Here is a 132,636-nt window from a genome sequence, read left to right on the forward strand (position 1 = left end):
GTTCCCCCCTCTGTGGGTTTAGTCCGTTCCTCCCTCTGTGGGTTTAGTCCGTTCCTCCCTCTGTGGGTTTAGTCCGTTCCTCCCTCTGTGATTTAGTCCGTTCCTCCCTCTGTGATTTAGTCCGTTCCTCCCTCTGTGATTTAGTCCGTTCCCCCCTCTGTGGGTTTAGTCCGTTCCCCCCTCTGTGGGTTTAGTCCGTTCCTCCCTCTGTTGGTTTAGTCCGTTCCTCCCTCTGTGATTTAGTCCGTTCCTCCCTCTGTGACTTAGTCCGTTCCTCCCTCTGTGGGTTTAGTCCGTCCTCCCTCTGTGATTTAGTCCGTTCCTCCCTCTGTGACTTAGTCCGTTCCTCCCTCTGTTGGTTTAGTCCCTTCCTCCCTCTGTTGGTTTAGTCCCTTCCTCCCTCTGTTGGTTTAGTCCCTTCCTCCCTCTGTTGGTTTAGTCCGTTCCCCCCTCTGTTGGTTTAGTCCCTTCCTCCCTCTGTTGGTTTAGTCCCTTCCTCCCTCTGTTGGTTTAGTCCGTTCCCCCCTCTGTTGGTTTAGTCCGTTCCCCCCTCTGTTGGTTTAGTCCGTTCCCCCCTCTGTTGGTTTAGTCCGTTCCCCCCTCTGTGTTTTAGTCCGTTCCTCCCTCTGTGGGTTTAGTCCGTTCCTCCCTCTGTGGGTTTAGTCTGTTCCCCCCTCTGTGGGTTTAGTCCGTTCCTCCCTCTGTGGGTTTAGTCCGTTCCTCCCTCTGTGGGTTTAGTCCGTTCCTCCCTCTGTGATTTAGTCCGTTCCTCCCTCTGTGATTTAGTCCGTTCCTCCCTCTGTGATTTAGTCCGTTCCCCCCTCTGTGGGTTTAGTCCGTTCCCCCCTCTGTGGGTTTAGTCCGTTCCTCCCTCTGTTGGTTTAGTCCGTTCCTCCCTCTGTGGATTTAGTCCGTTCCTCCCTCTGTGATTTAGTCCGTTCCTCCCTCTGTGACTTAGTCCGTTCCTCCCTCTGTGATTTAGTCCGTTCCTCCCTCTGTGGGTTTAGTCCGTTCCTCCCTCTGTGGGTTTAGTCCGTTCCTCCCTCTGTGGGTTTAGTCCGTTCCCCCCTCTGTGGGTTTAGTCCGTTCCTCCCTCTGTTGGTTTAGTCCGTTCCTCCCTCTGTGATTTAGTCCGTTCCTCCCTCTGTGACTTAGTCCGTTCCTCCCTCTGTGATTTAGTCCGTTCCTCCCTCTGTGACTTAGTCCGTTCCTCCCTCTGTGATTTAGTCCGTTCCTCCCTCTGTGGGTTTAGTCCGTTCCCCCCTCTGTGGGTTTAGTCCGTTCCCCCCTCTGTGGGTTTAGTCCGTTCCCCCCTCTGTGGGTTTAGTCCGTTCCTCCCTCTGTTGGTTTAGTCCGTTCCTCCCTCTGTGGGTTTAGTCCGTTCCTCCCTCTGTGACTTAGTCCGTTCCTCCCTCTGTGATTTAGTCCGTTCCTCCCTCTGTGGGTTTAGTCCGTTCCTCCCTCTGTGGGTTTAGTCCGTTCCTCCCTCTGTGGGTTTAGTCCGTTCCTCCCTCTGTGGGTTTAGTCCGTTCCTCCCTCTGTTGGTTTGGTTCGTTCCTCCCTCTGTGATTTAGTCCCTTCCTCCCTCTGTGATTTAGTCCGTTCCTCCCTCTGTGGGTTTAGTCCGTTCCTCCCTCTGTGGGTTTAGTCCGTTCCTCCCTCTGTGGGTTTAGTCCGTTCCCCCCTCTGTGGGTTTAGTCCGTTCCTCCCTCTGTTGGTTTAGTCCGTTCCTCCCTCTGTGATTTAGTCCGTTCCTCCCTCTGTGACTTAGTCCGTTCCTCCCTCTGTGATTTAGTCCGTTCCTCCCTCTGTGACTTAGTCCCTTCCTCCCTCTGTGATTTAGTCCGTTCCTCCCTCTGTGGGTTTAGTCCGTTCCCCCCTCTGTGGGTTTAGTCCGTTCCCCCCCTCTGTGGGTTTAGTCCGTTCCCCCCTCTGTGGGTTTAGTCCGTTCCTCCCTCTGTTGGTTTAGTCCGTTCCTCCCTCTGTGGGTTTAGTCCGTTCCTCCCTCTGTGATTTAGTCCGTTCCTCCCTCTGTGATTTAGTCCGTTCCTCCCTCTGTGACTTAGTCCGTTCCTCCCTCTGTGATTTAGTCCGTTCCTCCCTCTGTGGGTTTAGTTCGTTCCTCCCTCTGTGGGTTTAGTCCGTTCCTCCCTCTGTGGGTTTAGTCCGTTCCTCCCTCTGTTGGTTTGGTTCGTTCCTCCCTCTGTGATTTAGTCCCTTCCTCCCTCTGTGATTTAGTCCGTTCCTCCCTCTGTGGGTTTAGTCCGTTCCTCCCTCTGTTGATTTAGTCCGTTCCTCCCTCTGTGGGTTTAGTCCGTTCCTCCCTCTGTTGGTTTAGTCCGTTCCTCCCTCTGTTGGTTTAGTCCGTTCCTCCCTCTGCTGGTTTAGTCCGTTCCGCCCTCTGTTGGTTTAGTCTGTTCCTCCGTCTGTTGGTTTAGTCTGTTCTTCTCTCTGTTGGTTTAGTCTGTTCCTCCCTCTGTTGGTTTATTCTGTTCCTCTGTCTGTTGGTTTAGTCTGTTCCTCTGTCTGTTGGTTTAGTCTATTCCTCTGGGTTTCTTTCTGTTAGCGGCTCCCATCACCCTGAATAGAAGAGAGGTCCTCCACCTGCTAAGCACACACCCACAAGACATAGACACACACATAGAGACGGTGCTGACTGGATTCTGATTGTAATCCCCCGGTTTGAGACGGCAGACACTCTGCTAAGTCTTTGTGACTAAGATGCTGTGTGACACTGTGTGTGTGACGCTGTGTGTGGAGCTGTGTGTGTGACGCTGTGTGTTTGACGCTGTGTGTGACGCTGTGTGTGTAAAGCTCTCTCTCACCACTCCCCATCTTTTTCTTCTCCCCATTTTTTCTGTAATCTCTGTGTGTGTGTGTTTGTTACTGGGGTGAAGGGGGTTGAAATGAGGGGACTCTAATCCTCCTAGAGATTTTGGAGGTCTGGGTTCCTTCCCCTCTAACCTCACCCTTACCTCTCTCCTTCCTTCCCCATCCCTTACCCTTCCTCCTACCTCTCTCCTTCCTTTACCATCCCTTACCCTTCCTCCCTCTTTACTTCTCTTCTTCCCCATCTTTTACCCTCCCTCCCTCCTTACTTCTCTCCTTCCTTCCCCATCCATTACCCCCTCCAAATCTCTCTCCTTCCTTCCCCATCCCTTAGCCTTCCTCCCTCCCTCCTTCCTTCCCAATCCCTTTCCCTTCCCCCCTCCCTTACCCTTCCTCCCTCACCAATGTGTCGGAGGAAACACAGTACACCTGGCGACCGTGTCAGCGTGCACAGTGCCCGGCCCGCCAAAGGAGTCACTAGTGCGCAATGGCACAAGAACATCTCTGCAGGCCAAAGCCAGACGATGCTGGGCCAACTGTGCGCTGCCCCATGGATCTCCCATTCGCGACCGGCTGTGACAGAGCCTGGACTTGACCCAGGATCTCTAGTGGCACAGCTAGCACTGCGATGCAGTGCCTTAGACCACTGCGATGCAGTGCCTTAGACCACTGCGATGCAGTGCCTTAGACCACTGCGATGCAGTGCCTTAGACCACTGCGCCACTCGGGAGGCCCTGATATTATTATTTTCATATACCAAAAACATAAAACACTTGGGTTGTAAAGCCCAACATGTTGAGAAGCTAAGCTGCAGACTTCGATACAAGAGCCACATCAACAGGAAAACATATGGTTTCATTTAAAACATCTATAGGCACTACAAACTGAAGTCATAGTAAGTAGATATGATTTGTTTAGGTCTGCAAATGAATTAATGTTGAATCTGATAGCAATATGTTGATGTTTGTATCGGTAAGAAATTAAGAATACAAAACAAGATTCATCCCGTGGACCAGAATGGTGATCCCTGAGATATACCATGTCTTAGTCTTTCCTTCAAACAGAAACAGGGTGTTCCTTTACATCTAGCCAGTGGCCATTTTAGCATGTAAATCTGGTGCGAAACAAAAAGAATGCCAATACACAACATAACATTCATTTTACTATAACGGTGACAAACGGTGCCCACAAACTGTTAGGGCCTACATAAAGCTGTCCCATCAGCAGTCCCAAAATGTTACCACACACCTGGCTATCAGGGGAGCGTTGCCTGGCAGCGAAACAGTTCATTCAGCCTCATTTACTACCTTTAAAAAAAGCACTGCTGATACGGCTGACCTAGTTAAACAAATGTGGTTTCTACTGACAATTGAGATGTACAAACTGTGGCATAAGGGAACGACAAACGGATAAGAGGCCATCTGTAATTTCGATTAAGACATTAATGAGCGAGCTAGGATGTAAGTAGTCAATATAACTATTGGTTTAGCACTTTTGAAATGTACGGTGACAGAATTCAGAACATCAAATCAAATCAAATTTTATTAGTCACATGTGCTGAATAAAACAGGTAGACCTTACAGTGAAATGCTTACTTACGAGCCCCTAACCAACAATGCAGTTTTTTTTTAAATTAAGTAATTAAAGAGCAGCAGTAACATAACAATAGCGAGACTATATACAAGGGGGTACCAATACAGAGTCAATGTGCAGGGGCACCGGTTAGTGCCCTCTTCACGACTGTCTTAGTGTGCTTGGACCATGTTAGTTTGTTGGTGATGGACACCAAGGAACTTGAAGCTCTCAACCTGCTCCACTGCAGCCCGGTCGATGAGAATGGGGGCGTGCTCGGTCATCTTTTTCCAGTAGTCGACAATCATCTCCTTTGTCTTGATCCAGTTGAGGGAGAGGTTATTGTCCTGGCACCACACGGCCAGGTCTCTGACCTCCTCCCTATAGGCTGTCTCGTTGTTGTCAGTGATCAGGCCTACCACTGTTGTGTCGTCTGCAAACTTAATGATGGTGTTGTAGTCATGCCTGGCCATGCAGTCATGAGTGAACAGGGAGTACAGGAGGGGACTGAGCACTCACCCCTGAGGGGCCCCCGTGTTGAGGATCAGAGTGGCGGATGTTCTGTTACCTACCCTTACCACCTGGGGGCGGCCCATCAGGAAGTCCAGGATCCAGTTGCAAAGGGAGGTGTTTAGTCCCAGGTTCCTTAGCTTATTGATGAGCTTTGAGGGCACTACGGTGTTGAACGCTGAGCTGTAGTCAATGAATAGCATTCTCACATAAGTGTTCCTTTTGTCCAGGTGGGAAAGGGCAGTGTGGAGTGGAATAGAGATTGCATCATCTGTGGATCTGTTGGGGCGGTAAGCAAATTGGTGGGTCTAGGGTTTCTGGGATGATGGTGTTGATGTGAACCATGACCAGACTTTCAAAGCACTTCATGGATACATACAGTGGGGAGAACAAGTATTTGATACACTGCCGATTTTGCAGGTTTTCCTACTTACAAAGCATGTAGAGGTCTGTAATTTTTATCATAGGTACACAATCCAGAAAATGTTCCTCCCTCTGTTGGTTTAGTCTGTTCCTCCGTCTGTTGGTTTAGTCTGTTTTTGCAAATGCAAATTAATTACTTAAAAATCATACAATGTGATTTTCTGGATTTTTGTTTTAGATTCCGTCTCTCACAGTTGAAGTGTACCTATGATAAAAATTACAGACCTCTACATGCTTTGTAAGTAGGAAAACCTGCAAAATCGGCAGTGTATCAAATACTTGCTCCCCAGAGTGCTACGGGTCGATAGTCATTTAGGCAGGTTACATTTGTGTTCTTGGGCACAGGCACTATGGCGGTCTGCTTAAAACATGTTGGTATTACAGACTCGGACAGGGAGAGGTTGAAAATATCAGTGAAGACACTTGCCAGTTGGTCAGTGCATGCTTGCAGCACACGTCCTGGTAATCCGTCTGGCCCTGTGGCCTTGTGAATGTTGACCTGTTTAAAGGTCTTACTCACATCGGCTGCGGAGAGCGTGATCACACAGTCTTCCGGAACAGCTGGTGCTCTCATGCATGTTTTAGTGTTATTTGCCTCGAAGTGAGCATAGAAGTAGTTTAGCTCGACTGGTAGGCTCGTGTCACTGGGCAGCTCTCGGCTGTGCTTCCGTTTGGAGTCTGTAATGGTTTGCAAGCCCTGCCACATCCGACGAGCGTCAGAGCCGCTGTAGTACGATTTGATCTTAGTCTTGTATTGACACTTTTTTGAAATGTATTTCTTTTTATTTCACCTTTATTTAACCAGGTAGGCCAGTTGAGAACAAGTACTCATTTACAACTGCGACCTGACCAAGATAAAGCAAAGCAGTGCGACAAAAACAACAACACAGAGTTACACATGGGATAAACAAACGTACAGTCAATAACACAATAGAAAAATCTGTATACAGTGTGTGCAAATTAAGTAAGGAGGTAAGGCAATAAATAGGCCATAGTGGCGAAGTAATTACAATTTAGCAATTAAACACTGGAGTGATAGATGTGCAGATGAGGATGTGCAAGTAGAAATACTGGTGTGCAAAAGAGCAGAAAACAAAAACAAATATGTAGATGAGGTAGGTAGTTGGTTGGATGGGCTATTTACAGATGGGCTGTGTACAGCTGCAGCGATCGGTAAGCTGCTCTGACAGGTAATGCTTAAAGTTAGTGAGGGAGATATAAGACTCCAGCTTCAGTGATTTTTGCAATTCGTTCCAGTCATTGGCAGCAGTGAACTGGAAGGAAAGGCGGCCAAAGGGGGTGTTGGCTTTGGGGATGACCAGTGAAATATACCTGCTGGAGCGCGTGCTACGGGTGGGTGTTGCTATGGTGACCAGTGAGCTGAGATAAGGCGGAGCTTTACCTAGCAAAGACTTATAGATAACCTGGAGCCAGTGGGTTTGGCAACAAATACATAGCGAGGACCAGCCAACTAGAGCATACAGATCACAATGGTGGATAGTATATGGTGCTTTGGTGACAAAACGGATGTCACTGTGATAGACTGCATCCAATTTGCTGAGTAGAGTGTTGGAGGCTAATTTGTAAATGACATCGTCGAAGTCAAGGATCGGCAGGATAGTCAGTTTTTCGAGGGTATGTTTGGCAGCATGAGTGAAGGAGGCTTTTTTGCGAAATAGGAAGCCGATTCTAGATTTAATTTTGAATTGGAGATGCTTAATATGAGTCTGGAAGGAGAGTTTACAGTCTAGCCAGACACCTAGGTATTTGTAGTTATCCATATATTCTAAGTCAGAACCGTTCAGAGTAGTGATGCTAGGCAGGCGGGCGGGTGCGGGCAGCGATCGGTTGAAGAGCATGTATTTAGTTTTACTAGCGTTTAAGAGCAGTTGGAGGCCATGGAAGGAGTGTTGTATGGCATTGAAGCTTGTTTGGAGGTTTATTAACACAGTGTCCAAAGAAGGACCAGATGAATACAGAATGGTGTCATCTGCGTAGAGGTGGATCAAAGAATCACCCGCAGCAAGAGCGACATCATTGATATATACAGAGTGAGACTCGGCTCGAGAATGGAACCCTGTGGCTCCCCCATAGAGACTGCAAGAGGTCCAGACAACAGGCCCTCCGATTTGACACACTTTGCCTGTTTGATGGTTCGTCAGAGCTCATAGCGGGATTTCTTATAAGCTTCCGGGTTAGAGTCCCACTCCTTGAAAGCGGCAGCTCTAGCCTTTAGCTCAGTAAGGATGCTGCCTGTAATCCATGGCTTCTGTACATATGGTCACTGTGGGGACGACATCATCGATGCACTTATTGATGAAGCCAATGACTGATGTTGTGTACTCCTCAATGCCATCGGAGGAATCTGTGCTATCAAAACAGTCCTGTAGTTGAACATCTGCTTCATCTGACCATTGATCTATTCAATGGTGCTTCCTGCTTTAATTTTTGCTTGTAAGCAGGAATCAGGAGGATAGAATTATGGTCAGATTTGCCAAATGGAGGGCGAGGGAGAGCTTTGTATGCGTCTCTGTGTGTGGTGTTGTGTGTGTGTGTGTGTGTCTCTGTGTGTGGTGGTCCAGAGTTCTTTTTCCTCTAGTTGCACATTTAACATGCTGATAGAAATTTGGTAAAATGGATAAAAATGTCCCTGCATTAATGTCCCCGGCTACTAGACGCACCGCCTCTGGGTGGACGTTTTCTTGTTTGCTTATGGCGGAATACAGCTCATTCAATGCTGTTTTAGTGCCAGCCTCTGACTGTGGTGGTATGTAAACAGCTACGAAGAATACAGATGAAAACTCTCTCTGTAGGTAGTGTGGTCTACAGCTTATCATGAGATACTCTACCCCAGGCGAGCAATAGCTCGAGACTTCCTTAGATATAGTGCACTAGCTGTTATTTACAAAAATACATAGTCCGCCACCCCTTGTCTTACCATACACTGCTGTTCTATTCTGCCAGGTACATTGTATAACCAGCCAGCTGTATGTTGATATTGTCATCGTCCAGCTACGACTCCATGAAGCATAAGATGTTACAGTTTTAACTGTCCCGTTGGTAGTTTAATCTTCCGCGTAACTCGTCGATTTTATTCTCCAAGGATTGCACGTTTGCTAGCAGAATGGAGGGAAGTGGGGGTTTATTCGATCGCATACGAATTTTCAGAAGGCAGCCTGCCCTTCGGCCCCTCTTTCTCTGCCTCCTCTTCACAAAGATCACGGAGATCGGGGTCTGTTCCCAAGGAAGCAGTATATCCTTCGGGTTGGGCTCGTCAGAGTCATGAAAGGAAAAAAAGGATTCTGCTAGTCCGTGGTGAGTAATCGCAGTCCTGATGTCTAGAAGTTATTTTTGGTCATAAGAGACGGTAGCGGCAACATTATGTACAAGATAAGTAAAAAAATAAGTTACAAACAATGCAAATAAACAAACAAAAAACACAATCGGCTAGGGGCACGTAAAATGTCTGCCTTCTTCTCCGGCGCCATCTTACTGTGAACATGGGCCGTTCTTACAGTGTTTTCCCTGTACACCAAGTCAGAACCTTAGGATAAATAAAGGGGGCATATAAGCAGACAATGAAAGCTCTTACAATATTCAATGATTACATTTCTCCAAAAAAGATTATAGGCTACATGTGGACCACCAAGTCAGAACAGTAGACCAAATTATTAGGGTGAGGCACATGGGCTACTAACATCTTACTACACAACATACACTTAGTATTACTTTCTTAGCTACGGTATACATATCTCCCTGGCATATTACATCATTTATGCAGCAGCAAACAAAACATTTTTGGACTCATCTTGTTGTGCTGTGCTCACTTGAACAGGCAGGTGGCACAGCGGTCTTTCATGGACAAATTTTGTCATCAAGTCTGTCATTCTCTGGATTTATGGTGCTTTCAAAACAACTAGGAACTCGGAAAAAAACAAGGTCGAATCATGATGATGTCATTGATCTTCAGGACGTTGCTCTTGTCTTGTCTTGAACTCACTGAAGTCAAGCTTTCGCAGTTCCGAGCTAACAGTTGTTTTGAGCGTGGCACAAATCATTCTTCATTTACAGCATGGCCAATGTTGAAAATTTTCATTTTAAAATTGGAAAAGAGCCTCTTAATCTCAGATTTGGGACCACACAGCCACTTCACTGAATAGCAGGCTAGTGATTGCTTTGCAATCCTTGCAGTTAGCCACTGTCACCGATTCCTTCCAAACCACTCATTGTTGAATTTGCGATTTCCAACTTGTTTTGTAATGTGTAATACGTTATCTATAATTTCTCTTCATTATTTCTCTTCATATGACAAGGATTAAAAAGGATTTGCCAGTAGATTGTCGACTTGATTCATGATGATGACTGCTAGCTAAGATTTTGAAAGTATGATGTTGACATGATCAGTCCAATTAAAGATACTGTACATATAACGTCATTTGAAGTCATTTTATCTGTGGCCAATGACCTTGAGCCTTCTTGGATGGGCACATCTAATGTAACTCTATGGCAGCACCCAGGGGGCTAGAATGTTCTAACTCTACCCTTAGACTTGGCGGTGACGTAGTGTCCCCATGAGTGACAGAACACTGAGCCAATCACGGCACAACGCTCCGTATTTTCTGCTGGCTTGCCCCACCACAGAATGCACTGAGCTAGGCTGAAACACCTGCATTTTGGAGCTGCCTTGCTCAAGAAAACAAAAAAGAGACCATGTTTGTATGCGGCTTTATTACATCAAGGATATATTTTTTTTTTTACATTGTTTGCAACCCTATATGTAACACGTATTAATGCCAAAATAACATGCAAAACAGGAAAGCCCCCCCCCAAAAAAACCTGCCCTGAATGACAGGTCGCCACTGCAACTAGCCTACAGAAAACTCCTTCCATCAAACATGAAAGGAAAGAATGAACTATTATTGCTTTCCTTTAAAACTAGTCAGAAAATGATTGCCATCAAAGAGGGAATGAAGAACGCAATTTATATTAGTATTCAACTGGTATTCCAAACTTTCTTTTCCTTGTTTCTCCATCAAGGAGTAGCAGTGTAGGCTGGGTCTAAAAAAAGGGAGGGATGGAGGGAGGTTAGGAAGGGGAGGAGAGGAGACTGAAGTTCGAGAGAAATTAAAGTAAAACTATGACCCTTTCTCCATTGTATACTCCTCGAGTCATCTCTCCTGTCTCCTCGTCTCCTTCTCCAAACCCATATGAGGAGAAGGTCAGAAGGGAGAGACCTATAACTTACTCATCCAATGGGTTTTGAGAAGGAGACGGTGAGTGGGGAGAGAGGACGCGAGGAGTATGCAATTGGGCATCTCCTTATCACTAGGGTGCGGCAGGAGACGGGATGGGATAGACCGTATACAGCTTTTGTCAAATTGAAGTCGAAAGATGTGATTTAGCATTTTAGCTAACCATAGCCCTTCTCCTAACCTTAATCGACTCCTCATAACCTGCTAAGTTAATTATTCTAACCTGCTGCATAAAGTCTCCAAACCTGCTACGAAACCTGCCATTTTTCTCCCCAGTCATCTCTAGCCTACTCATCAGGGGAGTTTAACCAACAGTCCAACGAACCAGTTGCATTTGATCTACAATCTTTAAGAGTCAACTATGGTTTTCACAGCGTGAGTATACCTTCTTTCTGCTACTTGCTTGCTTCTTCTACTCTGAGTTGCAGTTTTCTACTAAAAGGTAACAGAAATGTGTAGCTTTATTCACAGTTAGGTCTTGCCTAGTAGTGAACAGTCAGACAGTATATGTAAAGTGGGTTTACAGTTTATTTCAATAATTTTTCAGATGTAGCCACAGTGGTATTTTTTTCAAAACTCTTAGTACAAAAGTCTTAACTGATAACACTTGTGATGCCCCCTTTCTGAAGTTCAGAACCTTTGATTGAGTCATTCATGCAAAATCAAAGTTTCTCATGAAAAATGTTTGTTTAGTCACCAATACATCAGATAATATTAAGGTGGTTGCTTACATTTATCCTATTTCACACATGTACAAGTGTGTTTTATACACATGTGAATTTGACTTTTTTTTGTTGCTTATCCTCCTCAGAGAGTGGTGTAACAGCCAGAGATAAACCATTATTGATGCTGGAGCAATTAGGTTCAAGTGCCTTGCTCAAGGGCACATTGACAGATGTTTCACCTAGTTGGCTTGGAGATTTGAACCAGCAACCTTTAAGTTACTTGCCCGATACTCTTAACCACTAGGCTACCTGCCAGATAATGATAGGTTCACAGTAAAAATGTATAGTGTAGCTTGGTTATGTGCATTGTGCATTGTACACAATCATTTCAAATGGTAGCACTTTCCAATTTGCCTTGGCCTTTTGAAGCACACTGGCTGATGGAGAATGATGCTGCAGTATTTACAGCCATATCCATATATGATTTGGTTTGACCTTTCAACCCAAATTGTTCTCAATTGATACATTTATGGTGTAAAAATATATACTTTTACAGTGGCTAGTGAAGGTCTACAAACTCCTTGCACAGCCTTCACATTTTGCTGCCTGGAATTTGTAACCCACGGTTAGGTTTTCAGAAGACTATGGCAAGTTTCCTCTAACTTTTTACCTTTTTAGCCGCCTACAAATGTCTGTACTGAATGAAATATTACCACTACCTTTTTAAAACCATGTCTATCTTTATTATTTCCCAATCACAATTCAACACAAATCACTTTTTTGTCTTTTAATAATTTTAAGCATCTTTTAACACAGGCTTAACACCTAACAAACACGTTGTACTTTATTAAACACTTTAAACATATCCCAGTGCTAATGTCTTGCATTACACCTGGGAAGAAAACAATTCAATTTGCTCAACTTGCCATTGAGTCAACCATTGGCTCAACTTACCTCAAAGGCAAACATTTTGAGTATATTAGCCCACACAGCTACAAGGATGCACTTTCATGCTAGGTTTAGGACCTCATATTTATGCTTATGGAGACCCCAAATGATGTACAGAACAATCTTAAAATTATATACTTTAGTTTAGATACAAGCATCATGAAACCTCTAACGCAATAAATTAATTTGTCTTTGTGAAATCCGTTTTTTGGACCTAACTTGCTTACCACTGTTTCCAGAGGTTTCTTCCTTCACAGACTCCATGAAATGATGACCTCTTCTTAAATATTTGGTAAAATTATTCCATTTGTATATGGTTTCCTAGAAACAAGTGTGGCTCAACTTACCTCTTTTGCTCAACTTACCTCACTCTCCCCTACCATATGCTTGTGAAAATTGCACCAAAGTGATTGAAAGAAATCTTTTCAACACTGTTTCATTTACAGTTAAAGCGACTGTTCTCTTTCTCCCCAGGCACTGGTTAACGTTAGGTGTTGGTCAATATGCCCTTACAGTGGGAGTAGCAACAGTCTCCACGCCTGCTCTGTTGGGACTGGAGGTAATAGCTGCTGTCACAGTTGGCTGCTATTATGTCTACAAAACTGGTCATGAGAGTAAGTCATCCGTCTTCTATTTTGTGTGTGTGCATGTTTACGTGTGATTATGGCAAAAATAAGGGTTGGACTCTCGCTCTCTCTATGGCTCTGCCCAGTCTGAAATGGTACTGCTTCTGTTGTTATAGAAGAAAAGGGTAACTAGATGAATGCATGATGTGACCCCGCCCCCTGCTGGAGGATTCAGACATCACAACCAACCTCCACTATGCTAGATAGTCATAGTTTGTGTGTTTCGAGGTGTTGTTGTGTTGAGAACATGGAACTGTGTTAAAAAAATGTATAAACTGCATTTTCACATGTGATTATTATGATTCCTTTTACTAAATACATCTAAAACTACAGCTACATTTCCCAAATAACTATTTAGGGCTGTAAACACAATGTCTACTTAGATACAAATAACGGAATTGAACATAAAAGAAGTATGGATTAATACATATCATTTAGTTTGATACATAAATAGGCAAGTCTTTTACTTATTTCTACAAATGATAAATGAAAAACATTAATTCAACAGCCTGAGCGTATGGAAGCACAAAACAAGGGCAATACATTATATCTGGTTCATTGACGTGAACTCAGCCTCTCTTCTAGTTACATCACAATGTATTACCTGGTGAAACTATAACTAGTGTCGTGTCTTTGGCATCATTAAACTGAATACTTATTTTTATCAAATAAATTCTCTGTAATTATTTTTACGTGATTAAACTAACTTAATCATGTAACTGTAATTAACTAGGAAGTCGGGGCACCAAGGAAAATATTCAGATTACAAAGTTATAATTTTCCTAATATAACTTTAAGATATTTTAATATCTGATCAATTAGTCTTCTAATTAATGAATTATTCTTTACCTCGCGTTAATCTCATTCCAAACGTCGTAAATTGTTGGTTATCTGCACGAACGCAGTCTTTACTATGAGTCATCCATACATCAATTGTCTTAAATCATTTATTTACTAACTAAATAATCACAGAAATGCATAAACAAACAGTGGATATAGTTACAAGGAAATGATAGAGGAGCTTCCCTAGTGGGATAAACCGGTATCGCAGATTGGTGGACAAAAGGGAAGTGGGGGTCGACTGAGTTGATAATTATAACAATTGAAATTCTAATCCTTTGCACATGAACGCTCACTCATTCGGGAATAATTGCAATCAATCAATATATTTGCGCTCAGTGTGTCGTCGTGATCTCTGTTGGAAAGTTTGTTTCTTTTAGAGAGTTTGTCTGCCCTCTCTCTCTCTGCCGTGGTTAGAATGGATAGTTCAGAGTAACATTCAGCAATGTTGTTATAGAATAGATGTTTCGGCGGTTGTCGGTCTTCTCGTTCAATGGTACCAAATTCCTAGCAGCAGACTAGTAATTAGTATCAAAGATTTGTTCTTATTCTGTCCACAGCCACCTCCACCCATTTTACCCCATGATGACATCCCCCAACACCAATTTGGCTTCCACTCCTCAGATTATGCCTCAGACTCATGCCCCCAAACTAGCTCTGGACCTAGTTTCTCTCCACTCCTCAGACTCATGCCCCCAAACTAGCTCTGGACCTAGTTTCTCTCCACTCCTCAGATTATGCCTCAGACTCATGCCCCCAAACTAGCTCTGGACCTAGTTTCTCTCCACTCCTCAGATTATGCCTCAGACTCATGCCCCCAAACTAGCTCTGGACCTAGTTTCTCTCCACTCCTCAGATTATGCCTCAGACTCATGCCCCCAAACTAGCTCTGGACCTAGTTTCTCTCCACTCCTCAGATTATGCCTCAGACTCATGCCCCCAAACTAGCTCTGGACCTAGTTTCTCTCCACTCCTCAGATTATGCCTCAGACTCATGCCCCCAAACTAGCTCTGGACCTAGTTTCTCTCCCAGCCTCAGATTATGATTTGGCATCTGACAAAGCCTAAGTCCCTGCACTTACAGCTCCCCGAAAGGCCAGCATTCTCTACCAAACAAGCTTGAACAAAGAGACGAGAGTATGAGGAAGAAAACCCAAACATTCCCAGAACACATCTAATAAAGAGTGCAAAGGATCCTCATACTTTCTTGACAGCTCCACCTAAGCAAATGACAAAAAAAGAAACGTCCTCTCACTGTCAACTGCGTTTATTTTCAGCAAACTTAACATGTGTACATATTTGTATGAACATAACAAGATTCAACAACTGGGACAAACTGAGCAAGTTCCACAGACATGTGACTAACAGAAATTGAATAATGTGTCCCTGAACAAAAGGGTGGTCAAAAATCAAAAGTAACAGTCAGTATCTGGTGTGGGCACCAGCTGCATTAAGTACTGCAGTGCATCTCCTCATGGACTGCACCCGATTTGCTCGTTCTTGCTGTGAGATGATACCCCACTCTTCCACCAAGGCACCTGCAAGTTCTCTGACAGTTCTGGGGGGTAATGGCCCTAGCCCTCCAATCCAACAGGTCCCAGATGTGCTCAATGGGATTGAGATCCGTGCTCTTCGATGGTCATGACAGAACACTGACATTCCTGTCTTGCAGGAAATCACGCACAGAACAAGCAGTATGGCTGGTGGCATTGTCATGCTGGAGGGTCATGTCAGGATGAGCCTGCAGGAAGGGTACCCCATGAGGGAGGAGGATGTCTTCCCTGTAACGCACAGCGTTGAGATTGCCTGCAATGACAACAAGCTCAGTCCGATAATGCTGTGACACACCGCCCCAGACCATGATGGACCCTCCACCTCCAAATCGATCCCGCTCCAGAGTACAGGCCTCGGTGTAACGCTCATTCCTTCAACGATAAACGTGAATCAGCCATCACCCCTGGTGAGACAAAACCGCGACTCATCAGTGAAGAGCACTTTTTGCCAGTCCTGTCTGGTCTAGCAACGGCGGGTTTGTGCCCATAGGCGACGTTGTTGCCGGTGATGTCTGGTGAGGACCTGCCTTGCAACAGGCCTACAAGCCCTCAGTCCAGCCTCTCTCAGCCTATTGCGGACAGTCTGAGCACTGATGGAGGGATTGTGCATTCCTGGTGTAACTCGGGCAGTTGTTGTTGCCATCCTGTACCTGTCCCGCAGGTGTGATGTTTGGATGTACCGATCCTGTGCAGGTGTTGTTACACGTGGTCTGCCACTGCGAAGACGATCAGCTGTCTCCCTGTAGCGCTGTCTTAGGCGTCTCACAGTACAGACATGGCAATTTATTGCCCTGGCCACATCTGCAGTCCTCATGCCTCCTTGCAGCATGCCTAAGGCACGTTCATGCAGATGAGCAGGGACCCTGGGCATCTTTCTTTTGGTGTTTTTCAGTGTCAGTAGAAAGGCCTCTTTAGTGTCCTAAGTTTTCATAACTGTGACCTTAATTGCCTACCGTCTGTAAGCTGTTAGTGTCTTAACGACCGTTCCACATGTGCATGTTCATTAATTTTTTATGGTTCATTGAACAAGCATGGGAAACAATGTTTAAACTCTTTACAATGAAGATCTGTGAAGTTATTTGGATTTTTACTAATTATCTTTGAAAGACAGGGTCCTGAAAAAGAGTTATCTTATCTTGTTGCAGCAGATCAGGCATAACATGAGTCATGACCTGTGTGCTCACCATGTATAACTGCAAAGCTTGCGGCTGTTTAGAAGGAAACCATTTGGGTGATATCATTATCACCCCCCGCTCTCTAATAAACTCAGCAAAAAAAGAAACATCCCTTTTTCAGGACCTTGTCTTTCAAAGATAATTCATAAAAATCCAAATAACTTCACAGATCTTCATTGTAAAGGGTTTAAACACAGATAGCTCACCCTCTATCTGTCAGTGCCGACCTCTTTCCCTCGGGTCTCTCTGACCTCTCGACTACCTGCTGTCTTCACAGCCTCCGACTCCTCTCCACCCTCAGGTCCCACAGGCCCTGTGACTGCTGCACTGGCAGTGGGTCACCCTCTTTCCCTGCCAGTGTTGACCTCTTTCGCTCAGGTCTTGCTCTGGCCTCCCGGCTTCCTTGCCTGCTCTTCAAAGCCTCCATCTCCCCTCCCCCAGCCCCAGGTTCCAATGGCCCCATCTCAGTCCAGTGGCTCACCCTCTATCTGCCAGTTTCGACCATGCTCTTTCCTTAAGGTCCCGCTGCCTCCACTGCAGCGTCTCCTCCCCTCCCTGCCTACTCATCCGCTGTCCCTGCAACAGTAGCGGCTCACCCCCTCTCTCTGCCAATGACTACCCTCCCTCTCCACCAGCGACAAACTCAATTTTCGCCACTGGTCCTGTTACCGCCACCCCTGCAGTGTCTCACCTTCTCTGCCAGCAACGACTGCCCAGCCAGCTATATGTGCCTGCTGCTACTGTTCCTCACAGCTGTGACTTCTGTTCAGTGAGCCGATTGCCTAAATGTTCCAGTTTAATGCTCCGCCTCACCATTCCCTCCCAACGGCCGCCTGGCTTCCTCCACCCAACCCCCTCCACTTCAATTTGCATCCAGTCTCTTCCTCTCTTTGCGCACTCCCTCTTTCTGCCAGTGAGAACCTCTCCCCATCTAGCCGTGATCGCTGCTCCAGCAGCAGCTCACCCTCTCTCTGCTGACCTTTCTCCACATCAGGTCCCCCCGTCCTTGGCCTTCTTGTACTAGAGACATCTGCTCGGCTCACCCTTGTCGCCGTTAGGAGTTGGTTAACTACCACTCCATCGTTATTGGTCTGGACATTCATTTTGGTGGCGCAATCTACAACTGCCATTGCCTGTTTTCAGCTGTCACTGCCTCTGGACAATGCATGTACTTGGCTTCCTCTGTGGTGAAGGAAAGCAGCCCCCCCCATGCTCCAACGACCTGGTTACTACATTTGCCTTTGACACTCCAGTGGTGGCTCATCCCCTCTGACACTGATGACTTCTCTCTTCACCTCTGGTCCCATGACTGCTATCCCTGCAGTGCCTCACTTTCCATCCCTACCAGTTGTCATGACTTGACTTTCATTTAATCTGATGACTATTTATTTAATCCACTAACTATGTTTAATTGTTTCCCGACTAAATGAACCATGTAACAATTAACTCATTAGGAATTGGGGCACCACGGAAGAAGTTGTTTAACGAGTTACCATCTCCCGAATTAAACTCTAGAAGATTTGTTATCTATAAGTCACTTATTAATCATTACCTCATATCAATTCTCATTCTGAACAGTTGTGACTTTCTTGGATCTGCAAGAATCCACAACCTTGCTCATTATTCAGTACTCCACAAATTGGTTTATTTACTAAATAATTCCAGAATACACACTTACATGAGACAACGGTCCCTAGTTGACTGACAAGATATGATGGCTTGTTACATCTTAGATGGAGAAGGGGAAAATAGAGAGAGGAAAAAGGGATATTTATCGTTGATACATTCTATAACTAGTCTCACAATCATATCTTACACATGACCCACCACTCGTTTTGGGGTAAGAAAATAATGGATGTATTTACATGTTGAATGCCTTCGTTCGTCTATCTTGGTTAGAACCAAGCCCCCTCGGGAAGGTTGTTTCGGTGGCCTCTCCTGTGGGCGTAAGGCTCTGATTGTCCACTAGAGGTCACAATGTCCTTAGTTGTGGACATGAGTTCCAGCTCTTCGTCTCTCTGGTCTAAAGGTGAGTTTATTTCTTCACATCGTTTCGAGGTTCAGAGTTTCAACCATTTCCAACATGTAGCTAACACTCCACGCTTTTTCTGGTCTAATATGTTAATTCTTAGCTAGTCCTTTTAAGCACTCTGGTCGGAAAGGGCAGTCCATCACACTGACACTTCTGACCTCATTCGGGGCGTGATTAGAAGTTCTCTTATGACTCCTAAAATTACATTCCTAACTTAACAAAAATAGTTTCATCCATTTTCATATCACATAGACAACTTGAAAGATAAAGGGGGTATCATTCTTAAGTTAAAGTATTTGGTTCATACAGTTTTTAATAATATCACAAAATGAAAACCAATATGACAGTTTTTTTTTTTTTTTTTACATCTGCCCATTTCCCACATTCGAATGTTAGAAGTATTGTTCCATAGTTTACTTTTTGGACATTAGCGTTTTGTCCCTATGTGCAGTTGCTTTTTTTTAATGGCGGTTTTGGAGCAGTGGCTTCTTCCTTGCTGAGCGGCCTTTCAGGTTATGTGGATATAGATACTTTTGTAGCCTTTTCCTCCAGCATCTACACAAGGTCCTTTGCTATTGTTCTGGGATTGATTTGCACTTTTTGCACCAAAGTACGTTAATCTCTAGCAGACAGAACGCGTCTCCTTCCTGAGCGGTATGACGGCTGCGTGGTCCCATGGGGTTTATACTTGCGTACTACTGCTTGTACAGATGAACGTGGTACTTCAGGCATTTGGAAATTGCTCCCAAGGATGAACCAGACCTGTGGAGGTCCACACATTTTTTTCTGAGGTCTTGGCTGATTTCTTCTGATTTCCATGATGTCAAGCAAAGAGGCACTGAGTTTGAAGGTAGGCCTTGAAATACATCCACAGGTACACCTCCAATTGACTCAAATGATGTCAGTTAGCCTATCAGAAGCTTTTAAAGCTATGACTTAATTTTCTGGAATTTTCCAAGCTGTTTAAAGGCACAGTCAACTTAGTGTATGTAAACTTCTGACCCACTGGAATTGTGATACAGTGAAATCATCTGTCTAAACAATTGTTGGAAAAATTACTTGTGTCATGCACAAAGTAGATGTCCTAACCGACTTGCCAAAACTAGTTTGTTAACAAGAAATTTGTGGAATGGTTGAAAAATGAGTTTTAATGACTCCAACCTAAGTGTATGTAAACTTCCGACAAAGTAAAATTATAAATAATTTCAAATGACTTGGTTTTGACCACCATCAGGTACTGTAGCTCAGAAACATGCTTTGTTTGTAAATTATGTCTGAGTGTTGGAGAGGCCCCTGGCTATCCGTAAATAAAAGACAAATGTGCCATTTCGTAAGTCATTTTAAATTATTTATAATTTTACTTTTGATACTTAAGTATATTTAAAACCAAATACTTTTACTCAAGTAGTATTTTACCAGGTGACTTTTACTTGTTTAAGGTATTTTAGTTTTTATGAAAGGCCATCATGAGGGTGATAATGAAAGAAGCCAACCTAGAATACTTTTCCTCTAAAAACACTCACCATCAGACTCAAGATGATGACTGATATTCTCCCAAATTAGCCACTAGTACCATTAAGTTCCAATGTTTCAGCTAGTTAGAGTATGGTGATGTATTTATTTTATACTTGTTGGTCAGTATCCAGTACTGTATCTGTGTGATGTCAATGTCCTGTAAAATAGTGTATCACATCCAACATCATTGAACACACACACACTAAAAATGGACACGTACACAGATCGATAGTTTCATATAAAACACAATTTGAGTATACTCTTCAGCACTGGTCAATAAAGCATAGAAAAGCAAGTGTGTGTAACAATGGTTAAATGACATCAAAATGACAGTCACATATGAGGACCTGTCCAATGTGAAGATTAGATTCCATGACTGCTTGTCCAGGCATCTGTATGACCATGACTGTTTCTTACTGTGGATCCAAAATATGTACTGTGTGTGGTCTCATGTTTCTGCTCCCCGGCTGTGTATGGCTGTGCTTGGAGGACCAGGCTGCGTCGGAGCTATCCCATCAGGCTGTGCTGGTGGGTCTGACAGAAGAGAAGAAACTACATGAGCGGGCGCGTTCCAGCGGATCAGTTTCATGCAGTTAGTGACCAGCGTTGGTCACCGCCTTTAAAAAGTGGGTGGCATTATGGGGATAAAAATTGTCCGACTTGCACCTACATGTCAACTGCATAAACTTTATAAAATCCATGTGATCAAAGGCCATTGCTTGCATTGTGGAAGGCACTATAGTCAATTAAGGTGTTTTTGCTTGACCACGCGAATGTAACCAAAGCCGTGACTGAAACAGGAACCAACTTTGCTGAGATTTAAAAGACACAGTGGATACAAGTGAATGTGATATTTGAGACCTTTCTAACCAATGAATTGTACAAATGTTTTCAGTTCGTGAGTGTGTGATACAGGTGGTAGGGACAAGTTTATTTTGACCTTAATAAGAAAAACCTTAATAAAATAATGGCAGCTATGTTGATTTGGGGCTTGCTGTTGGAAAACCACAACAATGACCAACTTTTGGCTGTGGCAGATACACCTCCCCAAACTTCAATCGTCAACTTCCGTCTGCAGTTGTCTGCATTACTAAGTCAACATACAGTGCATTCGGAAAGTATTCAGACCCCTTCCCCACATTGTGTTGCGTTACAGCCTTTATTCTAAAATCGATTAAAACAAATTTTCTTCATCAAACAATACCCCATAATGACAAAGCAAAAACCGTTTTTTAGAAATTGTAGCAATTTTTTTACAAATAAAACACAGAAAAACCTTATTTACATAAGTATTCCGAACCTTTGCTCTGAGACTCGAAATTGAGCTCAGGTGCATTCTGTTTCCATTGACCACCCCTGAGATGTTTTTACAAATTGATTGAAGTTCACCTGTGGTAAATTGAATTGTTTGGACATGATTTGGAAAGGCATACAGCTGTCTATATAACATCCTGACAGTTAACAGTGCATTTCAAAGCCATGAGGTTGAAGGAATTGTCCATAGAGCTCCGAGACAGGATTGTGTCGAGGCACATATTTGGGGAAGGGTACCAAAACATTTGTGCAGCATTGAATGTCACCAAGAACACACAGTGACCTCCATCATTCTTAACTGGAAGAAGTTTGAAACCACCAAGACTCTTCCAAGAGCTGGCCACCCGGCCAAACTGAGCAATCGGGGGAGAAGGGCCTTGGTCAGGGAGGTGACCAAGAACCCGATGGTCACTGACAGAGCTCCAGAGTTCCTCTGTGGAGATGAGAGAACCTTCCAGAAGGACAACAATCTCTGCAGCACTCCACCAATCAGGCCTTGATGGTAGTGGCCTTACGGAAGCAACTCCTCAGTAAAAGTCACATGACAGCCCGCTTGGAGTTTGCCCAAAGGCACCTAAAGGACTCTCAGACCATGAGAAACAAGATTCTCTGGTCTGATGAAACCAATATTGAACTCTGTCTGGAGGAAACCTGGCACCATCCCTACAGTGAAGCATGGTGGTGGCAGCATCATACGGTGGAGATGTTTTTCAGCGGCATGGACTGGGAGGTTGAACAGAGCAAAGTACAGAGAGATCCTTGATGAAAAACTGCTCCAGAGCACTCAGGACCTCAGACTGGGGCGAAGGTTCACCTTCCAACAGGACAACGACCCTAAGCACACAGCCAAGACAACGCAGGAGTGGCTTCAAGACAAGTCTCTGAATAGCCATGAGTGGCCCAGCCAGAGCCCGGACTTGAACCCGATCGAACATCTCTGGAGAAACCTGAAAATAGCTGTGTAGCGACGCTCCCCATCCAACCTGACAGAGCTTGAAAGGATCTGCAGAGAAGAATGGGAGAAACTTCCCAAATACAGGTGTGCCAAGCTTGTAGCGTCATACCCAAGAAGACTCAAGGCTGTAATCACTGCCAAAGGTGCTTCAACAAAGTACTGAGTAAAGGGTCTGAATACTTATGTAAATGCTATTATTTTTTTTACATTTGCAAAAATTTATAAAAACCTGTTTTTAACTTTGTCATAATGGGGTATTGTGTGTAGATTGAGGGAGGGAAAAAACAATTTAATCAATTTTAGAATATGGCTGTAACGTACCAAATTTAGAAAAAGTCAAGGGGTCTGAATACTTTCCGAATGCACTGTAAACACCCTCAATATGTTAAAATGATGGGTACATTTTTTGTGAACATTTTCTAGAGGTAAGGGGCAGTGTGGGGTGAGGGTACTCACACATGCCGTTGGGAGCTCCAGGGTGTCGAGGGGCCATGGTGAGAGAGTTTCCCCCAGTAGGCATCATCTGGCTGGGCATGGACTGGCCTAAAGAAGAGGTGAGAGATGGATGTTACATATTTCCCATGACATTCACACACACAACGTGTGTCTGTGTGTGTGTGCGTGTGAGTACAGACCTGTGTGTTGTTGTGGAGTGTATGGTGCTTGCTGCTCTCTCTGCTGTAGAATCTTCATCTCTGCATGTTTCAGCTGCTCAGAGTGGAAACTCTGTCGCTCTGACAACAGCTGCTGACGCTGTTGCTCCAACTACACACACAGTGAGAGAGGGGCAGGGAAAGAGGGACACAGATAAACGTTACATTTATAAGGAACCATTATGAAATAGCCAAATTAATGTTTAGTAGCTCCCCCAAACTAGATCCCAATTGGCTAGATGTAGATCTGTATACTCACAGCCTCTTTCTCTCGGTCCATGATGGTTTCCAGCTCCTCAAAGTGTCTCAGTTTGATCTCCAGCTTCTTCATCTGAGTCTCCACCAGCAGAGCCACCAGAGACTTGATCTTCCTCTCCTCTACCGCTGCTAGGTGCTAGAGAGAGGGCAAGAGAGAGAATTACTGTATCTATTTGCTGTACACAAAATACAAAACATGTATTTCCATCACAGACTGACCAGGTAAATCCAGGTGAAAGCAATGATCCCTTATTGATATCACTTGTTAAATACACGTCAAAAGTCAGTGTAGATGTTTTTATTTAACTAGGCAAGTCAGTTAAGAACAAATTCGTATTTACATGGACGACGCTGGGCCAATTGTGCACCGCCCCAATCACGGCCGGTTGTGATACAGCCTGGATTCGAACCAGGGTGTCTATAGTGACGCCTATAGCACTGAGATTCAGTGCCTTAGACCGCTACACCATTCAGGAGACAGGGTAAAGAAGAATTTTTAAGCCTTGAGCCAAGGATTGTGTATGTATGCCATTCAGTGGGTGAATGGGCAAGACAAAATATTAAAGTGCCTTTGAACGGGGCATTGTAGTAGGTGCCAGGTGCACCGTTCTGTGTCAAGAACTGCAACACTGCTGGGTTTTTCACACTCAACAGTTTCCAATGTGTATTAAGAACGGTCCACCACACAAAGGACATCCAACCAACTTGACAACTGTGGGAAGCATTGAAGTCAACATGTGCCAGCATCCCTGTGGATGCTTTGGACACCTTGTACAGTCCATGCCCCAACGAATTGATGCTGTTCTGAGGGCAAAAGAGGGGGGGTGTAACTCAATATTAGGAAGGTGTTCCTGTTGTTTGGGATACTCAGTGTGTGAGTTACCAAATAAGTTTCAACTTTCAAAAAAAATATGATCACATAAAAGGGGAGAGAGAGTGTGGTGTGGTTGATTGGCTAGGTCCTAAGTTATGGCTGTTGTGACAGGCCAGTAGAAAGAAAGAAAATGGGGAATAGGCCAGTTTAATGGACAGTAGACAGGGATTGGCTGATGGGTGGGGTAAGTGAGCAGCGATAGGGTGGTTTGAGGTTTGTGGGCGGGGCTTACCTTGGCCTTAGTAGCAGCGGCGCCTAGAGCAGCAGCTGCTGCCGTGGTAACTGTCCCATCTACCAACTCCAGCTCTGCTAGTCTCCTCCCTTCATCCCGCTCTACTTCCCTCCATCGTCCCGCAATCTCATCCTTCTCCCCTCGGTCTAAAAGAGAGAAGGAGATAATCTATAACTTACATCATCACACACCATCTTGTCTGTTAAAATATAAATTAGACACAGACACACACCTGTCTCGAGGTTCCCTCCGCTATCGCCGTCTCTCTCCTCTGTGACTGTCATTTCAGCATTCTCTCTCTTAACTCGTTCTACCTCCACTGATCGCTCTCCTCCACTGGGCTCTAGAACCGTCTGTCTATCCACCTGGAACACACACACAATCATCACCCACTGACAATCAGATTCTCAGAAACACCAGAGTGTAAATTCCTGTCTCACTTCCTCTGACTCCACAGGTCACTTCCAGTCTCACCTGCAGAGGCTGCTGGGAGCCAGAGTCAGTCTCCATCTTCTCACCATCCATCACATCTACAGGGAAGGAGAGGGAGGGATAGAGTTTATTTAACAAGTCAGTTAAGAACAAATTCTCCTTTACAATGACGGCCTAGAGAGAGAAAGTGTGATGGAAGGATTCTCTACTGCAATGTTTGAGGGTTGAGGAGTGTGTGTAATATATACAGTACCAGTCAAAAGTTTGGACACACCTAATCATTCCAGGGTTTGTTCTTTATTTTTACTATTTTCTACATTGCACAATACTAGTGAAGATATCAACACTACGAAATAACACATATGGAATCATGTAGTAACCAAAAATGTTTAAACAAATCAAAATACATTTGATATTCTTCAAAGTAGCCACCCTTTGCAAACTCTTGGCATTCTCTCAACCAGCTTCATGAGGTAGTCACCCCAGAATGCATTTCAATTAACAGGTGTGCCTTGTTAAAAGTTAATTTGTGGAATTTCTTTCCTTCTTAATGCGTTTGAGCCAATCAGTTGTGTTGTGACAAGATAGGGTTGGTATACAGAAGATAGCCCTATTTGGTAAAAGACCAAGTCCATATTATGGTAAGAACACCTCAAATAAACAAAGAGAAACAACAGTCCATCATTACATTAAAACATGAAGGTCAGTCAATCCGGAAAATGTGTGCAGTCGCAAAAACCATCAAAAGCTATGATTAAACTGGCTCTCATTAGGACCGCCACAGGAAAGGAAGACCCAGAGTTACCTCTGCTGCAGAGGATACGTTCATTAGAGTTAACTGCCTCAGAAATTGCAGCCCAAATAAATGCTTCAGAATTCAAGTAACAGATACATCAACTGTTCAGAGGAGACTGTGTGAATCAGGCCTTCATGGTCAAATTGCTGCAATGAAAACCACTACTAAAGGACACCAATAAGAAGAGCCTTGCTTGGGCCAAAAAACACAAGCAATGGACATTAGACTGGTGGAAATCTGTCCTTTGGTCTGATGAGTCCAAATTTGAGATTTTTGGTTTTAACTGCCGGACTTTGTGAGACGCAGAGTAGGTGAACGGATGATCTCCGCATGTGTGGTTCCCACCGTAAAACATGGAGGAGGTATGATGGTGTGGGGGTGCTTTGCTGGTGACACTGTCATTGATTTATTTAGAATTCAAGGCACACTTAACCAGCATGGCTACCACAGCATTCTGCGGTGACATGCCATCCCATCTGGTTTGCGCTTAGTGGGACTATCATTTGTTTTTCAACAGGAAAATGACCCAACACACCTCCAGGCTGTGTAAGGGCTATTTGACCAAGGAGAGTGATGGAGTGCTGAATCAGATGACCTGGCCTCCACAATCACCCAACCTCAACCCAATTGAGATGGTTTGGGATGAGTTAGACTGCAGAGTGAAGGAAAAACAGCCAATAAGTGCTCACCATGTGGGAACTCCTTCAAGACGGTTGGAAAAGTGTACCAGGTGAAGCTGGTAGAGAGGATGCCAAGAGTGTGCAAAGCTGTCATCAAGGCAAAGGGTGGCTACTTTGAAGAATCTCAAATATAAAATATATTTGATTTGTTTAACACTTTTTTGATTACTACATGATTCCATGTGGGTTATTTCATAGTTTTGATGTCGTCACTATTATTCTACAATGTAGAAAATAGTAAAAATAAAGAAAAACTCTTCAATGAGTTGGTGTGTCCAAACGTTTGACTGGTACTGTATATCTGCCGTGTTTCAGACTCCTACCTGCCTTCTCAGCCTCATTGAGTGCAGGGAACTCCAGAACCTTGTCAGCTTCCTCACGCACACGACAAAACTCCTCTACAGAGAGACAGAGACAGGGTTAACACAAACACTCGCTCTCTCACACATGCACCCACACACACACACACACACATACCCAGAGCAGCCTTGGCAGCGGCGGAGGCAACTCGGGGATCAACCACGGACGCCAAGAACGCCACGGTGCTCATCACCGGATTCTCTGATTGGTTGAAAGGAACAGGCTGGTAGGCCAATGGGCCAAGAGAGGAGGCGGAGTCCTCCAGATAAGGGTCTTCTATTGGCAGGCGCAGGAAGTGGAGGATGCACTCGTCCTGGGTACGAGACCCCACGTGTTCTGACACCTTGTTCCAGTCGTCTCTATAGACCTCTAACGCCTGGGATAGAGGGGGGGAGAGAGAAGAGAGATAGGGGGCAGGGGAAGAAGAGAAAGAGGAGGATAATAAGAGAGATAGTCAATCTTCTTTCCCAGAAAAGGTCTTACTGCTGTTGCGTATTGATCACCATAGATTTTTCCTATTTTCGAGCCATCTAGATTCAGATAAATGTTTTATCGAAGTTATCATTAGTTGCGATTGTGTGACCCAGTACTACCACGTAAAGTTTGGTAACCCTAGGCCACCTAATTCCTTGGCAGTTGGAGTGTTTTGTACCTCACCCTCTGTTTTTTACATTGCCAAATAAACATTAAAATTAGACGGTCTAATTGTTGAAAAATTGATTCTGGGACCAGAATAGGTAGTGTCTGAAATGGGAAAATATCTTTCTGATATGACAGTGTTGTAGTACTCGAGTCCAGGAGTCAGACTTGACCCGGAATCAAGGCACAATTTTCGAGACTCGACCAGTGATGACTCCGATTAGTGACTTGACTACATCACTGAGTAGAGGGAAGATAAACTGAGAGATGATTGGCTCACCTCCAACAGTAGGAGGGTCTCCTGTTCTGTCCAATCCCTCCCTGAACTGGTTCCTTTACTCTTGGGGTGTTTCCTGGCATACAGGTCTGTTCTGAGGCCAAAGTTCTGAGAGTCTGAGGGCTTCTCTACACTTCTCTCAGGAAAGAATAACATCTGCTGGGAGGACGACACCTGGAGGGCGAGAGATGGATGGAGGAGGAGAGAGCGAGAGAGATGGATGGATGGAGGGGGAGAGCGAGAGAGATGGATGGATGGAGGGGGAGAGCGAGAGAGATGGATGGATGGAGGGGGAGAGCGAGAGAGATGGATGGATGGAGGGGGAGAGCGAGAGAGATGGATGGATGGAGGGGGAGAGCGAGAGAGATGGATGGATGGAGGGGGAGAGCGAGAGAGATGGATGGATGGAGGGGGAGAGCGAGAGAGATGGATGGATGGAGGGGGAGAGCGAGAGAGATGGATGGATGGAGGGGGAGAGCGAGAGAGATGGATGGATGGAGGGGGAGAGCGAGAGAGATGGATGGAGGGGGAGAGAGAGAGAGATGGATGGAGGGGGAAAGATTTGAGAGAATCAAAACAAGCATACAGGCTGTCAATTTGTACCTCAATAATTTCACTGTTAGTGTTCGATTATATATATAAAAAAAAAATGTTTTTCTTTTTACCTTTATTTAACTAGGCGAGTCAGTTAAGAACAAATTCTTATTTACAATGACGGCCTACTCCGGCCAATTGTGCGCTGCCCTATGGGACTCCCAATCACGGATGTGATACAGCCTGGATTCGAACCATGGACTGTAGTGACACCTCTTGCACAGAGATGCAGTGCCTTAGACCGCTGTGCCACTTGGGAGCCAAAAAACATAAGTGTGTGTGTTACCTGTAGTGGTCTGTGCTGCAGCGGGGCCAGTCCTGAGGGTGTATCAGCCAGTGTGTTGAAGTGAGGGGTGGGAGGGGGTCCCATAGGGAGAGGTCTGCTTTCTGCATCCACCTGGTAGTTCACTAACCCCCACTGCTCCAACAACGCATGGACCCTACACACACAGTTACAATACACACAGTTACAATAAACACTGTTACACAACACACACACAGTAAGTGGTGGTTTAAACTTCATAGCACACCTCATGACGGCGCATACGTCTCCTGTCAGGTTCCGTCTGCAGGAGGTGGAGCTGAGGTACTCCTGGGGGTTCAGCCGGTACGAGTCAATCATGAAGTTACGATACGCCAGGTATCTACACACACACATTGTGTTCATTTATTAATTATGTCTCTGAAGGGGTACAATTATGTCTGAAGAAAACATCAGGGGTCCAAGCACTGAACCCTGAGCAACACCTGAAATTGTTACTCACATCTCTGGAGATTTGGACTTGTTCTGTCCGTTAAAGAACTCTGGAAGAGCTCGTTTCTCGATCTGGTGAATACTGGAACGTATACACACAGTTTGGTTTAAAACAGACAACACTCATTTTGCATATATATGTGTGTGTCTGAGAGGGTGACGTGTGTGTACTCACCAGTTATAGTTGAACCAGGCGGTGTAGGACGGGACGATGATGTGGTGAGTTTGTTCTGTGATGTTGTCTTCTCCATCTGACAGACGCAGCCCCTCTCTGCCCTCCTCATCCTCCTGCACACACACACAATTGGTATATCTGTGTGTAGGGTACAGACACACTAAATTCCTCATCAAAATGAGATAATTCAATAAAATTCTAGCAGTTCTAAATTGTATTGTTACCCTTCCACCAGGAAGCAGAGAGTCATCCTCAATTTCATCTGAAGAAAAGAGTGGGACGAGTGGAGAATGAGTTATACAACTACACACACACACACACACACACACACACATACACACACACACACACGCCCTCTCTCACTCACCCAGGTCAGTCATCATCCCTCCTTTGACAGGAGTGTTCTCACTGTCCTTCTTTGGGTTCACTGCAGACAGAGAGACACAACAAGTAAACATCTGTCTGTGTGTGTGTCTGTGTGTGCCTCTGTGTGTGTGTGTGTGTACACGTGTACCATTCTTAGGCAGTATAATTTCTTCCATATTAGGGACAGGTGTTGGATCCTCCATATCTTTAGTCAGATCCTCCTCTACCTCTTCCTCTTCCTCCTTTGGCCCACGCCTCTTAAACCCACCACTAGGGAGAAAAGTCAGGGTTATAGAGAGAGGGCCAATAGGTAGAGAATAGGGGTTAAAAGGAACAAATATGAAAATTCCATCAAGATCGAGCTAGGGGTGGAAGAAGAGACAGAAACCTCACCTCTTCTTTCCTCCTTTCTTTTTGCCATCGGAAGAGGGAGGAGAGGGGGAGCGTCTTCTCTTCTTCACTGGAGTAAACTTACGGTCCTGATGGAGGGAGGGGGGAGAGACAAGTGACGATATACATAGCAACTAAGAAAGTGCTCACACAGGCCTGTTAAAAAAAGACAGAGGAGGGAGAGCAACACAAACACCAGAGCCACAGGATCTCACACATACACACACACCTGTTGGTCTGTGACATGGACTCTCCGGCGGAGGATGAGAGGAACGTTTCTGTCATCTACCAGGTAGTCTTCTTCGTTCATCCACTCATTATACACCTCTGTATCCAACACCCAGCCTGCGTGCACCTGTACACACACACACACGTATTCATCACTTGTGAGAAATAGTCATAGAACTGTGTGTGTGTGTGTGTGTGTGTGTGTGTGTGTGTGTGTGTGTGTGTGTGTGTTACCCTCCAAGGTCTGTGTGTGTGTGGAGGTTCCTGCACCTCTCCCTCTACGTCACTGGAGGACAGCCAGCTATCGTAGCTACAGGAAACAAACAGTCATACACATGATTATGGAGGGTGGTGCGTGTGTTAGGGTTGAAAATGTTTCCGGTATTTTACAAATGTTCCATCCTGAGAATAAATCACTTCTCACATGTAATCCAGTATTTTCCACCAAAACCGGAAGTATCATTCAAAAGCATTATAAGGCATATAAATAGGTATATGTCTGGATTTGATTTGTATTTTTTAGGGATCCCCATTAGCTGTTGCCATGCACACAGCAGCTACTCTTCCTGGGGGCCAAACACATTAAGGCACTTACATTACATTACATCATATAACATTATTACACCACTACATATCCACAATACAAAATGTTCAATACCACCATACAACAATATCACAATGTGTGCATATGCATGCGTCTGTACCTTTGCGTGTGTCTCTTCACAGTCCCTATTGTTCCATAAGGTGTATTTTTACCAGTTTTTAAAATCTGATTCTACTGTTTGCATCAGTTACCTGATGTGGAATAGAGTTCCATGTAGTCATGGCTCTATGTAATACTGTGCGCCTCCCATAGTCTGTTCTGGACTTGGGGACTGTGAAGAGATGTGTGGCATGTCTTGTGGGGTATGCATGGCTGCCCTGTTCTGAGCCAACTGCAATTTTCCTGCCAAGATCCTCTTTGTGGCACCTGACCAAGACTACTGAACAGTAGTCCAGGTGCGACAAAACTAGGGCTTGTAGAACCTGCCTTGTTGATAGTGTTGTTAAGAATGCAGAGTAGCGCTTTATTATGGACAGACTTCTCCCCATCTTAGCTAATGTTGTATCTATGTTTTGACCATGACAGTTCACAATCCAGAGTTAGAGCTTTGATAGGAAATTCAAGCCTGATGCTACCTGAGCCATACATGAAATACATTTTATGAGCCATATATTAAAAGGCATTTAATGACCCTAAGCCCACATGATTGTGCCATTATCCAATACATCGATGATATAAGCTACTGCACATTACGCACAACAGAAAAACATAAAAGCCTATAGATGTACCTAGCTATATGCTCTCTTGGGTAAATAAGTGAAACTAGCTCCAGTAGGCTAATCTTTTTGACTGTGGACTGTATTATATGGACTGGAATTACGCACATCGTTCAAACCATGATAAAGCAGGGAGAGAACATGCGATTCTGGTGCAGCACATGCGGCCTACGAAGTTACAAGTATAGGCTAGCGAATTTGATTTTAATATTTGTATAATTAGTAGGCTGACGCATATATACCTTTGATAACATTTTCCCGTGTTATTAGCCTTCCTCCTCTTTCTCTCTCTATTGTTGCTTCATTCCTTCCTCCATTTCAACAGTTAAATGAAATAAGTTTGGTTGTCCTCATCATCATTCTAATGACATACTTGAATAATATAGGACTAGAATTAGATGCAGAAGGCTTTCACTTCTCTTCTGGAAGATGGAATGGTTGTGTCTGAATAAATAACTGCTACAGCCTACCAGCATAGCGATTTGCTCTTCTTTCAAACTACCAGTGAGTTCTATTGGCTGCTGTATAAAACATTCAGCAAACAAGAGCTTGCATCCCTCTTCAAATAGTCTATTGGTATAAGAAATTATGTCCAGCAAGGTATTGTAGGTAGCTTTTCCTGCATGGGATTCCAAGAACTGAGTTTTTTTCAGGAGCGAGGCCAGCGGAGCACAGGTGCGTGCGTATTGCGCAAGAGATAGAGGCTATAAGTTAGAAGCTTATTATGCATAACCAATCATTAATTAGCTAAATATAAGGCTAATACTGCATTGAATATATAACCTGAAAGAGGTAGTCTAGGACATCTATATATATATATATAGAGCTATATATCAATCTAGAACAGGATGATCTATTTTGGATGCAATTTGATTGAAGTTGAGAGAGAAAGAGTGCTCGCGCGTGCATTGATTTAGAGCAACGATATTCGAGTGATAGGCTGTTTTAAAACTCTGCAGCTGCAATTAAATTATAATCTTTACAATTAAAATATAAGGTTGCCCCCGAAAGCCATGCTTTTCATATAAATAAATTATAATTTACCGGTTTCTCACAGTTATTTAACCCCGGAAAAGGGAGTGGTATTGGAGGTAAATCTCAGTAACCGGGTTCCCACCATTCAACCCTAGTGTGTGTGTGTGTGTTACCTGTCAGGGTGCCTGCCCCAGTGCACCAACACATAGTTGTCCTTCCGCATGACAGGGCGCACCCACTCCCAATCTGGAAATAAGGACACACAAACGGTCAAAACCTAAGAACAGAACTCACAAAAATACTTAAAAATGTGAATTTGGGTCAAAGCTGCCAACAGGCTATGACCCACAAAGATCATATTAAATGAGTAACAATATGCCATTCTATGCGATGACCCCACACACACACTGACCTTGGTCTGTGACAGCTGGACGGGGGTAGATGTGGTGAGAGGCTTGGGTTCTGTCCTCAGTCAACGAACCCTGAGACAGACAAAGAACTACATTACCCATCAGCTGAGACAAAGAACTACATTGCCCATCAGCTGAGACAGAACTACGTTTCCCAACAGAGATAACAGCCCAAGAGAGAAAACAACAGCACCCATGGCAAAATTACAAAAATCTTCCTTCCTCCCCCTGCATCTTCCCTTCTTGCTGCCCTCCCTCCCTCCCTCCCTCCCTCCCCCCCTCCCTCCCTCACCTGGTGTTTGGCGACGATGTCAGCCAGTCTGCTGTTCAGGTTCTGATCCACCTCCTGGTCCACATACACGACGGGCCTCGACAGACAGCTATTCTGGACCAGGGTCTTCTCTAGAGTAGTAAACATCTCTACGTTACGGTCCGTCCTGGAGGAGTTCTGTAGGTCAAACCTTCTCCTGGGGGAGAAAGAGTACCCATGCATGTTACCAAGCAGGCCCCGAAACAGGACGTTGCCAAAGGTGTCACTCACCAGCTCTGTCAGAGGGAGGAGATAGGAGACAGGGGATGGGGGCTAGGAGGTAAGTGATAGGGGATAAGATCTGTCACTCACCAGCCCTGATCAGTCTTGAACTTGTAGGCTGAGCCAAGGATGTGGCAAAGCCCGCCTCCTGGGCGCAGGTCCAGGAAGCACCGAGACTAGAGAGGAACACACACACAAAAATACCAATAATGGCGCCGGAGGAGATGGCTGCTGTTTTACGGGCTCCTAACCATGTGTTCTATTTTGTGTGTTTTTTTAACGTTATTTGTAACTTATTTTGTACATAATGTTTCTGCCAGTCTCTCATGACCGAAAAGAGCTTCTGTATATCAGAACAGTGATTACTCACCTCGTACTGGACAAAGATTTTTTCTTTAACGAGTCGGACGCGAAGGATTTACTCCAGATACCCGACATGGCCCAAATCCCCGCCATTCGTGTGAAGAGAAGACGCAGATACAGGGGACGCAGGTCCGGGTGCCTTGTGAGAATTTGTCGGCGAGTGAGTAACCCTCCTCTACCATCTGTCCTATTGGCCAACGTGTAATAATTGGAGAATAAACTGAAGGAGCTCGGGTTCAAGACTATCCTACCAACGGGACAATAAAAACTGTAATTTCTTATGTTTCACCGAGTAGTGGCTGTATGACGACATGGATAACATACAGCTGGCTGAGTTTTCCGTGTATCGGCAAGACAGAACAGCTGCCTCCGGTAAGACAAGGGGTGGCGGTCTGCATCCATTTGTAAATAACAGCTGGTGCACAAAATCTAATATCAAGGAAGCTTCTAGGTTTTGTCCGCCTGAGGTAGAGTATCTCATGATAAGCTGTAGACCACACTGTTTATCTGTATTTTTCGTAGCTGTCTATTTACCACCACAAACCAATGCTGGCACTAAGACCACACTCAACGAGCTGTATAAAGCCATAAGCAAACAATATAATGCTCATCCAGAGGCAGTACTCCTAGTGGCCGGGGACTTTAATGCAGGGAAACATAAATCTGTTTTACCTAATTTCTACCAGCATGTTACATGTGCAACAAGATTTTTATTTATTTTTTACTCTAGACCACCTATACTCCACATACAAAGACGCGTACAAAGCTCTCCCCCGCCCTCCAATTGGCAAATCTGACCATAATTCTATCTTCCTGATTCAAAGCAAAAATTAAAGCAGGAAGCACCAGTGACGCGCTCAATACGGAAGTGGTCAGATGACGCAGATGCTAAGCTACAGGACTGTTTTGCTAGCACAGACTGGAATATGTTAATCCGATGGCATTGAGTAGTATACCACATCAGTCACCAGCTTAATCAATAAGTGCATCGATAATGTTGTCCCCACAAGGACCGTACGTACATACTAGAGGTCGACCGATTATGATTTTTCAACGCCAGTACCGATTATTGGAGGACCAAAAAAAGCCAATACTGATTAAAATCGGCAGATTTTTATCATTCTATAAAAATCTGCCGATTAATCGGTATCGGCTTTATTTATTTATATATAAAAAATAATGACAATTACAACAATACTGAATGAACAATGAACACTTATTTTAACTTAATATAATACATAAATAAAATCAATTTAGTCTCAAATACATAATGAAACATGTTCAATTTGGATTAAATAATGCAAAAACACTGTTGGAGAAGAAAGTAAAAGTGCAATATGTGCCATGTAAAAAAGCTAACGTTTAAGTTCTTGCTCAGAACATGAGAACATATGAAAGCTGGTGGTTCCTTTTAACATGAGACTTCAATATTCCCAGTTAAGAAGTTTTAGGTTGTAGTTATTATAGGAATTATGACGCGACGACTATTTCTCTCTATACCATTTGTATTTCATATACCTTTGACTATTGGATGTTCAAATAGGCACTTTAGTATTGCCAGCCTAATCTCGGGAGTTCATAAGCTTGAACAATAAACAGCACAGTGAATCAAGCACTGCTAAAAGCTGCTGGCAAACGCAGTAAAGTGCTGTTTGAATGAATCCTTACGAGCCTGCTGCTGCCTACCACCGCTCAGTCAGACAGCTCTATCAAATCATAGACTTAATTATAATAAACACACAGAAATTCAAGCCTTTGGTCATTAATATGGTCAAATCCGGAAACTATAATTTCGAAAAAACAAAACGTTTATTCTTTCCGATAAAAAACGGAACGGTTCCGTATTTCACTGACGGGTGGCAACCCAGACTAAATACTGCTGTTACATTGCACAACCTTCAATGTTATGTCATAATTATGTAAGATTCTGGCAAACTAATTACGGTCTTTGTTAGGAAGAAATGGTCTTCACACAGTTGGCAACGAGCCAAGCGGCCAAAACTGCTGCATTTACCCTGACTCTGCTTGCACTGAATGCAAGAGAGAAGTGACACAATTTCCCTAGTTAAAAGAAATGCATGTTAGCAGGCAATATTAACTAAATATGCAGGTTTAAAATATATATACTTCTGTGTATTGATTAAGGCATTGATGTTTATGGTTAGGTACATTTGTGCAACGATTGTGCTTTTGTTAAATCACCCGTTTGGCGAAGTTGAAGTAGACTGTGATTCGATGATAAATTGACAAGCACCGCTTTGATTATATGCAACACATGACAAGCTAGTTAACTTCTTATGGCTGGGGGCAGTATTGAGTATCTTGGATGAATAAGGTGCCCAGTTGCTAATATGTGCATAGTATTAGTAGATTTGGATGAAAAACACTCAGTTTCTAAAACTGTTTGAATGATGTCTGTGAGTATAACAGAACTCATATGGCAGGCAAAAACCTGAGAAAAAAAATCCAACCAGGAAGTGGGAAATCTGAGGTTTGTAGTTTTTCAACTCATCGCCTATCGAATATATAGTGGGATAGTGGTCATATTGCCCTTCTTAAGGCTTCCACTAGATGTCAACAGTCTTTAGAACCTTGTTTGATGCTTCTACTGTGAAGGAGGGGGGAATGAGGACTCTTTGAGTCAGGTTTCTGACAGAGTGCCATGAGCTGACCATGCGTGAGAGTTAGACCTGCGTTCCATCACATTTCTACAGACAAAGGAATTCTCCGGTTGGAACATTATTGAAGATTTGTTAAAAACATCCTAAAGATTGATTCTATACTTCGTTTGACATGTTTCTACGAACTGTAATATGACTTTTCGTCTGAACTTTCGCATGGACTTGCCCGCGCGTCGTGAGTTTGGATTGTGTACTGAACGCGCGAACAAAAAGGAGGTATTTGGACATAAATGATGGACTTTATGGAACAAATCAAACATTTATTGTGGAACTGGGATTCCTGGGAGTGCATTCTGATGACGATCATCAAAGGTAAGTGAATATTTATAATGCTATTTTGACATCTGTTGACTCCACAACATGGCGGATATCTTTATGGCTTGTTTGGGCTCTGAGCGCTGTACTCAGATTATAGCATGGTGTGCTTTTTCCGTAAAGTTATTTTTAAATCTGACACAGCGGTTGCATTAAGGAGAGGGTTATCTAAAGTTCCATGTGTAATAATTGTATCTTTTATCAATGTTTATTATGAGAATTTCTGTAAATTGATGTGGCTCTCTGCAAAATCACCAGATGTTTTGGAGGCAAAACATTACTGAACATAACGCGCCAATGTAAACTAAGATTTTTGGATATAAATATGAACTTTATCGAACAAAACATACATGTATTGTGTAACATGAAGTCCTATGAGTGTCATCTGATGAAGATCATCAAAGGTTAGTGATTAATTTGATCTCTATTTCTGCTTTTTGTGACTCCTCTCTTCGGCTAGAAAAATGGCTGTGTTTTTCTGTGAATAGGTGCTGACCTAACATAATGATATGTTGTGCTTTCGTCGTAAAGCGTTTTTGAAATCGGACACTGTGGTGGGATTAACAACAAGTTTATCTTTAAAATGGTGTAAAATACTTGTATGTCTGAGGAATTTTAATTATGATAATTCTGTTGTTTTGAATTTGGCGCCCTGCACTTTCACTGGCTGTTGTCATATCGATCCCAGCCATAAGAAGTTAACCTAGTAATATCATCAACCATGTGTAGTTCGTGCTTGTGAAGATTGATTGTTTTTATAAGATAAGTTTAATGCTAGCTAGGAACTTAACTTGGCTCCTTGCAGCCACAAAGTCCTTTTGATGCTGCACTCACGTAACAGGTGGTCTGCCTGCCACGCAGCCTCCTCGTGGATTGCAATGTAATCAGCCATAATCGGCGTCCAAAAAGGCCGATTACCGACCGTTATGACAACTTGAAATCGGCCATGCCGATTAATCGGTCGACCTCGAGTACATACCCCAACCAGAAGCCATGGATTACAGGCAACATCCGCACCGAGATAACGGGTAGAGCTGCCACTTCAAGGAGAAGTACTCTAACCCGGACGCTTATAAGAAATCTCGCTATGCCCTTAGACGAACCATCAAACAAGCAAAGCGTAAATACAGGACTAAGATTGAATCCTACTACACCGGCTCCGACGCTTGTCGGATGTGGCAGGGCTTGCAAACTATTACAGACTACAAACGGAAGCTCAGCCCCGAGCTGCCCAGTGACAAGCCTACCAGACGAGCTAAATGACTTCTATAGGCGCTTCGAGTCAAGCAACACTGAAGCATGCATGAGAGTACCAGCTGTTCCAGACAACTGTGTGATCACGCTCGCCATCGCCGATGTGAGCAAGACCTTTAAACAGATCAACATTCACAAGGCCGCAGGGCCAGACGGATTACCAGGGCGTGCACTCCGAGCATGCGCTGACCAAGTGCTCGGCCTCCTACCGCAAGGCACAACAGAGGATAGTGCGTATGGCCCAGTACATCACTGGGGCCAAGATTCCTGCCATCCAGGACCTCTATACCAGGCGGTGTCAAAGGTAGGCCCTAAAAACTGCCAAAGGCTCCAGCCACCCTAGTCATAGACTGTTTTCTCTGCTACTGCACGGCAAGCGGTACCAGAGTGCCAAGTCTAGGTCCAGAAGGCTTCTGAACAGCTTCTACCCTTTAGCCATAAGACTGCTGAACAGATAATCAAATGGCTACCCGGACTATTTGCATTGAACCCCCCCCCCTTTATGCTGCTGCTACTACTCACTGTTTAATATCTATGCATAGTCAATTTACCCCTACCAACATGTACATATTACCTCAATTACCCCAACTAACCTGTACCCCAGCACATTGACTCGGTACCGGTACCCCCTGTATATAGTCTCGTTATTGTTGTTTTATTGTTGCTCTTTTATTTTTTTACTTTAGTTTAGGGCTTGTAAGTAAGCATTTCACGGTAAGGTGTGAGCAACAGCAACTGTTATATTCGGTGAATGTGACAAATAAAATACGATTTGAAACCAACACATTGTTGGTTTCCGCTAGCTGGTAATTGCAGGCTTTTGGCTGCTTAAATAAATTAAAAGACAAATTAAATCGTAGCCGGCCAAATTGTCCAGGGCTACCTATCATACATCCCGATTTCACGCTTCAGCACCATTCTCTCACTCATTACACTCTGCCTTACATGCATGCGCCTGCTGCTGAAGAGAAAAAGAGCGCTAGAGAGGAGCCTTGGGCTACTGTTTATTGCGAGGATGTAGGCCTTTTGCACTGAAGTAAAACGAAAGTTAGAGTGCATGCCTATAGTGAAAAGTCTACAAGGGGAATGTCCTCTGTATGGACAAGTTTTAATATTGTATTGGACAAAGATGAGAAGAACGTTGGCGTGGCCAAATGCAGGCGACTGTGCAACTAGCTATTCAGGTAGGATGCAACATTATTTTGTGTATTTTTTTTCATATTTATAATTATTTGTTTTATCATTCTTGTATATCATTGTATGCCTATTTATTAATCTAAACCAGTTCTTTAAATAAGCAAAACGTGTTTTGATTGATTCTGTTGAGAAATTGTCACTGGCTAAATTAAGTCCGATCTGTCTTTTTAATTGTGTTCTCCGTATTTAGTTTAAGGTTCTAAGTAGGCCTGTTGTAAAATAAATATAATTAGCCTACTGCTGTCATTTGTTGGGTACGGTAGGCACTAGCCTTTCTTGGTAATTGCTGCAATATAGAGTAGCCTGTTCAAAAATGTGTGAAGTTTTAAACCAGTTCGCAAGTGTTTTGTTTCATTCTGTTCCAACTGTAATGTTGTGTTTGCCACAATATAATATCCTACTCGTATTTTCCCTATAAGCAATGGCTTGACTTACTTTTGATATGACGCGATCTTCCTGTCTGGGTTGGCACCACTTGGGTTGTGCCGTGGCGGAGATCTTTGTGGGCTATACTCGGCCTTGTCTCAAGATGGCAAGTTGGTGGTTGAAGATATCCCTCTAGTGGTGTGGGGGCTATGCTTTGGCAAAGTGGGTGGGGTTATATCCTGCCTGTTTGGCCCTGTCCGGGGGTATCGTCGGACGGGGCCACAGTGTCTCCTGACCCCTCCGGTCTCAGCCTCCAGTATTTATGCTGCAGTAGTTTATGTGTCGGGGGGCTAGGGTCAGTCTGTTATAGCTGGAGTATTTCTCCAATCTTATCCGGTGTCCTGTGTGAATTTAAGAATGCTTTCTCTAATTCTCTTGGAGGATCTGAGCCCTAGGACCATGCCTCAGGACTACCTGGCCTGATGACTCCTTGCTGTCCCCAGTCCACCTGGCCGTGCTGCTGCTCCAGTTTCAACAGTTCTGCCTGCGGCTATGGAACCCTGACCTGTTCACCGGCGGTGCTACCTGTCCCAGACCTGCTGTTTTCAACTCTCTAGAGACAGCAGGAGCGGTAGAGATACACTGAATGATCGGCTATGAAAAGCCAACTGACATATACTCCTGATGGGCTGACCTGTTGCACCCTCGACAACCACTGTGATTATTATTATTTGACCCTGCTGGTCATCTATGAACATCTTGGCCATGTTCTGTTATAATCTCCACCCGGCACAGCCAGAAGAGGACTGGCCACCCCTCATAGCCTGGTTCCTCACTAGGTTTCTTCCTAGATTCTGGCCTTTCTAGGGAGTTTTTCCTAGCCACCATGCTTCTACACCTGCATTGCTTGCTGTTTGGGGGTTTAGGCTGGGTTTCTGTACAGCACTTTGAGATATCAGCTGATGTAAGAAGGGCTTTATGAATACATTTGATATACAGTTGAAGTCGGAAGTTTACATACACTTAGGTTGGAGTCATTAAAACTCGTTTTTCAACCACTCCACAAATTGATTGTTAACAAACTATAGTTTTGGCTAGTCGGTTAGGACATCTACTCTGTGCATGACACAAGTAGTTTTTCCAACAATTGTTTACAGACAGATTATTTCACTGTATCAAAAATCCATTGGGTCAGAAGTTTACATGCTAAGTTGACTGTGCCTTTAAACAGCTTGGGAAATTCCAGAAAATGATGTCATGGCTTTAGAAGCTTCTGATAAGCTAATTGACATCATTTGAGTCAATTGGAGGTGTACCTGTGGATGTATTTCAAGGCCTACCTTCAAACTCAGTTCCTCTTTGCTTGACATCATGGGAAAATCAGAAGAAATCAGCCAAGACCACAGGAAAAAAATTGTAGACCTCAAGTCTGGTTCATCCTTGGGAGCAATTTCCAAATTCCTGAAGGTACCACGTTCATCTGTACAAACAATAGTACGCAAGTATAAACACTATGGGACCAAGCAGCCCTCATACCGCTCAGGAAGGAGACATGTTCTGTCTCCTAGAGATGAACGTACTTTGGTGCAAAAAGTGCAAATCAATCCCAGAACAACATCAAAGGACCTTGTGAAGATGCTGGAGGAAGCGGGTACAAAAGTATCTATATCCACAGTAAAACGAGTCCTATATCGACATAACCTGAAAGGCCGCTCAGCAAGGAAGAAGCCACTGCTCCAAAGCCGCCATAAAAAAAGCCAGACTACGGTTTGCAACTGCACCTTTGGGGACAAAGAGCGTACTTTTTGGAGAAATGTCCTCTGGTCCGATGAAACAAAAATAGAACTGTCGCAAATGGGTCTTCCAAATGGACAATGACCCCAAGCATACTTCCAAAGTGGTGGCAAAATGGCTTAAGGACAACAAAGTCAAGGTATTGGAGTGGCCATCACAAAGCCCTGACATCAATCCTATAGAAAATCTGTGGGCAGAACTGAAAAAGCGTGTGGGAGCAAGGAGGCCTACAAACCTGACTCAGTTACACCAGCTTTCTCAGGAGGAATGGGCCAAAATTCACCCAACTTATTGTGGGAAGCTTGTGGAAGGCTACCCGAAAAGTTTGACCCAAGTTAAACAATTTAAAGGCAATTCTACCAAATACTAATTGAGTGCATGTAAACTTCTGACCCACTGGGAATGTGATGAAAGAAATAAAAGCTGAAACTATTATTCTGACATTTCACATTCTTAAAATAAAGTGGTGATCTTAACTGACCAAAGACAGGGAATTTTTACTAGGATTAAAAATGTCAGGAATTGTGAAAAAACTGAGTTTAAATGTACTTGGCTAAGGTGTATGTAAACTTCCAACTTCAACTGTACCCTAATAACGTTTGGAATCTTTTGTGAAGGTTTGTGGTGTGTCTATTAGTCCATTATACTGCAGGCCTATGATATGAAGGTTGTACCCACTGGTGCTCCAACTGACTCTGACAGTTGAACTTGATGTGAGGAAGAATGTTTTAGGCCTACCAGAGTCAGTCCTATAATCTAACAATATAATGATTCATAAAAATAAAAAAAATGATTAAAAAAAATGAATTAGCCTCCTTCTGTACACCTATATCTGTATAGCAGATGCAGTAGCCTATCTGACAAGGATAAAGAAATGCATTTTGGTGTCATAGCATGCCACCGGCATATCTCTCTCTCTCTCTCTCTCTCTCTCTCTGGGGCTAGGCCGAAGCTTCTCTTAGTTTATATTTATTTTTAAATAAATAATAAAGATAAAATGAAGACAGTGGACACCTAAGCCTATAGACCTATGCATGCAATGCCCTGATGCATTTAGGTCTCAAATCGCTGTGAGGTGGACAATTGTTGTTTTAGCAAAGTAAAAACCAATAGGCTAAAGTTTTGCACACATCGAGACACAAGGAATATTTTTTTGATTTGTTATATTATAGGCTGTTTTTAAGGACACGTCAATATGGCCCATTTGGCCAATATCCCTTGTTTATTGATGGAAAATGTTATTGTTTGAAGAGGCAGCCTTGAAAATGTTAATCTTGTCTTTCGTGTCATAAATAATCCTTGGTTCCTGCCTGTGCTTGGTAAATATATGCGGGGGTAACATGCAGCCATCCTTAGGACCATCTGGCCGAACGCCCAGAATATGTTCTATAAGTTAAGATAGGATACGATGCCAGACACATGCAGGAACCAACCCTATGAACCATGCCTATGTAACTTGTCTGTTTAAGCAGTATATAACAGATCTAATGGGTCTGCCCCGAGGGAGCTCACTTCAGACCGGTACTTTATGCATCTAAGTTTTACTGTGACCTCTCCAGGTTGCTGTAAATAAAGAATGATTATTTTAAGATTGACTTCAGGTGTCCCTGGTGGTAATTTCCACGACACACACGATGCATATGTCCGGTAAATTAAAATCTTCCCGGTCACTTGTCCTTACAGAAGTGTGTTTGTATACTCACAGGTAGTTTGGTGTGTGTGCGGATTTCGGCCCGTCTGCCGAACACTTCCTCCTGGAACTGAAGCAGCTGAAGGGCGAGGGAGGCTAGAGCCTGGCAGGATGGAGAGTCTGCCTGCACATACTTCGCACACAAACACACCATCAGTAATGCAGAAGGACATGCCTAACAGTAGAACATCTGGTATAGCTTGAGCATCTTGCTACATCGTACAGTCCACAGCAGTCACTACTCTAGGAAATACGGAGCACAAAACAAGCTATATAGTGTTTTAACTGAGTAGAAGGTAGCAGCCGAAAACATACATACGTAGTTACCTAGCAAGCTAGTTTACAATGTTACTGTTTGCAGATTGTAAACAGTTGCTATTGTACAGGGGTGGGGTCAATTCAGGAAGTACACTGGAATTCGAATTTGGTTTACTTTCTGAATTGAAATTGATCGCAACCCTGCTATTGTAACGCAGTTAGCTAGCTAACGTTAGCTGCTAACTTACTTGCTTGCAATCTTGCTAGTTAGTTAGTAGTAGCTTCCAACCTCGGGCAGTTAGCTAGCTAGCTAAGGCATGCAGCAAATGTATTTAATAACTTACTTTAGTTAGCTAGTTAAGTAGCGATAAATTGCTAAGCTAGCTAGCTAGCAGTATTCTTCATGTCAACAATAGTTAGCCGCTATGCTAACTAGCCCATCGTTACCAATGTAAATAGTTAGCCGCTACGCTAGTGTTAGCTCACGCACCTTTTTGTAATGCTTCCCGATCCACTGTCGCACCGTCTCGAGCTGAACCAGGGAGTCGTGGCTCTCCCAGTACCTCGCGGACGGACTCCCGTCTTTTTTCCGCTGTGCCATAGTGGTGTGTGGACTCTGGCTGGTCCCGGGAGTCCCGATGTTGGGTCCCCCAGACGTTGTCGCCATAATAACGGGTGGAAAACTAGCCCGCTCAAGAGCTGTTACAGCTGTAAATCAGCAGGGTTGCCAGGGGTAGCAAAAATGTCTTACACAATAACCACTTAAATCCCGCCCACAAGGCCTGAAAACTTGCCTAAAAAATATTTTCGCAACAAGAGACGAGTTGCCACATTTATCCAATAGGTGTCTCCATTATAACAATCTAAATACAACTGGTACAATTGCTTTACCATGTTCTCTGCATTTTCTCCTTTTTTATTGGTTCATCACACCAAATTATTTAATCTGAGCTATTGATAGTGAATGGTTAAAACGCGTAGTTTTTTTCTTCAGTTTGCTTTTTGGCTTATTTGATTCAATAAAACATGTAAATTCATGTGTGGCTAGATGCCCCAGTCATCCATCCCTTTGGAGCAAGATGGAAAGGAAAGAGAGAGGAGATCCATCATCCATTAGGTCCAGTAGGCTACATTAAGATAGTTTTACTCTACTATAAATCAATCACTCACTAGAAAACTATTATAATTTGATATTCAGCTTTTGTTCAAGTCAGTCCGTTAGACTATGTTCACAGAAATTCCCAAATTATATTATGCTATAGAGACTTCTGATTATTGACTGTTAAGGGTTCATACACATTTTTGACAGATGGAATTCCATGACTTTAACCACATTTCCATGTCTATGTGGCCTATATGAAAAAGTGAGCGTGAATGTGGAATTGACACTAGAAGGCTGCTGGTCTCTGATCCCATGTAATCCTACTATCTCCTGCCAAGACACTTAACCCCCCACAAAGTAAAATAACTGCACTGTTAGGCTACTGCATAAAATACATATGATCAACCCTCCATCTGGAGAGCTACTGGGTGCAGGCTTTTGATTCAGCCCTGAAACAGACCCACGTCTGCCTATCAAGGTCATGTTGAGCAGCTGATGTTTGGGCTACAATGTGGTGTGTTAGAGCAGGGCTGAACAAAAGCCTGCACATCCAGTAGCTCTCCTGGAGGATGGTTGGTCACCCTTAATATAAAATATCAACATTACAACCAAATACTTTCATGTCTTTATATAATTATTCCCTCATTCAATGAATCAGGGATAAAATGGATAAGGTAGGCTACTTCAGTTAAATAAAGGTTAAATAAAGGTACATTCAAAGTAATTAATTCAAAGTAAGGTAGCTAACTAAGACATGTTTATCTATAACCTTATAAGGCAAAAATATGAATGTTTTAGGGGAGATATATATGCACACCATGGAAGCTATTTGTCAATTGGGCAATTTTTTTATGATCTTTGTGTCTGAATTACATAGCCTACTGTTTTTAATAGAGGGGAATCCCAGCTTTCAAATAACGTGTCCGATGTATTTCTCAACAGTGCCAGTGGAAAGGCGACAACGAGCCAATTACAATAATGCTTAGTCCTATAGCTAAAACGTTAACTAGCGAGATAGTTGTAGCATGGCTTATTATGTTTTGAATTAGCTATTTAGTTAGTCTATCATTATTTTATAGGCTACCTGCTGATGAAATCTCTCTCCTCCGTCAACTGCCCACTCGCAGTGGTACACACGCAGATGTTGCACAACACACACACACACACACACAGACGCCCTGAAGGGTAGGCCTAATTTTGATCATGGCTGATATGTAGATAATATAATTAAAAAGGAAAACACAATAATACAATTCCATGATTTTTCCAGAATTTTCATGACCATAAGAACCATCCTGCGCATTATCAAACTCCACGCATACACCTGTTTCACAGACTAGTGTCAAATAAGATTGAACAAAGCGGATATGAATGCATTCTCCATTGCTATTCAATGCAGATCCGCCTTCACTGCATTTTGTTCAAACTTTTTTTGCTGGTGTGTGTGAATCCAGGCCGGCGATAGTTCACTTTGTTTTATAACGGAGGCAGTATGCAATTCCCAAAAAATTGGAGGTGCCAGAATTGCGCCCTGGACAGCTCCGGCCCAAGTCAAGCGAAGCTCTCTAGTCTGACTTCAACTTTCTGGCTAATGCCAGCTAACCTGCTACATACAGGGCTCAATACTAACTTTTTTCATCACCATCCCAGAATCATCCAGAAGTGTAATTGAAATTGTCCCAAACTGAAGATGAACCATCCCAAATTCAAATATATATATATACATTTTTACTGTTTTCATATGGCAACATGGGTCTATTCTTGGACCTAGGTCATTCACATTGATTTAAAAGACTAATAAGGGTAGCCTACAACTGAAATAGATAAATGGGGCTGTCTGAGCCAGAAATTCACATGTAAAAAAATTGCCTCTAAAAGGCCAACATTTAAATCGTATATTTAAATCTATTTTGCCTAAATGTAGCCTACATAATAATTTGCCTACATGTAAAATTGTAGCCTAGGTTAAAGGCGCTGCTTGGTAATCTGACATCTGCCTTGGTTGTCAGCATTTACAGTGATATGGCCTTTGCAGAAGTCAGGGCATTCATACCTCTTGCACTTCACAGAGCAGTGCAGAACTGTTGTGAAGGAAGTTGTCAAGGAAGTGAGTTTTTGTTTATACAGGACCTCCCGCCCTCACCTACCATCAACCAATCATATCAATGCAGAGCTATACAGAGCCCTCCACATTGTTAAAACATTTGAGAGGTGCATTGCGATGCAGTATGGAGCTCAATTTGGACTCTGAGTGCCTCTGGAGGTTCCGCAATTGCGTCACACCATCCATGTGACGCCTCCAACCACATTTTAGATTCAAGCATGAATTGGCTGGAAAAGGCACAGATGTCTGCATTGGCCATGCAGCATTTACGGTGATATGGCCTCTGCAGAAGTCAGAGCATTCATACCTCTTGCACTTCACAGAGCAGTGCAGAGTTGTTCTCAAGGAAGTGATTTTGTGTTTATACAAGACCTCCCACCCTCACCTACAGTCAACCAATCATGTCAAAACTTAACCCTAACCTTAACCCTTAGTGTAGCTAACGTTAGTTCCCCTGGGCGTCGAAGACGTGACTGTTGATTAAGGCAGCCCCCCCCCCCCACACCTCTCTGATTCAGAGGGATTGGGTTAAATGCGGAAGATACATTTCAGTTGAAGGCATTCAGTTGTACAACTGACTAAGTATCCCCCTTTCCTTTAGCCAGCTAGCTAACATTAACCACCTAGCCACCTAGCTAGAATTCATAACACATCATACGAAATGGGTGCTGAATATCCAGAAAGTAATACATACCATACGAAAAGTACTCTGATTTACGGAAAGAATAATACGAAATGCTCTGATACCTTGTTACAGCTGCGCACCTCACACGTCACCCACCTTGCAATCTGAGTGGAGACAGTCAGCATTCACCATCCTGGTGTTGTTTATTGCATCTGTAGATTTACCCTCTCTAAATTTCTAAGGGACATTTTAACCTCTGTTACATGAAACCACTCTCATATGTGGTGCGCTTTTTAGAATGGTGTGTTCCCGCTAATTGTATTTAGGAACATTCGAGCATAGCCTACTGCCATGTGTGCATTGCTGCGCTTATAATGTGAAGAAATAATCGTTTTCAACATTTTAAGCGTTCTGATCTGTTGCATCAGCCTCATTGCTTTTTAACATTTGTTGATGTAAAGTATACCTTGTTGTATGAACGTTGCACAGGGGCTTGGTGGCACCTTAATTGGGGAGGACGGGCTCATGGTAATGTCTGGAGCGGAATCGGTGGAATGGTATCAAATACATAAAACACATGGTTTCCATGTGTTTGATGCCATTCCATTCGCTCTGTTCCAGTCATTATTATGAGCCGCCCTCTCCCCAGCAGCCTCCACTGAAATGGTGTATCTATGGTCCTGTTTGAACCATCCCAGACATAGCCAATTTGATCTTGAGACGGATGAGCTAGCTATATAGCCTACCTAGAAAGAAAGCACATCTTTCAATCCTCTCTCCCGAAACTATTTGAATGATTAGGACTATTTCTCAGTTTCTCTCCCTTTCTGTGTTGGCTAAAGTAAACTCAGCTGCCTTCTGTCTGCTGCAGCTCTCTCTCAACAGCAATGACTGTGCTCAACACAAAAAATATTAATGTAGACTACACTGTCTTGCGAATGACTCGCAAAATCATCCTGTTGTCCCACATTTGGGTATTTTAAATGTGGTCACCCTAAGGCCAGCTGAACAGTGAACTGATGCATTGCAAGGAGACAACTCTTTTACATAAAATATTCAGTGAGAGTAATAAAATGATATTTTATTTTGCAATGGGTTGTTTTTTTATACAATGAATTTAGCAAGTGGATTTAGGGGCTCCCGAGTGGAGCAGCGGTCTAAGGCACTGCATCTCAGTGCTGGAGGTGTCACTACAGACCCTGGTTTAATTCCAAGCTGTATCAAAACCGTCTATGATTGGGAGTCCCATAGGGCAGTGCACACTTGGCCCAGCGTCGTTAGGGTTTGGCTGGGGGTAGGCTGTCATTGCAAATAAGAACTTGTTCTTAAATGGCTTAGTTAAACAAAAATACATTTTTAAACTCAATCTCCCAAGGTTCCTTTCGCGCGTGTTTTGACGTAGCAGGAAGTAAACTTGGCATGTCGATAGGGGAGGTTCTTTTGAAGTGAAACTGGTGAGTTTTATGACAATTAACGTGCATATTTATCTGTCTCATTTTATATTTCACGTCAATACAATATGCACAGCAAAGTCTGGATTATATCTAATGTAGTTCATATATATCTGTGTCGTTTTATATTTCACGTTAACACAATAGGCTATGCACACTGCACAGCAAGGTCTGCGCCTCGTCACGTTAATGTTTTCCAGGAAATATGTTTTTCCCTGACCACAGTCAGCCCCTAAACAAGATCAGGATGAACACATTCTCCAGAATACCAATAATGTGTAGTGTAGACAAGAGTATACAGTTTATACTTTAATCCTTTTGATGTAACTCTGTATACTTGCGTGTAAAATTGGTTGTAAGGACCGTTATCTCTCTCTCCACACCCCCTATCTTTCGCAACACTCCTTCCCTCTCTTTCTTTCTCCCTCACTCTACCTCCAGGGCAGTCTATATATGATGTGATGTGATGGGTGTCCATGGTCTGACCAGCTATGTGGAGGGTAACAGGGGCTTGTTCCAGGACGTTAGGTTCAGAGACAGCAGACTTGTGATAGATGGCTGTAGTCTGTTCTTCAGGCTCTATCTAAACCATGGACTGGATCAGGCACACGGAGGGGACTACGATGCCTTCGCTGCCCTACTGTCTACCTTCATCTCTGCACTGGAGGCCTGCAACATACAGCCTTATGTGGTGCTGGATGGCGGTAAGGAGGAGGAGGTGTTTGTGTGTGTCTGTGTGTGTGTGTGCAACAGGATCTGTGGCTCACGAATCGGCCTCGTCAGTATCTTCTGAAGCCCCATAAATAAAATAAATCATGATCGACTCCAGTGACCGTCAATGATGATGATGATGATGATGTGTGTGTCAGGGTTTATGTTAGCCGGCTTTTGGCCACACCCCCAAAAAATTCAAAGGCGATAAATAAAACTGTTGCCGGCCAAAATGACTGGGAGAAAAACAAATCCCATTGCAAAATAACGCTTTTTTATTAATTCATGTAAATACATTTGACTGTCATGCTTATCGGTCTATAGGTTACTTTGCATAATTTAGTGGAATTAAATTGGCCTTTGTGTATTTTCGTTTGTCATCTGATATCTTATTTATCCGACACAACTATCATATGCGCACAGCATTTAGAGCCTATTTTGATCGGGATTTCTCCTGCAGATTCTCAGCTGGTTGGTGCTGGAGTAAAACGTGCTTTTATAAGCCCATTCATTGCGCAACAATTCTAAATGTAATCTCGTGTTAAAAACAGTTTTGGTTCTAAATTAAAAATAGCTTTTTTATTTCTCAACTGGTAATTGAAGTGCGCCACCCATTCACCATTCAAGTGCAGGCAACAGGCTATCAGTGGGTCACCAACCACTTTACAATGTGAGCTGGAGGCAGTATGCATTTTGAAAACATACTTAATTGTTTGAAACCTGAATGTTTTATTTCATATTATGAGGCATGTCTTACATTGCTTCAAAGTAGCCTATAGGCTAAATCTGACCATGGAAACGTGGAGGCAATTATTTTATAAAGGCGCGTGAGTTTCAAGTTTGGGGAAGATGACAATTTATCCTACCATTTCTACCGTTCTGCGTGCCAGTTAGGATTTTCATAATCACATTTTCGTGGAACCGTTTCATTTCAATAATAAAGTTTTAATTTCTCAAAATCATTATCAAATGGTTAATCATAAACATTTAATTAAAATTCTAAAAGTTAAGTCAACTAATGCGAGATCACCAGCTTCTGCCATATCCAGATCCATTGGCGGCTAAGGAAATGAGCGTATGGAACTCATAGCCTATAGGCCAATGCAGCAGTAGCCTATAACTGATGATTATCGAGCGGGAGATTGTTGTAAAGATTTTTGAAACAGCTTACTGTGAGGATGTAAAGTTGTAATATATTATAATTCGCAATGGATGTAAAAAGCAACAACACTTTCCTACATTTCCGCGCAGCAGGCCAGACACGTCTATGCGTGCGAGGTCCCCCAACATTATCAGAACAGAGAAACTAGACACATGCTCATTGCTCACGTGGAGCACTCCAAACAAGACAATGAAAACATTTATAAATATTGTAAATTATGGTTATGAAATAAACCCAAACTTGTTTCTCGCAAGTGTAGCAGGTTGTGAACTCTGCAAACAACGTTTCCACTCCGCGCATGAGAACGGTGAAAACTGTAATTAATACATGCATTAACAGAAATTGATGTAACCAAATGACGGGAATTAACTACTGGTGACATATATAATGGGGAATTGATAAAAACAATATATAATCAAAGGGCAAACAATTCACACAATGAAACAATGAATGCGCAAGAGAGAGACTCGCCTATACAGTATCTTCGCCACACATCCCTTCCCTTCTTCATGTCTTCTCAACATTTTAAATTAAACTCAAGACACATTATCTCCACACATATTTTAGATGTTTTTCACTGACACCCATAACTCAATAACCAGCTTGGCCTATTCCCACGCGTGCTGCCCAAAATGCGGACTTCGCAAATAGGCATAGGTTTACGAGCTTATGATTTGAAACAATCCACAGCTATTTTTTTTAAATAAGCTAATAATATTTGTTTTCTCCGTGGCTAAATAATACTTTCTGGTGAAGTATTTTGAATTATTTTATTTATTTCTATACAGACAGGAGCAATTATATAATTTTGGCACATGTATTTCCATTTACTTCCCTATTCAATCCACCGCTATGCAATTTCACTCCTGTTCTATTGGTTTTCATATGAACTTCCTTTCCGCACAATCCTAGTCATATTAGCAACCCATTCTAGTTGTTGCATCTTTAAATTCCCCCTCTTTATAACCGCTATCAGGTGTGCTGTTTAGAATGGTGTTTTACCAGGTGCGCTGTTTAGAATGGTGTTTTCCCAGGTGTGCTGTTTTCGATAGGTGTTTTCCAAGGTGAGCTGTTTTAGAATGGTGTTTTCCCAGGTGTGCTGTTTTAGAATGGTGTTTTCCCAGGTGTGCTGTTTTAGAATGGTGTTTTCCCAGGTGCTCTGTTTAGAATGGTGTTTTCCCAGGTGTGCTGTTTTAGAATGGTGTTTTCCCAGGTGTGCTGTTTTAGAATGGTGTTTTCCCAGGTGTGCTGTTTTAGAATGGTGTTTTCCCAGGTGTGCTGTTTTAGAATGGTGTTTTCCCAGGTGTGCTGTTTTAGAATGGTGTTTTCCTGGGAATTGTATATTGGCAAATGTTTGAAAATGACGTTTTATTGTCTGCTTCATTACGTGAGTTGCATGTTCTGTTAAGCTGCATTACCATAATCTAAATGGGATTTCTGTCATTCTGAGCACCGTGGGTGGACGCCCCTTATGCACATGGGTCCGATAGATTTCTCAAATGGCCCGAAAATTTGAATCTTCCCGGTCACGTTGTCCAGCGCCACATTTTCCTAACGGAAACCCTGGTGTGTGTGTGTCAGGCATGGACCCCAGTGATAAGAAGCTGTCCACCCTGAGGCAGCGGCTGCAGAGTAAGATCCAAGAGGCTGAGTCTCTGTCCCGGGGCCGACACGGCTCCGTCCTCCCCCTCCTCACAAGACACGTCTTCATCCAGGTACAGACACACACAGACGGACCCAGAGACATACACACGTACAACATACAGGCGAACTCATACACACCACTCTTCTCCTTTTTCGCATCACATTCTTTTTTTTCTGTCCCTCCCTCAGGTCCTCTCCCAGCGAGGTGTCCCGTTGGTCCAGTGCCCCGCCGAGGCAGACTGGGAGATTGCCTGCCTGGCCAATCAGTGGGGCTGTCCAGTTCTGACCAATGACAGCGACTTTTACATCTTTGACTTGCCAGGTGGGTGGAGCCAGACCAGGAAGTGAAGGTCTCCTTCCAGTTTTTATCTTACCCCTCCCCCCTCGTCTCTCATCCCTTTCTCCCGCCTCTATTTCCAGGTGGTTATATTCCATTCCGGTTCTTCCAATGGGCCAGTGTTAGCGGTTCCCCTCCAAATCACTACATCCCAGCCAGACGCTACACGGTCAGTGGGATGTGCCAGCACTTCAGGGGAATGAACCGGGAACTTCTGCCGCTGTGTGCTGTCCTGGCAGGGAATGACTACACTACAGAACAAACCTACAAACACATACACACACTCCTCCCTCAGCTGACCACAGGAGGGAAGAGGGGAGGCAGGGGCGGAGGGAGCCAATCCCATATAGAGGGCCTCCTTCTCTGGCTCTCCTCCTTCCCTGGACCTGAGGAGGCTCTGCAGGAGGTGGGGAGACTGACAGGAGGAGTAGAAAGAGGAGGAGGAGAGAGAGGGAGAGGAGGAAGGGGGAGAGGAGGAGAGAAGTCCGGCCTGTGTTCTGTGCTCTGGTCAGGCATGCAAGAGTACCATCTGACTCCTCAGAGCCGTCTCTCTACCTGGTTCTCTGGAGGCTCATCCAGGTCGCCAGAGGGGCTGTGGGCTGCTACTCCCTGCCCGCTGCCAGAGTGGCTGTGCTGGGCCGCAGGGAGCGGGGCGATGGCCCCCCTGGTGCTGGATGTCCTGGAGCTCAGGAGGGTGCTGCTCATCCCTCAGGTGGAAAACAGCCGACTACCCAGCAGCCACTGCAGTGCCACGGCCATACGACAGGCCCTCTACGGGATCCTACTGGCCAATCAGGAGCAGGGCGAGAGGGGAGAGACGGGGTGGGGAGAGGGTCACAGGGTCCAGAGACAAGGTGGACAGGAGACCCAGGTAGAGGGACAGGGAGAAAGGGGGAGGGGAGGAAGGCAGTGGGGGAGGAGGGGAAGGGGCAGAGGTCAGAAACAGGGTATGGGTCAGGGGGGTGCAGAGCCTTCCTCAGGCAGTGGTCAGGGTGAGAACAACTTCCCTAGCGCTGTGGAGAGTGACAGAGGTATGAGTGTGTTTGTGGAGGAGTACGACAGACACAATCTGAACCTGAGGAAGTGCCAGGTGGAGCCACGGACCCCTGGAACCAGGCTACAACTTGAGACACTCTGCCAGGTAACCATAACTCTCTGGCAGGTAATCATAGCAACACACTGGCAGGTAACAATATCAACACACTATGCCTGGTAACCATAACAACACACTCAGTCTACTTTTTCCCCCAAGATTGTTACTTTTTTGTCCATAGTGTCATCTTCCTTTTGATTTTACTAACCCCCCACCCCTCCCTCTCCCTCCCTCCCTCTCTCTCGCTCCATCTCTCTATAGGCTCCTGTGTCAGTGCGGCTGGGAGTACTGTATCATGTTCTGGGGGTGAAGGAGTCCTCTCTGTCCCCCCTACCTCCTCACCTTAGGCTGGCCCTTGGAGTGACTGGGTTCTGGAGGAGAGAGGCCAGACCTTTTCCCTCTCTACCCCAGGTACAGGCTCTGCTGCTGGGCATGGTCCATGGAGAGTTTGCCCGGAACACTCATCCTGGACAGAGCCAAAACACAGGTAGGGGCAGTGTGCACACATGCAAACACACAGGCACGCGCATAAACGTGTGCAAAAACACACACACAAACACTTTAGTTAGATCCACAAAAAACATCACATTGCAAAGTGCCCAAATATTTGGTTGTACAGTCTTGTCTTTCGTACACCAACATACACACTAAACCAGTTCTCGCTCTAACTCAGCCGCAGAACGGAACCTGTGGATGAAGCTTCGCCTGCGGCCAGGAGACAGGCGGGGTTTCGATGTGGGCGTGGCTCATTCCCTCAGCCAATGGCAGGCCTGCCTGTGGAGTGTGCTCAGTCTGAACCAGCTACTGTGTCTGCCCCTGCCTGAACCAGACACAGCATGGTAGGTAACGCAAGCACACACACACACACACACACACACACAAACTGCCCCTACCCGTTTGAACCATACTGTCCCTCTGTCCCCCAGGTTATTCAGTGGTAGTCTGGTCCATGGTTTGGTTGGCCGTCTGAGAGGGGGTTGTTCTCCTGAGTCTGTTCTGGCTGCAGCTCCTCTCTCTGGGCATATCTACCACTCCCTACTGGCTGCTCTGGAGGACTGCATGCCAAATACACTACCCTCATCATCATCAGGGAGGAGGAAGAGGGGGAGAGGAGGAGGAGAGAAAGGAGGGAGAAGGGGAGGAGCCCCTTCCTCCCAGGAGATAAACAACAGGTTTGCTCTGCTGATGACTGAGGAAGAGGATGAAGAGTGAGAGGGATAGGAGTGAGGAGACTACTGTAGGTTCTTTCTAGTCAACGTGGTGCTCATGAATAAACGTTGTTCCTCTTTTTACAGCTTAGAAAGAGAGGAGTGGGATGAAAAGAAAGAGATGGCCTGTGGTATAGGTACACTATTTTAGGAAGCATTAATCCATATGATTTAAACCCACTCAGGGAATGCTGCGTTTCAATGACGATTCTAAATGATTAACATTTCTGATATAACGCTTCCTTTTAATTAGGACATATAAAGTATGTATACGTATGGCCTTCATGAGGCCTTTACGGCAGCTAATGCCATCTTAACAAGCAGCTGATGTCACCTTGTCAGCATATGAGTCTACACAAAACATTGAGCCTTTGAACTGTTTTTAATCAAATGTGTAAACTCAATGATGTGCATATTGTTCTTATCATTAGTCTCAATGTCCACATAGAAACCCAACCAGACCATAGTAAGAGTTACTTAACTATTAGTAACCAAATAAAAACATGTTCAGTTCCAGCTTTCTGTTTATTTTCAATTTCATGTAACAGTCATCACATACATACAGTAGTAAAAATGCTAAAATTTCTTCTATAACCTCAGACATTACATAATTTCATTGCAGTACAACATAAAACAGTACAATTAAATACACACAATAGCATAAAATACATAGTATAGAATCATATTTTCAAATTCTTGAGCGGCACTTGATTTCATTTACATGGTAAAATACAACCAATGGATTAGTTCCAAAAGTGCCATCTACTTTCAAGTAGTTAAAAGTATTTGACCCAGGTCTGATAAAAACATGTTTAGTTGAGACTAAGTGTATCAGCTGAAAGCTCTTAGATCAGTCGTTCATCTGTAGCTTTAACATTGACCTTCTGTCTGAAGGCAATCATCACTGAGTGACTTTCATCTTAGTATTTTCCCAGTTCTATGTTCTGCTAGTCAGCACCTCGCCTCAAAGAGTGTGTTCTCTATGATTTCTGTCAATGTGAAGCTTCAACATGATTCCACTACAGCAGTTTCATACCACACTGACCAGCTCTCATCCTCCAAATAAAAGCACCAGATAAAACATTTGAAAGACCCTGGGTTATGCTGTGGATGATGATGGGGGTACAGTGTGAGTGTGTGTTGACTCCGTCTCCTCTTCCTTGGCCCCACAGGTGTCCACCACACAGATCAGACAGCTGGTGACGGGGAACGCTCTCACCTTACTGCACATCACCCACCTACACACACACACAAAGGAGTAAGATAAAACACACACAGGAAATCATACACAAATGTGTGTGTGTGTGTGTACCTGTCAGTGTCAGTGTGGTACTCCAGGATGTGTCCTAGTCGTCCGACACCCTGGAAACCTGCCAGTACGTAAATCACTCCGCTGACTGCAGCACACCTCACGTTCATCCCACGCCACGGCATCGCCGCGGCAACGTGCCACTCATTCCTGCCGATGTCATAGTACTCCACCGAGTCCAGCCCACCTATACACTCACACATATAAATATACCCCAAACATACCCGACAGTGTGTGTGTGTGTGTGTGCCATACCCAGTCCGTTCATTCCTCCCACAGCATAGATTCTGTTGTTGACAAACACCAGACCGTGGTTCTTCCTAGCTTCCCTCATCCCACTCAGCTCCCTCCATCTAAAAACACACACAGAAGATACACACAGTTATTAACTTCTAGAGGAGTATGGTGTGTGTGTATGTGAGCGAGTACTTCCGAAAGGGAAAGGGGGGGATACCTAGTCAGTTGTACCACTGAATGCCTTCAACTGAAATGTGTCTTCCACATTCAACCCAACCCCTCTGAATCAGAAAGGTGCGGGGGGCTGCCATAGTATGTGTGATTAGACTCACTCCTCCTTAACGGAGTCATAGACCTCACAGTTGCTGAGGACCCTCCCAGAGACGTTGTTGCCTAGGGACCCTCCGCAGACGTAGATGAGCCCATTGGCCTCCACGCTGCCGTGGCTACAGCGAGGCATCAACATACTGGCTTTGGTCTGCCATGACTCACACCGCGTGTCATAACACTCAAACAGGTTCAACGCTGAGCTGCCTGGAGGGAGAGACGGACAGACATACACAGAAAGGAGCACAAACACTTCAATACAAAGGAGATACAATGGTACGCTACAATACTAATATAGATAAGCCATCAGCCCAATACTTCCCTGTTCTCCGGTGTGTGTGTGTGTGTGTGTGTGTGTGTGTGTGTGTGTGTGTGTGTGTGTGTGTGTGTGTGTGTGTGTGTGTGTGTGTGAAGCTCACCTACTTCCGACCCTCCAGAGGTGTAGATCTTGCCCTGAGAGGCGCAAGCAGCCAGACTGTCCCGTGGTGTAGGGGGGCCTGGTTTACAGAAGAGAAAATGTAAGAACAAACACACAATATTTTTCTCATTTTAGACCACATGGGAGTGCGTATTTGATGGTATTAAAAGATACCGAATACTAAATGTTTTATGAACAGGGAATGACCCTAGAATGGCAAAAAATGTATTCCAAGTGGTTTTAATGGGCTTTCTTCATTCTGATGGTTTTATACACAACCAAACTAGGACAAAACTGACAGTGAAGTAGTCCAATATGTAGAACTTTTCATTTATTTAGCACTGTATCAAAATACCTTTATAGATGGTATTATATCCATACTGGGGTATGCTGGTTTTCACAATATATCACCCAGCCCTAACACACACACACACATTTTTCTGTGTTGCAACACAAGTCACACTACTCCCATTTCAGTCACTAATACAACACACACACACTTTCCAGTACCTAGTTTGGAGTACCAGCTGTCCTTCAGTACGTTGTAACAGTCCATCCTCTTGATGGGGAACAGCTGAGATCCTCCCAGGATGTAAACAACATTATCCCAGAACACCGCCGTGGCATCACGACGCTTCTCAAACGGACAACGAATGTCTGACCAGCTGTAGTCCTGGACACACACGGCCCGTACTTGAAATGATTCAGCCGTTTCATTAACATCCCCACATACTTGAATGAGAGCAGATGGACTACAGACTGGCCTTATCTAAGTGACGTAATGTTCTTTGAGATGAAGCACATGTAGGATTACAAAGGTGTGTTTGTGTACCTTAGGGTTGAAGTATCTGCAGGACTGTGGTTGCGAGCCTCCAAACAGAGCAATCCTGTAGTCGTGTTTCTTACGCCGCGGGCGACTGTTCTCTCCCAACTCCTCACGATCCTCTGGGCACAACAGGTGGTACCGCATCCCACCTAGATACACAAAAGAGGTTACACACACCAACATAAATAATGGGGCCAATGTGTGACATTGGGATCCACACGTCAAAATGGTTTGAAACAACAAAAAATGAGTTTAAATGCAGTTCCACATATATGCACATTGTCCCATAACTCCACTTATACTTCCTCCTTAGGCCGAGGACCACACATCTTTAAGCAGGGTTCATACAGACATTGGCAAGTCGAATTCAAGGACTCTTGGGGACTTTTTCAGGCACTTAATTGTAATTTTCAAGGACCTCAATGTTATACAATTGTATAATTTATATAACTGTACATACAGTATAGGGAACCCCCCTCCCCCCAAAAAGCATGCAAAAAGTGTAAAAGAAAAAGTAGGCCCTTATCACTAAGAATAATGCATTTTTTAGGCCTTGATATTCAAACTATTATTACATTCTAAAATATGTGAGAATAATGTGGACATTTCCTGACTAAATAGATTGGATGCATGCACGGCAATGTTTCTGTAGCCTATATGGCTGACGCAGGCACATATAATAAAGCCATGAATAGCAGTAGCATTAATCTCACCATCGCTGTTATCATGAGAAAGGGACCAAAAAACAGGAAGGATTTGTATGGAAAGCCAAGTTGAAGCCAACATGAGATCATCATCATAATAACCGCACATGGTTTTACCGCAACAGAGTTGCGCAGCGCCCTTCAATTGAAGCGGCGGAAAACAAACGAAAGTGGTCACATCTCTGACAAAAACTGATCAAAAATGTAATAAAATGGATACCAAATGCGAATCCAACAAGTAGTATGCATAATGATTGAAGAAGCATGTTAATGACAGTATGGATTTAGGTTTTAAGTATCAAGGTAAGGTCCCTCTCGGTTAGAGACATTTGATTTTTCAATAGTATTTACTTTTTTAAAGCATTTACAAAATGTTATGTAGTTACACTGCATTTCTGAGATCTCTATACAAAAACTGACAGTTAGATCCAGGATTCTTACAGGGTTCAAGTTCAATGTCTAATTTAACTGATTAATGCTTAATATATGATATAAAGACAACTTACATTGCCATAAATGCAAGGACAGAAAAGTAATGTTTTATGTCACACAATTTTGGACAAATCCTTCAAGGCACCAACCATAGCTATGATCCCACCTACAGTGGGGCAAAAAAGTATTTAGTCAGCCACCAATTGTGCAAGTTCTCCCACTTAAAAAGATGAGAGAGGCCTGTAATTTTCATCATAGGTACACTTCAACTATGACAGACAAAATGAGGGGGAAAAAATCCAGAAAATCACATTGTAGGATTTTTAATGAATTTATTTGCAAATTATGGTGGAAAATAAGTATTTGGTCACCTACAAACAAGCAAGATTTCTGGCTCTCACAGACCTGTAACTTCTTCTTTAAGAGGCTCCTCTGTCCTCCACTCGTTACCTGTATTAATGGCACCTGTTTGAACTTGTTATCAGTATAAAAGACACCTGTCCACAACCTCAAACAGTCACACTCCAAACTCCACTATGGCCAAGACCAAAGAGCTGTCAAAGGACACCAGAAACAAAATTGTAGACCTGCACCATGCTGGGAAGACTGAATCTGCAATAGGTAAGCAGCTTGGTTTGAAGAAATCAACTGTGGGAGCAATTATTAGGAAATGGAAGACATACAAGACCACTGATAATCTCCCTCGATCTGGGGCTCCACGCAAGATCTCACCCCGTGGGGTCAAAATGATCACAAGAACGGTGAGCAAAAATCCCAGAACCACACGGGGGGACCTAGTGAATGACCTGCAGAGAGCTGGGACCAAAGTAACAAAGCCTACCATCAGCAAGGGCATTGAAGATGAAACGTGGCTGGGTCTTTCAGCATGACAATGATCCCAAACACACCGCCCGGGCAACGAAGGAGTGGCTTCGTAAGAAGCATTTCAAGGTCCTGGAGTGGCCTAGCCAGTCTCCAGATCTCAACCCCATAGAAAATCTTTGGAGGGACTTGAAAGTCCGTGTTGCCCAGCAACAGCCCCAAAACATCACTGCTCTAGAGGAGATCTGCATGGAGGAATGGGCCAAAATACCAGCAACAGTGTGTGAAAACCTTGTGAAGACTTACAGAAAACGTTTGACCTCTGTCATTGCCAACAAAGGGTATATAACAAAGTAATAAGATAAACTTTTGTTATTGACCAAATACTTATTTTCCACCATAATTTGCAAATAAATTCATTAAAAATCCTACAATGTGATTTTCTGGATTTTTTCCCCTAATTTTGTCTGTCATAGTTGAAGTGTACCTATGATGAAAATTACAGGCCTCTCTCATCTTTTTAAGTGGGAGAACTTGCACAATTGGTGGCTGACTAAATACTTTTTTGCCCCACTGTATATCTTAATGTAATGACATGAAAATGGTTTGCAGATTATTATCAACGACTTATCAAAAGCTGTAACAAGTTGTCCAGTGTAGGAAATCCTCACTGGTACCCCAGTTTATAGTAAGACCCATATGCAGCTGTGTGTACTCACTGATGACCATCTTGAGACACTCTGGGTTGTCCTGTATGAGGGGTTCAGCCTGGACGGTCTTAGAGAGGAAGGCTTTGGACACCAGAGGGAAGCGAACACAGCCCAACACCTCCACCATGTGACTCTGTCTGTTACACACATCATACTTCAGCCACCGCACCGCAGACTCATAGATCTACACACACAAACACACAGAAAGGGAGAGAGAGAAATAGAGGGGGGGGGGGGGGGGGGGCATGTCATACTTGAGCCAGTGATCTACACACATTAATGACAACATGGTAAAGTATCTTGGTGTGTGTATGTTACCTGGTCCTCGGCCCGGACAGTGAGTGTGTCTTGGTGCAGTAGCTGTGTGAGCTGGGTGACGTTCAGTTGGAGGAATTCATCCAATTTATAGACCTCAGTGAAGTGTTGATGGATGAAGTCATCCGCTGACAGCTTCAATTCTGGACAGTCCAAACACTCCGCTAGAGCAGAGATGCCTAGAGAGAGACCAGAGGTTAAGGAGTGTGTTTGTGTGGAGGTGAATTTGAGAGACACTATTATAGATGTATAGAATCTAAACATGTCTTACCCAGACAGTTGGTTGCATCGACTTGCTCTTTTAGGAAGTCAACACACATCTTCTTCACAGGTTCTATCTGGTACTGGTTGGCTGCATCCAGCAAAGACTGGACATTACTGCTGTTCACTGAGATACTGAAACACACACACGGTTTGGGGTGTGTTTTGTGTCTGAAGTGTCCCATATGGATGGACATTCGAGTGTGTGCGCGCGTCTTACCGAGCGGTGTAGACAAACTCCACCAACAGTTCTATGATCTCAGGCTCAGCACTCCTCAACTCCACCTCGTGACTGGTAGACTCCATCATGCTGGCTAGAGAGAGATATGGAGAGAGAGATATGGAGGGGGAGCGATAGAGAGAGACGTGTCACATTGGGTAATTAGAGGTAGGGGAGAAAGAGATAGGGTTACAACAAAGTTGAGTATGTGTGTAGTGTACTCACTAGTAAACATGAGGCTGAAGAAGTGGCTGGCTGCAGCTAAAACCACTCTGTGAGCAGGAATATGTTTCCCCTGAACCACCAAGATCACATCACATAGGGTACCCTGCAGAAAACACACACTGTTAGACACACACTGTTAGAGACACACACGGCGCGCATGCACGCACACACCTGTTTCCTTAGGTTGTTCATGACGCCCATGATACTGGACAGGAATCTGGACTCCTCTTTGGAAGCAAACTTCTTTTCATTCTTCTTCTTAGAACCCGAACCTGAGGGTTTGTCTCCTGTTACAGCTGCAGAAGCCATGCTGGTGCTGGCCATAGCTGCTGGCTACTAAATTTAGTGTATATTTAGTTAACTTAGGGTTGTCAATAGCCTCATAAGACAGGAAATTAAAATACGCACCAATAATAATGTGTATGGATAAACTGGCTAGCTTGCAATAGTAGCTAGAACTCCCACTCTGCTGCTGCCAAAGTCCACTGCACAGCACACCCTGTTTGTTTTGGAGATAGTAATTACGCTAGCTAGCTATATAGACTGCGTGCAGTTCAGCAGCTAGCTACATACATAGGCATGTCCAGCTCGTATATACACGAATCTTGATGTTGACTCACTGCGAGTAAACCGCTGGGCTATAATATTGGTTTAGTTTGCTCACAGAATAAGTTAAGAAAAGTGGGTTCTTATTATATGTGTTAGCGAGCCGGCTAGCACTGTCAGAGTATCTCTGGCACTGACCACTTCCTCACTTCTTCCGGCTCCCTGTTGCGGTAGAATCAGTAGCAGCAGCTGTCAAATATTGCCCTCTAGCGTCAGTTGACAGACCGCCTCCGTTTATCTGTTTTCATTCTGAACGGAAAAAGTGTATTTCTTACAGGCAGCCTACGGTTTGTCGTTTCATAAAGGCACTAGCGTTGGAAAAAGTACTCAATTATCATACTTGACTTAAAGTAAAGGTAACTTAATAGAAAATGAAAGTCACCGAGTAAAGTAAAAGTGAAAGTCACCCTGTAAAATACTTCTCAAGTAAAAATCTAAAAGTATTTGGTTTTAAATATACTAAAGTATCAAAAGTAAAAGTATAAATCATTTCAAATTCCTTATAGTAAGCAAACCAGATAGTTTGACGGATAGCCAGGGGCACACCAATATAATTTACAAACGAAGCATTTGTGTTTAGTGAATCCGCCAGATCAGAGAGTAGCGATGGCCAGTGATGTTCTCTTGATAAGTGCGTGATGTTCTCTTGATAAGTGCGTGAATTGGACCATTTTCCTGTCAAAATGTGACAAGTACTTTTGGGTGTCAGGGAAAATGTATGGAGTAAAAATTAGATTATTTTATTTAGGAATGTAGTGAAGTAAAAGTAAAAGTTGGCAAAAATATAAATAGTAAAGTACAGATACCCCCCAAAAATACTTAAGTAGTACTTTAAATAATTTTTCTTTAAGTACTTTATACCACTGAAATGCACTACCGAAAAAGACGGAGCTGACGTGTCAAATGTCTTTGTTGTTTACTATTGAATGCTAAAACGTATAGCTATGCATTTCACCTGTACAGTTCCGGCATATAAATTGGGTGCACCTGTCCTATCTATTGTAGTACAGCTACAAAACTTTCCCGCAAGTCCCATGACAGATGACGTCACCAGGAATGCAGGGCAGTGATGGATTGACCTGGATAACGAGAGAGAAAAATAAAGTCTGTGACAAACAATAACGAGAGATTGTTTGCGAGGATTAACTGTCGGGTCTCGGGATCATTTATTTCAGCCGCAATGTCTGTGCTATTTTGTTGCCGCTGTGTTTTTCCTTCCGAAGACACCGACGAGGTACTGTATATGGGAACAGGAAAGAAGCATGATTTATTGTCTGGGTGTGCTTACAGTAACACGTACAACCACATTTTTTTTACCCGAGGGAGGCATTTGTGGAATAAGATACATACAAGCACATTATAATCACTCATGCATTAGGCTACTTTCAAATAGGCTTGTTTAAAAACGTATCATGTTAAGCCAATAGGTCATTGCATGTATGACAACACACAACGTACATGTTTCTGCATCAGGAAGTGTTATGCCACAATATTACCAACTGAGTGAAACACGGACTACTGAATAGAATAGGTATGTTGTTACAGTATTAGACACTGATCGGATTAGTATAACCCGCCCTATACCTCATTCACACATAGTGGAACGTGTGTGTTACAGAGACAGCCTCTACTGCACCCCAAGCTTCCAGAATCAGAGAAGCCAGTGTCGGCCAGACAGCCTCGACCAGCACCCACAGGTTCAATCACACATATTACCATCATATTACAAGTGTGTATGTGTGTGTTATTGTCTGTGTGTGTGTGTGTGTGTGTGTGTGTGTGTGTGTGTGTGTGTGTGTGTGTGTGTGTGTGTGTGTGTGTGTGTGTGTGTGTGTGTGTGTGTGTGTGTGCGTGTGTGTGTTTCAGTGAGTCGGAGTGGTCAGTTGGTCCCGAAGCGTGTGGGTGTGAAGGACTTGGACCAGCGGTTCTCTGATGTGACCGAGACGTTCAACCAACAACATGAGAGCTATAATGTCATGAAGGAACGCGTCATATCTCTTCGCCGCACTTACAACTGTAACAACGACAGCACCCTGACTCTGACCGAGTGTGTGAGGAAGATCAAGGAGGAGTACGGTGAGACACACACACGCACACACACACATCTGCACACATACACGCATGCATACACACACGCACGCACGCACGCACGCACGCACGCACGCACGCACGCACGCACGCACGCACGCACGCACGCACGCACGCACACACACACACACACACACACACATAACAGAGCCATGCCCTTCCTTTCTATTTATTTCTCTCTTTTTTATTGAACCTTTATTTAACCAGGTTAGTTTCGTTGAGCTAAAAATCTATTTTTCAAAAGATGTCCTCTTTTTACGCCTCTCACTCCTACTACAGATGAAGCCATATAACTTTTTTATCTTTCCCTCTCTCTCTCTCGCTCCAGAGGACAGCTACAGGGTAACCGTGGTGATAAAGGGGTATGACTTCTCTCTCTCTGTGGTTCCGCTGAGGTCTGTGGATGAGGGAGAGAAGTCTCTACCTCGCCTACTCCGGTTGGCTCAGGATGAGCTCAGGGGCTTTTCCCAGGGCGCCATAGCAATAGTCGCTGCCGGGACCAAGCTCCAGGTGCTGATAGACTGGCTGCTTAGTCGGGGGGAGCGAATGGCGGAGCAGGTCAGGGAGGTGGCACCAACTCATCAGGACCACTGTAGGCTGGAGGAGAACCTGATTGAGACCATGCAGGAAGTGAGAAGGGTGAGGGAGCTTTCGCTAGGGTACTGCCTGCAGGCTAGAGAGATCCAAACTGAGGCCGCACAGATAGCAGGGCTGGCCTGACACACGCATACAGACACACTCTGGTAACACTGAATCTATAAATGTCACATTTAAATCTTTTGGGAATTAATTTAGGCTATTTTTACTATCATGTAAAAGCACACTATGGACCTACACTGTTACACAGCACACTAGATAGTATTTCAGTATTATATAGTGAGTATGTCTATAAACATGTTAGAGAAATTAGCTGTGATATATCCTAATGTATTCTGGACAGGAATTCCTCATCTAAATCCTAATCTAATCAAACACTGTGTTGATTAAACCACTGTCAATGTTAGAGATCATGTTAGTGTTTTTTCTATGTTAATACTGTATGTTATTGTATTTTATAACACATTAAAACTGCAAACTTGTTAGTGTCTTAAGGTTTGAATGAATATGTTTGAGTGACATTGTCACGGCCGATGCTGGAAGAAGACCAAGTGGTCTTGTGGTCAGCGTACATTTTCCTTTTATTTTAGAAATGTCGCCAACAAAACAACAAACGAAAGAAACAACCGTGAAGCTTACAGGGCATTAGTGCCACAAACAAAGTTAACTACTCACAACGAAAGGAGGGAAAAATGGCTACCTAAGTATGGTTCCCAATCAGAGACAACGATAGACAGCTGTCCCTGATTGAGAACCATACCCGGCCAAAACCTCCAACGTAGTTGGAGGCTTCGTGCCATGGATCATCGCTGGAGGCTTCGTGCCATGGATCATCGCTGGAGGCTTCGTGCCATGGATCATTGCTGGAGGCTTCTTGCCATGGATCATCACTGGAGGCTTCTTGCCATGGATCATCACTGGAGGCTTCGTGCCATGGATCATCACTGGAGGCTTCGTGCCATGGATCATCACTGGAGGCTTCGTGCCATGGATCATCACTGGAGGCTTCGTGCCATGGATCATCACTGGAGGCTTCTTGCCATGGATCATCACTGGAGGCTTCTTGCCATGGATCATCACTGGAGTCAGGAGACGTATGGGCAGTCTGGTACATGGAGCTGCCACAGGGCTCACCAGGCTGGGGAGACATACAGGAGGACTGGTTCTGGCAGCAGGCACAGGACTCACCAGGCTGGGGAGACATGGCGCTGGTTCTTGGCGCTGGCACCGGATACACTGGGCCGTGGAGGCGCACTGGAGGTCTCGAGCGCAGAGCTGGCACAACCCGTTCTGGCTGGATGGTTATTTTCGCCCTGCATATGCGAGGCGCTGGGCACAGGACGCACTCCGGCCTGTGAATGCTCACTTGAGACACTGTGCGCATCACCTCATAACACGGTGCCTGACCAGTCACATGCTCCCCACGGTAAGCACGGGGAGTTGGCTCAGGTCTAAACTCCGACTCCGCCCATCCCCCCGTGTGCCCCCCCCCAACATTTTTGGGGGGAGCTGCCTCTCGGGCTTCCGTGACCGGGTCTTGTCCCCTGCCGTTCTCCCCTCCCCGGTCCAGCTCGTCCTCCAGGATGGCGCACGCTGCTTGGTCCCTTGGTGGTGGGTAGTTCTGTCACGGTCGATGCTGGAAGAAGCGGACCAAGGTGCAGCGTGGTAAGCGTACATTACTTTTATTTTAGAATGACGCCAACAAAAACAATAAACCATACAAAACGGACCGTGAAGCTGAAGGGCTATAGTGCCACAAACAAAGACAACTACCCACAACGAAAGGAGGGAAAAAGGGCTACCTAAGTATGGTTCCCAATCAGCGACAACGATAGACAGCTGTCCCTGATTGAGAACCATACCCGGCCAAAACATAGAAACACAAAATCATAGAAAACAAAACATAGAATGCCCACCCCAAATCACACCCTGACCAAACCAAATAGAGACATAAAAAGGCTCTCTAAGGTCAGGGCGTGACAGTACCCCCCCGAGGGTGCGGACTCCGGCCGCAAAACCTGAACCTATAGGGGTGGGTCTGGGTGGGCATCTATTCGCGGTGGCGGCTCAGGTGCGGGACGCAGACCCCGCTCCACCACTGGCTCACCCCACTTTGGTGGCATGTCTGGTGCGGGGACCCTCGTTGCGGGCCCCGGACTGAGGACCCTCGTTGCGGGCCCCGGACTGGGCACCCTCGCTGCGGGCCCCGGACTGGAGACCGTCGCTGGGGGCCCCGGACTGGAGACCGTCGCTGGGGGCTCCGGACTGGGGACCGTCGCTGGGGGCCCCGGACTGGGGACCGTCGCTGGGGGCTCCGGACTGGAGGCCGTCGCTGGGGGCTCCGGACTGGATCATAGAAAACAAAACATAGAATGCCCACCCCAAATCACACCCTGACCAAACCAAATAGAGACATAAAAAGGCTCTCTAAGGTCAGGGTGTGACAGACATAGCTGAGTATTAAACATTTTTATTCCACACATCACAACCACTTAGCACATAGAGACTCCTTACTGGTACTGACAGGACCCCGCAGCAGGAGAAGGGGATGGAGGAAGGGGTAGGGAGAGGGAGGGAGAGACTGTGTGGGGGGTTAGGGATGGGAGAGAGTGAGAGTGAGAGAGATGTGTGTGTGTGTTGAGAGGGAAAAAAGGGAGATGAGAGGATGGAAGAAAAAGCTTTGCTACTGATATGTTGCTGCTGTAGTGTGGACTAGGACATGCCAGTCAATAACTTACATAATGTATTAGCTCAAATGTTAAGTACTGCAATTATCTGAAGGCCTACTGTTTTTCTGCATCCATAACCTTTGCATGGCCATTAGCTATGCACCTCATACTGAGATTGGCAGACAGGCTTTTCCCAGGTTAATTATTATGTCAACCTTATATAATTAAGCAATAAGGCCCATACCACAGCTAAGGGCTGCTCTTTCATTTTAGTCATTTAGCAGACGCTGTTATCCAGAGTGATTTACATGAGCAATTAGGGTTAAATACCTTGGCCAAGGGCACATCAACAGACGTTTCACCCAGTTGACTTGGGGATTCAAACCAGTGACCCTGACCCAACGCTCTTAACCACTAGGCTACCTGCCGACGACGCAACATGGAGTGCCTGGACACAGCCCTTAGCCGTGGTATCCCATATATCACAAACCCCAGACGTAATTAGAGCAGTAAAAATTAATGTTTTGTATATGGTCTGATATAGCACGGATGTCAGCCAATCAGCATTCAGGGCTCGAACCACCCAGTTTATAATTATTATTACAGACCTACCATAACATTTTTATATAATGGACCCTGCAGTAATAACCATGTACATACAATTTATAATCCAGCATATTATAAATACATACCCTTTAAAGAGTTGACAACATAGCTGCTACTCTCTGTTATTATCTATGCATAGCCACATTAATAACCCTATCTGCATGTACATAAATACCTCAATTACCCTGACACCGGTGCCCCGCACATTGACACATTGACTCTGAACCGGTACCCACTGTATATAGCCCCGCTATTGTTATTTACTGCTGCTCCTTAACTGTTTGTTTTTCTTATCTCTTACTTTTTTTTCTTTCTTTTTTTCTCAAAACTGTATTGTTTGTTAAGGGCTTGTAAGTAAGTATTTCACTGTAAGGTTGTATTCGACGCATGTGACAAATAAAAATGTATTTGATTTGATATGGGACATAGTATACTTTCCCTTTTAAAATCACATATCAAAGTTTTATTTAAAAGTTAGAACTATAAGATATGATAGCTAAAACACAAAGGTCATAAATCATATAACTATGACAATGACCGGACTGTCAAACAGCGATGACAGCGACAATCTACCCTATTTGTGAAAATGATTATGTCCCGCCCCTACACCAAATTTAATTGGTCGCTATTTCTGGAGGCGCGGTTCTTACTTTTTATACTGCTTAACCATTGGCTTACAGGCCTGTCAATCCGAATTAGTCCTTCTCGAGTTCGCTCTAGTGTTGGCGAGTGGTGGGAGTAAATGAAAATGGAGGTTTTGATGTTGATTAATGATTTAGCTTGCTAGTGTCTTTATGGAGTAATTGATATCTACCTATTTCCTCGGACGGAACAATAGTGGACTTGGAGACAAAGGAAATCTCGAGATAGCATGATAGTAAGTAAACAAACAACTTTCCAGCCAGCTAGTTCGTCTTCTTGGAGAGCGCTTTCTGCATGAACATTTTCAGTTTGAAACCTGGCCGATTCGGCTAGAGATTGTCGAGCTCGGAAGCATATAAATTAGCTAGATCTCACACAAAGTTGTTTGCGGTAATAGTAAAATAGCTACCGTTTGTATGTAGCGAGCTTGTGTATAGCTGTAGACCAGACTTGCGAAGCTGTGTGAAAGGTGAAGGATCTTGCCAGCTAGCATCTAGCTAGCCAACTGACAGGCGTGAAGTGGAACTCTCACAATTAGCAGCTAACTTAGTTCTGTCACTACGTTGGCCAGCAAGCTAGCTAGCAGGTTTAACTGTCATTGGCCTGACAAGCCCAGGACAGGTAGCTTCCTTAGCCAGAAGGCTGTCAAAAAGTTTGTCCCTCAGCTCATCTTCTGGTTAGCTAGCTAGCAAGTACCCATAGTCTTATTTCAAGTAGTACCCTTTTCAGTCAGTCAATGGTTTAGTCTCCACATGATGTAACTACATGATGATGACAAGGATGATGTTTATAGTGATGGTCTATCTACTGTTTAGGGTTTCTGCCGGTGGATATTGTGGCTGTACGCTGATCAATAGTCCTGTAGGATCGATCAGTGGCGGACACCACATAGACATAGGTGTGGGTGTGTACCCTATGCCGAGTCTTTAGCCAGTTGTGTCTGTGTTCGCTCTGTCAAGCATGTTTGATTAAAATCCTTTGTTTCATTAAATGTTGCTGTTAATAGCTGTTACACACACGACCGTGTGTGTGTGTGCTCGCTCCCCTGCCTGTCGGACAGGTTGAGTAATGCATTGTTCAGATTTTTGCAATAGCTGACATGTGACGCAGCTTTCCTCAGTAAAGCCCTAGAGACTGGCGAGAAACACGGCTCTAATGGAGTGGAACCTCTGTAGGATGGTACACACACGCACACACAGTCCCTCTGCTATACAGAATGATAGGACAGTTTGCCAAACAGCAGTATGAGGAGAGAGCTCTCTGTAAATATGATCAGGGCCGAGCCTATAGTTACCTGAGACAGATGAAGAGAGAGCAAGAGAGTGAGAGTCAGAGAGGGAACAGGAGTGTAGGCTGCTATAAGAGGATTCCAGCCTGTCTGCTTTCTCTCTCAGAACCCACAGCTCAGACCACACACACACAGCTACTAATTAGAGTTAGGCACACTACTGCTGCTGGCAGAGAAACTACTGCAGGGGAAGGGGGGTGCAGATTCTGCAGAATCGGGTGATTGAGCGATGAGGAGAGGAAGTCTGGAGGAAGTAAGAGGTTAGGAAAACAAGGGCATTATTTCCAAAGGAGAGGGAGATCTGCTAGGATTGTGTGTGTACTCGTGTGAGTGAGAATGAGGATAATGTAGACTCTTTTCAGGACATTCCTTCACCTCATTTGGGCTGCAGCGCTCTTTCTTTCTCGCTCTCTTTCTCTCCTCTGTTTCCTCTAGGGCATGGCACAATTATATGACTACCGTGTGTGTGTGGTTTACCCCGTAACACAGGAAAAAGCGGCTCGGGCAGCTCTTTCCTCCAAGCTCTCCAAAACAGGGTGTTCTGATTGGCCCATTCACTTCCTGGCTTTTGCTCCGGTCTAATAACATGCCAGAGCAGTCCTTGGCTTGCCCTGTCCATTTTTCACTTGATCACTTCCTTGATTCATAAGGAATAAGACTGGTGTAAGAAATATGGTGGAAACTTGCTTTGAACACGGCTAGCCCTTGCTTACGCCAACCCATTGTTTTTAAGTGCGTGGGGAGGAGTGCATTCTTTAAGAGAAAGGACAGAGAATTGGGATGCATCATAGTGTGAGTAGGCTTATGTATTGGAAAGAGTTGTCATAGTGAGTGAGTTGTCTAGGAGGAGTGGGTGGGTGGGTGGGTGGGTCTGTTCTGTGTGCGTTGGTATACAGTCTTGCGATAAAAGATCTCCTGCTGACAGCGCAGTAAGTAGTGTGTTGTGTAATAACGTTGATTCAGATTAGCTTGTTCTCCAGTTAGCCAGTGTAAGAGTATGTGATTGGCTGTGCTGTCTGTTAGCTTGTTTCTGATAGGCTGTGTTTATAGGACAAGTTTGATGGTATTGGTACTGTGATTGATAGATGGAGAAGAAACTACTACTGTGGAGCTAGCATCCACCTGGAGTGTGTGTGGCTGGCCTATTGATGTTAAAGGTTGTTTGTTTGGCTGCTACTCGTTTGGGCTTACTGTACCACTCGGACCACACACACACACAGGCACACAGAGAGGATTAGAAGTGTAAACTAGCAGAGGAATGTGTTTAAATAGAGAGGATTATGAGGAGAGGCTGCCTGTTTTAAGCTCTGTGGTAGGAACCTGGAGGTCAGTGTGTGTGAGACCGTGAATGGAATCTTTATGATTGCAGTTATAACCGGTTGGCAGGCTCTCTGTTTTGTGAAACATGGAGGTGAATATTAGAATACACACACGCCCACGTTCCTGTTTGGTGTTGGGCAACACTCCACTGTGTCTCCACCTAAAATATAAACGCAAAATGCAACAATTTCAAAGATTTGTACTGAGTTACAGTTCATAATGAGGAAATCAGTCAATTTAAATAAATGTATTAAGGCCTAATCTATGGATTTCACATGACTGGGAATACAGATATGCATCTGTTGTCATAGAAAATGGGCCTCACAATGGGCCTCAGGATTTCGTTACAGTATTTTTGTGCTTTTGAATTTCCGTTGGTAAAATGCAATTGTGTTCATTGTCCTCTCCATAACCATAACCCCACGACCACCATGGGGCACTCTGTTTGTTTACAACGTTGACATCAGCAAACGGCTCGCCCACACAACGCCATTCACATGGTCTGTGGTTGTGAGGTCGGTTGGACATAATGCTAAAGTGACATTGGAGGCGGCTTATGGTAGAGAAATTAACATGAAATTATTTGACAACAGCTCTGGTGGACATTCCTCCAGTCAACATGCCAATTGCACGCTCCTTTAACTTGAGACATCTGTGCCATTGTGTTGTGTGATAAAACTGCACATTGTAATGATCATGCTGTTTAATCAGCTTCTTGAAATGCTACACCTGTCAAGTGGATGGATTTATCTTGGCAAAGGGGAATGCTCACTAACTGGGATGTAAACAAATTTGTGCACAACATTTGAGAGAAATAAGCTTTTTGTGTGTATGAAACATTTCTGTGATAATGTATTTCAGCTCATGAAACATGGGAGCAGCACTTTACATGCTGCTTTAGCTCGGTGATCCCCCGGTACCATGGTCAAAGTTTGGTCATTATCTCTTCTAGTCTAGTAGGCCAGATCTGAGCTCATGGAAACACACTGTAGATGGATGATATTTACATAATTCATCTAGCTCTGTTTATACCATACGAGGAGCAGTGTGTGTGTGTGTGTGTGTAGTCTCGTAGAACCAGACCAATGTGTTGTGTTTGTGTGACATCATGTAAATGTAAAGAATCTTAAGAAGTAGTTGAAGAAAGAATAATTCCAATCTGAGCACATGGTCCTGCATGAGAGTTCTCTCTCTCTCTCACCCCCTCTCTTTTTCACTCTTTCCCTCTCTTTCACACAGTGTGTGGACATGGTCCATCTCTTCCCCTTGCACCCACTTCTCACGACACACAAACACACACACCACACAGATGTAGTGCTGTACTTCATTGTCTTGAACAAACATATCAAATCCATGAGGGGAGAGATGGTAGGGATGGAGAAATGGATGGGGGAGTGGGGGCTTAGCACTGTTTTCCTCCCTATCTCTCTCACACACACACACTCTTATGTAACTGCGGGAGAGCCTGAAGTAACATTATAAGGAGAGAGCGAGGGAGAGTGCTGTTGATAGTGAGAGGGGTGAGAAACAGCAGAGATTGTGTGAAGCTGTAACTAAGGGAACGTGAGGGAAAGAGATGGATTTTGTATTGTGTGTCTGTCTTAGTTTGTGAGTGTACTAACAACAGTCTCTCTTTGCTTCCCAGGTAGAGGTGTGTCCACAGCAGCAGATGAGGGAAGATGTTGGCTATGGACCAAGGAGTGGTGGAGGAGTGGCTGTCAGAGTTTAAGGTGTGTGCCTGTCAGTCAGTTTTTCCGTTAGCCGGTAAGCTATTACCCCCCCCCCCCAAGCCCATAAGTAAAATTGTCACCAGCTAAAAATCCCATAGAAAAATAATGACTTTTATTCATTGATGGAAATACCAGTCGCTGGAAATGCATTTGACCGGTCTTATTGGTCTCTAGGTTAATTTGCATAATTTTGTGGAATTAAATTGGTGCGTGTGTATTTTCGTTGGTCATTACGTTTCTTATTTATCACACGCACAGCAAACGGATACAGAGCCTGTATATGAGCGGAAAATCTGTCATACAGCGCGAGAGCTGCTGCTACAGCTGATCACACAGCTCGTTCGTTGTTAATGGGGTAAAGCATGCTTTTATAAGCCCAATCATTACACAACAATTGCAAATGCCATCGCGTCTTTAAAACAGTTTTGATGTCCACGATTAAAAATATATCCTTTTTTTATTTTTCAACTGGTAATTGAAGCTTGCTTCCCATTCGCCATTCAAGTACATAGACAATGATAGGCAGGCTTTAATCCATCACACACCGCTTTACAATGAGCTGGAGGCAGTATGCATTTTGAAAACATATTCTTAATTGTTTGAAACCTGAACATTTTACATCATATTATGAGGCATGTCTTACCTTGCTTCAAAGTAGCCTAGCCAAAAGTATTTTATAAAGACTTCCATATGCCATTGAAACCAGTAGCTAATGGTTTTCAAATCAACTTTCTTTCATTGTCCAGTAGCTGAACTTCCATCCTAGTCATATTAGCAACCAATGCTAGTTGCATCTTTAGATCTCCCCTTTTTCAACATTTCTAAATTATATTTTCGTCTGTCACATGAAACTGCTGACATGCGGTGTGCTTTTTACCACTGTTTTCCCGCTAATTGCATTATGGAAAGAACATGTGTGTGTAGCCTACTGCCTTGTGCACATCGCTGAGCTTTATAATGTGAAGAAATAATAGTTCATCAACATTTGAAGATAAATACTCTGATCTGTTGCATCAGCCTCTTTTTAAAGATGTTTTGGTGTAGCCTAGGCCTACTGGTTGTGTGAATTTTGGGATCTATCGTCCTACAACTGTCCTAGAATCTGTTTTGGAATAGGCTATTTCTTTCTCGCACAGAACAACAAGCTGACCAATAGAATTGGTCAACTTTTCTACTATGGGGGATAGGCTAGTGAGTTTGCTGTTCGTTACTCGTCTTGTTGGCTGAGGAAAAGTACATCTTCAAAGTATGCATCAGAATTCGGTAAGAAGGAAGCACGCCGTTGCATCCTCGAGTTGCATGTTCTGTTAAGATGCATTACCATAATCTAAGTGTGATTTCTGTCATTCTGAACACCGTGGGTGGACGCCCTAGTGGGTTATGCACCCAATGAATATGGGTCCAGAAAATTCAATTCTGCCTGTCCGCTGTCTGACGCCACATTTTCCTAACGGAAACCCTGGTGTGTTTGTGTATGTGTTTTAGGGGAGAGCCAGTGTCACTGTCTCCTCATCAGTATTTATGTTTGTCAGCACACACACACACACACACACAAACGTAGATGTGTGGGCTTAGTACACACATAGTTACCTGTTATTTCAAGGTTGCTCCGGGTACAGAGTGTTGATCTGTGTGATTGTGTACAGACCCTTCCTGACAGTGCAGTGTCCAGCTACGCAGCATCTCTGAAGGAGAAAGGCTCCCTGATCCCAGCGCTCTACAAAGTCATCAGGGAGAACTACAGTGACGTACGTACTACACACACGCACATACAACGTTAATGCATACACGGATACAATCCGTTTCCACTAGCATTGCTACATTCTGCAAAAATGCTCGCCAGGAGCTTCTGGACTTTGCTAAATATCCAGCTAATGAAACATTAACAACCTAGGTATTTAACAGAACTAAGCTAAAACTTCAAAAAGTGAACTCTCCCTCAAACCCTCTCCTCTATATCTGTCTTCTAGTTGTTGGAGCCAGTGTGTCACCAGTTGTTTGAGTTCTATCGTAGCGGAGAACCACGGCTGCAGCGGTTTGTTCTCCAGTTCCTCCCTGAGCTGCTCTGGTCCCTCCTCCTGGCTCCGTCTGCAGCCAGGGACCCACATACCTCCGGCTGTATAGAGGCACTGCTACTGGGGATATATAATCTGGTGAGATACACACCCACAGTCTAACACACAATTTCAGGAGGGTGTGGGGGGGTTAGCAATTAGGGCTTTTTCTCTCTCTCTGTCGCTCACTGTCTGTCTCAGAATAGCAGAGTAGGTCAGCTGTCATTCAGCATCCTGTCACAGCTATTACTCATCCTGACATTAACAGCTCTGACATCGCCAAACAGGCCTTTACACACAGACACACACAGAGACAGACAGACACCACTGAGACACTGCTTTGCTTTAATAAGGTGTACTTTTTAAAATAGCTTTTATTTCCCTCGCCCACACACTGACATTCTCTCTCTGTCTTTCTCCCTGTAGGAGATTGTAGATAAGGATGGACAGAGTAAAGTCCTTTCTTTCACTGTCCCCTCCCTCTCCAAACCCTCAGTCTACCACGAAGTAAGTTCACCTTTCAAGTCAGTCTTTCTCTATGAACATGGTATATGGATAGAGTTGGCTAACTATTAAATCCTCCCTAGATGAAAGTTTATAATCCATGACCATCTTTAAATAACTTTTTATAGATCAAGTTAGTAATATGAATAAACCCTTCCCCCAGCCCTCCACCATTGGCTCCCTGGCGTTGACGGAAGGGGCTCTAGCTAATCATGGGCTGCGTAGAGTGGTGTACAGCGGGCCTCACCTACAGAGAGAAACCTTCACGGCTCAGAACAGGTCAGACAGAGTTATGGTTGAATTGGAGCTGGGCTGCAGTGTGATAAATTTGTTTTATGGCAATTTGGCTGAAGTGCTTAAGATCTTGGTTTGTGTTAACGTTGCTGAATAAACATCCTGATGCGGAGAACCCATAGCATGCTGAACTCCGGTAGAGAGTAGTCAGTAGAGATGGGTGAGCGGGAAGCGTCTGGAACTGAGAATCTCTTATTGCAGACAGACAGCCTAATGTCTATAATCACTAGACTAGCTACAGATAATAGGCCAGATACCCTACTGACTCTAGGTTAGCGTTTCTAAACCCACTCTCTGTGTGTGTGTGTGTGTGTGTGTGTGTGTGTGTGTGTGTGTGTGTGTGTGTGTGTGTGTGTGTGTGTGTGTGTGTGTGTGTGTGTGTGTAGGTTCGAGGTGCTGACCTTCCTGCTGCTGTGTTACAATGCAGCTCTCAGCTACATGACCTCATCATCTCTGCAGTCCCTCTGCCAGCTCAGCTCCAGGTAACACACACACACACGCGCTCCCCTGCCAGCATCCGCTTATTTGATCCTCTTAAAGACTTTAGCGGAGAACTGGGCCAAGATACTACCACTTTCCCTGAGAGCCTAGGACACACACACACACACACACACACACAGACAGGTCTCTGTCTGAGGAGTTGTTAATCTGCTGGCAGTGGTTGAGCATTAGTGTGATGAACACTGAGCTAAAGAGAGACAGGGAGGTGATCAGCTCACTGCAGTTCTACTCTTTGACTTAGAGCAGGTATTCTAAAACTGGGGTACGTTCAATGCCATCGGGGGTATGCCAAATAATCGTTTTTTGTCACCCGAGTAGCCTTGTTTCACTGACAACAAATTAAACTATCTAGTGTTCAGCAAAATAACAATACAATGTCAGATACAGGTAGCCTAATAATTAACATCCAATCACATTAACCGTTACTCTCTTGCGGGGATTTCATTAACAGCCCGTATGTAGCTAAACGTATCTGCTACTTATGTTGGTATCTGTACTGATGGCGCAAAAGCCATGACATGAGGAGTGGAGTGGTAACGCGCGTGTAAGCAGTTGCTTCCGACGCCACTTGGGTACACTGCAGCATCCACTGAGAGGCTCTTGCTGCCAAGGGAATGCCTGACAGCTTGAAAGACATGTTGGACACTACAGTGAAAATGGTTAACTTTGTTAAAGCAAGGCCCCTGAACTCTCGTATTTTCTGCACTCTGCAATGATATGGGCAGCGACCATGTAACGCTTTAACAACATACAGAAGTGCGCTGGTTATCAAGGGGCACAGTATTGACACGTTTTTTAAAATTGAGAGACAAGCTTAAAGTTTTCTTTACTGACCATCATTTTCACTTGTCTGACCGCTTGCATGATGACGAGTTTCTCACACGACTGGCCTATGTGGGTAATTTTTTCTCGCCTGAATGATCTGAATCTAGGATAACAGCGACTCTCCACAACTATATTCAATGTGCGGGACAAAATTGAGGCTATGATTAAGAAGTTGGAGCTCTTCTCTATCTGCATTAACAAGGACAACACAGGTCTTTCCATCATTGTATGATTTTTTTTGTGTGCTTACGGACAATGTCAAATGTGATATAGCGAAGCACCTGAGTGAGTTGGGTGCGCAGTTACTTTCCCGAAACGGATGACACAAACAACTGGATTCGTTATCTCTTTCATGCCCTGCCTCCAGTCCACTTACCGATATCTGAACAAGAGAGCCTCATTGAAATTGCAACAAGCTGTTCTGTGAAAATTGAATTTAATCAGAAGCCACTGCCAGATTTCTGGATAGGGCTGCGCTTCCGCTGTTAAGACACTGATGCCATTTGCAACCACGTACTCATGTGAGAGTGGATTCTCGACCCTCACTAGCATTTAAACTAAATGCATGCACAGACTGTGTGTGGACAATGATTTAAGACTGAGACTCTCTCCAATACAACCCAACATTGCAGAGTTATGTGAATCCTTTCAAGCACACCTTTCTCATTAACCTGTGGTGAGTTAATCACAATTTTCGATGAACAAATAAGGTTTTATCTGTAAGATGGCTAAATAAAGAGCAAAATTATTGATTATTGTATTATTATTTGTGCCCTGGTCCTATAAGAGCTCTTTGTCACAACCCGGCTCGTGGGAAGTGACAATCTCACACTCATTCTTATGTTTAATAAATGTATCGTATAGTGTGTGGCAGGCTTACAATGATGGCAAAAAACATTTGAGAGTGCGCTGACCCTGGTGCTAGAGGGTGTACGCAGCTGGAGGTTGAATGTTCAAAGGGGTATGGGACTATAAAAAGTTTGGGAACCACTGATCTAGAGGAATCTGGCTGCTTGAAGAAACACAACAGTATATTATTGGTGGCATGGATTTTTCAAATCATACTGGTCTTTTATGAAGATACTCTCAAAGCTTGCCATTTGTGTTCTGGTTGGTGGCTGTATTCTCTGTACTGTGATTGGTTGAATTACGGTATTCTCTGTTGTGTGATTGGTCTACAGGGTGTGTATCTGTGGTTACCCGCGGCAACAGCTAAGGAGGTATAAAGGCATCAGCTCTCGTCTGACCGTCACCTCTGAGTTCCTGGTCCAACTCATCACTGGGATACATTACGCGCTGTGAGAAAACACACACACACACACACTATCCCTAACCTCTAACCATGAAACCAGCCTCCTTCACTCACGCTGCCAAACATACCCTCGTAAAACTGACTATCCTACCGATCCTCGACTTCGGCGATGTTGGGGGCTATTTTGTAAATGACACTCTACTCAGCAAACTGGATGCAGTATATCACAGTGCCATCCGTTTTGTCACCAAAGCCCCATATACTACCCATCACTGCGACCTGTATGCTCTCGTTGGCTGGCCCTCGCTACATATTTGTCGCCAGACCTACTGGCTCCAGGTCATCTATAAGTCTTTGCTAGGTAAAGCCCTCCCTTATCTCAGCTTGCTGGCCACCATAACAACACCCACCCTGCGCTCCAGCAGGTATATCTCACTGGTCATCCCCAAAGCCCACACCCCCTTTGGCTGCCTTTCCTTCCAGTTCTCTGCTGCCAATGACTGGAACGAATTGCAAAAATCACTGAAGTTGGAGACTAATATTTCCCTCACTAACTTTAAGCAACGGCTGTCAGAGCAGCTCACAGATCACTGCAGCTGCACAAAGCCCATTTGTAAATAGCCCATCCAATCTACCTACCTCATCCCCATATTGTTTTTATTAACTTTTTTGCTCTTTTGCACACCAGTATTTCTACTTGCACATCATCATCTGCACATCTATCAATCCAGTGTTCATTTGCTAAATTGTAATTACTTCGCTACTATGGCCTATTTATTACCTTACCTCCTTACGCCATTTGCACACACTGTATGTATATAGATTTTTCTATTGTGTTATTGACTGTACGTTTGTTTATTCCATGTGTGTTGTCTGTCGCACTGCTTTGCTTTATCTTGGCCAGAACGCAGTTGTAAATGAGAACTTGTTCTCAACTGTCCTACCTGGTTAAATAAAGGTGAACAAATAAAATAAAATACCCTGTGAACGAGAGGGTTTATTATTTTGTGTGTTCCAGGTGTAATGGGGAGATGGACCTGGGTTCCAAGGCGCTGGATGATGTTCTGTACCGAGCTCAGCTAGAACTGTACCCTGAAGCTCTACTGGTGGGTGACATCACACACACAAACACACACACAGGTGTGTGCCAGGACACCGACCTCTCCCATGTCATGTCACCAGATGGTGTGCGTGTGGTGCCTGTAATCCCACAGTGTTAAAACATTGAGATGTTAATCTGTAATCCTGAAGGCTGCTTCATCAAACCGCAGGCAGCAGTTGTTCAACAGTACCGTAGACACACACACACACAGAGCATCCTGTGGTTGTTGTCAGTACTTAACATTGTGTGTTATTTAGGTGGGTAATGCCATCAAGTCGTCCCAACAGTGTGCAGCGCTGAAGTCTGGCGCTAGTAAAGAAGGAGCTCGCAGCATTCAGGTGGAGATCACTCCTACTTCCTCTAGGTACGTATGTTCTCTCTATCTACACTAGGTATGTACAGTGCCTTCAGTAAGTATTCATACCCCTTGACTTGTTCCACATTTGTTGTTACAGCCTGCCTTCAAAATGGATTCATTTGTTTATTTTTCTCACGCGTCTACACACAATATCACATAATGAAAACGTTTTATTTTTGGGGGGTGAAAGTGAAATACGGATATCTAGTTTATACTGAACAAAAATATAAACGCAACATGCAAGAAATTACAATATTTTACTGAGATACAGTTCATATAAGGAAATCAGTAAGTTGAAATAAATTAATTAGGCCCGACTCCAAGCATTACACATGACTGGGAATACAGATATGCATCTGTTGGTCACAGATACATAAAAAGTAAATGGGCCTCAGGATCTTGTCACGGTATCTCTGTGCATTAAAATTGCCATCAATAAAATGCAATTGTGTTTGTTGTCCATAGCTTATGCCGTCCCTTACCGTAACTCAACCGCCACCATGGGGCACTCTGTTCACAACGTTGACATCAGCAAACCACTCACCCACACGGCGCCGTACACGTAGTCTGTGGTTGTGAGGCTAGTTGGACGTACTACAAAACATTACATTCTCAGGCAACAGCTCTGGTGGACATTCCTGCAGTCAGCATTCCAATTGCATGCTCCCTCAACTTGAGACATCTGTGGCATTGTGTTGTGTAACAAAACTGCACATTTTCGAGTGGCCTTTTATTGTCCCCAGCACAAGGTGCACCTGTGTAATGATCATGCTGTTTAATCAACTTCTTGACATCAGTCAGGTGGATTAATTATCTTGGCAAAGGGGAAATGCTCACTAACAGGGATGTAAACAAAAGTTATTTTTATTTCAGCTCATAAGACATGGGACCAACACTTGTTGTGTTTTTTTATATTTTTGTTCAGTGTACGTAAGTATTCACACCTCTGAGTCAATAATTTGTAGAAACACCTTTGGCAGCGATTACAGCTATGAGTCTTTCTGGGTAAGTCTCTAAGAGCTTTCCACACTTGGATTGTGCAACATTTGTCCATTATTCTTTTCAAAATTCTTCAAGCTCTGTCAAATTGGTTGTTGATCATTGCTAGACAGCCATTTTCAGGTCTTGCCATAGATTTTTAAAGTAGATTTAACTCAAAACTGTAAATCGGCCACTCAGGAACATTCACTGTCTTCTTGGTAAGCAACTCCAGTGTAGATTTGCCCTTGTTTTTAGGTTATTGTCCTGCTAAAAGGTGAATTCATCTCTGTGCCTGGTGGAAAGCAGACTGAACCAGGTTTTCCTCTGGGATTCTGCCTGTGCTTAGCCCCATTCCGTTTCTTTTTTTATCCTGAAAAACTCCCTAGTCCTTAATGATTACAAGCAAACCAATAACATGATGCAGCCACCACTATGCTTAAAAATATGGAGAGTGGTACTCAATAATGTGTTGTATTGGATTTGCCCCAAACATAACCCTTTGTTTTCAGGACAAAAAGTGAATTGCTTTGTCACATTTTTTGCAGTATTACTTTAGTGCCTTGTTGCAAACAGGATGCATGTTTTGGAATATTTTTAGTCAGTACGTGCTTCCTTTTCCCTCTGGCAATTAGGTTAGTATTGTAGAGTAACTACAATGTTGTTGATCCATTCTCAGTGTTCTCCTATCACAGCCATTAAACTCTAACTGTTTTAAAGTCACCATTGGCATAATGGTGAAATCCCTGAGCGGTTCCCTTCTCCGGCAACTGAGTTAGGAAGGACGACCTGTACAGTATCTTTGTAGTGACTGGTATATTTATATATCCAAAGTGTAGTTAATAACTTCAACATGCTCAAAGGGATATTCAATGTCTGCTTTTTTTTATTTTTTCCCATCTACCATTAGGTAGCCTTTGCGAGACATATGGAAAACCTCCCTGGTCTTTGTGGTTGAATCTGTGTTTGAAATGCACTGCTCAACTCCAGGACCTTAAAATTATCTGTATGTGTGGGGTACAGAGATGAGGTAGTCATTAACATATCATGTTAAACACAATTAGTGCACTCAGTCCATGCAACTTATTAGGTGACTTGTTAAACACATTTTTACTCCTGAACTTATTGGCTTGCCATAACAAAGAGGTTGGAGACTTATTGACTCAAAACATTTCAGCTTTTCATTTTTTATTATTATTATTTTTTTTGAAAAACACAATTCCACTTTGACATTATGGGGTTATTGTGTGTAGGTCAGAGACATTTTTTTCTTCTATTTAATCAATTTTAAATTCCGACTAACACAACAATGTGGAAAAAGTCAAGGGATGTGAATACTTTCTGAAGGCTCTGTATGTGTATATAATAAATATATATATTTACACAGTATACTTCCTCTAGGTACATTTTTATTTATTTCAACCAGGTAGGCTAGTTGAGAACAAGTTCTCATTTACAACTGCGACCTGGCCAAGATAAAGCAAAGCAGTGCGACACATACAACAACACAGAGTTACAAATGGAATAAACAAACATACAATCAATAATACAATAGAAAAAGTCTATATACAGTGTGTGCAAATGAGGTAGGATAAGGGAGGTAAGGCAATAAATAGGCCATGGTGGCGAAGTAATTACAATATAGCAATTAAACACTGGAGTGATGTGCATGTAGAGTAACTGGGGTGCAAAGGAGCAAAATACATCATATACAGTATACACAGTATCCATTTTGATCTATAGTTATAGGTTCATAGATTGATTGTTATTTTTTTAGTGGAAAATTGTCTTTTGGATTTTCACATTGCACTCAATAACAGTTTAATGTGAACATAAGATCTTGGTTTGTAAACATAAATATAGTTTTTTGATGAATGGTGATGATTTTGATAGACTGCATTTTATATTGATTTTCCTGGTGACCTCTTTTGAACTACTAATAATTGAATTTGAATTCCCTTCTGTAGGATTTCACGGAATGCGGTCACGTCACTCTCTATCAGAGGACACCGCTGGAAACGACATGGTAAGACAGACAGACGGTTAGAAACGCTAACCTAGGGTATCTGGCCTATTATCTGTAGCTAGTCTAGTGATTATAGACATTAGGCTGTCTGTCTGCAATAAGAGGTTCTCAGTTCCAGACGCTTCCCGCTCACCCATCTCTACTGACTACTCTCTACCGGAGTTCAGCATGCTATGGGTTCTCCGCATCAGGATGTTTATTTAGCTTATCATTCACTACAGCTCTGCTCATCTGTCTTCTCTAGACATTATCACTGTCTGTACATGTTATTACGTTTAATGTTTACTGTCTATACATGATCACTGCCTCGTCTGTTTTAATAGTTTACTGTATGCATTATTGTACATGCATGTACAGTTGAAGTTGGAAGTTTACATACACCTTAGCCAAATAGATTTCAACTCAGTTTTTCACAATTCCTGACATTTAATCCTAGTAAAAATGCCCTGTCTTGGGTCAGTTAGATCATCACTTTATTTTAAGAATGTTAAATGTCAGAATAATAGTAGAGTGATTTTATTTCAGCTTGTATTTCTTTCATCACATTCCCAGTGGGTCAGAGGTTTACATACGCTCAATTAGTATTTGGTAGCATTGCCTTCTTAAATTGGTTAACTTGGGTCAAACATTTTGGGTGGCCTTCCACAAGCTTCCCACAATAAGTTGGGTGAATTTTGGCCCATTCCTCCTGATAGAGCCAGTGTAACGGAGTCAGGTTTGTAGGCCTCCTTGCTCGCGCACGCGTTTTCAGTTCTGCCCACATTTTCTATAGGATTGATGTCAGGGCTTTGTGCTGGCCACTCCAATACCTTGACTTTGTTGTCCTTAAGCCATTTTGCCACAACTTTGGAAGTCGCTTGGGGTCGTTGTCCATTTGGAAGACCCATTTGTGACCAAGCTTTAGCTTCCTGACTGATGTCTTGAGATGTTGCTTCAATATATCCACAAAATGTTCCTACCTCATGATACCATCTATATTGTGAAGTGCACCAGCCCCTCCTGCAGCAATGCACCCACACAACATGATGCAGCCACCCCCGTGCTTCAAGGTTGGGATGGTGTTCTTCAGCTTGCAAGCATTCCCCTTTTTCCTCCAAACATAACGATGGCCATTATGGCCAAACAGTTCTATTTTTGTTTCATCTGATCAGAGGACATTTCTCCAAAAAGTATGATTTTTGTCCCCATGTGCAGTTGCAAACCGTAGTCTGGCTTTTTTTAGCGGTTTTGGAGCAGTGGCTTCTTCCTTGCTGAGCGGGTTTTGAGGTTATGTCGATATAGGACTCGTTTTACTGTGGATATAGATACTTTTGTACCTGTTTCCTCCAGCATCCTCACAAGGTCCTTTGCTGTTGTTCTGGGATTGATTTGCACTTTTCGCACCAAAGTACGTTCATCTCTAGGAGACAGAACGCGTCTCCTTCCTGAGCGGTATTGGTCCCGTGGTGTTTATACTTGCGTACTATTGTTTGTACAGATCAACGTGGTACCTTCAGGCTTTTGGAAATTGCTCCCAAGGATGAACCAGACTTGTGGAGGTCTACAATTTTTTTCTGAGGTCTTGGCTGATTTCTTTAGATTTTCCCATGATGTCAAGCAAACTGAGTATGAAGGTAGGCTTTGAAATACATCCACAGGTACACCTCCAATTGACTCAAATGGTGTCAATTAGGCTATCAGAAGCTTCCAAAGCCATGACATCATTTTCTGGAATTTTCCAAGCTGTTTAAAGGCACAGTCAACTTAGTGTATGTAAACTTCTGACCCACTGGAATTATGATACAATGAATTATAAGTGAAATAATGTCTGTAAACAGTTATTGGAAAATTTATTGGAAAATGTATCATGCTCAAAGTCCTGACCGACAAAGAAATTTGTGAAGTGGTTGAAAAACGAGTTTTAATGACTCCAACCTAAGTGTATGTCAACTTCCGACTTCAACTGTACATTGTCACTGTCTGCATGTGCAGTGTCACTATATTCTGTATACTGTTATGGTCATCATGATTTTGTCTAGGATTTTTTTTGCCATCACATTTATTTGACTGTCTGTGTGTGTCTCTTATCTGTGTCTTCGTGTGTGTGTGTTTTATATCTGTCTCCATCTCCATGACCCCAGAGTCCCAGGAGGTCAGTGTAGATGGTGACCCGGCGACCCCTGGAGGTCAAGGGTCATCCATCCCAGAGATCAGTGTGACGATGCCCAACGGAGACTCTCTACGACCCCGCGACCCCCGACCTTTAACCCAGTCCGAGCCTGAGCCGCTGGGGTCAGCCTCAGAGGTCAGCCCCACCCACGACCCCAGTCCTAGGGGTCAGGAGGTCAGGAGGCAGAAGTCTGTGAGGCGATTGGTGGACGAGAGTTCTGGGCCCTCCTCCGCAGGAAGGGCCCAGTACTAAGACCCTCCCCATCCCCGGGGTAACCTAAGTAACATTGTGTGGAGGCGTGGTCTTCTCTAAGCATGACGGTTGATTGGTTGGCTGACTAACTTTCGCCGCACTGCGTTGCCTCCTGACATGTCCTCCGATTTACTCAGTTTGAGAGAACCCTTCCTCATCACTCACTCCATCCATTTTCTCTCTCTGTGTGTGTGTGTGTGTGTGTGTGTGTGTGGTGGGGGGGTGGAGGTATTTTGGTCTCTAAAACGCCTAACTCCAACACATCCCTGGGTTGCCAGGGGAGACAGACTGCGTTCTCCTGATTGGTTAGTTGCAGCAGCTGAGGAGAATAGGCAGCTCTGGATTGGTCATTAGTCTCTTCCCCAGTATTTATTTTGTTTTAATTTCAGTATGTATATCAGTTCAGTGTGTCTGAAGGACCTGCCTATCTGTCTGTCTGCTGGTATAAGATAGTAGATTGCAGTCAGATGTGAGTTGTTAGTCGTGTGTTTTGTGTGTGTGTGTGGTTGGTTGGTATGTGTTTTGCTTTCTACAACTCCTGCTGCCCAGACCTCTGCCTGTTGCTGTTCTCAGATTTGATACTTGATAAGTTAACTGATCGTAGCACCACTAACTGTAGTACAGCTGAATGGCTACCATGTAAATAGGTGTCTTTACTCACTACCAGGGTCAGCACCAGCCCACTGTCCTGTCCTGTAGCCTGCTCTACTATTCTGTCTGTCATTTAACAATAACTAACCCCTCTCTCTTTCTTTCTCTCTATCTCTAGACGCAGTGGATTTGGGTTCCCCGGACGAGTTGATGGATATCTCTGAAGTGGACGAAGGGGTGTGGCCTACAGGAGGGGGTGGCCCGGACTCACTGACTCCACCTACCATCACTATCAGCAACAGCGTTACCCCTGGGGTGGGAGGGGCCAAGACAGGAAGCAGGAAGTGGCATCTAGGCGGACGGTCGCATAAGGAGAAGGAGGCATGTCCTCCAGGGGGGCAGACCCTGGGCGAGAACCTGGATCTGTCAATCAAACGTCTGACGCTGACGTCCAGCCAATCGGTGCCCAAGGGGCCGAGCCATAGCGCACTGAGCAGCCTATCGCGTACGGCCAGCGCTGTGTTCTCCCGCTCCTTTGAGGGAAACAACACCGGGGGTAACCGTGGCAACCCAGAGGCTGGCCGCTATTCGTGCAGTGGCAGCCTGCAGGAGGAGGAGTTAGGCTATCTAAGCCCCACCCCCAGCCGCAACCAGCGCTCGCCCAGCATCAGCGTGCACTTTAGGAGCGACCTGTGAACCCTGACCTCTAACGCTTGAGCTCTCACCCCCATCTTAACCCTCTAACCCCATGCCCCTGTACCTGTGACCTGTACTCCCAGCCTGCCAGGAGGACTGGAACACAAATTCATGAACACATTCCCTCTTATCCCCCTCCTTTCCTCACCATCTCCCTTTCTTTCCTATCCATACCATTCTTCATCTCCTTCTCTTCTTCTTCAGTAGGACAGCTGCCCCCTCTAGAAACCGGCTTCTCTCCTCCACTTCCTCTCTCTCCAAAGCGAGAGCCTGGTGTGAGAGCAGGGAGCCTGTGTCCATCCTTCCGCCCTGGAACTACAGAACCACCAGACAGATCTGCAGACTGTTTTCTGAGAGGGTTTGGAAATGGAGTATTTAAGACTCTTGTTTGTCCTGTTTGGCTTTCTGTACATCCCTCCCGACCACGCCCCCATCACCGGGCAAGTACTGTGTTTGTGAGCTTGCATGTGTGTGTGTGAGCTTGCATGTGAGTGTGAATGCAATCAAGCGTTAGTGACTGTTTTTAGAATAAAGGTTGCTGATTGCTGCAATGAACAAGGTGTGATACTCCCAAAAATAAAATGAAAATAACTACAGTCTCTAGTGAAACTCTTTTTTTCAGATGCCCTCTCTTTCCCCTCTCCTTACTCATCATGCACTAGGCCCTAGTGACTAGGGTTTGAACGAACCCTAACACAATGTGACCTCCACACGCCCATTGCCATAGCAAATATTTATTCATCCAGTCTGAATAATTCTGCATTACACAAAATTATTAAATGACAGACCACAAAAATGATAGAAACCAAAAATAATCATTAGTCTTTCATGTTTACGTGTGAAAAGTATTGATTGATGTCATCCTACTAGAAGCAATATTTATCTTTCTGTGGTTATTTTCTCCCTGGTCTGATCAACAAACAAGCTGATTGGGGTAATTTATGTTTCTGATCAATAAATTGATTGGGGGTGGGTTTGTTAAGTTTGTATGATAATGTATAAACTTTGTATGATGTAAATGAATTTTCCTATGATTGAGAGACTTGGGTTTTTAAATATAGATGCAACAATATATCAAAAGCAGTGGGGCGCCTACCTGTTTACGGTATTGATATGCATAAGCAGGAAGTCACCCTGTTGTCGATGCTGATGTCATATTGCTGCGTCTACCTTTAACTGTGGTGTTCTATGTACGGCAGACAGTGGTTATAAATGTGGTATTTTCCTACGAGAGGGAGGGAGAGCCAGTAGTTGTTCGAGCCGTATTGAATCTCCTCAGTGTTAAAGCACAAGAAGAATCCAACCCAAACCTGCACGATATGTGCCTGATGCCCAAACCACACCACCACCAAACCGAACACACCCCTAGGCCTAGGAGTAGTGGGTATAAGGGCTAGGGAATATTGGTATGCTTATACAAGCTAGGAAATAGGTTTATAGGAGTTGGTTTGGGATTAGGCCTGTAAACTGTCCTCTCCAATCCCTTTCCACTCTGAAGTGTCAGTACAGTAATGTTGTGTTTGGTTGATCTTTATTGAGTGATTGGTTGATTTAACTTATTATTATATATATTTTTTATGTTAACATGAACTTGACTGTGTTTGTCTGTTCTCTGGTTCATCATCACCTGCTTTATAACATAATGGAAATTGAGGATACAGACAAAGAACTTGCTCCCTTTGAGGAGAGGCGCACTGCTGACTGGCGGAACATTTTAAGTCAACGATTGCACGACAGTCACACTCCATTTGGTGGCAATGAAGTTCACTGTGGTGCGGATGGAGAGAAGCGTGTTGGGTGTAGGTCATGTGCTACTGGACATCTGAATGCAGAATAACGTCTGCCCTACTGGAACCTTTGTACTAGAACCAGTGTTCTCAGTCTGTCAGTGTTCTAGATCTGTTTTATATTCATACGGTGGAACAATAACAATCATGTTTCTGTATTCTGTTGCTTTATGGAATGTCATGAATCTGTACATATTATTGTTGGACTTCAGTTGTTGGTTTGGCCTTTCTGTCTGAAGATAATGCTCTGTTAGAGCTACTCTCTGAGAATAAAATTGTTCTATATTTCACTATATGTCTGACCCTGTTCTTCATCATACACACATTTATTTTACTCTCCTTGTGAGGACCAAATAATTTATTCCCATTCAAAATCCGATTTTCCTTAACATAACCATAATTCTAACCCTAAAATAGCCTTTGTCCTCTTCCCACTTGTCCGATGAATTTTCTTGTTTTACTGTCCTTGTTTTACTGTCCTTGTGAGAACACAAGGATAGTAAAAGCAAAAACAATCATCCTAACATGATGGCCTAGCTCTCAATCCAAAACATCTGAGTGAAATTATGCAGCCATCTTATGTGTATGTATGCATTTATGTGTATTTATGATAATTTTAGGCGAAATGTTGATTTAAGTATGAGTTTGCTACTGTAGGCGCAGATTAACATTCCCATTGCGCCCACAAAGTGGCGCTCGTCATATTTCTGATTGAACCAACTATCGCAAAAAATCTAAACCACCTGCCTCGCTTTACGGCCATGCGTCGGCTTCCTCTTTTTCACGTCCTTCAGAACCAGAACCAGTGAACCAACTAGCTACCATGGCGAAGCTCAGCAAAGAGACCAAGCAGCGGCTACAGACGGTGTTTCAGGCCGGACAGTTCGTCATCCGCTGGGGTTTCATCCCCACGGTGCTCTACCTTGGTCAGTATATGGCAAGTCGATTAGCTTAGCATGATAGCAGTTCGGGTAGGGGGATATGTCCAAGTGACAGTATTTGTACTGTTGTGGTATGTTGCTAGCTATAGGTAGCATGGTTGAGATTTGTTTATGATTAACAAATTCAAGTTAGGGAAACCTCGTTTGTGTAACGCGACCACTGCATGCATTTGGAATTGCATAATCAGTTGTATGTTTTTCCCAATTTCGGTTAGCTAAACTACGTCCGAAAATGTATGGAGATTTGTGGCCATAGTGTGACACGGGGACTGTCATATAACAGCTAGCTCACAGTGGTCAGTGAGGAAACGAAGCCAGTGAGACATTTCCTGAATTAGCTACCGCAGGAACACCCCAGCTGTCAAGGGAAACTAGCTAACTAAAATTAGGCAAAACACACATTTGGGACTCCTGCTGTTGGTCGGTGTGTTTGTACGACTTTGCGTGTTTCTCGGGTGAGATCTGAGGTCTCCCACGGGAGAAACCAAAGTCTTAACCATAAACCCAGCGTTTCCCAAACTTTTGCCCTAGCACTACAGAGCTGATAAAAATAATCGAAACTTGATGAGTTGACTATGGGTAAATCAATTTGAATTCAATCACTTTTTGACAGCATCCCTTTAGATTTAAACAACTTTCGATACGTTTGCCGATTGAAGAGGTTTGACTTGAAGGGCAAAACATTCAGGAGATTAAAGGGGCTCAAAAAGGTGTGCGTTTTGCATACCCCACCATGAGAAATCTGTCTTCATCACTGGAAAATATAAACGGTTGCGTTTGATATCATTTAAAAGCTTAGTGTTGTCAAACTATTTTATTATAGTCATTTTTAAACCTTTTAACGTCAATAATCTAAAAACGTGTAAACTCAGATTTTTTTCATATTAGCAAATGTTGTTGCTTAGACCCTATTTCACATCATCTGAGGTTTTTGTGTTGTGCCAGTTGAGACATGCTCTTGAATACAGGGTAGGTGTCATTTCAATCATAGAAATAAACTTTATAGAATTGACATACCTTCAGACCACTGCAATTTAGCTGGTACACCAGTGACATTTTAAATGAATCAATGTTGAATGTCAAAGGAGAAAGGGTCCATTTTATATCACAAAATATGATTTCCCCCCCCCCCCCCCAGAACTTATAAAATGCTTTGACAACCATCTATCTTTTCCAATGATGAAGACATGGATCTCTTATGGTATGGTGGGGTATGCAAAATTCAGCCCCTTTATCTCTCAAATGTTTTGGCATTCAGGTCCAAAAAGTCACTTTATGAGCGCTTCTACAATGGGTATGGAAGGTTTGGTGAAGTTCAAAAGAGGCCTTCAAAAAGGGATTGAATTCAAATGGGTTTACCCTTATTGGAATCAGCGGTGTAGTGCTAGGGGAGAAAACAAAATGTTCACTCGATGGGGTCCCCAGGACCAAGTTTGAGAAACGCTGTGTTATCCCAATAGGAAATTCCTTCTTGGGTCGAGGGTGAGACTGATTTTGAGACTGTGAGCCCGACTTTCTGCCTTCTGTCCATCAACCCCTCTCTCTACTTCTTTCCTTCTTCAACCTCTCCTACTGCCTTCTCACTTTCTACCCCTCTCCCTCTAACTGCATCCCTACTTTCCAAGTGTCCCTCTATGTGCTAACTGAGGATCAGTGTGTGTGTGTGCGTGCATCATGACCTGTATTCATAGACCAGTGCAGATTGCTATTGTCATCAACCTGCTACAGGCCGGGCTAATGTTAATGCTAACCACAGCTAGCCCATGATAGGCCACGGAGGACCCTGCCAGTTTCGGTACCTGATCAGTAGTTACATTTAGCTCCAGGGTAGGATGGAAATAGTTACAGCTTCTCTGGGAGGGAGATAATTACACGGGGGAAACCCTGAGTGTCTGCCACAAGCTAGCATGGCTACACAGTACACAGACACATACGCTAACTATCTTCAGAGAAAGTGATGGGGAAACCCAGAATATCTGCATGTGTCAGGAATGAGGACGTTGATGCAATGTTCTGGTATGAGTGAATGAAGTGTTGCAGAAACAGAAATGTGACTTATGATGAGTTCATTCATAGAGCATTGCTGCTATTTTCTTTTCCCCTCCCCCCTCTCTCAGGTCCAATAGTAGGTATTGGAGACTAAACACCAGGGTTGGGGTCAGTTTGAATTTAAGTCAATCAATGCAGGAAGTGATTGGAATTTGAAATGAACTAATGGAAATACCCAAAAACTTTGGAATAATATTTTCTCAATTTCGGGTTTATTGAGAAGCCATTTTTTTCAATTTCTGAATTGGAATTTCAGTTTACTTCCTGAATTGACTGACTTAAATTTGAGCTGACCCCAACCCTGATGTGTTTAGTCTCTAACGCCTACAATTTACTCAACCCTGAACAGTCAGAAGCAGCGGGTGGCTGTCCTATCGCTTCTGACCAGAAGATTGGCTGTCATAATCAGTTAATTTCTCGAAGATTCTAGATGTTTAATCGCCACCATTCGTTGACACCCACAGCTTTTAGCCTTTCATCTTTGCAATATGTCTTAGTTATTAGGGTAGTCAGTTCCAACATTCAGTTTCCTTCCCAGACATCTTTATTGGACCACAGTGAGAACTGCTGGCCAAAAGGGATAAGAGAGAGGGGAAATGTGAGGGAGAGATTGGGGTAGACGGAGAGAGAGAGAGGGGTGGGTGGGAAAATCCCAAAGCTGTCCGTCTGAAGCTCCAGTTCGGAATGTTATGACACGTCAAGAGCTGGCCACGCAACACGCATGTTCACCTCTTCTCAGGAACACGCTACTGATGCTAGATAACTACATCACTTGTGTTTGAGTCAGAGGATATGATGGAGACTGTTTTATTGGAAAACCGCTCCGATATGAACAGACGTCACGTTACGCAGGCTTTGAAAAACGAAGCTCGGGAGTGCAATTAATGTTTCTACAACGATTTGCTTCTCTTCATCTCTGCTCTCTTTTGTTTTTGATGTACAGGTTTCGCACGAGGGGGGGATCCTGGTATGCCGGAGCCCAACATCCTGAGGTGCGCTGTCTCTGTCGGTCCATCTCTGTGTGTGTCTGTCTGTTTTTGGTTTGGCCATCTGATATAGGGAATGTTAAGTTGGCTGACGTTTTACATGCCGTAACCAGTTGTGCTATTTTGTTAGTTTTTTTGGATTGTTTGTAACTTATTTTGTACATAATGTTGCGAACCATCAAACAAGCAAAGCGTCAATGCACGATTAAGATTGAATGCTACTACACCGGCTCCGACACTCGTCGGATGTGGCAGGACTTGAAAACTATTACGGACTACAAAGGGAAACCCAGACGCGAGCTGCTCAGTGACTCAAGTCTACCAGACGAGCTTGATGCCTTTTATGCTCGCCTCGTTATTGTTCTACTTTGTGTTATTATTTTACTTTAGTTTATTTGGTAAATATGTTCTTAACTCTTCTTGAACTGCACTGTTGGTTAAGGGCTTGTAAGTAAGCATTTCACGGTAAGGTCTACACTTGTTGTATTCGGCGCATGTGACAAAGTTTGATTTGAATACGGTATCATGACGCAGGTCAAAGTAGTTAAATACATACGGAATAGTGTGTCATGGCTCTGGTCAAAGTAGTTAAATACATACGGAATAGTGTGTCCATGGCTCTGGTCAAAGTAGTTAAATACATACGGAATAGTGTCATGGCTCTGGTCAAAGTAGTTAAATACATACGGAATAGTGTGTCATGGCTCTGGTCAAAGTAGTTAAATACATACGGAATAGTGTGTCATGGCTCTGGTCAAAGTAGTTAAATACATACGGAATAGTGTGTCACGGCTCTGGTCAAAGTAGTGCATTTATATAGGGAATAGGTAGCAATACATTAATAAGATAGTTTACTCGGCCGTTTACCATTGTTAGAAATGGTCATGGTTCCTGTCTAAGTGGGCGTTTCTACTCGTGTGAGCATGCTTTTCCTGCGTGATCTCATGGTTCCTCAATAATATCTGGCATGCTCACGCAAGAGAGGGAATAGCTGGCTCTGGTCTACTTATTGTGCCCACCTGTCCCGGCCAGAAAAAAATTGCCAGTGAGATGTCTCACCCTGTGGCACCCCCTAGATGAGGGAGTGGGGTGTCTTGCTTTCTCTACCATCTCTGGCCATACCATTAAGACAAATATAACCTCTGACCTTGTTTTCTCTCTTCCAGTCTGCTGTGGGGCTGAGGACAACCCTGACCCACCCAATCACCTCCTCCCACAATGGTCATGTGACTCCCAGCTGTCACCACGGAAGTGGATGCCATCTTTCCCTCACCAATTTCTATATGGCTCATATATTTTAGGCTGGTTGGAACTTTCTTTGTCACTTCATGTTTGGGTCGGAGACCTGAAGCGCTGAATTCCCTCTCACTCTGAAACACCAAATGGTGTGATGGACATCTTATTCTGAAACTGCACCTTACTGCTTGGTGATGGACTGTTTTTCTCTCATTTTGTTTCCTGACAGTTTGGAAACATGTAAAACCTAGTCTTTTCATTTGGTCATGGATCTGTGTTTGTCTGTGTACCTTAAATCATCCTGTATAAAATGTCTGCCTGTTGGTTGAAAATGGACCTGAGTTTGTCTATAAATCACCTTTTGAGAGAAGATTACTGTTTGTTTAGTTTGATTCCCGAATTATACCGTGACATTACATTTTTTTCATGGAACCTCCTACACATTTTTATGGGCCTAATAGTAGTCTAAAGCCATCCAGTAAATGGTAAAAAAACAAACATTTAACTTTTTCATTTCTCATTAACACAACCAGTCATGACGTTTTCATCTTACTAACCTTGTTTCCATTCAACCTTTTTATGGGGGTAAAGTACATGTCGGGTAAAAAAAGTCATGACTGGCCTGGTGGAAACAACATCTGTCGTCAACTTTCCAAATGTCGACAAAGCAAAATACGCTAGACAAAGTGTGATCTTTTTGTGTCTGTAAAATGAATTATGTGAGAAATGGTGGTGGAAACACCTTTATGCGCAAATATTTATATGATAACCCATCATATCGAAGTAACTTGGAGTCACGGGATGATATGGTGTGTGGTCCTCCAACTACGACTTGGGAAAATGTGCATTTTTATTAGGCTACAGATTAAATAACTTACAGTACATTCGGAAAATATTCAGACCCCTTGACTTTTTTCAAATTTTGTTATGTTACAGCCTTATTCTAAAATGGATTAAATAATTTGTTTCCCTCATCAAGCTACACACACAATACCCCATAATGACAAAGTGAAAACAGGTTTTTAGAAATGTTTGCAAATGTAATAAAAAAAAAAATGTATTCAAACCCTTAGCCATGAGACTTGAAGTGTGAGCTCGGGTACATCCTGTTTCCATTGATCATCCTTGAGATGTGTCAACAACATGATTGGAGACACCTGTGGTAAATTCAATTGATTGGACATGATTTGGAAAGGCACACACCTGTCTATATAAGGTCCCACAGTTGACAGTGCATGTCAGAGCAAAAACCATGAGGTGGAAGGAATTGTCCGTAGAGCTCCGAGACAGGATTGTGTCGAGGCACAGATCTGGGGAAGGGTACCAAAAAAATTCTGTAGCATTGAAGGTCCTCAAGAACACAGTGGCTTCTATCATTCTTAAATGGAAGACGTTTGGAACCACCAAGACTCTTCCTACACCTGGCCGTCCGGCCAAACTGAGCAATCGGGGGAGCAGGGCCTTGGTCAGGGAGATGACCAAGAACCCGATGGTCACTGACAGAGCTCCAGAGTTCCTCTGTGGAGATGGGAGAACCTTCCAGAAGGACAACCATCTCTGCAGCACTCCACCAATCAGGCATTTATGGTAGAGTGGTCAGATGGAAGCCATTCCTCAGTAAAAGTCACATGACAGTCTGCTTGGAGTTAGCCAAAAGGCACCTAAAGGACTCTGACCATGAGAAACAAGATTCTCTGGTCTGATGAAACAAAGATTGAACTTTTTGGCCTGAATGCCAACCGTCACCTCTGGAGGAAACCTGGCACCATCCCCACGGTGATGCGTGGTGGCAGCATCATGCTGTGGGGATGTTTTTCAGGGACTGGGAGACTAGACAGGATTGAGGGAAAGATGAACGGAACAAAGTACAAAGATATCCTTAATGAAAACCTGCTCCAGAGCACTCAGGATCTCAGACTGGGGCGAAGGTTCACCTTCCAACAGGACAACGACCCTAAGCACACAGCCAAGACAACGCAGGAGTGGCTTCGGGACAAGTCTCTGAATGTCCTTGAGTGGCTCAGCCAGAGCCCGGACTTGAACCCAATCTAACATCTCTGGAGAGACCTGAAAATAGCTGTGCAGTGTCGCTCCCCATCCAACCTGACAGAGCCTGAGAGGATCTGCCGAGAAGAATGGGAGAAACTCCCCAGATACAGGTGTGCCAAGCTTGTAGTGTCATACCCAAGAGGTCTCAAGGCTGTAATCGCTGCCAAATGTGCTTCAACAAAGTACTGAGTAAAGGGCCTGAATACTTCTGTAAATTTGATATACTTCATCAATAAATACAAATATTTAGAAAAAAATCTAAAAACATGTATTTCCTGTCATTATGGGGTATTGTGTGTAGATAGTTTTTCCCCTTAATTAATTTCATACATTTCTCAACATGTAGACTAGCTTATATCTGCGAGCTTTTGGCTAGAGCGCAGATGTCAAGACCAGAGTAGGCACATTTGCTATTTAACGCAACAGTTTTTGTGACAAAACTATCGGTAGAGTTGAAAATGCGAACACATTGAACTTTAGATTTTTATTCAGTATATGAGAACTTAAGTGAAAAACACCACTGGTGGTTAAATGAAATCTCTCCAGTTGGATGGAAACCTAGCTACTGTCAAACAAATATCTTAAAATAGGCTACCTTCGCATGTTCGTCCACTCAAATAATTCCATTCACTCATGCCGTTTGATGAATGGAAAAAGGCATCTGTTAAAAAATACCATGTCATTGAGTCAACACACTCTTGTCGCCTGAATTAATGTATGCGTCTTGCTGACCAAATGACACCTACCGATAAGTGGAAATTGAAATGTTTTGTTGTGATGACCACATGTGAGAATAACCATCTTGTTGAAACAATGTTTGGTGAACAACATAGGAGCAACACATTTCTCTATTCTCTCAGATACCATTTATTATTCCTCTTTATATCCAAAACATTTGTCACAGTTAGAGCTGGGACGATGAACTGACAATTATCGACACCGACCATACTGATCACTTATCGCAGGCGTTTTGCTGATATCGTTCATTACGATAAGTAGCCTATACTAGAGAAATGTGAAGTTTGAAATTAAATAAGTTTGCTAATATGGTTGGTTGTTAATTGGACAATTGAAGGCTACAACGATCAAACTAGTATTAGTCACAATCAATGTAGTCACTAATGTGCTGTAAAGGCACTTAGAGATACATTTAAGTCTGTGCTTGAAATCCATCAACATGTCATCATTAGAAAAATACATTGAGTCCATTTGTGTGAAAATAAATAACACTATTTGCTATAAAAATATATAAATATGTTTTTTTATAACAAGTTTCTCAAAAGTTGGGTACAAGAGGCACAAAGCTGCTCGAGATCAAATAAATTAATCAGATTAAATAAATTCAATACATTTTTCATCTCAACCATAAAAACATGAATAAATATATAAATAACTTTGTTTTGAAGTTCAGTCAAGTATTACATTCAAAAAATAAACAGCTGATTCAGAGAATAAGACATCAGTGCAGGTTTTTACTCCAAGCCTGATCTAACACACCTCTGCCCACCATTGTGATGTCATGGTTACTGGCAGCCTTCGCCCCTCTTCCCCATGCGCGGAGGGCTGTCTTGGTGTCGACCAGGAAGTGACGTAGTTCCCTAAGGATGGCGTGAACGCTGGTCTTCGTCTCCCACTCTGTCCCTGTAGACACCTCACCCAGCACACGCTCCCTCTCACTGGCAGACAGGTCCTCTACTACCTCAGCAGCCTTCATCTGGAGAAAGAGACAATACATTAGGTAATCTGTGTGCCACAAGATTGTGCTAAATCCTAGGTATCTGGTGGAACTAAAGCAAGTCTGGGAAAATCTGCCCACAATGAAAGTCAACTTTCTAAAGAAAAGGGTATTTAAAGGGGTAATCTGCAGTTGCTACATCCATTTTAGGACCAATAAATAAATTATATGTAGTCATTTCTTACTCCAATGTTTGTAATTAAAAAAAAAAAAAAATCATTTTGATATCATGGATGGTCAGTCCTTGCATCCATAGCTCTGTCTATGAATTTGATAGTTACATTTCTCCAGGCCCATCCCTCAGCTCTTTAGCAAAACAGTGGCGGTGAGGAGGTTTGTTATTGTTTCAACTGCAGATTGCACCTTTAAGTAGTATAATGATTGTATTTAAGTAGTATTATAACATAATATTACTATTACATACCTTCTCTTTGAACAGGCCTATCAGGACAGTAGTCTGGTGCATGACAGAGGGGAGCAGGGTGGATTGTGGGTATTCAGCCTTAACGTGCTGGAGAAGAACATGGTACACCTGCAGACCATGACTGATCTTCTGCAGACATGCCTCCTATAGGAGAGGAAAACAAATACTTTCAATCAATTCATCAAAAAAAAAATGTACTCCCTAGATTCATCTAGAAGGAAGGAACAAGGAGAGAAACCAGACTCAAAATGTTAGCCAGTAAAGATGTCTGCATGATGCTGCCTCAAGGTTTCATTTCTAGGATTTTTCATTTAGATCACAAAAGGAATACCTTGGCTTCATGATTTGGACTTAATTCCAGACACCGGTCTTAGCCATTCATTCAACTTTATCTATACCTTGTTGTAGTTTGAGGTGGAGCAGGGGGTCTTGGAGAGGTGTGTGGGGATGGAAGGGACCTGGTACTGTATGAACGATGACATCTCTTCCACGGGCTTCTGAAACTCCTCCACAAACTACAACACAAGGAGGAATAAAAGTTATACTTTTCAGATTGGTTTAATTTATTATTTTCAATGTTAGTATTGTTGTTTTCAATTATAACGTTTGAAGAGCCATTTACAATATAATACAAAGTACATGTAAAACAACTCACCTGTTGGTCTCGGAAGTTGATCACTTCCTGAACGAGCAGCTTGATCACCTTGATCGCGTTCTCCCATATCGGCGGCGCGCCCGGTTCACCGGAGAACGATTCTACCGCGAGCTCCTCTCCAGAGGTCCAACCAGGCGCGCTGGGCACGGGACTCCCGTTAACAGCCATCACCACGAGCACCGAGAGGAGTGAGAGGTCTGAATGAAGGAGGAGAGCAAGAAAGGAGTGAGTGATAAAATACAAAACACAACCCAGTTTATTTGACCAGGTAGAACGGTAGAATAGTGTGACGTCAGACTTACAGTGTGTAGAAGTCATGTCCCAGGTAATTATTTTGTCGGTGCTGTGTCCAGTGACTCTTGAGTGATGCTGAAGTTGGTAGGCTTGTCTGACGGATGCTACATGCGCCAGCATTTATATTCTTACACATTGCAAGTGTTTCCTCATCTCCTTCCCCTCACCCCTCCCCTCTACTTTTTTATCATCTCTCCATCATTATCAGTCAGAGATATTGTTTTCGTCCCAAATGACACTCTACTCCTACATAGTGCACTAGTTTTGACCAGGGCTAGGACTTTGGTCAAAAGTAGTGCACTAGGGAATAGGGTGCCATTTGGGACAGAACTTACAAAGATATTACTACAGGAAGTCTCTAATGGAGAGATATTACTCTGTCATCATATAACCTGTAATGTTACGCATGTCACCAGGTCTCTACTCTGCACCATGGAACACTCAGACAGGTAATCAAGCCTAATAATCTAGAATGCAGGGTTGGGGTAGTTCTCTCAATGCATGTGTTTAATCAAATTCAAGAATTAAGTTCCGTTCATTCTTGTATTCTGTATATTTATGCAACTCAATGAGAGGTAGAAGAGATGTGAGGATAGGGAAGAAGAGACAAGATAAAGAGAGGAGAGGTGAGGAGAGAGGAATAAAGGTGTGTCCCTTGTCTTGTAATATGGGGCTGCACCCCAGCCCCACAAATTATTCATAATCTAATAGGGCTATTTTGTGCTGTCATCAGGGTGCAACAATTCTAGTGGTTTGGGAGCATCATGGGGCAGTTTCACTTCACTAAGAAAATTCCCAGAAAACCCCTTTTAAGTGTCCTTCTTTTCGAAAGACATTAATACAGCGCATTTGGAAAGTATTCAGACCCTTTCACCTTTTCCACATTTTGTTACGTTACAGTCTTATTCTAAAATGTATTAAATAAAAAATTGTCCCCATCAATCTACACACAATGCCCCATGATGAGAAAGTAAAAACAGGTTTTACGAAATTTTTGCAAATGTATTAAAAATAAAAAACGGAAATATCACATTTACATAAGTATTCAGACTAGTGGTGCAACGGACCGTAGTTGATCCGTGATCCGTACGGATCACCCCTCACGTTTCGGGCACGCATGTGAACCGCAGATCAATTGCAAAGTTTAACCATCATAGTGTGAAATACAGTTTTACTGCCGCTGTTACTTTTTAAAGTAATAATTCCCCAAATTTCGATGCAGAGTTGCAGTGAAAAGATAAAGACAAGACAGATGCGTGCTGTGTTTTACTCTGAAACCTGAAGGTTGATTTGGTCATTTTTTAAAAGCAGTTGTGTGTACTGTTCACGTGAACGGGGCATGTTGAATTTGAAGGAATCCTGGTTGCAAAAAGAGCGGTGACAGCCATGACTAGCGGAGAAGCTGAAGAACTGGAAAAGCCTCTCGCTTCATTTAAGTCTCATGTATGGGAGCATTTTTGCTTCCCTGTCAAATATGATGACGGAAGAAGGGTGGTGGACAACATCATCACGGTGTGAAGGCATTGTGCCGCAAGAAAGCCGTATGATCATGGAAATTCATCGAGCATGGCCACACATTTAAAGCGTCATCACCCTGGTGTGTCAGTGACGGGAGCCAACTCAGCCAAGAGACAACAACTTCTCACTTCGACATTTAAGCAGCCCTTTGCTGCAGAATCAGACCGGACTAAAGCCATCACCAAATCTATTGAGATGTTTATCGCTGCAGACATGAGACCATATTATGTTGTGGAAAACAGCACTTTTAAAATACGGTGAAAGGGCTTGAGCCAAGCTAGGAAATCCCCTGGCGCACCCACTTCAGTATGAAGATCGTGCCAGATCTTTATGAACAGGAAAATATCAGAATTGAGCACTGAAACTGCACCGTCTGTGTCTATGATCCTAACCTCTGAAAACAAGGATTCTACAATCCATGGCCCCAAGTGAGGAAGACAGCACCATCACTAGAGATGTCAAGGCTGCCATTAGAGAGGACCTGAACCCCAGATACCCCCCTAATGTACAGGACTACCTTCATAGATCTACTGCACTGGATCCAAGGTTCAAGTCCCTGTCTCACCTAGACCCTGCCCTACGCTGGAAAACATACAGTGAGCTCACCACTGAGATTGTGGCCACTGAAGAGGTAAAACAATAAATAAGAGTGAATTACTTACATAGTAAATATACTGCAGTCTAATCTTAGTCAATGCTATTGCTATTAGAAACATACATTTTTGATTTGGAATTACAATGGCTTATTAAAAGTTATTTCCACAATTATAGTTCTATGAAATATTAAAATAAATCATTAGTTTAATAGATCAAGTAATTTTTTCTGCAGGGTCAAGCCACAGAGCCGACAGGAGCAGACTCAGAGGCATCTCCTCACAAAATAATTTGGCCATGAAGGAGCTTTTCGGGGAAACCTTTATGAGCAAGGACACAGGCAAGACGTTTGCCAACAGTATCAAAGAGGAGGTGGCATCCTACAAGGCAGCAAGCAGCATTCCAGTGGATGGTGCTCCACTGGCACGGTGGAAAAGCAATGAGTGTAAATACCCTCACATTGCCATGAAGGCAAGACGCTACCTGGCTGTGCCTGGCACTTCCGCCCCTAGCGAGAGGGTGTTCTCCACGGCAGGGGACATAGTGACTGCAAAGAGGTCTACCCTCTCCCCAGACTATGTAGACATTCTCATCTTTTTGAAAAATAATTTGAAGTTATAAACTCAGGTCTGCTTTGCTTTCTGTCTTTACTTTTTTTTGATGACGTGGACACAGGCTAGTTTTTCATTCACTATTGTTTAAATGAAGAAGTTATCATGCCTCATATTGCACTTTAATTGAACAATTGAGTATTGAATATTTTATTTTAATATTTTATTTAAACATTGAAACGTTCCTTGCTTCAAGTGTTCTTTAAGTAATAAATGGAAAGCAAAGTTATAGTTGTCTCCCCTTTTTTTGTTGCTGATCCCGAAAAACGATCCGATCCGTGACTCAAAACCGTGATCCTGTAACGGCTGTCGTCTTCCTTGTCTGAGGAGGATAAGTTAGAAGGATCGGAGGACCAATGCACAGCGTGGTAATTGTTCATCTTACTTTAATAAGGGTGAACACTCAAAATACAAAACAACAAAAGTGACAACCGAAACAGTTATATCTGGTGCAGACACACAAAGACTGAAAACAACCACCCACAAAACCCAACACAAAACAGGCTACCTAAATATGGTTCCGAATCAGAGACAACACAAAACACCTGCCTCTGATTGAGAACCATATCAGGCCAAACACAGAAATAGGAAAACATAGAAATACAAACATAGACTGCCCACCCCAACTCACGCCCTGACCATACTAAATAAAGACAAAACAAAGAAAATAAAGGTCAACGTGACAGATCCGCACCGTGAGTTTTGTGATCCGTTGTACCACTAATTCAGACCCTTTACTCAGTACTTTGTTGAAGCAATTTTGGCAACAATTACAACCTTGAGTCTTCGTGGGTATGATGCTACAATCTTGGCAGACCTGTATTTGGGGAGTTTCTCCCAGTCTTCTCTGCAGATCCTCTCAAGCTCTGTCAGGTTGGATGGGGAGCGTCGCTGCACAGCTATTTTCAGGTCTCTCCAGAGATGTTCGATAGGGTTCAAGTCCAGACTCTGGCTGGGCCACTCAAGGACATTCAGAGACTTGTCCCAAAGCCACTCCTGCGTTGTCATGGCTGTGTGCTTAGGGTCATTGTCCTGTTGGACGGTAAACCTTCGCCCCAGTCTGAGGTCCTGAGCACTCTGGTGCAGATTTTCATCAAGGATCTCTCTGTACTTTGCTCCATTCATCTTACCCTCGACCCTGACTAGTCTCCCAGTCCCTGCCGCTGACAAACAACCCCATAGCATGATGCTGCCACCACCATGCTTCACCGTAGGGATGGTGGCCAGGTTTACTCCAGACATGACGCTTGGCATTCAGGACAAATAGTTCAATCTTGGTTTCATCAGACCAGAGAATCTTGTTTCTCATGGTCTGAGTGTCATTTAGGTGCCTTTTGGCAAACTCCAAGTGCTCGATTGCTCAGTTTGGTCAGGCTGCCAGCTATAGGAAGAGTCTTAGAAGAAGTTTGGAACTACCATTTAAGAATGATGGAGGCACTGTGTTCTTGGGGACCTTCAATGCTGCAGACATTTTTTGGTACCCTTCGCAGGATCTGTGCATCGACACAATCCTGTCTCGGAGCTCTACAGACAATTCCTTTGACCAAATGGCTTGGTTTTTGCTCTGACATGCACTGTCAATTGTGTTCCAAATCATGTACAATCAATTGAATTTACCACAGGTGGACTCCAATCAAGTTGTAGAACATCTGAAGGATGATCAATGGAAACAGGATGCACCTGAGGTCAATTTTGAGTCTTATAGCAAAGGGTCTGAATACTTATGTAAATAAGGTTTTATGTTGTTTTTTTGTGTCTAAAAACCTGTTTTCGCTTTGTCATCATGGGGTATTGTGTGTAGATTGATGAAGAAAAAATATAATTTAATCCATTTTAGAATAAGACTGTAACATAACAAAATGTGGAAAAAGTCAAGGGGTCAGAATACACTGTATACTGTACATGTACAACAGCTATACTAAAAATATGGTCCATAGTGATTTCAAAAGTAGTGTTTTCTTATACAGTTTTGGGGGACCCAAAGTATGATTGGTCAAAGTACATTTTCTTCACTCCTACACTTCACTTTTTACATTTTGACTGTTAAAAATGATGACTGTTATGTTTTATCAGAGGGGAGAGAAGAACGCACACACACATATCATTCACATTTGTCTATTTCTTATTTTTTCAAAGTAATGTGTAATCAATTCAAATGTATGCAGAATAGGAAAAATACATATTGAGTCATATCTAGATCCCTGGCAGACCACAGATAGACATCTGCAGTGACAGAGGAACACACTGTCACCTTCATCTGCTCCTGTTGACGATGCTTCACACACACACATTCAAGCTTGCATGCACTTGTCACAAGTGACACTGACTCTTACTAAACCAGACTGCCAATCTCTTTATATTACATATCAGCATGTCTTATTGTCTGATATGCCTATTTATGATATCAAGTCCTAGCTTCTCCCTGAAGCTAGGACAGCAGAGTCCCTGCCCATCTTGTATGGTGTGCTGTGATTCCACAGATTGACATGGACTAAAGTGACATTGAGACAGCTATTGCCAATTCCCTATCACCTCCTCCCTCCCCAAAATGAATTGCTAATTGCTAAGCACGCCACAAAACTAGAGTAAAAAGGAACTGGAACCTTAACTTCAGGACGCCATTCGGACCGGTGACCTTTCAACGGACGTATGTGTGTATGTCCACCTCGTTGCTCCTGCTGCCCCTCTCAGCTGGTCACCTGCTGTGGATAAAAGACTACTCATACAACGCTCTCTATAGCACCACTAAAGGAAAATACTTATTTCCAGAGTGTGAGTGTCACTCTAATTGTTGGCTAATACAGTGAATTTGGAAAGTATTCAGACCCCTTCACCGTTTCCACATTTTGTTATGTTAAAAGCCTTATTCTAAAATTGATTAAATAAATACAAATCCTCATCAATGTACACACAATACCTCATAATGAGAAAGCAAAAATAGTTTTTTTAGACAGAAATAGCTTATTTACATGTATTCAGACCCTTTGCTATGAGACTCGAAATTGAGCTCAGGTGCATCCTGTTACCATTGATCATCCTTGAGATGTTTCTACAACTTGATTGGAGTCCACCTGTGGTAAATTCAATTGATTGGAGATGATTTGGAAAGGCACACACCTGTCTTTATAACGTCCAACCGTTGACAATGCATGTCAGAGCAAAAACCAAGAATTGTCTGTAGAGCTCCGAGACAGGAATGTCTCGTTGCACAGATCTGGCGAAGGGTACCAAAAAATGTCTGCAGCATTGAAGGTCCCCAAGAAAACAGTGCCTACATCATTCTTAAATGGTAGAAGTTTGGAACCACCAAGACTCTTCCTACAGCTGGCAGCCTGACCAAACTGAGCAATCGGGGGAGAAGGGCCTTGGTCAGGGAGGTGACCAAGAACCCGATGGTCACTCTGACAGAGCTCCAGAGTTCCTCTGTGGAGATGGGAGAACCTTCCAGAAGGACAACCATCTCTGGAGCACTCCACCAATCAGGTCTTTATGATAGAGTGGCCAGACAGAAGCCACTCCTCAGTAAAAGGCACATGGCAGCCCGCTTGGAGTTTGCCAAAAGGCACTTAAAGGACTCTCAGACCATGAGAAACAAGATTCTTTGGTCTGATGAAACCAAGGTTGAACTCTTTGGCCTGAATGCCAAGCATCATGTCTGGAAGAAACCAGGCACCGCTCGACACCTGTCATCCTACCTGGGTGCATACCTGGTTGCCAGGGGTACCGGCGTTGGAACTCAGCGATGAGGCCTGGGTCCAGGATGTCCCTAGCGGGGACCCAGCACCTCTCTTCCAGGCCATAACCCTCCCAGTCAACCAGGTACTGGAATCCCCTGCCCCGCGGTCGAACATTCAGGAGGCGCCTTGATGAGACGGGGGAGAGGGGTGGGCCTGGAAACAAAGGGCTGTGGGACATAGGTTTAATCCTAGACATGGGATGTATAATCCTAGAAGTGGGATGTATACGGAGGGTACGGGGCAACAGAAGACGAACAGCAGAGGGGCTAATGATCTTGGAGATGGGGAAAGGGCTGATAAAACAGGGGGGAAGTTTGCGGGACTACACCCAGAGGGGCAGATCTCGAGTGGACAGCCAAACACAAAGCCAGGGTCGAATGGCAGTCCGCTTGTTGCCGATACCTGGAGGTAGTCTTGAGAAGAGCCGGCCGGGCTCTCTTCCAGGTATGGCGACAGCGGTGGACAAACATCTGGGCGGAGGGTATACCAACGTCTTCCTCTTGCTCTGGGAAGAGCGGGGGCTGATAACCCAGGGAATGCTCAAAAGGCGAGAGCCCGGTGGTAGAGCAGGGGAGGGTGTTGCGGGCGTATTCAACCCACATGAGTTGCTGGCTACAGGTGGTGGGGTTGGCGGAGACAAGGCAGTGAAGAGTCGTCTCCAGGTCTTGATTGTCTCGCTCCAACTGGCCGTTGGAACCCGGTGGACAGGCTGGTCGACGACCCAATGAGTGTGCAGAACGCCTTCCAGAACAGGGACGAGAACTGAGGACCCCGGTCGGAGACCATGTCCACCGTGAGACCATGGATCCGGAAGATGTGCTGCAACATGAGCTGGTCTGTCCCTTTGGCAGAGGGTAGCTTGGGGAAAGGAAGAAATGGGCGGCTTTGGAAAACCGGCGGCTTTGGGACTGTGAAGGACAGGCAGTGGTTGAAGGAGACCAGCCGGAGCGTGCCGAGGAGTCTTGTTTTGTGCACAGATCGTGCAGGCGGCGACGAACTCGGAGAGTTCCATGGTAGGCCACCAAAAGCGTTGCCGCACAAAGGCCAGGGTCCAACGGGAGCCCGGGTGGAAGGTAAGCCTGGAGGAGTGGGCCCACTCCAGGACCGAGGGGGGGACAGCGTCAGGAACAAACATCCATTTATCTGGGCCCCCCCCGGGGTTTGGCTGGGAAGGCTGTGCCTCACAGACCTGCTTCCTTATTCCCCAGCTGAGGGTCGTTGCCAGGCACGAGGTGGGCAGGATGGTCTCAGGGTCCGAGGGTGTAGCAGTGGGGCTATAGCGGCATGACAGCGCATCCGGCTTGATATTCTTGGATCCCAGTCAGTAGGAGAGGGAGAACTTCTTAGGGCTGCAATCCCGTTAACGGGATCGATATGACAACAGCCAGTGAAAGTGCAGGGCGCCAAATTCAAACAACAGAAATCTCATAATTAAAATTCCTCAAGCATACAAGTATTTCAAAGATACACTTCTTGTTAATCCTACCACAGTGTCTGATTTCAAAAAGGCTTTACAGCAAAAGCACCACAAACGATTATGTTAGGTCACCACCAAATCACAGAAAAACACAGCCATTTTTCCAGCCAAAGACAGGAGTCACAAAAAGCAGAAATAGAGATAAAATTAATCACTAACCTTTGATGATCTTCATCAGATGACACTCATAGGACTTCATGTTACACAATACATATATGTTTTGTTCGATAAAGTTCATATTTATATCCAAAAACCTCAGTTTACATTGGCGCCATGTTCAGAAATGCCTCCAGAATATCCGGAGAAATTGCAGAGAGCCACATCAAATAACAGAAATACTCATCATAAACTTTGATGAAAGATACATGTTTTACATAGAATTAAAGATAAGCTTGTTCTTAATGCAACCGCTATGTCAGATTTCAAAAAAGCTTTACGGTAAAAGCACAATATTCAATAATCTGAGAACAGCGTTCAGCCACAAAAGCAAGCCATACAGTTACCCGCTAAATTGTGGAGTCAACAAAAGTCATAAATAGCATTATAAATCTTCACTTACCTTTGCTGATCTTCGTCGGAATGCACTCCCAGGACTCCCACAAGAAATGTTCGTTTTGTTCGGTAATGTCCATCATTTATGTCCAAATAGCTAGTTTTGTTAGCGCATTTGGTAAACAAATCCAAAGTCACGAAGCGCGTTCACTAAAAGCAGATGAAATGTCAAAAAGTTCCGTAACAGTCAGTAGAAACATGTCAAACAATGTATTGAATCAATCTTTAGGAGATTTTTAACATAAATCTTCAATAATGTTCCAACCGGATAATTCCTTTGTCTTCAGAAATGCGATAGAACAGAGCTCGCTCTCACATGAACGCGCATGGTCAGCGCATGTTCAGCTCATGATAGACCTTACTTAATCCCCTCTCCTTCGGCCCCACTTCACAGTAGAAGCATCAGACAAGGTTCTAAAGTGGAAGCCGTAGGAAGTGCAAACGGACCCATATCCCACCGTGTATTCGATAGGCGATGAGTTGAAAACCTACAAACCTCAGATTTCCCACTTCCTGGATGGATTTTTTTCTCAGGTTTTTGCCTGCCATATGAGTTATGTTATACTCACAGACATCATTCAAACAGTTTTAGAAACTTCAGAGTGTTTTCTATCCAATACTAATAATAATATGCATATATTTGCAACTGGGACTGAGGAGCAGGCAGTTTACTCTGGGCACCTCTGGGCACCTTTTCATCCAAGCTACTCAATACTGCCCCTGCAGCCATAAGAAGTTAAACTGGGTGAAAAGCAGGGCCCACCTAGCTTGCCTGGAATTGAGACGCTTGGCGGTGCGGAGATATTTCAGGTTCTTGTGATCCGTCCACACAATGAACGGATGTTCCGCCCCCTCCAACCAGTGTCTCCACTCCTCCAACGCCATCTTCACCGCGAGAAGCTCACGATTTCCCACATCGTAATTCCTCTCTGTGGTGTTGAGGCAATGGGAGAAGAAGGCACAGGGATGTAACTTGAGGTCCAGGGCAGAACGCTGGGATAGGACAACCCCCACTCCGACATCCGAAGCATCGACCTCCACCACGAATTGACGGGACGGGTCAGGATGAACCAATATGGGAGCAGTGGTGAAGCGGTGCTTGAGGTCCCGGAACGCCCAGTCAGCAGCAGGGGACCACGTGAACGGAACCTTGGGAGAGGTGAGAGTAGACAGGGAGGAAGCCAGGGTGCTCTAACCCCGGATAAAGAGGTAATAAAAGTTGACAAATCCCAGGAAGCGTTGCAGCTGCACTCTGGACGTAGGCTGGGGCCGCTCTCACCGTCCTGGGATCCATCTGTACATTCCCTGCAGCAATGATGTAACCAAGGAAGGGGATGGAATTCGCATTTCTTCGCTTTCACAAAAAGCTGGTTCTCCAGGAGGCGCTGGAGGACGTGGAGCACGTGTTCTTGGGCTGAGTGGGAGAAAATGAGGATGTCGTCGAGTTACATGAAGACAAACCGGTTCAACATGTTGCGGAGAACGTCATTAACCAGGGCCTGGAACACAGCTTGGGCGTTGGTAATGCCAAGTGGCATGGCCAAGTATTCGTAGTGACCACTGGCCATGTTGAAGGCAGTCTTCCACTCGTCCCCTTCCCGTATCCGCACCAGGTGGTAGGCGTTCCGCAGGTCCAACTTGGAGAAAACGGTGGCCCCCTGGAGCGGCTCGAAGGCCGAGGCGATGATGTCATTGAGGCCCCGGTAGTCGATGCACGGGCGCAGGATTTTGTCCTTCTTCTCCACAAAGAAGAACCCTGCGCCGGCGGGGGAGGCAGAAGGACGGATACACCCCGCAGCTAGGGAGTCCTCGATGTAGGTCTCCATAGCCTTGGTCTCCGGACCCGACAGAGAGTACAGTCGTCCCCGGGGCGGTGTGGTGCCTGGGAGAAGGTTAATCACGCAGTCATAGGATCAGCGCAGAGGGAGTGAAGTGGCCCGGGCCTCACTGAACACCTCCCGGAGGTCCTGGTACTCCGCGGGAATGGCGACGAGGTCTGGGGAAACTTCCGAGGCCACAGGAAGACGTCAGCTGTGCTGACTTCAGACAATGGGTGTGGCAAAACGGGCTCCAATCCATGATAGCACCAGCAGTCCAATCTATGAGGGGATTGTGTCGCTGGAGCCAAGAGAATCCAAAAACCATGGCAACCTGAGGAGACTTAATTAGCATAAATTTGATTGCCTCGCTGTGGTTCCCTGACACTCGTAGGTTGATGGGAGTGGTATTGTGGGTGACCCGGCCTATAGAGCGTCTGTCCAGCGCTCTAACGTCCATGGGAATGGAGAGGGGCTGAGTGGGGATGCCCAGCTCGGACGCCAGGGTAGAGTCCAAAAAACTCTCATCGGCCCTAGAGTTGATGAGTACCCGGAGAATTTCGACTGGTTCACTCACAGCAGGATGGCATGGAAAGGGGTGCGAGTAAGGGGAGAGGAAATGTTCTCTGTATGGCCCACCAGAGTACTCGCCCCTAGCAGTGAGCCTGGTCTTTAGTGGACAGGAGGACACAAAATGACCAGTAGTCCCGCAACACAGGCAACTCTTTGTGTGAATCCGGTGTAGACGTTCGGCTGGGGAAAGCCTAGCTCTGCCTAGTTGCATCGGCTCGGGAAGAGGAGAACTGGCAGACTTCGGAGACTCTTGGGGAAACTCGGGTAGCCTCGGGTCCTCTTGGCCACGGAGACATCAGGGACTTCTGGGATGCCTTGGAGGCGAGGTGGAATCCTTGGGCGGGTGAGTGGAATTGGACCTCCTCACCTTCCTACGTTGCCGTAGCCGCCCATCAATCCAGATGGTCAAGGCAATGAGCGAGTCAAGATTCTACGGTAGTTCCTGGGCTGCTAGCTCGTCCTTCACTTCCTCCGATAATCCGTGCAGGAACGTGTCGAACAGCGATTCCGGGTTCCAGGCACCCTGAGCTGCCAACGGGCGGAAATCCACTGCATAGTCTGCCACACTGTGAGAGTCTTACCGAAGCTGGTGTAACTTCCGGGCAGCCTCTCTCCCGGACAATGGAGAATGATGGCTCCTTGTGAGGAGACGGCTGTGGAAGGACCACCTGGTCCCACGGATAGTAGCCCAGCCCGGCATATGAGTCAAGGTGATCAGAGGCAATTAAGCACAGCTGACGGTACTAATTACCTATTCTCTTCCCCCTAGAAAAGAGAGGAGGGAACCGGCAGTGGGGGAGAAGGGAGAAAAAAACAATGATTGCTTCTCCAAAGGAGAGGACTTACCAGATGGAAGGGAGGAGAGGACAAACTAACTCTTGGGAATGGCAACCACGGATCCGCACCACCACCCAAAGGGAGCTCTCCACAAACGGATATTTAAGGCGGTGACACACCCGTAATTTATGTTATAGTTAAAAGTTACTCACCTTGTGTTCCTTGTTCCTGTAAAGAAGATTTGTGTTTTCCTTGTGAGATCATCCTTGATTGTTTGAGAAGAAAGAAATACCTCAATAGAGAACTTTGTTCAATGTAAGAAAACCTGCTCCCGACTCGTTTATTCCACCTTTTCGCTTTAGAGCAACCTCAAAGTACTTGGTCCGCTCACACGGCATTGCGGAGCTGGTCCGAGTCTGCTGTGTCCGTCATGGCCAGTTCGTAATGTCAAGGCTCAGGAGAAGACCCAGATGCAGACTATTTCAAAGTAACAAAAGTTTATTGCAAAAACAGGGTGGCAGGCAAACAACAGGTCAAGGGCAAGCAGAGGTCAGTAATCCAGAGCAGAGTCCGAAAGGTACAGAACAGCATGCAGGCAGAGGTCAGTAATCCAGGGTGGTGTGACAAGGTACAGAACAGCATGCAGGCAGAGGTCAGTAATCCAGGGTGGTGTGACAAGGTACAGAACAGCATGCAGGCAGAGGTCAGTAATCCAGGGTGGTGTGACAAGGTACAGAACAGCAGGCAGGCTCAGAGCAGGTAGAATAGAGCCTAATGAACCCTGCTCAGGTAGAGCGGAACGAACATTGGTCACCACTCCGTGAGTGAATCAACTGCTGTGTTAGTTTGCCACTGTGCTTGTATTTGGCCTATAGTTTTAAAAGCTGAATTTATATTGAACCTTTGATTGTTCTTTGGCCTGCATCTGTGGTGGCTTGCTGTGTGATTCTAGTATTCTGCTTTTGACATACACACACACTGGTTGTTCTAAAGATGATGTCCTATAGGAAATGTCCATGCACATGGCAATTGAAAGTCCGAGGTCCAGTGTCTATGATGTCAATTTGTCAGTGTTTGAGGGGACGATTGGACTTCCCTGACGTCTTCTCTCTCAGGATGAGACTTTGTCAGGCTAAATGTTTAAATTCTTTCCTGGGAATCGGCTGGGTTGCGGGTTCAAGATTCATTCTCAAAGCAACAATTCACTTTAAGGATCTGCCCTGGTTAGATTTCACAGTTCCATTCAATTCAGAAAGTAAACCAAACTGACTGGAATTTAAATGTAATTAACACCAAACCTATTACGAGGACACATTCATATCCACACTAATGTAACACTATTAGTTCAGGTTTGTTATGTTATTAAACCATTCCTGTGGTTAGTTTTGTTTTTATTAAATTGTAGTGTTAGTGTCTACTTGTGGGGCTGAGACCCTGAGTCAAAGTGAAACACATGTCTCCCCCCTCCTAGAATGCAGACACTTCTGCTGAAGAGCTGAACAATTAAGGCCCTAATTTTGCTAGAGCAAAGTATGTATGTAATGGTAGGGGATATAAGTCATCACATAAGTTGGTATTGTATTTATAACTGCACATTCTGCTAAACTTCGTCAGCCAGTTGCACTTTCCTTATCTATATTCTTTCCTGTCTTCTCATGCTCTTACAAACTCTCTATTCTCTGTTTTTTTTCTCTATTTAAGTATTCTCGGAAAGCTCTGGCAGTCTGTGACGGGCTCCGATTCCACAGAACTACTAGGCTTGTGTCAAGAAGCTTGCGTAATCACTTAATGAAATCCTCTTTGATTTATACAGTATCTCTTTCTCAGAATATGTTTTTCCCCCTCTCTGCCCCCCATTGTATTGCTCTTCCAATTCATGACTCTGTATAAAAACTAAACTCAGAGGTTCTGTGCTAAGTAGTTGAACACTGACTGTGTCTACAGAGGGGAGATGTAGGCCCTTATCCAGAAACAGCCCCTATGCACTAGGCATTTCCCATAGTCCCTACTAGGAGTAGTTAGTGGTAGACTAGGACTAGTTAGTAGTAGATTAGGAGTAAGAGTAGTTAGTGGTAGACTAGTAGTAATACAGTATTAGTAGTACCATGTTTCAGTAAGTAGGGAGAGAGTGTGCTTGAGTAAAAGTTAGGATAGGAAAACCATTAGTCAGCAGTTTATAATAACTAGAGTTAATCAGAGGGAGTTGCTGTGATCGTAGGAGAGATGGTGTAATTGAGGGATGCCGAGAAAGAATGGTTTAATAGGGAAGCGAGAGATACTGTAGGAGGGATGCCATGCTAGACCATAGTGCTTGTATTCATGAAGCGTCTCAGTAGGAGTGATCTAGGATCCGTTTTGCCTGTTAGATCACAATAAATAAAATTGCATTGACAGAGGGGACCTGATCCTAGATCAGCACTCCTACTCTGAGACGCTACTAGTCACAGACACATCAAAGGTCTGTCTGGATACATACCACTGCTGCACTATTTGGTGAGATAAGTGTCTTCCAGTAGTGATCGCTAGAGGGCAATGAAGCATTTCACCGAAATAAAAGATAACCATACATGACCTCAACCTCTACAGTCGAGCAGGGACATCTACTGGTCAAAGAGATAGACTGCAGCTCTGCACCCACCACAGCAGAACTGACCCCAAGACCTGAGAGGATGGTGTGTGTGTGTGTGGAGCTAGTAACACAAGCATTTGGCTGCACATGCTTTAACATCTGCTAAACTGTGTATGTGACCAATAAACTTTGATGTGTGTGTGTGTGTGTGTGTGTGGAACAATGAGTAAAATATTTATGGTTAATAGATAATGGTTTATAGCGTGTCTTCTAGAATGGGTCAACATCTCAGTCTGTTCCATTTTTAGAATCTTCATGTGTTCTATCAGCTCTCTTTTCTCCTCTCCACTGCTCTCTCTTCTCTTCTCCACTGCTCTATCCTCTCCTCTCCAATGCTCTATCATCTCCTCTCCATTGCTCTCTCTTCTCATCTCCACTGCTCTATCCTCTCCACTGCTCTCTCTTCTCTTCTCCACTGCTCTATCCTCTCCTCTCCACTGCATTCTCTTCTCCTCTCCACTGCTCTCTCTTGTCCTCCCCACTGCTCTCTCTTCTGCTCTTCTCCTCTCCCCTGCTCTCTCTTCTCCTCTCCACTGCTCTCTCTTGTCCTCCCCACTGCTCTCTTCTGCTCTTCTCCTCTCCACTGCTCTATCCTCTCCTCTCCATTGCTCTCTCTTCTCCTCTCCACTGCTCTCTCTTCTCTTCTCCTCTCCACTGCTCTATCCTCTCCTCTCCATTGATCTCTCTTCTCCTCTCCAATGCTCTATCATCTCCTCTCCATTGCTCTCTCTTATCCTCTCCACTGCTCTCTCTTCTCTTCTCCACTGCTCTATCCTCTCCTCTCCTCTCCACTGCATTCTCTTCTCCTCTCCACTGCTCTCTCTTGTCCTCCCCACTGCCCTCTCTTCTGCTCTTCTCCTCTCCCCTGCTCTCTCTTCTCCTCTCCACTGCTCTCTCTTGTCCTCCCCACTGCTCTCTTCTGCTCTTCTCCTCTCCACTGCTCTAACCTCTCCTTTCCCCTGCTCTATTCTTTCCACTGCTCTCTTCTCCTCTCTACTGCTCTCTGTTTTCCTCTCCTCTCTACTGCTCACTATTCTCCTCTCTACTGCTCTCTTTTCCTCCCCACTGCTCTCCTTTCCTTCTTCTGTCCTCTCCTCCTTTTTCCTCCTCTCCATTCGTTTTTCTCCAGTGTTCAGTTGGAAGTGAATTGTATCCACGCCCCAGTAGCCACATGCACTTTTCAATATTTAATCAAGTTTGTTTGAAGAGCTCGATGATGGAAAATAGGTTTATTCTTGTTCTCGCTCTTTCTCTCACCCCTCCTCCTCTAGTCTCTCTCCCTCTTCTCCCAGTCTCCCCACGCTCTCTGTACAGTACATACAGACCAAGCCATAACACCACATACAACACCTAAACCCAAACCCAAGATCTCTCTGGTCTTAGAGAGAATGGGCCTAACTGACCCCTAACCCCTGACCTCGCTGGTCTGACCATAGCCTTACATAGGCTAAATCCTGATTCTCTACCCTTCTCTCAAAGTGTGCACGTGTACACTCCCAGTCATGGATTTATCAATGGTGGAAACTCCCTCCAGTCAATACTTAGACCAATACAATGGTTTTAAATCCATGACGGGAGTGTGCAAGTGCATGCTTTGGGAGAAGTGTGGAGAATTGAGATGCAGCATTTGTGCACAAGATCCAAACCAGCCACTACCCATAGTGCACTGGGACAACATTGAGACAGAGAATATGTAGGGTGAAACACTCAAATACACTTACATAAACTAGAAATGGGCTGTGTGTGTATAATCAGAGTGGCTGAAAATGGCCAATTATGTGAGATTAAGACTCTTATCAGGATAACACACATGACATCTCAGTTATACAACACACGCCTATTGGCCTATTGTATTGACTTCAGTCCATTCACTCAGACCCGTGTGTGTGTGTGTGTGTGTGTGTGATGTAGGTTTAGAGTACATTTCATAGCTCTCACACACTTACACCCTGATTGTGTAGCCTAATGGCCCTTTGTTTACCTATCGAAATTTGAGCCGCAGGTGAGGCGATGACGTAGCCTCCAGTTCGTCCTTTCCACCATTTTGTTTCTAAATGCAACAGAAAAGACAGCTTTACAACTATTTAATACAACATTTATACACAGGCCCTTATTTGTCAACATAAAACGCAGCCTAAATGTGTTAATATTATCAAGATTTATCTAATTCGGATTTTAAAAAACGGGGATATGTTAAGTCGAAAATGTATTTAATGTTTAGCAAGGTGCTACGACTCATCTACGCCTGACAGATGGAAATTATGCAATGATGTTCTTCTGCACCTGCAAATCCCCCTCCCCTGCACACACACATAACACATTGACAGTACAAGGGAGGAGGACATTGGGGTGGAGCACCGTTGCGTGCTGCAGCGGATACTCTGTAGGTCGTTAACGCGCGCGGTTCGTCTGTAGCAGAACAGATGTAGGTCGGTGTGTGTGTGTGAATAAGAGAGGCGACAATGAGCCGTAGCTGGTGTGTCTGTGTGTGAGAGGAGCGGGAGTAGAAGAGAGAAAGAGAGAGACAGACAGACATGGAGGACTCTGAGTCCGGTGGAGAAGATGGTATGGTCGGCGGCTGGCGGTGGAATAACCGAAACACCGGAGCTCGAGACCAGACTCGGCTAAGGCAGAAGATCCGGGATTTACCGGGACTGTTGAAACATGGACTGCACCTAAGGAAGAAAAGCGTGAGTATCGACAGAAAAATGTCCCTTCCGTGTGTGTGTTTTGGTTAGTCTTTACCGTTGAGTTACCTCCTATCTCTGTCACGATTCACCTAGATGTGCCGTTGTTTCACACACGACCTCACTGTACCACTGTGTGTGTACGCTCGTGCTCTTCAGGCTCCCGCCATTCATTGGTTACGTCCAGAATGGGTCCAGAATGTGTTTTTAGCTGCCTTACCTATGCAGTAGCCAAGGCAACACATGTCTTGGTCCAGTCTTGAATCAGTTACGCCAGAGATGTTACTTGCCCATTCATGTAGCCTACTGTAATGCCCCCTTGGGTTCTAGGGAGCGAATATGTTATCTGACAATGACAGTGGTACTAAAGGTGTTTCTCAACTCTCCTCAAGTGTGTGTATGTTAGTGTATAGTGTATAGTGTATGGTGTGTGTGTGTGTGTGTGTGTGTGTGTGTGTGTGTGTGTGTGTGTGTGTGTGTGTGTGTGTGTGTGTGTGTGTGTGTGTGTGTTGAAGCGTGAAGGTATGGTAGCTCTGCTAAGACTTGTCCTGGAGGATGGAAGGACACACACACCTAAACTACACACACAGTAATAAAGAACTGAATGACTGTCCAAGGTGTGAGCCCAGGGTTTGTAGCAAAGGCTGTGAAGAGACTAAACAAGAGATTAGGTCTGTCCTGACATGTTCAGCAATCTAATTAATAGCTGTATAACACAGATGAAAGCAATGGAGATATTGTGATGTATGTTATAGAGGTGTTATCAGACAACAGCTGTAGTAGAAAGATCACAGTAGGAGGGTGTCAAGTGTGTGGTTGTCCTAAAGGGATGTTTTCATGCAGTGTGTGTGGTTGATTTCATGTTTCCATTTTGACTCCCCTGTGTTACGGATCTATCAGAGAGCAACACAAGATGAGTGTGTGTGTGTGTGTGTGTGTGTGTGTGTGTGTGTGTGTGTGTGTGTGTGTGTGTGTGTGTGTGTGTGTGTGTGTGTGCGCCCAGTGTGTATGTATTAGAGGTCTTCATGGGTCACCCAAGACCCGAACCAGGACCTGAGCAGGTCCAAAATACAAACTTTTCCCTCGGGTCGGGTCCTGTTTGATTGTCATCGTGTCTCGGGTTTATGTAACTACAGCTGATAGGCCCGACTGGACCTGACCACGGCTCTGCATAGCCTATAGCATATTTATTTTATGCTAATAACATGCTGACCATTGCGGCTCCATGTATGCATCTGCGTGTTGATTTTGTCTATCCCCACCAGATGCGTTCCATGACACGCAGGTTAAAATACCAAAACCAACTGTGAACCAACTATATTAATTTGGGGACAGGTTGAAACACACACAAAACATTCATGGACTTTTAGCTAATTTGTTCTTGGAGATAAACATTGGTTTGTTATTTTACCTGAAATGCATGTCCTTTTTTTTTGCTGGGTCTTTGTAGAATTTTTACCCATGTTGAGTCATACCAAATCATATGTGCTCTACTCCAACAATTAATCCACAGATAAAAAGGGGAAACCTAGTTCGTTTTTATCCTCGTTCATTCTTCTTCTGTGGATTTTATATGACAGTTGGCAACCAACTTTAAGATGCATTACCAGTGTTGTGTTCTAGACCTCCTAAAGTGAGATGATTCAAAACCAAGACCGGAGCAAATCGTGTCCAAGTCAAGATCAAGACCGGATGGGAAACGAGACTGAGTCAAGACAGAGACCGGGAGGGGGACAAGGGGTCCGAGACCGAGTCAAGACTGAGACCAGAAAAATGCCTCCCAGAGTCCAATTCAAGACCATGATTGTAATTTTGTCAAAATGGTTCAAAATGTCCAGTATTTCTGTGTTCAGTTTCAGAAGAACATACTGATTCTTTAGACATTCAAAATAGTGAAAAAATGCATGCTGAGGGAAAATAGAGCCACTCTACAAATTATTACCAACCCAAAAGCAGTGGGGAACAATGGGCCTTCTACGCCTTCAAAGGGCTAAGGATTTATACAATATTGATTAGGATCATATAATAATGATAATTATATTATTCTTTTCAATGATGTTCTGATTTTAATCTCTCCAGTTTTTGTTGGAAAGGATCCAATCAGGATTTTTTTCTGGTCTCTGGGGAGGTAAATCTAGCTAGCTAAGTCATCCATTGGCTAGGCCATCAGAAGCTAGATAAAGGCATCTGCCATTCAACTGTATTGGGCAACATTTTGGAGTGACAGTGGAATCAACCAATCACATTTTGACTTAATGGGTAGGACCATTTTTAGAAAACGTATGGAAAATTCTCGCTTCCTGAAGGCCAACAAGTCACTGCGCAATAGCGAGCACTAGTTTTCCCATGGTCTAGCTAGCTTTTGTTGTCGGCTAGTTTGCAGCGGTTGCAGCAGGTGTTATCAAAGAGGATGTTGTTGCTAATTTGTTAGCTTCTCCCTTTTCAAGAATAACTTTCAACAAGAAGTTTCAAATTATCATTATCTGGTGAGTGGATCTGTGTTCTTTTATTGCAGCACGCTTGCTGTTGTTAGCCATATCTTTGAAAATAACTTATGTGTGAAACATTGTTGAAATTAAAGTGGAACTGACAGCATTTTAGCAACATAAAATCTTATTAAAATCTCTTCAGGAAGAATATGACATTTTCTGACAAGCGACCACTTAGATATGGTCATACTAAGGCATTTGTGGAAATTCTATAGCAATATAGCGTGGGAAAGCTGCCGTGCGTTTGGACAATTAATAGACACTGCAGTAAATAAAAACAAATAAACCATCTCTTATCCAGGACCGGAGTTTACACAGACCGATGTTGCACTTTTGTAAATTCATCAGTTGTTCTGCACTCTGGCATACTCAGACGAAAGTGCTCTGAAATCGGAGTAGATAGCCAGAGTGAATTTGCGAACGCAAGAGATATGCTAACTGGATAACAGTCGTTCAAGTTCTTGCTAGCTAACCAAATGACACCTGCATCTCTAGCTGTTTATAGCCAGTGAAAAAAGATATATGTCACGTTCCTGACCTGTTTTCCATTGTTTTTGTATGTGTTTAGTTGGTCAGGGCGTGAGTTGGGGTGGGCATTCTATGTTATGTGTTTCTATGTTGGGTTAAATGTGTTGCCTGATATGGTTCTCAATTAGAGGCAGGTGTTTGACGTTTCCTCTGATTGAGAACCATATTAAGGTAGGCTGTTCTCACTGTTTGTTTGTGGGTGATTGTCGCTGTGTCTGTGTTTTGTTGCACCACACGGTACTGTCTCGTTCGTTCATTCGTTTTCCCTGTTCGTGCGTTCTTCGTTTTATGTAGTTCTCATGTTCAGGTCTGTTTAACGTCGTTTGTTGTTTTATAGTTTATTCAAGTGTATTTCGTGTCAGTGTTCGTCTTGCCAATTAAATTCATTATGTATTCATCACCCGCTGCGCCTTGGTCCACTCAATCACCACAAGACGACCGTTACAGAATCACCCACCAACGAAGGATCAAGCAGCGGGTTAACGGGCAGCAGCAACAGCGCAAGAAGGAGGAATGGACATGGGAGGAAGTTTTGGACGGCAAGGGTTGCTACACATGGGAGGAGATCCTGGCTGGAAGAGATCGCCTCCCATGGGAACAGCTGGAGGCAGTTAGGAGAGCAGAGGCAACCGGAGAGAGGAACCGGCGTTATGAGGGTACGCGGCTAGCACGGAAGCCTGTGAGTCAAGCCCAAACATTTCTTGGGGGGGTGGCTACAAGGGAGTGTGGCGAAGTCAGGTAGGAGACCTGCGCCAACTCCCCGAGCTTACCGTGGAGAGCGAGAGTACGGGCAGACACCGTGTTATGCGGTAAAGCGCACGGTGTCTCCTGTACGTGTGCTTAGCCCGGTGCGGGTTATTCCACCTCCCCGCACTGGCAGGGCTAGATTGAGTATTGAGCCGGATGTCATGAAGCCGGCCCAACGCATCTGGCCACCAGTGCGTCTCCTCGGGCCGGCATACATGGCACCAGCCTTACGCATGGTGTCCCCGGTTCGCCTACATAGCCCAGTGCGGGTTATTCCACCTCCCCGCACTGGTCGGGCTACGGGGAGCATACAACCAGGTAAGGTTGGGCAGGCTCAGTGCTCAAGGGAGCCAGTACGCCTGCATGGTCCGGTATATCCGGCGCCACCTCCCCGCCCCAGCCCAGTACCACCAGTGCTTACACCATGCACCAGGCCTCCTGTGCGTCTCCAGAGCCCTGTTCCTCCTCCACGCACTAGCCCTATGGTGCGTGTCTCCAGCCCATTACCACCAGTGCCTACACCACGCACCAAGCCTCCTGTGCGCCTCCAGAGTCCTGTGCGTCCTGTTGCTGTTCCCCGCACTAGCCTGAAGGTGCGTGTCCTTAGCCCGGTACCTCCAGTTCCGGCACCACGCACCAGGCCTACAGTGCGCCTCAGCCGGCCAGAGTCCGCCGTCTGCCCAGCGGCGCCTGAACTGCCCGTCTGCCCAACGCCGTCTGAACTGCCCGTCTGCCCAACGCCGTCTGAGCTGTCCGTCTGCCAAGCGCTGCCTGAACTGCCCGTCTGTCCTGAGCCTTCAAAGCCGCCCGTCTCTACTGAGCCTGCAAAGCCGCCCGTCTGTACTGAGCCTTCAAAGCCGCCCGTCTGTCCTGGGCCTTCAGAGCCGTCCGCCAGACAGGAGCCGCTAGAGCCGTCCGCCAGACAGGAGCAGCCAGAGCCGCCAGCCAGCCATGAGCAGCCAGAGCCGCCAGCCAGCCACGAGCAGCCAGATCCGCCAGCAAATCATGAGCAGCCAGAGCCGCCAGCCAGCCATGAGCAGCCAGAGCCGCCAGCCAGCCAGAGCCGCCAGCCAGCCATGAGCAGCCAGAGCCGCCAGCCAGCCATGAGCAGCCAGAGCCGCCAGCCAGCCATGAGCAGCCAGAGCCGCCAGCCAGCCATGAGCAGCCAGAGCCGCCAGCCAGCCAGGATCCGCCAGAGCCAGCCAGCCAGGGTCCGCCAGAGCCAGCCAGCCAGGGTCCGCCAGAGCCAGCCAGCCAGGATCCGCCAGAGCCAGCCAGCCAGGATCCGCCAGAGCCAGCCAGCCAGGATCCGCCAGAGCCAGCCAGCCAGGATCCGCCAGAGCCAGCCAGCCAGGATCCGCCAGCCAGTCCGGTGCTGCCCCTCAGTCCGGAGCTGCCACTCAGTCCGGAGCTGCCACTCAGTCCGGAGCTGCCCCTCAGTCCGGAGCTGCCCCTCATTCCGGTGTTGCCCCTCATTCCGGTGTTGCCCCTTAGTCCGGTGCTGCCCCTTAATCCAGTGGGGTTAATTTGGAGGGTGGCCATTTGGAGGAGGCTACGGAAGCGGGGATTGACTATGGTGGGGTGGGGACCACGTCCGGAGCCGGAGCCGCCACCGTGGACAGATGCCCACCCAGACCCTCCCCTAGACTTTGGTTGTGCGCCCGGAGTTCGCACCTTGAGGGGGGGGGGGGGGGTTCTGTCACGTTCCTGACCTGTTTTCCATTGTTTTTGTATGTGTTTAGTTGGTCAGGGCGTGAGTTGGGGTGGGCATTCTATGTTATGTGTTTCTATGTTGGGTTAAATGTGTTGCCTGATATGGTTCTCAATTAGAGGCAGGTGTTTGACGTTTCCTCTGATTGAGAACCATATTAAGGTAGGCTGTTCTCACTGTTTGTTTGTGGGTGATTGTCGCTGTGTCTGTGTTTTGTTGCACCACACGGTACTGTCTCGTTCGTGCGTTCTTCGTTTTATGTAGTTCTCATGTTCAGGTCTGTTTAACGTCGTTTGTTGTTTTATAGTTTATTCAAGTGTATTTCGTGTCAGTGTTCGTCTTGCCAATTAAATTCATTATGTATTCATCACCCGCTGCGCCTTGGTCCACTCAATCACCACAAGACGACCGTTACAATATAAGTTGAAAAAGTCAGTCGCTCACCCACTCCTCCAATGGCATGACATGACATCCTCCTTGCAGCTAGCTAGCTATCTAGCTAACGTTAAGCTCCGTGTTTTTAGCTTGCTACATAAATAGATACGCTAGCCTGTTAGCCGCATTATGACTGACTTGTGATCATTGTTCTTGCTAGTTAGATTCTATTGACATTCTCAGTCTTAGTTACATTCGTCCGTTTTTGTCCAGAATATTGAGTCATTGAAACTGAAACGGTGCCTCCCGAATGGAGACAGAAAACAATGTACCAGGCCAGCTGTGATTTACAACCTGATAGCAATATTTTTTGGACTACCAAGAAATGTATTGTTTAATTATATTAATTATGCATTAAACTGCATCCATCTATTCTGCCAACAATGCCTTCGTGTACGTCATGGAACGTTGAGTCAAATATAACCTATTTTTAAAACTTCTTATGAAGTAGTTTTTTTTAGCATAAACTGGGAATTTGATCTTTTTGACTGATATTATGATTGTCTGTTTGTTTGATATCTGCAAAGTAGTTAAAATTCTGTCAGTTCCATTTTAAACTTTGTCACCGGTTACTTTGTTTGCTAAACGTGAAATGTTTTTTGCAATGGGAAGTAATACTTGTACATTTCGATTGGGAAATGCTTAATGGTTGTGTTTTTGTGTTTTTATGATTGGGACCTACTGGATTATTATGTCAGAGTTTATGGACTGCTTATCCTGTCTTTCCATCGGCCCTATGCACTGGTGTAGTGGTACCTGGAGAAGTGGATATATTAACATTTTGCCAAAAAGTTTACAAATTTCCCACCCAGTGAAGGAAAGGCACCCTGTGTGAAAATCATGTTTTCCTATGTTTTTTTTAACGAGTTTTCCTATAGATTTTTCAGATTTTCACTCTCATCTACAACAATGCTTAAACCACATCAATCTGGTTGTGTGGGCCAGTCAGAGCCTGGCTCCCCAGTGGGTGGGCCTCTGTCCACCCAGGCCCATCCATGTCTACGCCCCTGATTCAAACAGTGCATGATGACAATTGCGCATCACAAATAGCCTTCTAACCGACACTTCGGACGAAACTTTTTTGCGTACCCATTGTTGCCTTAGTTAGCATTTACTGGTAGATATCATAAGTTGAAACGTCTTTCCTACCCTACCGGCTACCGATGTCATTCTTCTGTGAGCTGCTCCATGCCAAAAGCAGTTGAGAGCTGCACACGGCACCCATGTGAATATATTTCACGTACTTTGCGATTGTGTAGGCTTCTTTGTGCATGATTTCTCTATTATACTACATAATTGATAAGTCGTACACCTCCATTACATTACTTTGATACGCATCAGTAGGGATTAAGAGTATAAGCAATGCCCACTAAAGAAAAGTGGGTATATGGCTTATACCTGCGTATACCCTCCACTTAACCACTGGACCTTTGTGTTTTACAAAAAGTGTACTCTCATACATAAGTGTGCTGGTATTACGGTTGCTGTCCTTTCAGAATCACGAACCTGTCACACACTGAAGACCTATAGGTTAGCTACTGTACTAACCTGTCACACACTGAAGGCCTATAGGTTCACCACTGTACTAACCTGTCACATACTGAAGGCCTATAGGTTCACCACTGTACTAACCTGTCACATACTGAAGGCCTATAGGTTAGCCACTGTACTAACCTGTCACACACTAAAGACCTATAGGTTCACCACTGTACTAACCTGTCACACACTGAAGGCCTATAGGTTAGCCACTGTACTAACCTGTCACACACTGAAGGCCTATAGGTTCAGCACTGTACTAACCTGTCACACACTGAAGGCCTATAGGTTCACCACTGTACTAACCTGTCACATACTGAAGGCCTATAGGTTAGCCACTGTACTAACCTGTCACACACTGAAGGCCTATAGGTTAGCCACTGTACTAACCTGTCACACACTGAAGGCCTATAGGTTAGCCACTGTACTAACCTGTCACACACGGAAGGCCTATAGGTTAGCCACTGTACTAACCTGTCACACACTGAAGGCATATAGGTTCACCACTGTACTAACCTGTCACACACTGAAGACCTATAGGTTAGCCACTATACTAACCTGTCACATACTGAAGGCCTATAGGTTCACCACTGTACTAACCTGTCACACACTGAAGGCCTATAGGTTAGCCACTGTACTAACCTGTCACACACTGAAGGCCTATAGGTTCACCACTGTACTAACCTGTCACACACTGAAGGCCTATAGGTTCACCACTGTACTAACCTGTCACATACTGAATGCCTATAGGTTAGCTACTGTACTAACCTGTCACACACTGAAGGCCTATAGGTTCACCACTGTACTAACCTGTCACATACTGAAGACCTATAGGTTCACCACTGTACTAACCTGTCACACACTGAAGACCTATAGGTTCACCACTGTGCTAACCTGTCACACACTGAAGGCCTATAGGTTCACCACTGTACTAACCTGTCACACACTGAAGGCCTATAGGTTCACCACTGTACTAACCTGTCACACACTGAAGGCCTATAGGTTCACGACTGTACTAACCTGTCACGTACTGAAGGCCTATAGGTTCACCACTGTACTAACCTGTCACATACTGAAGGCCTATAGGTTCACCACTGTACTAACCTGTCACACACTGAAGGCCTATAGGTTAGCCACTGTACTAACCTGTCACACACTGAAGGCCTATAGGTTCACCACTGTACTAACCTGTCACATACTGAAGGCCTATAGGTTCACCACTGTACTAACATGTTACACACTGAAGGCCTATAGGTTCACCACTGTACTAACCTGTCACATACTGAAGGCCTATAGGTTCACCACTATACTAACCTGTCACACACTGAAGGCCTACAGGTTCACCACTGTACTAACCTGTCACACACTGAAGACCTATAGGTTCACCACTGTACTAACCTGTCACAAACTGAAGGCCTACAGGTTCACCACTGTACTAACCTGTCACATACTGAAGGCCTATAGGTTCACCACTGTACTAACCTGTCACACACTGAAGGCCTATAGGTTAGCCACTGTACTAACCTGTCACATACTGAAGACCTATAGGTTCACCACTGTACTAACCTGTCACACACTGAAGGCCTATAGGTTCACCACTGTACTAACCTGTCACATACTGAAGACCTATAGGTTAGGTACTGTACTAACCTGTCACATACTGAAGACCTATAGGTTAGGTACTGTACTAACCTGTCACACACTGAAGGCCTATAGGTTCACCACTGTACTAACCTGTCACATACTGAAGGCCTATAGGTTAGCCACTGTACTAACCTGTCACACACTGAAGGCCTATAGGTTCACCACTGTACTAACCTGTCACACACTGAAGGCCTATAAGTTCACCACTGTACTAACCTGTCACATACTGAAGGCCTATAGGTTAGCCACTGTACTAACCTGTCACACACTGAAGGCCTATAGGTTAGCCACTGTACTAACCTGTCACACACTGAAGGCCTATAGGTTAGCCACTGTACTAACCTGTCACACACGGAAGGCCTATAGGTTAGCCACTGTACTAACCTGTCACACACTGAAGGCATATAGGTTCACCACTGTACTAACCTGTCACACACTGAAGACCTATAGGTTAGCCACTATACTAACCTGTCACATACTGAAGGCCTATAGGTTCACCACTGTACTAACCTGTCACACACTGAAGGCCTATAGGTTAGCCACTGTACTAACCTGTCACACACTGAAGACCTATAGGTTCACCACTGTACTAACCTGTCACATACTGAAGACCTATAGGTTAGGTACTGTACTAACCTGTCACATACTGAAGACCTATAGGTTAGGTACTGTACTAACCTGTCACACACTGAAGGCCTATAGGTTCACCACTGTACTAACCTGTCACACACTGAAGGCCTATAGGTTCACCACTGTACTAACCTGTCACACACTGAAGGCCTATAGGTTCACCACTGTACTAACCTGTCACACACTGAAGGCCTATAGGTTCACCACTGTACTAACCTGTCACATACTGAAGGCCTATAGGTTCACCACTGTACTAACCTGTCACATACTGAAGGCCTATAGGTTCACCACTGTACTAACCTGTCACACACTGAAGGCCTATAGGTTAGCCACTGTACTAACCTGTCACACACTGAAGGCCTATAGGTTCACCACTGTACTAACCTGTCACATACTGAAGGCCTATAGGTTCACCACTGTACTAACATGTTACACACTGAAGGCCTATAGCTTCACCACTGTACTAACCTGTCACATACTGAAGGCCTATAGGTTCACCACTATACTAACCTGTCACACACTGAAGGCCTACAGGTTCACCACTGTACTAACCTGTCACACACTGAAGACCTATAGGTTCACCACTGTACTAACCTGTCACAAACTGAAGGCCTACAGGTTCACCACTGTACTAACCTGTCACATACTGAAGGCCTATAGGTTCACCACTGTACTAACCTGTCACACACTGAAGGCCTATAGGTTAGCCACTGTACTAACCTGTCACATACTGAAGACCTATAGGTTCACCACTGTACTAACCTGTCACACACTGAAGGCCTATAGGTTCACCACTGTACTAACCTGTCACATACTGAAGACCTATAGGTTCACCACTGTACTAACCTGTCACATACTGAAGACCTATAGGTTAGGTACTGTACTAACCTGTCACATACTGAAGACCTATAGGTTAGGTACTGTACTAACCTGTCACACACTGAAGGCCTATAGGTTCACCACTGTACTAACCTGTCACACACTGAAGGCCTATAGGTTAGCCACTGTACTAACCTGTCACACACTGAAGGCCTATAGGTTCAGCACTGTACTAACCTGTCACACACTGAAGGCCTATAGGTTCACCACTGTACTAACCTGTCACATACTGAAGGCCTATAGGTTAGCCACTGTACTAACCTGTCACACACTGAAGGCCTATAGGTTAGCCACTGTACTAACCTGTCACACACTGAAGGCCTATAGGTTAGCCACTGTACTAACCTGTCACACACGGAAGGCCTATAGGTTAGCCACTGTACTAACCTGTCACACACTGAAGGCATATAGGTTCACCACTGTACTAACCTGTCACACACTGAAGACCTATAGGTTAGCCACTATACTAACCTGTCACATACTGAAGGCCTATAGGTTCACCACTGTACTAACCTGTCACACACTGAAGGCCTATAGGTTAGCCACTGTACTAACCTGTCACACACTGAAGGCCTATAGGTTCACCACTGTACTAACCTGTCACACACTGAAGGCCTATAGGTTCACCACTGTACTAACCTGTCACATACTGAATGCCTATAGGTTAGCTACTGTACTAACCTGTCACACACTGAAGGCCTATAGGTTCACCACTGTACTAACCTGTCACATACTGAAGGCCTATAGGTTCACCACTGTACTAACCTGTCACACACTGAAGGCCTATAGGTTCACCACTGTACTAACCTGTCACACACTGAAGGCCTATAGGTTCACGACTGTACTAACCTGTCACGTACTGAAGGCCTATAGGTTCACCACTGTACTAACCTGTCACATACTGAAGGCCTATAGGTTCACCACTGTACTAACCTGTCACACACTGAAGGCCTATAGGTTAGCCACTGTACTAACCTGTCACACACTGAAGGCCTATAGGTTCACCACTGTACTAACCTGTCACATACTGAAGGCCTATAGGTTCACCACTGTACTAACATGTTACACACTGAAGGCCTATAGGTTCACCACTGTACTAACCTGTCACATACTGAAGGCCTATAGGTTCACCACTATACTAACCTGTCACACACTGAAGGCCTACAGGTTCACCACTGTACTAACCTGTCACACACTGAAGACCTATAGGTTCACCACTGTACTAACCTGTCACAAACTGAAGGCCTACAGGTTCACCACTGTACTAACCTGTCACATACTGAAGGCCTATAGGTTCACCACTGTACTAACCTGTCACACACTGAAGGCCTATAGGTTAGCCACTGTACTAACCTGTCACATACTGAAGACCTATAGGTTCACCACTGTACTAACCTGTCACACACTGAAGGCCTATAGGTTCACCACTGTACTAACCTGTCACATACTGAAGACCTATAGGTTAGGTACTGTACTAACCTGTCACATACTGAAGACCTATAGGTTAGGTACTGTACTAACCTGTCACACACTGAAGGCCTATAGGTTCACCACTGTACTAACCTGTCACATACTGAAGGCCTATAGGTTAGCCACTGTACTAACCTGTCACACACTGAAGGCCTATAGGTTCACCACTGTACTAACCTGTCACACACTGAAGGCCTATAAGTTCACCACTGTACTAACCTGTCACATACTGAAGGCCTATAGGTTAGCCACTGTACTAACCTGTCACACACTGAAGGCCTATAGGTTAGCCACTGTACTAACCTGTCACACACTGAAGGCCTATAGGTTAGCCACTGTACTAACCTGTCACACACGGAAGGCCTATAGGTTAGCCACTGTACTAACCTGTCACACACTGAAGGCATATAGGTTCACCACTGTACTAACCTGTCACACACTGAAGACCTATAGGTTAGCCACTATACTAACCTGTCACATACTGAAGGCCTATAGGTTCACCACTGTACTAACCTGTCACACACTGAAGGCCTATAGGTTAGCCACTGTACTAACCTGTCACACACTGAAGACCTATAGGTTCACCACTGTACTAACCTGTCACATACTGAAGACCTATAGGTTAGGTACTGTACTAACCTGTCACATACTGAAGACCTATAGGTTAGGTACTGTACTAACCTGTCACACACTGAAGGCCTATAGGTTCACCACTGTACTAACCTGTCACACACTGAAGGCCTATAGGTTCACCACTGTACTAACCTGTCACACACTGAAGGCCTATAGGTTCACCACTGTACTAACCTGTCACACACTGAAGGCCTATAGGTTCACCACTGTACTAACCTGTCACATACTGAAGGCCTATAGGTTCACCACTGTACTAACCTGTCACATACTGAAGGCCTATAGGTTCACCACTGTACTAACCTGTCACACACTGAAGGCCTATAGGTTAGCCACTGTACTAACCTGTCACACACTGAAGGCCTATAGGTTCACCACTGTACTAACCTGTCACATACTGAAGGCCTATAGGTTCACCACTGTACTAACATGTTACACACTGAAGGCCTATAGCTTCACCACTGTACTAACCTGTCACATACTGAAGGCCTATAGGTTCACCACTATACTAACCTGTCACACACTGAAGGCCTACAGGTTCACCACTGTACTAACCTGTCACACACTGAAGACCTATAGGTTCACCACTGTATTAACCTGTCACAAACTGAAGGCCTACAGGTTCACCACTGTACTAACCTGTCACATACTGAAGGCCTATAGGTTCACCACTGTACTAACCTGTCACACACTGAAGGCCTATAGGTTAGCCACTGTACTAACCTGTCACATACTGAAGACCTATAGGTTCACCACTGTACTAACCTGTCACACACTGAAGGCCTATAGGTTCACCACTGTACTAACCTGTCACATACTGAAGACCTATAGGTTCACCACTGTACTAACCTGTCACATACTGAAGACCTATAGGTTAGGTACTGTACTAACCTGTCACATACTGAAGACCTATAGGTTAGGTACTGTACTAACCTGTCACACACTGAAGGCCTATAGGTTCACCACTGTACTAACCTGTCACACACTGAAGGCCTATAGGTTCACCACTGTACTAACCTGTCACACACTGAAGGCCTATAGGTTAGCCACTGTACTAACCTGTCACACACTGAAGGCATATAGGTTCACCACTGTACTAACCTGTCACACACTGAAGACCTATAGGTTCACCACTGTACTAACCTGTCACACACTGAAGGCCTATAGGTTCACCACTGTACTAACCTGTCACACACTGAAGGCCTATAGGTTAGCCACTGTACTAACCTGTCACACACTGAAGGCCTATAGGTTAGCCACTGTACTAACCTGTCACACACTGAAGGCCTATAGGTTCACCACTGTACTAACCTGTCACACACTGAAGGCCTATAGCTTCACCACTGTACTAACCTGTCACACACGGAAGGCCTATAGGTTCACCACTGTACTAACCTGTCACACACTGAAGGCCAATAGGTTAGCCACTGTACTAACCTGTCACACACTGAAGGCCTATAGGTTCACCACTGTACTAACCTGTCACATACTGAAGGCCTATAGGTTCACCACTGTACTAACCTGTCACACACTGAAGGCCTATAGGTTCACCACTGTACTAACCTGTCACATACTGAAGGCCTAATGGTTCACCACTGTACTAACCTGTCACACACTGAAGGCCTATAGGTTAGCCACTGTACTAACCTGTCACACACTGAAGGCCTATAGGTTCACCACTGTACTAACCTGTCACATACTGAAGGCCTATAGGTTTGCCACTGTACTAACCTGTCACACACTGAAGACCTATAGGTTAGCCACTGTACTAACCTGTCACATACTGAAGGCCTATAGGTTCGCCACTGTACTAACCTGTCACACACTGAAGACCTATAGGTTAGCCACTGTACTAACCTGTCACACACTGAAGGCCTATAGGTTAGCCACTGTACTAACCTGTCACACACTGAAGACCTATAGGTTCACCACTGTACTAACCTGTCACACACTGAAGGCCTATAGGTTCACCACTGTACTAACCTGTCACACACTGAAGGCCTATAGGTTCACCACTGTACTAACCTGTCACATACTGAAGACCTATAGGTTCACCACTGTACTAACCTGTCACATACTGAAGACCTATAGGTTCACCACTGTACTAACCTGTCACACACTGAAGGCCAATAGGTTAGCCACTGTACTAACCTGTCACACACTGAAGGCCTATAGGTTCACCACTGTACTAACCTGTCACATACTGAAGGCCTATAGGTTCACCACTATACTAACCTGTCACACACTGAAGGCCTACAGGTTCACCACTATACTAACCTGTCACACACTGAAGGCCTATAGGTTAGCCACTGTACTAACCTGTCACACACTGAAGGCATATAGGTTCACCACTGTACTAACCTGTCACACACTGAAGACCTATAGGTTCACCACTGTACTAACCTGTCACACACTGAAGGCCTATAGGTTCACCACTGTACTAACCTGTCACACACTGAAGGCCTATAGGTTCACCACTGTACTAACCTGTCACACACTGAAGGCCTATAGGTTAGCCACTGTACTAACCTGTCACACACTGAAGGCATATAGGTTCACCACTGTACTAACCTGTCACACACTGAAGACCTATAGGTTCACCACTGTACTAACCTGTCACACACTGAAGGCCTATAGGTTCACCACTGTACTAACCTGTCACACACTGAAGGCCTATAGGTTAGCCACTGTACTAACCTGTCACACACTGAAGGCCTATAGGTTAGCCACTGTACTAACCTGTCACACACTGAAGGCCTATAGGTTCACCACTGTACTAACCTGTCACACACTGAAGGCCTATAGCTTCACCACTGTACTAACCTGTCACACACGGAAGGCCTATAGGTTCACCACTGTACTAACCTGTCACACACTGAAGGCCAATAGGTTAGCCACTGTACTAACCTGTCACACACTGAAGGCCTATAGGTTCACCACTGTACTAACCTGTCACATACTGAAGGCCTATAGGTTCACCACTGTACTAACCTGTCACACACTGAAGGCCTATAGGTTCACCACTGTACTAACCTGTCACATACTGAAGGCCTAATGGTTCACCACTGTACTAACCTGTCACACACTGAAGGCCTATAGGTTAGCCACTGTACTAACCTGTCACACACTGAAGGCCTATAGGTTCACCACTGTACTAACCTGTCACATACTGAAGGCCTATAGGTTCACCACTGTACTAACCTGTCACACACTGAAGACCTATAGGTTAGCCACTGTACTAACCTGTCACATACTGAAGGCCTATAGGTTCGCCACTGTACTAACCTGTCACACACTGAAGGCCTATAGGTTAGCCACTGTACTAACCTGTCACACACTGAAGACCTATAGGTTCACCACTGTACTAACCTGTCACACACTGAAGGCCTATAGGTTCACCACTGTACTAACCTGTCACACACTGAAGGCCTATAGGTTCACCACTGTACTAATCTGTCACATACTGAAGACCTATAGGTTCACCACTGTACTAACCTGTCACATACTGAAGACCTATAGGTTCACCACTGTACTAACCTGTCACACACTGAAGGCCTATAGGTTCACCACTGTACTAACCTGTCACACACTGAAGGCCTATAGGTTAGCCACTGTACTAACCTGTCACACACTGAAGGCCTATAGCTTCACCACTGTACTAACCTGTCACACACGGAAGGCCTATAGGTTCACCACTGTACTAACCTGTCACACACTGAAGGCCAATAGGTTAGCCACTGTACTAACCTGTCACACACTGAAGGCCTATAGGTTCACCACTGTACTAACCTGTCACATACTGAAGGCCTATAGGTTCACCACTATACTAACCTGTCACACACTGAAGGCCTACAGGTTCACCACTATACTAACCTGTCACACACTGAAGGCCTATAGGTTCACCGCTGTACTAACCTGTCACACACTGAAGGCCTATAGGTTCACCACTGTACTAACCTGTCACACACTGAAGGCCTATAGGTTCACCACTGTACTAACCTGTCACACACTGAAGGCCTATAGCTTCACCACTGTACTAACCTGTCACACACGGAAGGCCTATAGGTTCCCACTGTACTGACCTGTAACACACTGAAGGCCATAGGTTAGCCACTGTACTAACCTGGTCACACACTGAAGGCCTATAGGTCACCACTGTACTAACCTGTCACACATACCTGAAGGCCTATAGGTTCACCCCTGTACTAACCTGTCACCCACTGAAGGCCTATAGGTTAGCCACTGTACTAACCTGTCCACCCACTGAAGGACCTATAGGTTCACCACTGTACTAACCTGTCACACACTGAAGGCCTATAGGTTCACCACTGTACTAACCTGTCCATACTGAAGGCCTATAGGTTCA

General features: G+C 44.5%; 7 protein-coding genes across 10 annotated transcripts; 4 read left to right on the forward strand and 3 right to left on the reverse strand.

Moving 5' to 3' along the window:
- Positions 1-20,031: 20,031 nt before the first annotated feature.
- LOC120022155 (SWI/SNF complex subunit SMARCC1-like) lies at positions 20,032-43,781 on the reverse strand. 2 transcript variants are annotated; one of them, XM_038966020.1, is made up of 26 exons: positions 43,563-43,781; positions 42,828-42,947; positions 33,245-33,330; positions 32,915-33,089; positions 32,625-32,694; positions 32,386-32,458; positions 30,152-30,227; positions 29,919-30,044; positions 29,693-29,778; positions 29,448-29,569; positions 29,301-29,360; positions 29,158-29,195; positions 28,934-29,046; positions 28,769-28,840; positions 28,535-28,648; positions 28,291-28,444; positions 27,414-27,584; positions 26,612-26,870; positions 26,458-26,532; positions 24,701-24,756; positions 24,459-24,591; positions 24,227-24,372; positions 23,122-23,256; positions 22,845-22,974; positions 22,666-22,752; positions 20,032-20,474 (listed from the first exon to the last, which is right to left on the reverse strand). In XM_038966020.1, exons 1-26 carry the CDS (start codon positions 43,737-43,739, stop codon positions 20,389-20,391), a joined length of 2,940 nt encoding a protein of 979 aa, XP_038821948.1. In that variant the 5' UTR covers positions 43,740-43,781; the 3' UTR covers positions 20,032-20,388. The 2 variants fall into 2 exon arrangements, with proteins under 2 accessions (XP_038821948.1, XP_038821949.1); XM_038966021.1 differs by lacking the exon at positions 43,563-43,781 and adding an exon at positions 33,525-33,656 and having other exon boundaries at positions 42,828-42,939.
- Positions 43,782-48,293: 4,512 nt separating this feature from the next.
- aste1b (asteroid homolog 1b) lies at positions 48,294-55,025 on the forward strand. 2 transcript variants are annotated; one of them, XM_038965892.1, is made up of 8 exons: positions 48,294-48,357; positions 48,796-49,058; positions 51,809-51,942; positions 52,061-52,193; positions 52,292-53,349; positions 53,563-53,788; positions 53,975-54,140; positions 54,228-55,025. In XM_038965892.1, the coding sequence occupies exons 2-8, from the start codon at positions 48,821-48,823 to the stop codon at positions 54,511-54,513; spliced, it is 2,241 nt and encodes a 746-aa protein (XP_038821820.1). In that variant the 5' UTR covers positions 48,294-48,357; positions 48,796-48,820; the 3' UTR covers positions 54,514-55,025. The 2 variants fall into 2 exon arrangements, with proteins under 2 accessions (XP_038821820.1, XP_038821821.1); XM_038965893.1 differs by having other exon boundaries at positions 48,320-48,357; positions 48,801-49,058.
- Positions 55,016-62,064, reverse strand: klhl7 (kelch-like family member 7). The gene is made up of 13 exons (XM_038965894.1): positions 61,487-62,064; positions 61,316-61,418; positions 61,091-61,184; positions 60,881-61,005; positions 60,613-60,788; positions 60,304-60,478; positions 57,633-57,775; positions 57,311-57,473; positions 56,802-56,879; positions 56,388-56,589; positions 56,074-56,171; positions 55,822-56,005; positions 55,016-55,747 (listed from the first exon to the last, which is right to left on the reverse strand). The coding sequence occupies exons 1-13, from the start codon at positions 61,637-61,639 to the stop codon at positions 55,609-55,611; spliced, it is 1,833 nt and encodes a 610-aa protein (XP_038821822.1). The 5' UTR covers positions 61,640-62,064; the 3' UTR covers positions 55,016-55,608.
- A 911-nt stretch (positions 62,065-62,975) lies between these two features.
- Positions 62,976-65,088, forward strand: si:ch73-345f18.3. Its single transcript, XM_038966719.1, has 4 exons — positions 62,976-63,155; positions 63,540-63,618; positions 63,788-63,997; positions 64,338-65,088. Exons 1-4 carry the CDS (start codon positions 63,102-63,104, stop codon positions 64,727-64,729), a joined length of 735 nt encoding a protein of 244 aa, XP_038822647.1. The 5' UTR covers positions 62,976-63,101; the 3' UTR covers positions 64,730-65,088.
- A 3,503-nt stretch (positions 65,089-68,591) lies between these two features.
- On the forward strand, positions 68,592-87,039 carry LOC120022482 (hyccin-like). Of its 2 annotated transcripts, XM_038966403.1 has the most exons (13): positions 68,592-68,758; positions 72,777-72,861; positions 74,508-74,609; positions 74,832-75,014; positions 75,342-75,422; positions 75,583-75,698; positions 76,100-76,195; positions 78,221-78,337; positions 79,310-79,397; positions 79,651-79,757; positions 82,697-82,755; positions 84,876-85,175; positions 85,926-86,037. In XM_038966403.1, the coding sequence occupies exons 2-12, from the start codon at positions 72,811-72,813 to the stop codon at positions 85,154-85,156; spliced, it is 1,281 nt and encodes a 426-aa protein (XP_038822331.1). In that variant the 5' UTR covers positions 68,592-68,758; positions 72,777-72,810; the 3' UTR covers positions 85,157-85,175; positions 85,926-86,037. The 2 variants fall into 2 exon arrangements, with proteins under 2 accessions (XP_038822331.1, XP_038822332.1); XM_038966404.1 differs by lacking the exon at positions 84,876-85,175 and having other exon boundaries at positions 85,926-87,039.
- A 1,934-nt stretch (positions 87,040-88,973) lies between these two features.
- On the forward strand, positions 88,974-93,814 carry tomm7 (translocase of outer mitochondrial membrane 7 homolog (yeast)). Its single transcript, XM_038966772.1, has 3 exons — positions 88,974-89,156; positions 92,164-92,212; positions 93,373-93,814. The coding sequence occupies exons 1-3, from the start codon at positions 89,054-89,056 to the stop codon at positions 93,386-93,388; spliced, it is 168 nt and encodes a 55-aa protein (XP_038822700.1). The 5' UTR covers positions 88,974-89,053; the 3' UTR covers positions 93,389-93,814.
- Positions 93,815-96,352: 2,538 nt separating this feature from the next.
- On the reverse strand, positions 96,353-98,799 carry LOC120022750 (interleukin-6-like). The gene is made up of 4 exons (XM_038966741.1): positions 98,306-98,799; positions 98,049-98,165; positions 97,651-97,794; positions 96,353-97,205 (listed from the first exon to the last, which is right to left on the reverse strand). Exons 1-4 carry the CDS (start codon positions 98,717-98,719, stop codon positions 96,951-96,953), a joined length of 930 nt encoding a protein of 309 aa, XP_038822669.1. The 5' UTR covers positions 98,720-98,799; the 3' UTR covers positions 96,353-96,950.
- Between the last annotated feature and the right edge of the window lie 33,837 nt (positions 98,800-132,636).

Source organism: Salvelinus namaycush, chromosome 27, assembly GCF_016432855.1.
Source record: "Salvelinus namaycush isolate Seneca chromosome 27, SaNama_1.0, whole genome shotgun sequence".
Taxonomy (NCBI): domain Eukaryota; kingdom Metazoa; phylum Chordata; class Actinopteri; order Salmoniformes; family Salmonidae; genus Salvelinus; species Salvelinus namaycush.

What these genes read in the sequence shown, in the direction of transcription:
- LOC120022482 (XM_038966404.1), top strand. Translation starts at nt 72,811, where the DNA reads ATGTTGGCTATGGACCAAGGAGTGGTGGAGGAGTGGCTGTCAGAGTTT. An exon ending in ATCACTCCTACTTCCTCTAG is followed by an intron (nt 79,758 to 82,696) that starts GTACGTATGTTC and finishes TCCCTTCTGTAG; the next exon opens with GATTTCACGGAATGCGGTCA. An exon ending in ACACCGCTGGAAACGACATG is followed by an intron (nt 82,756 to 85,925) that starts GTAAGACAGACA and finishes CTCTATCTCTAG; the next exon opens with ACGCAGTGGATTTGGGTTCC.
- klhl7 (XM_038965894.1), bottom strand. Translation starts at nt 61,639, where the DNA reads ATGGCCAGCACCAGCATGGCTTCTGCAGCTGTAACAGGAGACAAACCC. An exon ending in TGAACAACCTAAGGAAACAG is followed by an intron (nt 61,419 to 61,486) that starts GTGTGTGCGTGC and finishes TGTTTTCTGCAG; the next exon opens with GGTACCCTATGTGATGTGAT. An exon ending in TATGACTCCGTTAAGGAGGA is followed by an intron (nt 56,172 to 56,387) that starts GTGAGTCTAATC and finishes GTGTGTTTTTAG; the next exon opens with ATGGAGGGAGCTGAGTGGGA.
- aste1b (XM_038965892.1), top strand. Translation starts at nt 48,821, where the DNA reads ATGGGTGTCCATGGTCTGACCAGCTATGTGGAGGGTAACAGGGGCTTG. An exon ending in TTACATCTTTGACTTGCCAG is followed by an intron (nt 52,194 to 52,291) that starts GTGGGTGGAGCC and finishes CTCTATTTCCAG; the next exon opens with GTGGTTATATTCCATTCCGG. An exon ending in AACTTGAGACACTCTGCCAG is followed by an intron (nt 53,350 to 53,562) that starts GTAACCATAACT and finishes ATCTCTCTATAG; the next exon opens with GCTCCTGTGTCAGTGCGGCT.
- tomm7 (XM_038966772.1), top strand. Translation starts at nt 89,054, where the DNA reads ATGGCGAAGCTCAGCAAAGAGACCAAGCAGCGGCTACAGACGGTGTTT. An exon ending in CCCCACGGTGCTCTACCTTG is followed by an intron (nt 89,157 to 92,163) that starts GTCAGTATATGG and finishes TTTGATGTACAG; the next exon opens with GTTTCGCACGAGGGGGGGAT.
- si:ch73-345f18.3 (XM_038966719.1), top strand. Translation starts at nt 63,102, where the DNA reads ATGTCTGTGCTATTTTGTTGCCGCTGTGTTTTTCCTTCCGAAGACACC. An exon ending in CTTCCGAAGACACCGACGAG is followed by an intron (nt 63,156 to 63,539) that starts GTACTGTATATG and finishes TGTGTGTTACAG; the next exon opens with AGACAGCCTCTACTGCACCC. An exon ending in GAAGATCAAGGAGGAGTACG is followed by an intron (nt 63,998 to 64,337) that starts GTGAGACACACA and finishes CTCTCGCTCCAG; the next exon opens with AGGACAGCTACAGGGTAACC.
- LOC120022155 (XM_038966020.1), bottom strand. Translation starts at nt 43,739, where the DNA reads ATGGCGACAACGTCTGGGGGACCCAACATCGGGACTCCCGGGACCAGC. An exon ending in TGGGGCAGGCACCCTGACAG is followed by an intron (nt 30,228 to 32,385) that starts GTAACACACACA and finishes TGTTTCCTGTAG; the next exon opens with CTACGATAGCTGGCTGTCCT. An exon ending in AGGGATGATGACTGACCTGG is followed by an intron (nt 29,196 to 29,300) that starts GTGAGTGAGAGA and finishes TCTTTTCTTCAG; the next exon opens with ATGAAATTGAGGATGACTCT.
- LOC120022750 (XM_038966741.1), bottom strand. Translation starts at nt 98,719, where the DNA reads ATGCTGGCGCATGTAGCATCCGTCAGACAAGCCTACCAACTTCAGCAT. An exon ending in CCACCTCAAACTACAACAAG is followed by an intron (nt 97,795 to 98,048) that starts GTATAGATAAAG and finishes CCTCTCCTATAG; the next exon opens with GAGGCATGTCTGCAGAAGAT. An exon ending in TAGGCCTGTTCAAAGAGAAG is followed by an intron (nt 97,206 to 97,650) that starts GTATGTAATAGT and finishes CTCTTTCTCCAG; the next exon opens with ATGAAGGCTGCTGAGGTAGT.